At 34.5% G+C, this 144,179-nt stretch overlaps 2 protein-coding genes and 1 pseudogene across 3 annotated transcripts; 1 reads left to right on the top strand and 2 right to left on the bottom strand.

The window, feature by feature from the left end:
- Nucleotides 1-8,165: 8,165 nt before the first annotated feature.
- On the bottom strand, nucleotides 8,166-8,855 carry LOC131648599 (uncharacterized). The gene has a single exon (XM_058918343.1). It carries the CDS (start codon nucleotides 8,853-8,855, stop codon nucleotides 8,166-8,168), a length of 690 nt encoding a protein of 229 aa, XP_058774326.1.
- Nucleotides 8,856-63,035: 54,180 nt separating this feature from the next.
- On the bottom strand, nucleotides 63,036-65,395 carry LOC131645924 (uncharacterized; annotated as a pseudogene).
- A 6,993-nt stretch (nucleotides 65,396-72,388) lies between these two features.
- LOC131649260 (probable protein phosphatase 2C 46) lies at nucleotides 72,389-102,511 on the top strand. 2 transcript variants are annotated; one of them, XM_058919027.1, is made up of 5 exons: nucleotides 72,389-72,593; nucleotides 73,008-73,513; nucleotides 74,014-74,381; nucleotides 74,547-74,783; nucleotides 102,241-102,511. In XM_058919027.1, the coding sequence occupies exons 2-5, from the start codon at nucleotides 73,195-73,197 to the stop codon at nucleotides 102,508-102,510; spliced, it is 1,194 nt and encodes a 397-aa protein (XP_058775010.1). In that variant the 5' UTR covers nucleotides 72,389-72,593; nucleotides 73,008-73,194; the 3' UTR covers nucleotide 102,511. The 2 variants fall into 2 exon arrangements, with proteins under 2 accessions (XP_058775010.1, XP_058775009.1); XM_058919026.1 differs by lacking the exon at nucleotides 102,241-102,511 and adding an exon at nucleotides 75,204-75,563 and having other exon boundaries at nucleotides 72,393-72,593.
- The last annotated feature ends 41,668 nt before the right edge of the window (nucleotides 102,512-144,179 follow it).

Genomic DNA, 144,179 nt, shown 5'->3' with positions numbered 1-144,179 from the left:
TAGAATCATTTCAACACTTTTCTATATAGCCTTATTGATGTACAAATATTCTTTTGTCTACATGCTCAATTTACAAATCTAGACATATTTTATCTTTTCTAGGTCCTTCATCTCAAACTCTTTATTTAAGCAATTTATAGCTTTTGGCAGCTCTTCAGGAGTTCCAATAATATGTATGTCATGCACATAGATAACTATTATTGCAAATTCTTTTCGACATCATTTTATGAAAATACAAGTACAGATTGAGTTATTTGTATATTAATCATTTGATAGATATTCACTGAGGCGATTATACCATATGCATCCAGATTCTTTCAGCCCATAGAGAGACTTGTTCAATTTGATGTAGTAGTTTTATCGAGATCCACAATTACGGGCCTCTGGTATATTGAACCCTTCAGGGAGTTTCATGTAAATGTCATTATTAAGTGAACCATATAAATAAGATGTCATTACATCCACCATGTTCAAATTAAGCCCTTCATGTGTTACAAGGCTAATTAATTATCAAAAAATCGATTGAATCCACTACAGGTGAATATGTTTTATCAAAATCAATCTTAGGTCTTTGTGAAAACCATTGAGCAATAAATCAAACTTTATATCATTCTTATTTTTCTTTTTCACAAAATCTCATTTATATCCAATTAGTTTCACACCTTAGGTGGTCGGACTACAGGTCCAAAAGTGAGTCACTTGTAAAGTGAGTTTAATTCTTCTTCAATTGAATATATTTATTTTGGCCAATTCTCACTTAGTCTACAATTTTTAATAGACTTTGACTCATGATCCTCGTTATTGTGGATCACTTTAAGCGCTATATTGTATACAAAGACATTGTCAATATTGACTCTATTTGGTTATCTCAATTTCGGTTCCATTCCATTTCATCCATGACATAATTTATTGAGATCTCTTTATTTCATATTTCAAGTACTTGATTTGTTCTTCTGGAACTGAAAATTAAATTAGGTCAAAGTGCTCTTAGCATTTTCATATCCTCACTTGGGTCATCTTTAGTTTCTTTTCTTAGTAGAGGACTTTTAACATTGGAGCCGACTTTCATACCACGCTTCAAGCGCAGCAACAACTCATTTGCAATATTATATTATCCAATAGGAGAACCCACTTTGAGTGGAGTATTACCAGCTGATAATTTATTTCATAAACTTTGTAAATGAATAATATTTTGAACTTTTGGTTCATATTGGTTTGTACGAGGATCAAGACAACAATTTATTTTAACTTGTTCATTTGAACTTCTTGTTCATGATTTCAGTTGTTCATTTCCCTCCTCCTAATATTGGAAAAATTAATTTATCAAGTGATAATCAGCCTACTGGACTGCAATCAAGTATTTTATTATTTTCTCAAATTATATCCTCAAAATTGAGAGTTATATTAATTATATTTTTCCAATATTCTATCATGACTCATCTTAATGTATTATATTGGAGCAATTAGAATATACACAACACATCCAAATGTTATTTAGATGAGAAGTATTAGAATAAATTAGGGAGGACTAAGATATAGTATCTTGTTGGCTTAATGCGAATAAATATCTTAATATCATACTTAGGGTCCATTTTCTTTTTATGAACATATATTACATGATATTCAATATCAATTTTAATAATATATGTGATACTTATACAGGAATTTCTAAAAAACTCAGAAAACAAGATCTTAGTTTAATTAGTTGAGAAAATAATTTCACAAACTTCTGGTTGTGAGTAGAGACATATGCATGATAGTTTAGTCGATGCAACAATTAATGTCATAAAAACGAAATTTCTCAAATTTTTATTTTCCTTTAGAAACACACAAATATTGACTGGATTGAAGAAACTTTTGGTTCTTCAATACAAATTATTCGCATCATATTATATCCGAGATGACCCAATCGGTTTTACCAACGACACATTTAAGTCTAATTTGTAAACTACTGGTTTACAATGACATGTGCTTCAATTGTACTAATATAAGTGTAGTACAAGCCCGGGGAAAAAGACGGTAGCTTTTTTATTACACATTTTCTGTCCAAATTGTGTTGTGTAATACAAAATATTCGATACCTCCAATATAAGTCAAAACCAATATAATAGTATTTCATTATTAAACACTTTAATCAAATACGTTCATATGAACATATGATCATATAATTATCAAACAATTACCCCTTATAAAATTAAACATATTTAATCATACAATATTATATCACTAAAATTATATCGTCATATAATTAAACTGATTTACTATCCTTCAAGGATGGATAAGTTCTTCAAGAACTATAAAAATAATTTATTTTCTATCCTTCAGGGATGCTTGATAAGTTCTTCAGGAACTATAAAAATAATTTGTTATAAACAATAATCTAAAAAATATATATAACCATCCTTCTAGGATGCGTTAAAATTATTTGTGTCATTTTTCTGGAATGACAATCTTTTAATGAACATATTACAAATTATGAATTTTTAGATCGATACAACAACAAAAATTTATGAAATCCTTCTGGGATTCAATAATATTATAGATGCGACCTTTTAAAGGTGATTGAACGTTGAATTCTTCTGGAATTCATCAATTATTGATAAACACAATACTCGATTAAACTCAATCTTTGAACAATAATTTGGAGTTAGTTTAATAATAATCTTTAGTTCTACAAATATCACATCACAAACTATTTCCATAAACAACGGTCAAGAAAAATTATTCTTTGTGCAATCCTTCAGGGATGCTTGAATATTATATTAACACTTTTATGTGTTAAAATTCAATTCCGGACAAACATATAAAAATGCTTTAATGTTAAATTCTTCCGGAATTTAACAATGATCAAAGAAATCTAATATTATTGTATAAGGTAAATAAATTTCTCTACAAAATATATAAAAAAACAAACATATTTATATGAAGAAAAAAAATAGTAACAAAATCATGAATTATATTATATTGGTTCAAATATATTAAGATTAGGAAAATAACGTAGAACTTGGCTATATCATTACTCGCGTTGTAGAGTATCGTGCTGATAACGTGTTATGAAATTCACCAAATCAATATAGAGATGAAGGATACATGAAGAAGTGAAAGAGAAGATAGAAAGCAATATTGTATTATCTTCTTTCAAGAGTTATTTACATTGCAAAGTGGACCTTATTTATAGGACATTAGGAAGGTGAAAAATCATAACCTTACTATACCACTTAATAGGGAATATGAAGATGAAAGATTAGAATACATATGGACAATAATATTTAATTCTTCTCATTTTAAAAAATTCTAAAATTTGATAAAGAAATAGTTTACCACATGTATGAAAAAAAATTATTCAAAAATTTAAAAGTTAAAAGATGATTAAATAATTTTCAAATTTTTAAAAAATAGTAGGGACTAAAACTGCACGCATAAATATTTTCTAGAGACCAAAATATATTACTTTTTTTTAAAAAGGATTAAAAATAAAATTTGAGATATTTATAAAGATAAAAAATATATTTAACTATTAATATTAAAGTAAAAATTTAAAGTAAAAAGTTTTAAATTGCGTATTTTAATTGTGACATACTTATAAATACTTTATTATTTCATATCATATCATCATAATAAATTATAATCTTACAATTTCTTCCCCAAATATTTCCCGTCATAATCATCATACTAAATTATAATCCTAGAAGTTCTTCCCACCAAAATTTCCCGCTAAAACTTTTAATAAATAATAAATTAATAAATTAATAATAAATAAATTTTTAATAAATAAATAAATAATTAATTAATTAAATAAAAATTTAATGAATTAATTTATTAAATTAATTAATAAATTAAAATCATATTAAAATATAATAAAATTGTCAAATTAAAATTAATAATAACAAAAAATTCAAGAAATCATATACAATATGTTCAAATAAATAATATTTAACTCTTCAAATGGGCTAATAAAATTCAGTCATACATTTAGAGATCTAATTTTTTTATCATTAAATCAAAAAAATTTATTTAAATAAATATTCATATAAAATTATACATCCAAAATGTCTTTCTTTTATATTAAATTAAATCAAATTCTAAAAATTTCATTAAATATTTATATAAAACTATATTAAACTATTTTTTAAATAAAATGTATGATAAATTCTTATAAGTTTTGTCCCGTGCATTGCACGGGTAGACGACTAGTCATAAATTATAATCTTACAACTTCTTCCCCAAAAAATTTCCGCCAAATTTTCCATAAATAATAATATTAACAAATCATCATATAATAATAATAATTGTAATTCATAAATAAATAATTAAAACTTTAAAATTCCAAGTGATAAAACCACACAACCTTATCATAGAAAATCACACAACCACATTCTTTCAAAAATAAATTCTAATAACTATTTATTATTAATTATTAAATTCCAAATAATAAAACCACACAACCACGTTCTTTCAAAAAAAATTGTAATAACTATTTATTATTAATTATTACCTCTCACGTTCTCTTTTTTTCAAACCAAATCATAAAACAATAAACCATTTTTTTAGCTAATTGAAAATCGTTATTAACTCATTTATCTCCCAAACTTCTCTCCACTCTCTCTATTAATCTCCTAAAATATTTATTACTTTCCTATATTTTAGTTAATTGAAAACGGATAAAATAGACTAATAAATATTAATAATTAAATAATAATAATTATTAAATAAATGAAACTCTATAAAAACTACTTCTTCCAACAAGGTATTAATTCAAACCCACGATCAAATCATAAATTCACGTTTTTTTCCAAATCATGAACCCATGTTACAAATCATATGTTCATTCTCTTTATTCGTAACTCTTCCACCAAAATGATATATTCAAGATTATTTTTCATTGCATAATATAAAGGTTTATTCAAGCGCACTTCCTGTAGTTACTTTCATTGATAACATTCACGCCAGTAAGATTGATTGGAATTTGAAGATTCGAATCGTAGGTATGTGGACTCAACCTGGATTCAAAAATCCATCATAGACAAATAGTTTGGAGATGATTTTACTTGATGAAAAGGTATACTTATTTTTTTTTATTTCATAATGATGTTTACAGTCTATATTGATTTGTTGCATTTTTATCTTTCTTTTGCATTGTAGTATGGAAAGATTCATGCCACTGTGAAGAAATGACTTATCACACAGTTTCAAGAATCCTTAAAAGAAGGTTATTTATTTAATTGAAAAATTCTTAGTTGCCAGAAATGAAATGAAATTCAAACCAATAACACACAAGTACAAGTTGAACTTCATGGGAGCTACAAAGTGCAGTGAAATAGTTGCGAACGAAATTCCAACAAATCATTTTGATTTTGTTGCTTTTTCAGATATCCTCTCAGCTACAAATGATGATAAATTACTTGGTAGACATCTTCTGTTCTTTTATTTTATATTTACTTTCACATTTATTTATAAATTTACAAATCAAATTATATAATTCATTTGACTCAACTTATTTGTATTTTTTTCCTTAAATTTAACAGACGTGATTGGACATATTGTCGAAAAGAACACTATCAAAGAAACTCAAAAGAATGGAAAAACTACAAACTCATTGAAATTGTTCTTGAAGATTTAGATTAAGATTTAAAAATGGTTTATCACTATATTTAATTACATAATTTAATTTATTTATGGTATATATTTTTCTCTCTTTACTAATCACATATTATCACATAAGCAAAAGAATAAATTGCACTTTATGGGGAACATATGTTGAGCAAATGCAACAATATCTTGAAAATCACAACGCTGACATCAAGGTAGTCAATGAATATAAGCTAAAGTATATATATCATACATATTTTATCAATCTATTGTTATTTTAATCAATTCCCAAATTAATTTGATTGAATTTTTTTACTATAGTATATATATCATACGGATGACTGTCAACATACAAATACCACATTAAATGTTGTTTATAAAGAAGTGTTTCAAAATTTACAACAACTATGTTGATCTATTATAATTTTTTTATTTCATCAAACTTTCACTATCAGTATTAAATTTATATCAGTTTCTCTAAACTGAAATATGTGTGACATATTATTTTTATTCTATTTTTATTTTTATATTTATGTTGCTCTCTTTTGTTTTTATTAAATTTTACGAAATTTATCTATTAAATTTATATTTTTCTTTTAAACTGATTTTATATTTGTTATTAATTCAACCTAACATCCTCGTGCATTGCACGGATAGAGGTCTAGTTATATATTAATATGAATACCCTGAACTTGTTAGCTAAATCATCTCATTTAAATTTTAAATTTCAATTTATGTTGTTTTTAAAATAAAAATTTCAATTTAAATTAAGGAATATAATTTATTTTTTAAAAAAAGAACATGACCATTGACGTTAATCTACTATCTAGCAATCAAAACAATAGTCCTGCACAATTACATTATTGCCCTTTCTTTTTAACTAATTTTCTACTCAAGGGTTAGTTTGGTCATTTCATAAACCAACTATTTTTCTACACTTCCCACATATCCTCACCTTTTCCTTTTCTTCTTTTCATTCAAATTTCAAATTTCCCCCCACATTTCTTTTTCTTACACTTACTTTCTTACATTTCAACTTTCTTATTCATATTTATTTTCTTATTTTTCTTACACTACTCTTATTCTATCTCACTTCTCTCTCCACATTTATTTTTCATTTCATTTCTACTTACTTTTCTCTCTCTTTCTCTCTTGCATTTTTCTCTCCAATATTTTCACTTTTATTTTAATTTTTTCGCTCACAATTTTAATAAATTGAATTAACATAATTATTAAAAAAATTATTTTCAAATGTCAAAATGATTCATAATTATTAAAAAAATTATTTTCACATGTCAAAATTTCTACTTTTCTCACGGATCACTATGAACAAAATACATATTTTGTTTTAGTTGACATTATACTTATTTGAGACACAAAATTCTTATTTTCAAATGTCAAAATTTTCTATTTTTCTCACGGGACACTATCAATAAAATAATCATTTTATTTTAGAGACACAAAATTTTTATTTTCAAATATTCAAATTAAATTTAAATTATTATTATTCATTTTATAATTAAATAACTCATTTCAAATTTAGATGTATATTTAAATAAAATCTATATCGTATTAAATAAATTTGTAACAGGACACGATCAGTTAAATTTACGCAAATTTTTTTTTGATAAATATTGCTTTCAATATGCATTTGAATACAAATTTACTATACAAAATTATTTTAACCTATACAAACTCATGAATATCATTAATTTTTTATACAAATTATTTTTTCGCTCACAATTTTAATAAATTGAATTAACATAATTATTAAAAAAATTATTTTCAAATGTCAAAATTATTCATAATTATTAAAAAAATTATTTTCACATGTCAAAATTTCTACTTTTCTCACGGATCACTATGAACAAAATACATATTTTGTTTTAGTTGACATTATACTTATTTGAGACACAAAATTCTTATTTTCAAATGCCAAAATTTTCTATTTTTCTCACGGGGCACTATCAATTAAATAACCATTTTATTTTAATTAACAATTCTTATTTGTAACGGAACACGATTAGTTAAATTCACACAAAAAATTTTTTGATAAAAATTACTTTCAATATGCATTTGAATACAAATTAACTATACAAAATTATTTTAACCTATACAAACTCATGAATATCTAATTTTTTTATATAATTATACTTATCATTCAATATTCTAAATATCTAAACAAACTATATATATAATATCAAATAAATGTACTCGTGCGACAGCACGGGTAGTTTACTAGTTAATTATAATAGAATTAAAAAAGTACTTGTTGACCACTTAAAAAAAGGCAGCACGAGCATAACCTAGACTAGATACAATGATTTGTCAATCAAATCTGTCCGATTTTAAGCGCTTGATTTGATCCACATCGTCCATTACTATGGCGGTGATAAGAAACCTCAACTAACGTTCCATAATTCTAATATTCAACTACTCCCTTTCGATCATATTTATTTTTATTTTTTTTTATAATCAAGATTTCATTAATAGAACCAAAAGTTCTAAACCATCACGATTACAAAAGACGGAGTATAAAACAAAAACTCCGAAGAAAATTACTCACCAAATACTTCCTATGAAAAATACAACAAAGGATTATTGAGAAACTCATAGAAATTGTAGTTGGTTCGGGTAATTTTCCCAATGAAGGACCATCTCCAAATAAGCTCTTTGATGTTCCAAATAATGTCGGAAACGCTCCACGGATCATTCCGAAAAATTATACCGTTCCTCACCTTCCACAAAGACCAACATATTGCAGCCCAAAAAATTCCTTCCCTACCCAGTTTCACTTGCCTATTTTTACAAAAGGAATGCCAATCATAAAAACTACTCCAAACATCCACAAAAAGAAACTCGGTAAATCCAATCCACGAAGCCAAATCTTTCCAAACCAAGCGAGAAAAACGGCAACAAAAAATTATGTGGGACAAAGACTCCTTCTCCGTCTCACAAAAAACACAAACATTAGGAGAAGAGATAGGAATTCCTCTATACAAGAGTAAGTCCCTAGTTGGTAACCTATCAAGCAAACACCTCCATCCAAAGAACTTGGTTTTATTAGGAATCACCAATTTCCAAATGAGGGAGAAAACTCTTACAAGATGAAGATCCGGTCCTCGCGGAAGATGATAGAAATTAAACAAATCATAACAACTACGTACCGTGAAGGAGTAATCCGGATCCGCCAACCAAATGACGCCGTCCCTTGCTTCCGGAACCGGCTGCACATGCTGCAACATTTCCGAAATGTTCAGAACCATGTTGTCCGCCCCAGCACTCCCAGCAGCGTCCAGACCAAATCTGTCCCACGCCCAACCATTCGTTCTCTACCCTCCCATCCCCGCCACCGACACGTATTTCAAGTTCGAACAAGCATACTCCATCGGAAACAACTCCCTCAAGCTCCTTGACTCTAGCCACTTTGAATGCCAAAAGGATATATCATAACCGTCACCTAAAACAAACTTGCAATTGTCCATGAAGAGATCCTCCACGTAAGATTTGCCCAACGAAAGGATGTCCGCCCACCATAAAGAATTCGAATCTCTTCCGTTAATAGAGCTCTCACACGAAGCCGCTTTAATATTGATATCACCATATCTAGCTTTCAAGACCTTATACCAAAGAGCTTCCAAACCCGAAAAAATCCGCCACCGCCATTTATTAAGGAGCGCTATATTGAAGTCTTTTATCCTTCTAATGCCTAAGCCACCTTTCTCAACCGGTAAACAAATAGTCTTCCAATTAACCCAATGAACTTTCCTCTTTTCCCCCACACCTCCCCAAAGAAAGTTGATTTCCATCTTCGTTATTCCAATTTGCACTTTCTTAGGAATTTTGTAAAAAGACATCCAAAAAATGGATAAGCTACAAAGGACCGATTTAAGGAGCGTTAATCTACCACCAAAGGAAAGAGACCTATTTTTCCAATCCGAAAGCCTCTTTTTAATTTTCTCCAAGATAAAGTTCCAAGAGGAAATCCTTCTAGGATTGATACCTATTGGAATACCAAGGAAAGTGAAAGAGCTATCCTCCCTACCACAAGATAAAAAGATTGAAGCGCATTCCATAAACGAGTCTCCGAGATTCACCCCTATAAGTTTGCTTTTGGGATAATTGATTCCAAGACCCGACACTAGTTCGAATCCTCTAAGAATAGCCTTTATAACCCAAAGTTGCTTCCAATTTCCCTCACCAACCAAAAGAGTGTCGTCCGCAAATTGAAGTAACTCCACACTACACTTTCTTCTAACATTGAAACCGACATAATCTCCTAGCTCCACCGCCTTCCTAACCATCCCCTTCAAACCTTCCGCAACTATCACAAATAGAAAAGGAGATAGGGGATCCCCTTGTCTCAATCCCTTCTTAACTACAAATTCGGCGGTTGGACTACCATTGACAAGAACCGACATTTTACTCTCAAAAATCAAAGCCTCCATTCCACTTTAGCCATTTGGCACCAAACCCCATTTTCCTTAACAAAAATCTTAGAAAATCCCAACTAACATTATCGTAGGCTTTCTCAAAGTCTACTTTAAAGAGAAGACACCCTTTACCATCCTTCCTAGCCAAATCAATAACTTCATTAGCAACTAAGACCCCATCCAATAATTGTCTTCCCGGCACAAAAGCACTTTGGCACTCGGACACAACCGTACTAAGCACTTTCTTCAATCTTGACGCCAAAATTTTTGAGATGACTTTGTAAATGCAACCAACAAGACAAATAGGTCTATACTCGTTAAGACCCAAAGGATTGGACTTTTTCGGAATAAGAGTAAGAAAAGAGGAAGTGATCGCCTTTGAAAAGCAAAGCCTCCCGATGAAAACAAGATAGACAATTAATGAAATCCGCCTTCATAAAATGCCAACATTTCTTTATGAACATAAGAGAGTACCCATCCGGACCCGGGCTTCTAGCTCCATCACAACTCCAAATTGCCTCCTTTATCTCTTCTTTCGAAAAAGTACATTCAAGACAATCTCTCTCTACCCAATTGAGCTTCGAAAAAGAAATACCCTCTAAAATCGGTCTCCCTCCCATCACCTCGGAGAATTTCTCCTCAAAATACGATTTAGTCTCCTCCTTGACCTCCTCCACCGATTCTACCACGCCTCTATCGGTGACAATGGAGCCAATGTGATTACGGATCCTCCTCGATTTCATGACATTGTGAAAGAATCTACTATTGCAATCTCCGTCATTCAACCGTTTTAATCTCGACTTTTGTATCAACATATTCTCCTTGATTTTTAGATTTAACCAAAAATCGCTTTGAGCTCTACGTTTTCTACTCAATTTGTCCTCTCCCACAATAATCTCCTCACCATCCACATCGTCCACCATCTCGTCTCCCTCGTTCATTATTCGAACCCCTTCCTCCACCGCCAAGTCAAATTTACCAAACATTTTCAAATTCCACCACTTAAGACTCTCCTTTAGCAATTTCAACTTCTCTTTAAGGACGAAGTCACCTCTTCCTTCCACCACTATATCATTCCATTTTTTCTCCACAAACGGTAAGAATTCCTTGTTCGAAAACCATTCTCCGTTAACCTTAAAAGGTTTAGGGCCCCAATTCGATTTATTACTAATCAACCAAATCGGGCAATGATCCGACACATCCTGATCACCCACCAATTGGCCAACAATACCCCATTTGTTCACAATATTATCCGCCACAAGAAATCTATCAATCCTGCTTCTCGCCTTCCCATCCCCTCCGAACCAAGTAAACTTTTTACCTTTATTAGGAACATCAATTAAATTGCTCAAGGTAATAAAGTCCAAAAACTCCCTCGCTTCTCTAGCTCTGTACCTCCTGGAGCCTCCTTTCCTCTCGTTCATATTCTTAACGGCATTAAAATCTCCCGCTATCACCCACTCTCCATCTGTAAATCTAGATTTTAAGTCAAGCAGCTTCCTCCATAACGCCCTTTTCTCCCCGCTATGACACGAAGAGTACACATTAGCAATATAATAATTCTCCTCCTTCCAAACAACTTTCAGACCCAAAAAACCTTCCCCACCGAAACTACACAGAACCTTGACACTTTCAGAATTCCACAAGGAGACCAAGCCACCAGACGCACCAACGAACGACATAAAAGAGTACCCAATTTCCTTATTCCTCCAAAAACTATAAGCTATACTATCCGAAACAGTGACCAGTTTAGGTTCTTGAATAAGAAAGATGTCGGGCTTACCTTTCAAAATCAATTGATGAATCCTCCTCCTCTTAACACTGCTTCCTCCCCCTCTGATATTTAGAGAACCTATGATCATTGAAACGGAATGGCAGTCCCCTTCTTTCCTTGCTTTCTGAGCCGCGATACCGATTCCATTTCATCAAGCTTCTCTGTGAAATCCGAAAAATTGTTGCCCGGATCCACGCCCAACTCTGAAATAATCCTCCAAAGTTTCTTCCCAACGTTGGATTCCAAGTTCCCTTTGATTCTCCTATTTCCCCTTATAATGTCAGATTCCTCAGGTTGCTCTCCGTAACATACAGCTTGAAGATGTTCTGATCCTGGATTTCTCGGAACAGACACAATGTTAGAAGAGGATGAAATTGGGTCAGATTCCACCTTCGAAGGCCCAACTATTCTGTTTCGCCCTTTAGCTCTAGCGGATCTAACAGACTTGGGCCTCCCCTTTGAAAAATGCAGCGGCCCAAAATAGTTAGCCACTTTTTTAAATTTAACATTTTTATGTCCTATATGCCTCTTCAGAATAGTAGGCCCCACAACCTGATTAACGTTTCCCAAGCCACGTCTATCCACAGTCCCAGATGAAACGTGCACGCCTTCAGCCTCGGACTCCTTCACCACGCTACTTTCCTTACCACACGTGTCAGCTTTAAGCGCCTCCACTGCTTGGTCAAATGAAAAGGGAACAACAGAAGTAACCTTTTTGTCTGACATTACGGCTACCAGCGGTTTTTCCAAAGCATTTCCTTTGTCCGTTGGAAAAGTGGACTCCTCCCTCGAAGCAAGGTTATCAGAAAACTCCACCGGTGACACAGAGGAATGATCCTGAGCTAGATCATCAGAATGGAAAATATTATCTGGACCACCTTCATCACCACTCCTTCCCATCGACACCTCCTCCGATGCTGAATCTTCAGATTCTGAAAACACCTGGGCCGTTGGTGACATAATTGGTGGAGCCGGAGCTTCCTTCTTCATGAAAAGAGAAAACACCACGCCGTCAATCCTCGCCGATACAACCTCAGCCACCTTCTTATCTCGATGAAGATGGACCATCACTCTCGCTACCCCAAAGTTAGTTCTTTGGGTTATATCATCATCAGAACACACATATTTTCCAAAAGAATTAACCAACAATTCAAAGAAGTCAACCGACCATGCATGACAGGGAACGCCAATGATACGAATCCAGGCTACCCTCTCTTCATCCACATCTTTCTTCTTCCAAGGTCTAATGGAACTAAACCACTGTTTCCACCACGATTCTGCTTTGCAAATGAGGTCACAGATATCTCCTTCCTCCGATTCCTCCAACAGGCACAGATTAGCACCCATCGGTGTCACCTTTATCGCAAAATAACCCTCTGAGAAGAAGCGATCCTGAATGAAATAAGTTGAACCCGGATTGTGAACAACTCCCACGTAAGCTTTCCGGAGAGAATCCTTCAACTCCGGGTCAGAGAGGAAAGAAACCTCCTCGAGAGAACCTCCCCCCTTACTACCACCACAAACAGCCTCTGCAAAAGAACGCAAACCAACACCTGAGTCTCCCTTCCATGAGTTATTGGGAACCCCTATCGGCTTGGTGAAAGAGGAAACCAGCTGCCTCCTTGTAATCTGAAATCTCTCCCCGCCGACTCCTCCTTCTTCTTTCGATCAAACCTAGGAATGTTGGCGTGAATCTTCACTCCATCGATCGTAATTGCATCAAGTTTCACAGCAAGCATTCTCAGGTCCTTCTCCCCCCTGAATCTCCCAAAACCGAATCTCTTCCCCCATCCATTCTTCTTAGGGGAAATAACCACCTCCACACAATTACCCACGCAGCCAAAAAGCTTGAACAAATCCTCTGCAGAAGTCCTATCTGGGAAATGAGAGCAAAAGATAGAATCCAAGACCCCTTGATCAACCCCCTTACCTCTCGGACTATGAGGAAACACATCCCACCTAGGTTTGAAGTTCCTAAAAATTTTCCTTACAGCCGGAGACCACTCCCTCTCCGAAACTCTCTCCGTGTCTCTCTTTCGATCATATTTATAATAGAAAGTTGATTTTTTAAATTCATTAAATAATTAATGTACCTAGTCTACGATATAGTTCAAATACATTTATTATTCAATGAATTTAAAAAAACAAATTTTCTCCTATAAATGGCACCAGAGATAGTATTATCTTCATTTCAAGTAAATAATTATAAAAATAAATAAATCAAACAAGAGAATGAAATATATCTATAGTTTCTGATTCTGAAACAATGAATTTTTTTTAAATAACCATGTATTAAAAAATTACGCAAATAACCACGTATAAAAAAAATTACGCAAATAACCAGGTTTCAAAAAACCGTGACACCAAAGCGCTATTTGAGATGGCGCCACCATTGGGAGGCGTCATTTGGGATGGCTCATATGTCCATCTTTTCTGCAATAAGCCATCTCAGATGGCGCCTTGGTGCATTTGTAGAAGACACATATACAAGGAGGAGTCATATGAGATGGCTCCTCCTTCTAAAAGTTGAAGGGAGGCGCCATTTGACATGGCTTATTGGACTGAGTGTGCCATGTCAGATGGCGTCTAGGGCTAAAAAAAGGAATAAGTCATGTGAGATGGCGCCTTGGTGTTAAGGGTTTCAAAAACCTGGTTATTTGCGTAATTTTTTCCAAAACGTGGTTATTTGCGTAACTTTTTTAATATATGGTTATTTAAAAAAAAAATCCCGAAACAATTTTGAATAGTCTTACTATAAAGATTTTAGATTTTGACCTTACTAATAATAACATCATCCTTCTAAAATACAATATGTTTTAGCCAAGATTCTTTTTAGTAAAAATGTTTATGATATATATGGAAAGTTTAACATGAGTATGAGATAGACATTAGTTTTTGATAATTTGCAAGTTGCATATGTTTAAGATGTTCTTTTTGTTATTTTTATTGATGAGATATATGTCTTATTTGATTTATTTTAGTGGACTAGTATATTTGTAAAAAAAAAAAAAAAGTGTCTATGAATTTTTTGATTGATCCTTGTAAAGAGAGTTTGACACTTAGATCAACAAATATTTCTGTCTACGGGTGAGTGAGTGAGAGAGAAACATATAGGTGTGAATTTGATAAAAGTTTATCCATTGGTGAAAATGAATATTAAAAAGTTTATTGTAAAATAGATAGTCTTCAAAACACTTTAGGTAAAATAACTAAACATAAAAAATACACTTCAATTCTCAACGTACTTTTATATCATTAGTCTATGACACTTTTGTTTTTTTAATATTAGAAGTTGTGGATCTCTTACATAAAATCTAAAAACATATAATTTAAAAAATAGATTTATTAATAAAAAAATAACTATACATTTTACTGTCCATTTCTCTTCTATTTCTAGAACTTTATTATATATTTATTAATAGTGAATGGAAGTTTTCAACGCCAAAGTTTCATTCTTCCACTACTATTTCTTTGCCATTTTCTTTAGGTAGAAAACGTGTTTTGATATAAGACTCAAAACATAATGTTACGACAAAATTTACCTTGATGGTTAAGCGTGTCGTTGATGTGGCATGATGACAAAGCTACTTAAACTTCAAAGATTCCAAAATGTACTCTCATTTAATTAATTTGTGTGAGATATTGGATCGAACTCTAGTATTGTCGAAGGGTAGCTTCTTGGTTCGACAGTTCGACAGAGTTAAGCATGAAGTCGAAGGATTGTTCACATGCTGGTGTCGAAGTGTGCATGCTGTAGTCGAAGATGGGTCTAGCATGCAGATGTCGAAGATGCTAGAGTTGTTAGCATGTTAAATTAGGTTTTAGTGTTTAAACCCTAATTTGTTAAGTTAGCTTGTTTATTAAGTTGGCTTGTGTAATGGGCCTTGCTGAAAAAGCCCATTAGTTAGTATGTTAGGTTTTATTATAAATAGCATACTAGTCTCTCATCATTGCTAAGCTGCAAATCCTAATTTGGGGTGAGAGAGGTTATTTGTTATTCTTGTAAACTTGTAATCTTGTTTTAAGAGAAAGTAAAAGAATAGCAGTTATAACCAATTCTTGTGTTCCTCTTCTTCCTTGTCCTTTATTCTTCTTTGGTTTATACTTTGTTCTTGGCATTGAATTCACAACAAATTGGTGCGGTGAGCGTGGAGAAGATGCCTTCAACAAAGTATGAGATTGAAAAGTTCACCGGAGTGAATGATTTCGGTCTGTGGCGCTTGAAGATGAAAGCCCTACTGGTTCAGCAGGGTTGTTTGGAAGCGTTGAAGGGAGAGGCAGCCATGAATGCAGAATTGACGGCAGCGGAGAAGACAAATATGATCGAGAAAGCACACAGCGCAATTTTGTTGAGCCTTGGTGATAAGGTTCTCCGGCAGGTATCAAAGGAGACGACGGCATCAGGGTTATGGGTGAAACTTGAAAGTTTGTATATGACCAAATCGCTGGTAAATCGACTCTACCTGAAGCAAGCTTTGTATTCATTCAAGATGATTGAAGACAAAGTATTGGCTGAGCAGTTGGATATATTCAACAAGCTGATTCTTGATCTTGAAAATATTGATGTGAAGATCGATGATGAAGATCAAGCGCTGTTACTATTGTGTTCTTTGCCTCGATCACATGCTCACTTCAAAGAAACTCTCTTGTATGGAAGGGAGTCTCTGACGTTTGAAGAAGTTCAATCAGCCTTGTACTCTAAGGACTTGAATGAACGAAAGGAGCATAAACCTTCGACTGTTGGCGAAGGTTTGGCCGTTAAAGGAAAACTCTTACGAAAGGATGGTAAGTTCGACAAGAAGAAAGGCAAAAGCCAGTCGAAGACTTACAGTGGCGAAGCATCTGGCATTCGATGCTACCATTGTAAGAAGGAGGGTCACACAAGAAAGGTGTGCCCTGAACGCTTGAAATATCATGGAGGTAAGGATAATGGCAACGCTGCCATTGTTCAAGATGATTTCGAATCATCTGATGTTCTTGTGGTTTCAAGCAGTGACTCTAAGAAGGAGTGGATTATGGATTCAGGTTGCACTTGGCACATGACTCCAAACAAAGACTTGTTCGAGGAATTATGTGATCAAGATGGTGGATCAGTATTGCTGGGAAACAACAAGGCTTGCAAGATTGCAGGTGTTGGATCTGTGAGATTCAAGCTCCATGATGAGTCAATAAGGTTGTTGACTGAAGTCAGGTATGTTCCTGATTTGAAGAGAAATCTGCTTTCTCTTGGTGAATTCGACAAGAAAGGATATGTTTTCCAAGGAGAGAAAAGTATCCTAAGAGTCATGAAGGGTTCGAAGGAAGTCTTGAGAGGCGTGAAGAAACAAGGCTTGTATACCCTTGAGGCTGAAGTTGTAAGTGGTTCGACAAATGTTGCATCCATGAAACCTTTGTCGAAAACAGAAATCTGGCACATGAGATTGGGCCATGTCAGTGAAAGGGGTCTGGTCGAATTAGGGAAACAAAATCTGCTTGGTGGAGACAAAGTCGAAAAGCTGAAGTTTTGTGAACCCTGTGTACTTGGAAAATCTTGCAGAGTGAAGTTCAACAAAGGCAAACAAAGAACACATGGATCCATTGATTACATCCATGCTGATCTTTGGGGGCCTGCAAGGTGTCCATCACATTCAGGAGCAAGGTATTTTCTATCCATAGTAGATGATTATTCCAGAAAATTATGGGTATTCATCCAGAAGACTAAGGATGAAACTTTTGAGAATTTCAAAAGTTGGAAGACTCTGGTTGAAAATCAGACTGGCAGAAAGGTCAAGAGGTTGAGAACCGACAATGGCCTTGAATTTTGCAATGAGGCATTCGACAGTTTTTGTGCTGCCTCTGGTATTGCAAGGCATAGAACTACTGCAGGTACTCCACAGCAAAATGGTTTGGCTGAAAGGTTTAATCGAACTATTTTGGAGAGAGTCAGATGCATGTTGACTAGTGCGGGGTTAACAAAGGTGTTCTGGGCTGAGGCTGTTTCGACAGCAACATATCTGATAAACAGATGTCCTTCGACAGCGTTAGATATGAAGACACCTGAAGAAGTTTGGTCGGGACATCCACCAGATCTCGGAAAACTGAGAGTATTTGGTTGCGTAGCCTATGCTCACATTAGGCAAGACAAGGTCGAACCTAGAGCTCTGAAATGCATGTTTATGGGATACCCTGCAGGAGTCAAAGCTTATAGGCTATGGTGCCTAGAGCCAGGTCACAGGAGGTGTATCACCAGTCGAGATGTAGTTTTCAATGAAGCTGAAATGGCTTTTAAGAAAACTGATGATGTTGGTCGAAGTACAGAAACATCTGACGAAGAGCTGGAACAGGTAGAGATTCCTGTTGAGGTGGAGCATGTTGATGCTGAATTGCATATCCCAGATGAAGTCGAAGAAGAACCAGAAGATGCTGAAGTTGAGGAAACTGACGATGACTACCTATTGTCGAGAGATAGGTCGAGAAGAGTCATCAAGCCACCTCAGAGACTTGGATATGCAGATCTTATAGCTTATGCCTTAATCTCTGCAAGTGAGGTTCTAGACGAAGAACCTAGAGACTATAAGGAAGTTATGAGGAGTCGAAATAAGACTGAATGGCTGAAGGCCATGGATGATGAGATGAAATCTCTTCATGATAATCATACTTGGGAACTGATTAAGAAACCTGCTGGGGCAAGGTTAGTCAGCTGTAAATGGATTTTCAAAGTTAAGGAAGGAATTGAAGGAGTGACGTCGAAAAGATACAAGGCAAGGTTAGTTGCAAGGGGTTTCACTCAGAAAGAAGGTGTCGACTTCAATGATGTGTTTTCTCCTGTTGTGAAGCATAGGTCCATTCGAATGTTGCTTGCCATGGTGGCACAGTTCGATCTTGAACTGGAACAAATGGATGTGAAGACTGCGTTCTTGTATGGTGATTTAGATGAAACGATCCTGATGAGGCAACCTGAAGGGTATGTCGAAAAGGGGAAGGAAGATTATGTGTGCGAGTTAAAGAGATCTTTGTATGGGCTGAAACAATCTCCTCGACAGTGGAATAGGAGATTCGACAAGTTCATGGCACGCATAAGTTTCATTAGAAGTCAGTTCGACCACTGCGTTTACTTCAGATTTCGACCTGGTAATTCATTTGTTATTTTGTTGCTTTATGTGGATGATATTCTCATAGCAAGCAACAGTGTCGAAGATGTGATGAGGGTGAAGGCTGAACTCAATAAGGAGTTCGATATGAAGGATCTGGGAGCTGCTTCCAGGATTCTTGGAATTGACATTCGAAGAGATAGAAAGAAGTCGAAGTTATGCATATCTCAAGAGGCATATCTACGGAAGATTCTTGAAAAGTTTGGTATGTCGAATTCGAAGCCAGTTGTGACTCCAACAAACCCTCAATTCAAGCTGAGTATTGATCAGTGTCCCAGTACTGATGTCGAAAGAGCCTATATGAATAGCATCCCATATGCTAATATAGTTGGTTCTTTGATGTATGCTATGGTCTGTACTAGACCCGACATAGCATACGCAGTAAGTCTTGTAAGCAGGTACATGGCGAATCCTGGAAAGGCTCACTGGCAAGCATTGAAGTGGATTTTAAGGTACATAAATGGGTCTCTGAATAGAGTCCTAATTTATGGTGGAGCCTTAGGTGAAGATAGTAAAGCAGTAATAGAAGGATATGTCGACTCTGATTATGCAGGTTGTATGGATTCCAGAAAATCTATTTCTGGATATGTTTTCACTATGTTTGGCACAGCAATTAGTTGGAAAGCAACACTTCAGAAGGTTGTTGCTCTATCAACCACTGAAGCGGAGTATATTGCCCTAACTGAAGCTGTGAAAGAAGCATTGTGGCTTGAAGGTTTTGCGAAGGAGCTAAAACTTCAAGGTCGAGGTATCACTGTTAAATGTGATAGTCAAAGTGCAATACACCTGTCGAAGAATTCAGCCTATCATGAGCGAACTAAGCACATTGATGTGAGGCTGCATTTCGTCAGAGGAGTAATCGAGCGTGGAGAAGTCCAAGTGCTGAAGGTTTCGACTGAAGACAATGCTGCTGATATGATCACCAAGACATTGCCGAGTTGCAAGTTTTTCCACTGTATGCAGTTGATAAAGCTGCATGAAGAAAGCTAGTCTGTTCCTTGACGTTGTAGAGTTAGGTCCAAGGTGGAGATTTGTGAGATATTGGATCGAACTCTAGTATTGTCGAAGGGTAGCTTCTTGGTTCGACAGTTCGACAGAGTTAAGCATGAAGTCGAAGGATTGTTCACATGCTGGTGTCGAAGTGTGCATGCTGTAGTCGAAGATGGGTCTAGCATGCAGATGTCGAAGATGCTAGAGTTGTTAGCATGTTAAATTAGGTTTTAGTGTTTAAACCCTAATTTGTTAAGTTAGCTTGTTTATTAAGTTGGCTTGTGTAATGGGCCTTGCTGAAAAAGCCCATTAGTTAGTATGTTAGGTTTTATTATAAATAGCATACTAGTCTCTCATCATTGCTAAGCTGCAAATCCTAATTTGGGGTGAGAGAGGTTATTTGTTATTCTTGTAAACTTGTAATCTTGTTTTAAGAGAAAGTAAAAGAATAGCAGTTATAACCAATTCTTGTGTTCCTCTTCTTCCTTGTCCTTTATTCTTCTTTGGTTTATACTTTGTTCTTGGCATTGAATTCACAACAATTTGATTATTAGGTGGATACACATCCAAGATCACCAAGCAATGTTCAATTGATATTTGAATAGCCATGGCAACCAAGAAGTATTGTTTGTGCACGGTTAGAAATTATGGGTTTACAATTTTGTTGATTGCAAATATTTGGATTCCATCCCACAACATTATATTTATGTACTTTAAAAATAGTGAAATTTTAATTATTAGTCTATTATTAAACTAAGAGAATATAATATTTTTTAATTATACATGTAATATTAAGGTCATATATTAATTAGTCAAATTAAAATACATTTTTTTAATAAAACAAGAGATTGATGTCGTGCATGTGAAAGTCGCTATAAAAATTCTCCAATACGGTGGTAAAGGTCTTCAATATATAGAGTAGGGGTTGTACTCGCAAGTAAGGGTGGAAATAGGTTAGGTTAGACTAGGCTTTATAAGGTTTGGGTCTGACATATGATAAATTTGAAAGGCTTGAGTCTGGCATGTGGCCTATAATAGCTTCTCTTTTTTGGCCTGACATGACCTTTTTAAAAGTCTGGCCTAGCTGAAAGCCTATTTAAAAGCTTATTTTTCTTTATTGTTTTCAATTAATCCATATTATTTAAGAAATTTTATAAGTCGTCCTATATATGCATATATAGGCCGACCTTTTTAGCATTAGTTCTAATATATATGCATATATAGGATTCCGTATTAAGCTTTTTTTTTTAATATACATGCAAATATAGGCTGATCTATTTAGCCTATTTTTCATATACATGAAAATATAGGCCGACCTATAAGGCTTCATAGGCTTTTTTAATAGTCTAAGTCGGGTCAGGTTGATGTGCATAAGGTATATCCTTATGCACGGTGCATAAGTCTCGTACGAATAATATTTTAATTGTTCTGAGTAACATTTTAGTTAGAAACGAGTAATAATATCATAATTCATGAATAATATATGCATTATTTGCACACGTCTATTAATTATGAGTAATTATTAATTGTAAGTAATGAGTACATTATCCTGAGTAATGTTTACACCATTCTGAGTAATATCGAATTTTAACTATTTTGAGTAATATATTCATTATTCTGGGTAATATTTATACTATTTTGAGTAATCTGTATATTATTTTGAGTAATAAATATAATACTTTAAGTAATATAAACAATATTTGAGTATTTATGCACCGTGCATAAGGATATACCTTATGCACATCAACACATCCCGTCTAAGTCTGACCTATTTTATTAAATAGGCTTTTAAAAAAGTCTAAGTCTGGCCTTTTTGTTAAATAAGCTTGGCCTGGTCTGACCTTATATAGGCTAGGCCATAGGCCCTTGTAGGCCGGCCTGACCTATTCCCACCCCTACTTACAAGATCACACTTCAACATGCAAAGTGAAAGAGATTATATATGTAACTTAGAATAGTGAATGAAATTGTACTTGGTTATGGCGTATGACCATGCGAGTGACAGTGAAAACCACACACGGTGAAAACTATGTGAAGTAAGAGAAATTGTTTGATTGGTTCTAACTTCCAACAGTTGTGAATAGAACATCGTTAGATTCTTGTGTGCGGTCTCTTGGAGAGGGTTGACATGCTCTTCGTCTTTAGGTGATAAGACTTTGGATTGGGCTGACTTTGATTTTTAATTACGATGTTAAAGGTAAAATTATATATATCGTAATAATTCTATAATTATTCTATATTATATTAAAAGAAATACATAAAAAGAATTCTATATTATATACCATCAGCATTAGTTTAAAATCGTAATTATTACAATCATTAACATAATTTTAGATACACGTGTTAATTCGCCAGTTGACCAACAATTATTCCCACCAGCCGATTCTCCTGAACGATTCGTCTTAGGAAAAACTTATCATTCACTTGAGTCCAATTATTTGGTTTTTGCAGGTTTAGTAGCTTAAAAAAAAAACTATTATACTTAAAAAAATTCACTAGTAACAAATTTTATTTGAAGCAAAAAGATAATCACATTTGAAAACTATCAACCGATTCATCAACTAACTTTCAATTAACAACAACTTCAAATAACCAACTTATTCATTTCTTATTAAATTCCAAAACTCTATCATCTCTAGACATGCAACTCCATTATTAATTTACGTGGTGCACATGAGAATCCTAAACAACAATATCAACTCAATCCACTGCCAAAAATGTTGGACTTAGGTAACATAAATAAGGTTCTAGCTGTATTCAAACTTCATTGTCTATAATAGAACACCAAAAATCAAATGCCAATAATGTTGCTGGACTTGTGCTGTAGTTTTAATCAATAATAATAATAATAAAGCACTCATTGCCCCACATTTTGCTAGCCTGTGTTCACTCGTGCAACAAAATGACAATATTCAATCAGTGAGTTACAAGATTATTGGGTTGTCACAATTTAATTTTTATATATTATGTTATGTTAGGTATATGCTATCAATTTTTCTCTGCCTTTCATTTTCATTCTGATATCTATCGATTCCATTCATGCAACAAGCCATATATGATGAGAAATAGAATAAGATAAACCGTTGAATTATATATTATAATATCATTTGAAACTACACTTTCTGGGGAAGGTTTATTTTGTTCCATCTTTTGAAACTGTCTTTGGGTCATTACTTAATTCATGGGAGTTTGTTTGTATAATTTTGACTAGAGAAAATGTAAGCTTCCTGGAAGGAACGTAAAGTTTACTTTGATATTGATGCAAAAGAATTAAAAAATGTAAACTCTAAGATTTGGGCTTTATATAAAAAAAATTAAGCTATTGGAATTAAAAATGATATTATTTTTTTTTTGGGATAAAAGGTAATATGTATTAAAAAAAGTTGATACACAAGAAGGTAAAGGATTGGTCAAAAACTCATTTAAAAGTATCTAAATTTAAAAAGATACAAACCTAATTTACTTTTTACATAATTATTTCTAATTTCAGTAGGAGCAGGATTGAAACAGGTGGGGGAGAAGCTTCTGCTTCTCTGAGTTGTTGGAGGTATGGAGAGCTCGTGCAGCGTACCACTGATTGCAATAGTGCATGTGTTATTGACGATGTGTTGTTTCTCGAACCCAAAAAGAAAGCAAATTCAAGATTCCTGTCTGTCAGTCAAGTTGGGATGTCTTTGAGGAAAAACGATCAGGTATTGTTGATGTTTGCTTCTCAAAGAGTGGAAAGCAATGTGACAACTAGTGTTGTACCAGTGGTGTGTGATTCCTAATGTTTTTCTTAAGATATATGCGACTCACCTCTAGAGAATGGACTAGAGTTAAACGAAGGTGAAGAGATGAAGGTGAAGAGTTGTTTGTTCTACTAAGTGAGTGGATGAGTCTGTGAAAGATGGTGCACGTGTTTTTATGATGTTGGCTTCTTTAGAGGCCGAGGAGGTGGCTTGAATTTCTGAGGGATTATGATTTTGGGATGAATTACCATCTTGATAAAGCCAATGTTTTAGCTGATGTTTTGACCAGGAAGTCGTTGCATATGTCAATGCTTATGGTTAGAGAGTCGGAATGAATCGAGCAATTCAGAGATCTGAGTTTGTTGTGTGAAAGAACTTCTAACCGTGTGAAGTTGGGTATGTTGAAGCTGACCAGGGGTATTCTCGAAGAGATCGGAGAGGGTTAAAAGATCGACTTAGGATTAGTTGACCGGTAGGTGTCAATTAATCAAGGCAAAGGTATTAATTTCATAATCGATGAGAATGGTGTGATGAGATTCAAAGACAGAGCTTGTGTGTCCGATGTGCCAGAACTTAAAAAGAGTATTGTTGAGGAAGGCCATAGAAATGGTCTGAGTATTCATCCCGATGCTACTAAAATATATCAAGAATTGAAGAAGATGTTTTGGTGGTTATAAATGAAGGAGGAATTAGCTATGTTTGTTTATGTACTTGACTTGTCAGAAGTTAAAGATTGAACATCAAAAGCTGTTGGGTCTTATGCAACCGTTGAGGCATCTCTCTTGCGAGTAAGGGATCACGAAGTGAAGCACTTGAGATCCAGATGAAAGGGTCGTATCTGACTCTGCTGCTTAAGGAATTTTTCGAGGGTGGAAATTATTTAAGTAAGGGAGAGTTGTAACGCCCCAATTTTTATTAAATTATTTTAATTGAGTTATTTGTGAACTGTATGTGATTTATATGTATTGCATTTAATTATTGTGTGTGAATAATTAGATAAATAAGAGGGCAGGGGTGTATGTCCTATAGATAGAGGTGTAGAGAATAAGTTGTGACTTGTTGAAGTTGATAGAGATTATTTAGAATCTTAATAATTAGAATAAAGAGTATTTAAATTAAATTATTTAAATAAATAAGTGTGGTGGAGGTGTGTGACCTTGAGGTATGAGTTTGAAAAGTAAATAGAGAGATCGGGGCTAAAGTGGAAATTAGTAGAAATGTTGGGGCGGAGGAGGGAGAGAAGATATCAAGTGAGGTGAAAACTGATTTTAATTAGATTAGTCTAATATTTAAGGTTAAGAGAGAGTTAACTCAAAAGTTGTCAGTAAGTGCAACTAGGAGAAAAAATGGCAAAGAGGCTAGGAACAAGTGGGAGAAGAAGAAGGCTAGGAATTAAGGGAAGGTCATTAACCAAACTAAAGTCTTATCGCTATTAGGATCACCAGGTAAGGGGGGATAGGGGTGTTCGCGGTGCAGTTTGGTTCGGTTTTGAGCATAAAAGTCATCCTAACCGCGAGATAAAAATGCACGCGGTTCGGTTTGATTCAGTTAATTGTTAAAAAGTCATCCAAACCAAACCAAACCAATGCGGTTAGGATCAATTCGGTGGGTTGCGGTTTACACCATAAAATAAAAATGTACTAAAATTAAAAAAAATAAAAATAATTCATTCTTCCATACATATATTACAGTACCATTAAAAAGAAATTTTTCATACTAATTACACCAAAATAATTCATTCTTCCATACATGTATTTTACACCAAAATTACTACCATATAAGTGTATCATGTATTTTACAGTACCATACTATGTATTTTACATATACTACATACTAAATTACTAATATAACTTCAGTTATTCATACTACATACTATATACAGTTTTTCATACTAATAAACTACATACTAACTAATAAACTACATACTACATATACAAGTATTAGATAACTTCAGTTCTAAATATTAATGCAACATTATAACTTCGGGACTAAATATTATCAGTACTACATATACACCAAATGTTTCTCTAGAATGAGTGAGAGAGAAATCAGAGAATGAAGTTGAAATGTTGAATAGGAAGGAAGAATGAAGGAATAGTGAGTCACGTGACGTGACTGTACAATATTGCAATTGGATTGGAAATATAATAAATAAATTATAGAAATTCAAAATTTAGTTAAATATGCGGTTCGGTTTGGTTCGGTTTTGTGAAATGAAAACCGCAAACCGAACCGAATTGTGCGGTTCGGCCCAAAAATCATCCAAAACCATCCAAACAAAACGCGGTTTTTGCGGTTTTCGATTTGGATTGGTTCGGTTTGCGGTTTTCCTTTTGGATTGGTTTGGATACGATCACCCCTAAGGGGGGAATAACCTTAATAAATAGTATGTGCATGAGGGGTAGGGTAAATGAGTCCTTAACCTCCAATAGGGTATTTTGTATTGATTAATTATGAGCTTTTATGTTATTATAATGTTGTTGGCTGAATTGATGATGAATTTTTGTACATGATAATGTGTGGTGTTACTGTTTTTGGGATTGTTGATGTCTTCCTCCATTGATGGACTTTTGAAGGTTTTAGGGGTATTATGAAATAATGAGAAATAGTGATTAATCTACTAAGTTGATGAAATAAGATGTAATAACAGTAGGTAATTGACCTATAATAATATATTTTCGAAATAATCTATTTGGACATGTCAGGGAATGTTTGGGATAGGTCTAAGTTGAAACAAATGAGCTTAAAAGTGAAATTCCTGTGAAAATTTTGCAGAAAAATGCTATAGACTAATTTGATTCGAATCATAGCTGTTACACTGTGAATTTGATTTGAATCACGATCTTTGAGATCCCCTTCCCAATTTGATCTGAATCATAGTTTACACTTGATTTGAATCAAAAAGGCAAATTTTGTTCCAAATATTGTTTTGATCATAACTTTTGATTCGTAAGTCCAAATGAATTGTCGTTAGAAGCGGTGGAAAGCTAATGCGAATTACCATTGAAAATGGAATGTTTTGGGGGGGGGTTTAATATGTTGTGATAACATAAATGTTTGATGAAGATTACATGGTTGTTGATGTTATGTGGGCGATTATGAGAGTTAATAACTTTGAAATTTTTTTAATCAAGTAAAATGTTAAATTATGAGAATTTAATGTTGTGAGGATGTTATGATGTTTGAAAATATTAATTATAATTGGATAATGATGAAAATTTTGAATATTATTTATGTTGTATTGGATGAATATGAGTTGTGATGATTATATGCTGCTGTACAAGCATGATGTTGATTATGCTATTTTTTGGGATAATAGTTTGAGTAGTGTGAGCTATTATCGTTAGGTCAATGCATGTTTTGTTTATTGTCAGAAGGGGACTCTAATTATTATGTGATTGTTTCATTGACGTGTTTCGACATACATCATGATTTCGTTGTTGTTGATAAAAGAGGCAAGTTGCAATTCGAGCAAGGTGGATTGGTGACTTGTCCCAAATCCGAGCAGGGTGGATTCAGGGTTCGAGAAAGATGAACTCGGTTCCTGAGTGAACCAATTATTGAGATGGTACCATATGCATATGTATCTAGTTGCATAGTCGGGTTGCATTACATAAATGAGTTGTATGCATAATGTTCTTTTGTGTGTGATTGCTGAGATTTGGCGTATGATACATGTGTTGCTGAATATGTATATGTTTTATACTCTACCTTTAGAATTATCATTACCAAAAAATTTATCTAACATTTTTACAAGAAGCATGAAATTCTCATCTTCCCCCGAATTGTCTTCTTCCAATTCCTCTTTTGAAACAACCTTTAGGGCAATACTCTTGGATTTGTTTTCTTGGTTATCATGTTTCTCTAGTCTCCCAAGTTTCATTTCATATTCTTGGAGTTTTCCGAATAATTCTACATATGACATTTTGGATAGCCTTTTCTTTTGTTATATCGCCGTTACTTTTGGTTGTCATTCCCCGGTCAAAGATCTAAGCTCGTTAAGATTAAGTTCATCATTAGAAAAAGTCTTACCAAGAGCCATCAAGTGATTTTTCAAGTGCGCAAATCTTTTTTGCAAGTCAATGTTTGATTCTCCGGATTGCATTATGAACAATTCATATTCTTAACATTAAGTATTCCATTTTGATTTTTTTTTACTTCAGCAGCGGTTCCTTCATGAGTGACCATCGATGTCTCCCATATTTCTTTAGCCGTTGTACATTGAGAGACCTTGAAGAATTCATACATGCTTAGTGCTCCTTAAAGCAAGTTTATTGCTTTCTTGTCATAGAGCTTTTTTCTTCTTATCATCTTCGTCCCAAACACTTTTAATTTTTGTTGTACCAATGCCATTGACAACACTTATAGGAATAAACGAGCCATTTTCTACAACCTCCCAAATTTCATCTCCTTGTGCTTCAAGATGTTCCCTCATTCGTATTTTCCAAAAATCAAAGTATTCACCATAAAATAGAGGAAGCTTATTGTTACTGCCACTGTCTCTAAAAACTTGATTTGCAGAAGCCTTTTCGGATTTTTAGGAACATGTTACCTATAACCTATTCTGATGCCAATTGTAAGTACAGAGTGCACGTAAAAGGGGGTAAATTAGGTACTTTAAAATTGAATGGTTTTTAGATTTGAGTGTTTCTTTATTTTCTGATTTATGGTTAGGCGATGAACCCAGTAAATTGCACAAAGTGAGGAACACCGGAAATTATATTAGTTCCCTTCATACTTTGAGAGTAAGTCTAGTCCCCATGCATACTTTAAGAGATTTTAATATAGTTAGAACTTTGTACAAGCCCAATCCTAGCTTTTCTACACAAACTTCTAACCCAATCGCCAAGGCAAACCACCTTGTATTTTTACAGCACATAAAAAATCCCTTTCTTTTTCTAAACTTCTTGTTTTCAACAATTCTGGAAAACAAGTTACAGACACATATATTTGAGTTTACTGATATTTGATAATGATAAGTTTTTGTCCAATAGGATAGAATAAATCCTAACAGTAGAATTTCTTCCCTTTCAAAATATGGTAGATCACAATATATAACTTTGAGTGCTCAATAACTATCACTTTATTTGAATATGAAAAAATAATACACAGATCTTGAAAAAATGAAAATTGACAGATGCACTGAAATACCCAGGAAAGAAGTTTTGAAAGAGGTGAATTTTAATCAGAGAAAAATATGTTATATTTAAATAGAAACATACACCTTTTTGAATCAAGACATAGCTCTTGAAAAAATATGATAAGGTGCAATTTAAATGAAAATTATGCATAGACTAGGTGCCATGAAAAGCTGCAAAGCGTAACATTATTTTTAAAAAATTTATAGGTGTCAATTGATTGAGAGGGATGAGCAATCGATTACACCTTTGCAACGTTTGAAAAAAATTGAATTTAAAACTAGTGACAATCGATTTTGCATCTCATGCAATTATCCTTAAAAAATTGCAAATTCACTTGATGACAATTGATTGATAATCCCAAGCAATCAATTGTCTTGCTTGGAAAATAATTTTTCATTTTTTTAAGATTTTGAAAAACTTTCTAGTATCAAATGAGCCATTTGAGCATCATCTTCCATTTCTTAGCGTTGATCAATGTCTTGTTATTATGGATTGTCTTCATCAAAATCATCTTTATTAGAGGCTCGACTTCACATAAAGAGGAAGTTTCAACACCAGCTATCACCATGTCATACCCCAAAATTTGCCCATCATGTTTCAAGACATTTTGACTCACATGACTTTCAACTGCTCAAGACTATACAAGAATTGGGCACACTTACCTGTCTCCTAAGCAACAAGCCTCCAACTAGGGTTTTGCTTCTCTCAAGGTAAAATCAGGTTCTAAGACTTCAAGTTGTTAGAACAAGATTTGTTCTGATCAATATTCTTAGTTTTGATGATAACAATGTATATGAATTTTGTATGAGATAATGTGGTACTCTAATCCTATGCAATTTCCATTTCAGGAATCACATAAAGAGTGTGCACAAAATCAGCGCAAGAAGCACTGACTCAGAAGGTTCAGCATGCAACATCAGAACATGCTCTGGCAAGACATCAGAAGATGGTCAAGCAGAATCAGAACATGGTCTATGAAAGCATCAGAAGAACTTGAGATCAGAAGCAGAAGCACTGAAGATTCTCATGGTATCACGCTAAGAAGCACTTCAAGGTCAGAAGACAAGAAGATGCTCTGCACCAAGCTGTTTGACTCTGATGATATTCAAATGTTGTTTACACAAACATCAGATCAGAAGCAAGTACAAGATGGCAGGCTACGCTGACTGACAAAAGGAACGTTAGAAGCTATTAAAGGGAACGTCAGTAGACACATCGAAAGCAAGGGTCGAGGTAGTTGACAAAAGAGTGAAACATTAAATGCAATGTTGTATGGATCACGCAACGCATTAAATGCTCCCAACGGTCATCTTCTCAAACGCCTATAAATAGAAGTTCTGATGAGAAGCCAAAAAAAACAACACTTTGCGCAATCTTACAAAAACGCTGTCAAATTCAAAAGCTCTCAAACTTCATCTTCAACCTCATTACATTGCTGTTGTAATATCTTAGTGAGACTAAGCTTAAACTTAAGAGAAAAATCACAATTGTGATAATAACTTATTAAGAAGCATTGTAACTCTTATAAGAATTTGTTTACATTAAGTTGTAAGAACTAGAGGAGATCAAGTTGTGATCGGATTCTCTAGAAAGTCTTAGAGAGTATCTAAGCATTGTGTTCCTAGAGTGATCAGGTTGTGATCAGAATACTCTAGAAGACTTAGAGGTTATCTAAGTGAAAAACCATTGTAATCTTGTGTGATTAGTGGATTAAATCCTCAGGTGAGGTAAATCACTCCAAGGGGTGGACTGGAGTAGTTTAGTTAACAACGAACCAGGATAAAAATCATTGTGCAAATTGTTTTTATCTTACAAGTTTTAAACCTACACTTATTCAACCCCCCCCCCCCCCCTTTCTAAGTGTTTTTCTATCCTTCAATTGGCATCAGAGCGTCTGTTCTAAGGTGCAAGCACTTAACCGTGTTTAGAAAAGATTCAGGAAGAGAAAAACGCTTAAGTCAAGTTGGCTGGTGAAGATCCAACACATACATCTACATCTGGCTCTGCTGAGCAACATAATGGAAATGGTAACAACGGTTATACTAGACCACCAGTATTTGATGGTGAAAACTTTGAATATTGGAAAGATAAACTTGAAAGTTACTTTCTTTGTCTAGATGGTGACTTATGGGATCTTCTGATGGATGGTTACAAACATCCAGTGAAAGCTAGTGGTGTAAAGCTTACATGACAAGAGATGAATGATGATCAAAAGAAGCAATTCAAAAATCATCACAAGTGTAGGACTGTTTTGCTGAATGTTATCTCTCATGCTGAATATGAGAAGATATCTAACAGGGAAACTGCCTATGACATGTATGAATCATTGAAAATGACTCATGAGGGAAATTCCCAAGTCAAGGAGACTAAAGCTCTTGCTTTGATCCAGAAATATGAAGCCTTCAAGATGGAGGATGATGAAAATATTGAGAAGATGTTCTCAAGATTTCAAACGCTAACTGCTGGTTTAAGAGTTCTTGACAAGTGATACACAATGGGCTGATCATGTCAAGAAGATCATCAGAAGCTTGCCAAGAAGATGGGGTCCTATGGTGACTGTTTTCAAAATTGCCAAGAATCTGAATGAAGTCTCTCTTGAAGAATTGATCAGTGCTCTGAGGAGTCATGAAATTGAGCTGGATGCTAATGAACCTCAGAAGAAAGGTAAGTCTATTGCATTAAAATCTAATTATAAAATATGCACTAACGCTTTTCAGGCTGAAGAATAGGGGTGGAAATAGGCTAGGCTAGGCTAGGCTTTAGAAGGCCTGAGCCTGGCCTACGATAAACTTAAAAGGCCTAAGCCTGGCCTAAGGCCTATCATAGGCTCAGTTTTTTAGCCTGGCCTGGCCTTTTTAAAAGCTTGGCCTGGCCTGAAAGCCTATTTAAAAAGCCTGTATCTTATTAAAGTTTTTATTTAATCTGTATCACTTAAGAAGTCTTGTAGGTCGGCCTATTTATTAAATAGGCCTGGCCTGGCCTAGGCCTATGTAGGCTGGGCCGTAGGCCCCTGTAGGCCGGCCTGGCCTATTCCCACCCCTACTGAAGAAGAAGATTCTGAAGAATCAGAATCAGAAGAAGAAGATGAACTGTCTATGATCTCCAGAAGGGTAAACCAACTCTGGAAGAGCAAGCAAAGGAAGTTCAAAAACTTCAGAAGTTCAAAGAAGCCTGAAAGAGGAGAATCTTCTGGAAGCAGAAGATCTGACAAGAAGAAGGTCATTTGTTATGAGTGCAATGAGCCTGGACACTTCAAAAATGAATGTCCAAAACTTCAGAAGGAGAATCCCAAGAAGAAGTTTCATAAGAAGAAAGGTCTTATGGAAACATGGGATGATTCAGAATCAGAATCAGACTCTGAAAGCGAGCAGGCAAACCTTGCACTGATGGCCACAGTGGATGATGGATCAGAATCTACATCAGAATCAGATTCTAAAGAGGTATTTTCTGAACTATCTAAAGAAGAGTTAGTTTCCAGTTTAACTGAACTTCTGGAACTCAAGGCTCATCTTAGCATCAAATACAAAAAGCTAAAAAAGCTATTTGAATCTGAAACTAAGAAGCTGGAAGTGGAAAATTCTGAACTGAAGGAAAAAGTTTTAAAATTATCCAAAGATATTGGATCTCCTTCTGAATCAGAAAAATCCATTCCTAGTATCAATCATATTCTGAAAGAATATGACTCGAGCTTCAGAAAGTTTTTATCTAGAAGTATTGGCAGAAGTCATCTTGCTTCTATGATATATGGTGTTTCTGGAAACAAAAGGATTGGCGTTGGCTATGAGGGTGATACCCCACACAAATTTGAACCTGTAGATGATATGAAAATCACATACAAGCCATTGTATGATCAGTTCAAATATGGCCACTCACATGATATTAGGCTCACTTCACATGCCAAAAGCTTTCATGCTACACACACTAAGAAGCATGTGACACAACCTAGAAAATATCATGCTGTCAAACCTAAAGAATATCATGTTGTTCCTCCTGTTGTTTATTATGCTAAACCCAAGTTCAATCAGAACTTGAGGAAAACTAACAAGAAAGGACCCAAGAAGTTGTGGGTACCTAAGTAGAAGATAATTTCTGTTGCAGATATCCTTGGCAGCAAAGAAGACAAAGCACAAAATTTCATGGTACCTGGACTCTGGGTGCTCGCGACACATGACGGGAAGAAGGTCTATGTTCCAAGACCTGGTGCTTAAGTCTGGTGGAGAAGTCAAGTTTGGAGGAGATCAGAAGGGCAAGATAATTGGCTCTGGAACCATAAGTATTGGTAACTCTCCTTCCATAACTAATGTACTTCTTGTAGAAGGATTAACACATAACTTATTGTCCATAAGTCAATTAAGTGACAATGGTTATGATATAATCTTCAATCAAAAGTCTTGCAAGGCTGTAAGTCATAAGGACAACATTTATAAGATTGATCTTTCTGATCTTGAGAAGCAGAAGGTGACTTGCCTTATGTCTGTTTCTGAAGAGCAATGGGTCTGGCACAGAAGATTAGGACATGCTAGTTTGAGAAAGATTTCTCAGATTAACAAACTAAATCTGGTCAGAGGACTCCCAAATCTGAAATACAAATCAGATGCTCTTTGTGAAGCATGTCAGAAGGGCAAGTTCTCCAAACCTGCATTCAAGTCTAAGAATGTTGTCTCTTCCTCTAGGCCGTTAGAACTTCTGCACATTGATCTTTTGGCCTAGTCAAAACAGCATCTGTCAGAGGGAAGAAATATGGATTAGTCATCGTAGATTATTATAGCCGCTGGACATGGGTAAAGTTCTTAAAACACAAGGATGAGTCTCATTCAGTGTTCTTTGAATTCTGCACTCAGATTCAGTCTGAGAAGGAGTGCAAAATCATAAAGGTCAGAAGTGATCATGGTGGTGAATTTGAGAACATATTCTTTAAGGAGTTCTTCAAAGAAAATGGTATTGCCCATGATTTCTCTTGCCTTAGAACTCCACAGCAAAATGGAGTTGTAGAGCGAAAGAATAGGACTCTACAAGAAATGGCCAGAACCATGACCAATGAAACCAATATGGCTAAGCACTTCTGGGCAGAAGCAATAAATACTGCATGTTATATTCAGAATATAATCTCTATAAGACCTATTCTAAATAAGACTCCTTATGAATTGTGGAAGAACAAAAAGCCCAACATTTCATATTTTCATCCTTTTGGATGTTTTTGTTTCATTCTGAATACTAAAGATCATCTTGGTAAGTTTGATTCTAAGGCACAAAAATGTTTCCTTCTTGGATATTCTGAACGCTCTAAAGGCTATAGAGTATATAATACTGAAACATTGGTTGTAGAAGAATCAATCAATATCAGATTTGATGATAAGCATGGTCTTGAAAATCCAAAGCAGTTTGAGAATTTTGCAGATATAGATATTGATATATCAGAAGCTGAAGAACCAAGAAACAAAGTTTCAGAAGCTGAAAGTCTCAGAAGCAAAGGATCAGAAGATCAAGTTGCTGCATCTTTAGAGAATCTCAGAATTTCTGAAGAGCCATCAGCCAGAAGATCTTCTAGACTCACCTCAGCTCACTCAGAAGATGTGATTCTTGGAAAGAAAGATGATCCTATTAGAACAAGAGCATTCCTTAAGAACAATGCAGAATGTCAATTAGGTCTTGTTTCTTTGATCGAGCCAACTTCTGTTGATCAAGCTCTAGAAGATCCAGACTGGATAATTGCCATGCAAGAAGAACTAAATCAGTTTACAAGGAATGATGTATGGGATCTTATTCCTAGACCAAAAGGATTCAACATCATTGGTACAAAGTGGGTTTTCAGAAACAAGCTAAGTGAGAAGGGAGAAGTGGTAAGAAACAAAGCCAGACTGGTGGCTCAGGGTTATAGTCAGCAAGAAGGAATTGACTATACTGAAACCTTTGCACCAGTGGCCAGGTTAGAATCTATTCGCTTATTAATTTCTTTTGCCACTCAACATAACATCACTCTGTATCAGATGGATGTTAAGAGTGCCTTCTTAAATGGCTATATAGATGAGGAAGTCTATGTCCACCAACCTCCTGGTTTTGAAGACTCCAAGTCTCAAGAACATGTTTTCAAACTAAAGAAATCACTGTATGGGTTGAAGCAAGCTCCTAGAGCTTGGTATGAAAGACTAAGTTCTTTCCTTCTGAACAATGGTTTCACTAGAGGACAAGTGGATACGACTCTCTTCTGTAAAACATCTAAGAAGGACATTTTAATTTGTCAAATTTATGTTGATGATATTATTTTTGGAACACTAATGCTACACTTGGGAAGGAGTTTGCTAAGTCTATGCAGGCTGAATTTGAAATGAGTATGATGGGAGAACTCAAGTATTTTCTAGGGATTCAAATCAATCAAACTTCTGATGGAACATATGTTCATCAAACGAAGTATGTGAAAGAACTTCTGAAGAAGTTTAATCTTTCTGAAAGCAAAGAAGCCAAAACTCCTATGCATCCAACGTGTGTCTTAGGTAAGGATGAGGTAAGTAAGAAGGTAGATCAGAAGTTGTACAGAGGTATGATTGGATCTCTTCTATATTTAACTGCTTCTAGACCTGACATTTTATTCATTGTTTGTTTGTGCGCTAGATTCCAATCAGATCCTAGAGAATCTCACTTAACTGCTGTTAAGAGAATTTTGAGGTATCTGAAAGGTACTACTAATGTTGGTTTAGTCTACAGAAGATCTAAAGAATACAACTTAGTAGGATTTTGTGATGCTGACTATGCTGGAGATAGAATTGAAAGGAAGAGTACTTCTGGAAGTTGTCAATTTCTTGGAAGTCACCTAATCTCCTGGTACAGCAAGAAGCAAGCTACCATTGCCCTCTCAACAACAGAAGCAGAATATGTTGTTGCTGCTGGTTGTAGCACACAAATGCTCTGGATGAAGATTCAGCTAGAAGATTATCAAATATATGAGAGTAACATTCCTATCTTCTGTGATAATAATTCTGCCATATGTTTATCTAAGAATCCTATCTTGCATTCCAAAGCTAAACATATTGAGATTAAACATCATTTCATTAGGGACTATGTTCAGAAGGGTGTTCTTTCTTTAAACTTTGTGGATACTGACCATCAATAGGCTGATATCTTTACAAAACCCCTTACTGAAGATAGGTTTAAGTTCATTCTGAAGAATATCAGTATGGATTTATGCCCAGAATGAGAAGATGAGAAGTTCTTACGTATGGTTAAGTTCTGAAATGTGTTAGGATTATGTTTCTATAAGAAGTTCTGATAGTGATCAATTAGAAGTTCTGATTCTGTTATTACTAACGTTTCATTATCTAAGTTGATTAAGAATCTCTTTTAAAGTAAAACAGCTATCACCAGTTTTCCAGAAAATGAACACGTGTTCACTATTTTTGGACAAACATGCGTATAGTTGAGGAGACGCCGCCCTAGGTAACTGTGCAAATCATGTCAATTTCTCACTTTATCTCTCCTAACGTCATATCTCATTAAATGCAAATTGATGTGATGCTTTTCTGTAATCATTTCTTTTAAAACATATTGCATTTTTTTTAAATCCACCCTTTTATATACCCATCATCACTTTCATTTCATCTTTTTACTTTCTCTCTCTTCATTCATTCCTCTCTTTCTTTTCTCATTCATTGCATAAACCCTAGTTCGTAACCGAATCCCAGTATATCTCCATGAATCCTTCTTCAAGTTCCTCAAGTCAAGAAGAAATGTCTTCTGCTCATCTTGTTTTTCGCAAGCATGGTTATGCTCCCTTGAAGACCTGTTCCATTCCTTCATCTGAAATGGAAGTTCTATGTGAATCTTCGGTAGATTTTGAAAATCTAAGATTACATGGTTTCAACACTGATGCTAAGACAATGGCACAAGGATGGTCAAACTACCTTGATAGATTGGTTGGACCAATTTATCCTGCATTAGTGAAAGATTTTTGGGCTCATTCAACGGTTACCTCAACTGCAATCATCTCCTTCATGTTAGGGCATGAAGTTGTGATAACTGAGAAGTTGATCAGGAAGTTGTACAATCTGGATGATGAAGAAGGAAGCACTGGTTCTCTTCCTGGCAGAGTTTGTTGGTTAACAGTTGAGAGACAAATATCTAATGTTACTGGTATTTCATCTCATCAAACTGGTTTGTTGAAGCCATTATACCAAGTTTGGGCTGAGATTATTCTAGGATCTCTCCATCATAGACGGAGATCGTTTTCCTCAACATACATTAATCCGGATCAGAAATTTGCTCTCTTCTGCATTGGAAGAGGAATTGAAGTCAACATCTCCAATATTCTTTTTCAGAATTTGAAGACTTATATTGAAGAGTCAAGAGATGAAGAACGCAAGAAGTATCCTAACTTCACAAGAAATGTTGTTCCCATCGCCAGAATGATTTCAGACATTCTGATAGAAAGTGACTTGCTGGATTCACTGAGAACTATTGGAACGTCCAAGTTCTCTGGCGTCATTCAAGGGCATGTTATAAATGGTTTTGACCTACAAAGGATGGAACTCATTGAGAAGGTAATTTTTGTTCCAGTAATATTTCCAGATATTCTGACCAGAAGGGTTCCGGTTGAAGGTTTCGCTTCCTTGTTCAAAGAAGAACTTAACAAGGCTGTTAAGCGTTATTTGGAAGCTTCTATAAAAGCTCAATCTTCTGTTGATCCTGTATGGATTCGAGGAAGAGTTCTTCCTTCTCTGGATGAACTGCAGCAGAAGGAACAGAAGAAGAAAGAAGCAAGGCTGAAGAGAAAAGCTTTAGAAGAAGAAGCTAAGCAAGCTAAGAAGCAGAAGATTACTTTTGATCCTGTCAAAGTAAATTCCAAGGAATATCAAGAGAAGCGCATCAGGGATTCTTTCCGTGCTGAAAGAACTGGCAATTTCTCCAGGCAAATATACTCACCTCCTTCTCCTGAACCTCAAACGTCTCTCCTCATCCCAACCAGTATCCAACCTCCTCCTTCTGAACCTCAAAATCTCCTTATTATCCCAGAGGTTGTCCAACCACCTCCTTCTCCTGCTATTCTTAATCCACTACCTCTAAATGTCTGTACCCCAACATCTTCTGATATTCCATCCTCATCAAACCTCCCCACAGATACTCCATCCTCATCTACCACAAATTCTAAACCTTCTCTATCCCATCCCCTACCTTCCAGAGAATCCAATCCATACTGCCTTCTTTACCCTGACTACAGATTCACCTTCAACCCTCTTGAACCTGAACCTCATATCTATCTTGATCTGTTCAAACATGCCTTTGTCTGTAGGCTGGATATCTTGAGAGATGCCTTCTTTAATGACCTCGATGATGTTTCCACTCGAAATCTTTGGAGAGCTTTCGACAGGATTTTCAGGTTGAAGCTATGGAAGTCCAGAGGAGACTCGTGGCTGCTGCACCTGGTGCTCCTGGATGTTTCTTGGAAGATGATGGTGTATACTATCATCCCATCAGAAACAGGAGAGTTCTTGAAGAGAGGATGTATGTAGATGAGCTGGATGGCAATCCTTGCAGGGATATTGTGGTTTGGAGACCTAAGTATCCAGTTCTGACTGGAGACTTCAAGAGTTTGTTTGACTTTCTGAGGGAGAATTCTTCTGAGAAGTCCCCCAATATGGTCATTCCAGAAGTTGAAGGTCCTACTGCTCCTAGGAATCTTGCTGCCATTCTTCAAGCCCTTGAGAATGGAGATTCTGATCTTCCTGCTCCTGAGTATGAAGAATATGCTTCTAGGGAAGAAGCTGATGCTGAGATTCATCCTGCTGGGAATATTCCTGCTGAGGAAAATCATGATGATGATCTCACCATGGATGCTGCTGTTGAGAATGTTGTCCCTCTGAAATGAAGTTGTGAAGCTTCTTCTGAAGAACCCTCTCTTCTGGTGAAGACTTTAGAGGCTATTCAAAAGAATCAAGCTGAACTAGCTTCTCGCATGGACAAGCAAGAAGATACCAACAATGAGTTTCGCTCATTTATGGAGAAGCAAGCTGAGAGCAATGCTGGGATTCATGACCTTCTGGCGAAGATAGTTTCTCAACTAGGCCAGTCGTAGTCTGTTGCGTCTTAGTTGTCTCTTTCTTTTTGCATCTGCTTTGTGCATCTATCTTCTCATCCCGTGTATCTTCTGATTACTTCAATGAATGAAATCCGTTATCTTTCTCTCATATTGTTTGTTTTTCATCTGAGTCTTTTGTGTTTTTTTATGTTATGACAAAAAGGGGGAGAAAATGTGATAAATGATCTGATTTATATTATCAGTTGTTGGGAGTAAGTCTCCACATTTCTAACAGAATTTGCAAGTTCTATGTCTTTGAGTGTTTTGTAGGATTGAAGACACTCTAAAAAGCTCAACATGAGAAGCAAAGACATGGGGAAAAGCAATTCTATATAGAAACAAGCTCATGGAAAATGAAGCAAGCTAAGTGCTGTGAAGCCTCAAGATCAGAAGCAAGAAAGAAGAATGTTATGATATTCTGATGATAGAATATGCTCTAACACATTCGTATTCCTTATATGTTCTGATACATATTTTTTTCTTAATATGCTCTGATACATTTTTTATGTTCTGATACATATTATATGTTCTGACACATATTTTATGTTCTGATTCATTCATGCTCTGACTTTTGTCGTTTAGTTTGTTCTGTAACATTTCAGGATGTCGAGATGCTCTGATGATGCTCTGGTACATTCAACAATGTTCTGATACAATCTAGCATGCAATGATTCAAGAAGAAATTCAAGCTCTGAAGCTGTCCTATGGAAGCAAGAAGCAGAAGCTATGAATGTTCTGAAGATCTAAGCATATGTGATCGTCTCAACTGAAATGGAAAATACTCAGGGAAGTCCTTTATTTTTAAATTTCTTCCAGTATTTATTTCAGGGGGAGATTATTTATCTCAGGGGGAGATTGTTAATCTCAGCGGGAGACATATTCACACACTATGTTTATATGCTTATGCTATAACTGTGTAATTGTCTTTAGCCGTCTGATATTCTGATTGCAAATTCATATCATTTATATATGTTTTTGTCATCATAAAAAAGGGGGAGATTATTAGAACAAGATTTGTTCTGATCAATATTCTTAGTTTTGATGATAACAATGTATATGAATTTTGTATGAGATAATGTGGTACTATAATCCTATGCAATTTCCATTTCAGGAATCACATAAAGAGTATGCACAAAATCAGCGCAAGAAGCACTGACTCAGAAGGTTCAGCATGCAACATCAGAACATGCTCTGGCAAGACATCAGAAGATGGTCAAGCAGAATCAGAACATGGTCTATGAAATCATCAGAAGAACTTGAGATCAGAAGCAGAAGCACTGAAGATTCTCATGGTATCACGCTAAGAAGCACTTCAAGGTCAGAAGACAAGAAGATGCTCTGCACCAAGCTGTTTGACTCTGATGATATTCAAACGTTATTTACACAAACATTAGATCAGAAGCAAGTACAAGATGGCAGGCTACGCTGACTGACAAAAGGAACGTTAGAAGCTATTAAAGGCAACGTCAGTAGACACAGCGAAAGCAAGGGTCGAGGTAGTTGACAAAAGAGTGAAACATTAAATGCAATGCTGTACGGATCACGCAACGCATTAAATGCTCCTAACGGACATCTTCTCAAATGCCTATAAATAGAAGTTCTGATGAGAAGCCAAAAAAACAACACTTTGCGCAATCTTACAAAAACGCTGTCAAATTCAAAAGCTCTCAAACTTCATCTTCAACCTCATTACATTGTTGTTGTAATATCTTAGTGAGACTAAGCTTAAACTTAAGAGAAAAATCACAGTTGTGATAATAGATTATTAAGAAGCATTGTAACTCTTATAAGAATTTGTTTACATTAAGTTGTAAGAACTATAGGAGATCAAGTTGTGATCGGATTCTCTAGAAAGTCTTAGAGGGTATCTAAGCATTGTGTTCCTAGAGTGATCAGGTTGTGATCAGAATATTCTAGAAGACTTAGAGGTTATCTAAGTGGAAAACCATTGTAATCTTGTGTGATTAGTGGATTAAATCCTCAGGTGAGGTAAATCACTCCAAGGGGGTGGACTGGAGTAGTTTAGTTAACAACGAACCAGGATAAAAATCATTGTGAAATTTTTTTTTATCTTACAAGTTTTAAACCTACACTTATTCAAACCCCCCCCTTTCTAAGTGTTTTTCTATCCTTCACAAGTGGACTTCATAATATCGCATATGTCTTAGAGGGTCCTCACACCAAATTTCAAGTCTTAGTGCACAAGTTTGCTCAGTCAAATGTTCAAATAGTCAACAGTCGACTAGTTTGACCTAAAAGTCAACTGTGGTCAACATACAGTCAAAACTCCTGATTTTTTGGACAACTTCAACATTTTGAGGTCACATTAATCATTTGATCTAGGGTTGATCATGATTCATCAGGGAAGGATCAAAGATCATCAAAAGTCCTAGTTGCTAAATTAGGATTTCTAAGCAAAAAGTCAACTAAACTTTGACTGGTCATAACTCTCACATGGTTCATCAGAAATTGTCCAACCAAAACTCATCTTGAAGGAAATTCAATTCTCTACAACTTTGTCTCTCTAAAGGCTTGGCCAAAAAGGCATCATTTGGAAGATATGAACTAAAACATTACAGATCATTTTGAAAGTCAACAAAAAGATGTTTTGTGTCAAAGCCAATATCATCAAGATAAAATATCCAAACGCAAAAAGGTTCCAACTTAGCTTGTAAAGGACATATTGAAATTTCTAAAAAGTCCTAGATCACTTCCATACCATAAAAATTGAGGGAGATATGCCTTGTCAAAGTTGGTCAATTTTGGGTGAGGTGCATGAAGCAAATAAGGGTAAAAATGGATTTTCTTGCAAAAGGCCCAACTTTTTATGATCCAATCTTGTTACTCAAGTTTTCAAGGAGATCCATATCCAAAGCCACGAATTATTGATTAATATTTTATTTTTTATTGAATTTAATTCATTAAAAATACAATATAAATCAAATAATTGAGAAAAATAATAAAAGATTTGATCTGCTTTTGGTTTTAATCATAGTCAATCATCAAAATATATATTATTTGATGCCAAATTCATACAAGAGGATATTGGTTGAAAAAGACTGGAAATTGGCCATATTTAGAAAGATTTGCAAATCAAATTTCCAACAAATTGCAATTATTGATTCAATAAGATTTATCCAAGTTTTAGTGACCTAATTTGTCCCAATACATAAGCACAAGCATTCCAGACCTTAACGGGTCGAATTTTGGGAGAAAGAACTAGGGTTTTCAAAGAAACAAAAATCAAAGAAAGAGGTGGAACTAGGAGTCCTCGTTGCAGCCACTTTCAAAACCTTACACTCATCCAATTCCCTTTCTAAGGTAACATAGAGCAGGTATGATTGATTACTAAGCATCCATGACACCTAAAATGTGCATACCAAGTTTCACATATTCATGCATATTTGTGTTTTTTCGTATCCTACAAATTATCATGCTTTGATATGATTTGATGATTCTTTTGAGTTTATGGAGTGTTTTAGAAGAGGATAGAACCATTATTCATGAAGTATGAGGCCAGAACCATGAGACGCCATGGCTAGGGCATAAAGAAGGAGATCTTTCGTTTTGCGTGTTCCAGGGTGATTCAAGCCAAAACGATGCCTCCGTCGTGTTCGTGGCATGCTATTTGTGTGATCTGGGCAGCTTTTCTTTTTAGTTCATGGCTTTTTTTGCAGGTTTCAAGGTGCAGCCATGGAAGGAGAAGGACCTGCGGAAAAAACCGCAGGTAAATCCGCAGCAAGTTCCGTAACAAATTCCGCAGGTCTCACGAAGAAGATGATGAACAGTTCCCGAAGACCTTTTGACTGAATGTGTGGCATGCTCGTGCGTTCCTGATTGGCTGAGTTGAATTTTCTTCTTCTCTCTCCGTCGACAATTGGCTGGTCTTCATAGTGGTGGGGTCCGCGTTTGAATTTTTGGATTTATCACTGGTTTTTCCCTTCTGTTTGTTGGGGCGCGTTACTATTTCAAATAAGGATCTTGGCACAGATGGCATGTGACGGGTGCTGGTAACCAAAAGGAGCTAGGTTCAAACTAGGGGTGGCAAAACGGGTCGCCCGCCCCGCCCGCCGCCCGCCCCGCCTTATGCCCGCCAAAAAATGCGCGGGGCGGGCATGCCCGCCAAGTAAAATGGGCATCAAAATCATGCCCGCCCCGTCAAGATGGCGGGTTGGCGGGCGGCGGGCTTACCCGCCTATTTTTATTTATATTTTTTTAATAGATTAATATGTTTTTTTACCTTTTAATTAAACTTTTCACTTATTTTTTAAAACAATTTTTTATAAAAGTAATTTTTTAACAAATTTACTCTAAAAAATATTACATATATTTATAAATAAATGTATAAAATAAACCATCAAGAATTGCAATTACTAGAATTAACTAAAAAAAGAGTGAGTTTTGGAGGAGGAGCGGGTTTTGGCGAGCGGCGGGCTTTGGCGGGGCAGGTATGGCGGGCGGCGGATTTTGGCGGGGCGGGCTTTGGTGAGCGGCGAGCCTAAAATCCCAATCCAACCCGCCAATTTTTGGCGGGTGCGCGGGCGGCCCGGCGGGCCCCGGCCCGTTTTGCCACCCCTAGTTCAAACCCTGGCTCCTTGCAATCTTTTTTTATCTTTTTCCTTTCTTACTTATTTTATTTAATAGTTAATCTATTTTAATTAATTAGGTTAGGCAAACTAATTGGCTAGGGTTAGGAAATAATTCTTCTTCTATTTTATATTTTAATTAAGTTATTCATTTAATTTAGACTATAATTTGTATATAATTAATTAACTAATAATTAGGTAAATAATTAGAATTATGATTAGCATTTAATTTTAGGTTAAACAATTTTAAATTAATTAAAATATTAGGTTTAATTTTAATTGGATTAAAATTAGTTTTTTTGTAGGTTTAGTCTTTAACTTCAAAAGACTGTAGAAACCTTAAGGCATACATTAGGTAGGTGTTGCCCATTAACTGTAGGTTTCTCCCTTAGGTGAATGTTGTCATTAGGATTTTTAGCCATAAGGCTTATAACCATTAGTTTTTTAGGTTTTCACATTAACCCTGATTTTTCCTAAATTTGTATTTTTTATTATTCGCGATTCTCTTCTCATCTCCTATTTTATGATTGTCAAGTGCCTTTCAACTTTTTATTTATTTATTTTTTTCCGTTTAAATTTTAGAAAATATGTATAGGTTTGCAAAAGGTTTTTTATTGTAATAGCTTAGGGCTCTTTAATTTCCACCTTTAATTTCCCGCATTTTTATTTCCGCTTTTTCCCGGGTTTTTGGCTATGTATCCCCTAATCCCGAAGCCTTGTAATAGCGTAGGAACTTTTACCTTTCTGCATTTTAATTTCCACATATTATAACTGCTATTAACTGTGTGGTTAGTAAAATAGGGAGTGACAAAACAGTCAATTGAACATAGCTCAACTAATTCAAGATAACATAACTAATTCTACAATTTTTTTCCGTTTAAATTCTAGAAAATATGTATAGGTTTGCAAAAGGTTTTTTATTGTAATAGCTTAGGGCTCTTTAATTTCCGCCTTTAATTTCCCGCATTTTTATTTCCACTTTTTCCCGGGTTTTTGGCTATGTATCCCCTAATCCCGAAGCCTTGTAATAGCGTAGGAACTTTTACCTTTCCGCATTTTAATTTCCGCATATTATAACTGCTATTAATTGCGTGGTTAGTAAACTAGGGAGTGACAAAACAGTCAATTGAACATAGCTCAACTAATTCAAGATAACATAATTGAATTCAACTCACGTGATTGATGCACACACCCACCTCTAGGGTGACTCCTTTTATTGCTGCTTTTCGATCAAATAGTCAAATCCCTTTGAGCGTAGGGATACCTTAGCAAATGCTTCCTTCGATTCAAATCATCATAGACCCTTCGAAATAAAGATCATAGTCCCTTCGAGTTGCCTATGATAAAATGATCTTGTCCCTCGATGTTGCCTTCGATTAAATGATGATAGTCCCTTCGATTTCTAAGGTATCCTTACTTGTTGCCTTAATGACTATTCTCATCAATTCATAGGACTTCCTATACTTCTTATGGTATGGATAGCCTATGGTAAACGATGACCCTCGATGACCCAATTACATCCAATGAAAGGACTTCCCACTAACTAATGGTGTGGATAGTCTCTTTCCCTTCAAACGAAAGACTTAAAGAACAAGAAAGACTATAATCTTAGGGTAGGTAGTTCTTAATTGCTTGCTCAATTCAAAATATTTCAAATTACTTCATACACCTCTTTTCAAAACAATTTCCAAAAGGCTACACTTATTTACAAGTTAAAGTCCTTATTCAAAAATATTTTCTAAACACACACTGCACTTCTTTTCAAACATTTCAAACAAAGTGAGCTAAGCAATTAAGAGCCCATGGATAACAATGGATACAAAGGGTGCTTACACCTTCCCTTTGTATAACCTACCCCCCGAACTCAATCTCTTTTAAAAGGTCATTCCTGTTCTTTTTGCCTTTCCTAATTGGATAAAATAAAAGTCGGTGGCGACTCTTGCTATCCGCAACATTTTAAAAGTCAGTTCTCCCACCGTATTACACACCACAACATGGAGCACAACAAAAGGCATGATGGGGCCAAAAAGCAACCTAGTTAATATGAGGAGGAAAGCAAAATAATAAGGTTAAGAACAAAGTCAAAATTGATAAGACAACTGATAAAAAAGAGAAAACAAACAAGAAAGGTAAGATTAAACTCAAGATGAACTATCAGAGATTTGAGGAGCCATCTTTTCTTAATCCCACTAAAAAATTGAAAGAAAAAACATCAACCTCAATAGAAATAATCCTAAGCCAAAAGTATGAAAGTTGGAAACAACAACAATTTGAAAGATACTACTTGGAAAGGCAAATTTAACCAAAATAAGCATAATCAAGTAATTAGTAGCCATCCAAGTATGGAAGCTCATCTACAGAAGAATTATACTTGGAAAGTAGGATTAAAATCCAATAACCCTCGCCAAGATAATATAAGTTATTAGAACTTAGAAAATTACTTGCATGTCACGAGTCACAACTTTATAACAGATCAATTATGCAATAAAACTTTGGAGGATAGCAAGAACAATATTAGAGAAGTTGGAAGTAATACAAATCAGAACAATACTACCAGGAGGCATTATTTTAACCCTAAAAGGCATCATCTCAGTAAAAATAGTCAACATAAGTTGGATACTAATTTGCATGTCAACAATAAAAACAAAGTTAGAAATGTTACTTCTCACAAAAAATCGAGTAAAATGAGAATAATAGAAACATGCAAAGCAACTTTAAATTGTGAAAATATGCCTGTTAACTCTCTATTTTTATGATTGGCATTAATTTTGTTAAAACTAACTTGGCAGCAACATGTTAATCAAGATGTTCTAACATGTAGAGAAACATGTTCAACAAGATGTCCTATCATGATGATTCGACATCATGTCTGTTACAGTTGTGCGCTTAGATATATTTGGTGTATAATAAATTCTAAATATTCTAGGAATATTATGTTATCCAATGTGGCGTTCAACATTGAAGAATCAGAGAGTCTGTTTGAATTTAAAGATATTAGGTTTTTCTAAATGTTGAGACATTTTAGGAAACCCTTGATTGAAGACCTGCTTTTATGGAGAAGATTATGCAGACTTTTTAGCAGCTGCCTTGCTGCATTTTCAAAGCCCAAATCCAGTCCAGACTATGCATATAAATAGAAGGCTACAAACCTAATTTATGTTTGGAACATATACTATGATTGATTGATTGTTTTAGGGTTTGTGTATTCATGTTAATTATGAGCCTCTCTAATATCATCTTAGTATAAGAGAATGACTGTCTCTATTGAGTTGTAAGTTCTGTTAATCACTCATAAGCTTTTAAGCATTGAGTTATTGTATATCTTTAAAGTGTAACTTCTAAAACATCCATTGTTATTATAGTTTCACCACTCGTGTGATTAAAAGGGAATTGAAAGGGGTCTCATACCTAGGTGAGTCTTAGGTAGAAGTAAGGCATGAGTAGTGATTAGATGAGTAGATTGTAAACTGGAGATAGTTTGATGAAGGTCTATAAACTAATACTATTTAGTGGATATCCTACTTAGCTTGGTAGCCCCCGGAGTAGGTGTTGTTGTACACCGAACTGGATTAACAACTCTGTGTATTCTTTTACTTTCAGTATTCTTATTTGTGTTTATATTATTCATTGTGATTTACTCAGACTTTAGTGTATCAACATCTCTTAGGATATCTGATATCTGCATACCAAAATTTCAATTGGTATTAGTGCAGGCATCCTACTCTGTATCTAGGTGAAATTCATGGAAGATACTTTCTGGTACAATGAACAAGGAAGGAGGATTTGTGAACAGTCTACTTATTTTTGATGGAACCAACTATGACTATTGGAAAGCTTTTACGGTGGATTTTATTAAATCCATGGACAAACAAGGCTTGGAGTTCTGTAGTCAAGGGATGGGATCCACCAATGGTTAGAGATAAGGATTGGAAGATTACTGATATGCTGAAGAATGAGGAAGACTGGGATGATAAATATGATCAACTAGCTCAGTGTAACTCCAAAGCAATGAATTCCATGTTTAATGGAGTGGACAAGAACATCTTCAGACTGATAAGTAGTTGTATTGTTGTTAAAGAAGCTTGGGAGATCTTGAAGACTGCTCATGAAGGAACCTCTAAGGTGAAGATGTCAAGACTTCAACTTCTCATGACCAAGTTTGAAAATTTAAGGATGAAGGAGGATGAGAGTACTAATAACTTTCACATGAATATTATTAAAATAGCTAATTCCTCAAGTGCCCTGGGGGAAAAGATCTTAGAAGCTAAGTTGGTCAGAAAAATTCTCAGATCTCTTCCAAAGAGGTTTGACATGAAGGTAACTGCGATTGAAGAAGCCCAAGATATAAACAACATGAAATTTGATGAACTTATGGGATCTCTACAGAAATTTGAGTTAGGGATCAGTGAAAAGTTTGAAAATAAGAAAAGCATTGCCTTTGTCTCTAATACTGAGGACTTAAAGATGAATGTGATTTGGATACATATGAAAGGATATCCAATGCTCTTGGGTTACTTGGAAGACAATTCAATGAAGTGATGATGAAGATGAACTGGAAGTCAAGATCAAATGTCAAGGACAAGTCACTCGACATCAACAAAAATTGGGATTTTGGGAGAAGGCCCATAATTGAAGAAAAGACTAGCCAAGAATAAGGAATCCAATGTCATGGATGTGAATGTTTTGGACGCATTCAAGCTTAGTGTCCTACTTATCTCAAGAGGCAGAAGAAGGGCCTATATGCACCATGGTCAAAAGAGAATTCTGAAAGTGACCCTGAAGAGGAATCTTTCAAATTGGATACTGCCTTTACTGGAATTTGTGATTTTGACGAAGATTTAGAATGTGAAGAACTCTCTTTTGAGAAACTTGCTGCTTCATACAAGGAGTTGTGACTCCAAAGTGAATAAGCATGTCAGTTGGGAGAAGATAAAAAAAAAGTCATTGCTCATCTACAGGCTGAAAAAGTGGAGCATTTGTATTTCATCTCTGATTTGAAGAATGAGGTTGTATTACTCAATTAACTTAACAATATGACTAAGTCTGTGAGAATGCTTAACAGAAGCTCTAAGGTGCTGGATGAGATTCTTCTAATTGGAAAGATTGTTGGAGATGTTAAAGGTCTTGGTTATGATAATCGAGTTGTGATGAACAAAGGAAAAAGGTCTGAATTGAAGTTTATCCCTCCAAAAAAATAGGAACAAAAGATGTCAAATAGAATGTCCCAACATCAGTAAAGACATCAGAATAAGTACTCAGGAAGCAAGACTCAAAAATGGAGATGTCATTATTGTGGAAGGTTTAGTCACATAAAACCCTACTGTTACAGATTGTGTGGCTATCCCAAACCTGTTGCACAACCCAGAAGAGAACATATTGTTGGTAAAGCAAAGAAAATATGGATTCCCAAAAATGGGATTTTGGACTCATTGCTCACACCTCTCTCGGAGCTTCTGCCATAGAGGATTGGTATTTTGATAGTGGTTATTCAAGATACATGACTAGTGTCAAGAAATTCTTGGTGGATAATATCACATTCCACTAACTATGTAACATTTGGAGATGGATCAAAAGGTGAATAAAAGGTGTTGGAAAGTTGGACTACACAGGAATGCCTAATCTTGATGATGTGTTATTTGTTAAAGGGATGACTACTAATTTGATAAGTATTAGTCAGCTATGTGACCAAGGTCTCAAAGTTAAATTTACTAAATTGGAATGCCTGGTAACAAATGAGAACAATGAAGTTGTCATGAAGGGAACTAAATCTAAAGATAAATGTTATATGTGGACTCCTCCAGAAACACATTGGTGCTCCACTTGCTTGATGTCAAAAGAAGATAAAGTTAATTTATGTCATCAAAAGCTTGGTCATTTACACCTGAAAGGTATGAAGAAAGTGTTGTCGAAGGGAGCAGTTAGAGGTATTCCCAAACTGAAAATTGAAAAGGAAGAACCTGTGGTGAATGTCAAATTGGGAATCAAACAAAGATGTCACATAAGAAGCTCCAACATCTAAACACTTCAAAAGTTCTGGAGCTACTCCATATGGACTTGATGAGACCTATGCAGGTTAAAATTCTTGGAGGAAAGAGATATGCCTATGTTGTTGTTGATGACTTCTCTAGGTTCACCTAGGTGAATTTCATTAAAGAGAAGTATGAAGTGTTTGAAGTATTTAAAGAATTCTGTCAAAGGATTCTGAAGTATTTGCATGGTACATGTGACTATGGAATGTTGTATTCTCTTGATTCAAATTCCATGTTAGTGGGGTATTATTGTTGAGTTTGGTTATTGTTGTGTTGTTAGTAGAACTTAGTTATGTTCCGCTTGTTTCTGTTGCTTTGCTTTGTGGGAGGAGCATGTTCTGCTTGGTTCTATTGTTTTGCTCAGTGGGAGGAGCTTAATTTATATGTGTTTATTTCTGGGTTACTGGGAGCTTGTCTAAGAGAATTTTGGAGAGCTTATTTTTCTATGCAAAATTTGTATGTGTTCCTATGTGTAGCATGTGTGCTCCCGTTTTTATTTGATATGGGGGAGTTGTGGTCATGTTTGTGTTATATTTATGAGAAATTTGTACCATTGATGGGCAGTTGGTGTTTTTGTTGCGTTGCTATTTTTTTATGTCTGACAGGATGTCATGACATCTGGTATCTGGTATCTGATGGTGATGATTTTGATGGTGAAAATGAAGAAGAAGAAGAAGAAGAAGAATGAGAAGAGTATGCTACTGCAGATGATGTTTGACTGTAGTGTTTTGTGTATTTGTTGTTTATGTTTTTGTAAGGGTTAATTGCAGACGATGATTTTATGTTTTGGTTAGCTGTTGTAGCGGTGAAAAATTCATACTAAGGCATTGATTGACTTAACTCGTTATTTTAGTATAGTTGCCACCGCGCTTTATTGCTTCCAAAGGAAATGGGAAAAAGAGCGAAATAAAACCCAAAGACGTTTTTTTTAAAATCAAAACTAATAAAATAAACAGAGATCTTAGGTTCGAGGGTTGGTTATGCAAGGGAAAGATATTAACACCCCTCACATCTACGGTACTCCGTATGAACCTCTTTGAAGATATATATTTGTTATTATTGTTATTGTTTTTGTGTTTGTGTGTTTTTGTTTAAATAGAGTGGGATGGTGAAAAAAGAAATTTTTAAAGTGTGTTCGGCAAGACATCGCATCTTCTGCCTACATACTCCTTAAGTGTAATAGGGAAGTCAGAGCGTTTGTAGTTCCTCTTAAAAGGAAAATAAAGAGCCAAGTGACAAAATATTTTTGGGTGTTGAGCTTTAAAAATACTCAACTGGTTTTTTAAAATGTTAAGCTTTAACAATACTTAACAAGTTTTAAAAGGTGTCAAGCTTTAACAATACAAGGCAAGAGTAATTTAAAAGAGTGGTGGTTGAGCTTTAACAATACAAAACCAGGGTTGACTTAAAGGAGGTTGAGCTTTAACAATACAAAACCATTTTTAAAACAAGAAGAAAGTACTAAGCTTTAACAATACTAAGCACAGAGTAAAAGAGTTGGAAAAGAGAGTGAGTACCTTGACAATTTTAGTCAATACCATCTCGTTCCTTTGATTTAAGCATCAATGAGGAATCATACATCTCAAGCAAGCATTAAGGGTCAATATCTCAAGTGGTGTGTGAGACATGGTATGTGTATCATGGACACAATCAAGGTATAAACATCAAACAAAAATTATGGATAATCATCAAGCAAAAGGATCATATCAAATATATAAACATGATAAGATCAAGAAAAACATTACTCACGGTAATCACCTTAAGCATACAAGGTTAATTACAAAAATGTGGCGATATCAAATGAGAAACCCTAAAGGATTATCATGGTATAAACTCGAAGATGAACAAGTGAAAACATCAATGCATGATATCAAGTCAATAAAATATTACATGGATTAGGGTTTATGAAATTAGAGTTTTCAATACAAAAGCTTCACATTCTAATGATGCTTTAATCATTTGAAAAATAATAAAGTCTAATTAATTCATGATATGAACAACAAAAGACAAAGACATCCAAATGTTATGGTATTAATATCAACATTTCATCAAAAAGATTATATTAAACAAGTATTAAAAATTTAAACAAATTAATTTAAAGAAAACATATTTTTAAGGATTTTTGAATATATTAAATATAAATGTATAAATATTAATCATTTACTAAAGCATGAAACAATTTGGATCAAACATATTCATGGTATTAATCTTCACTTAAAATGGTACAAACCCCAAAGAAACAAATTAAAAGTCATGCTCAAGTAAACAAGTTAATTATGGTATCATGGCATCAAGAGTTTATCAAGAAATTAGGTCACACAAACTTTCAACAAGACCTAAATAATTTAAACAAGAAAGAAACATATTTTTAGTTTTTATTTAATGCACTAAATAAAACAAAACAAAATCAAGACTTGATTAAATAAATAAAATATTTTTGGATTTTGTATTGTATTAAAATTAAATGAAATAATTAATGATAAATAAATAAATAAATAAATAAAGTAAACAAAAAAGGAAAATGAAAAGACAAAAAGAAATTAAAAAAAAAAAATAAGAGCTCAAGTGAGCAAAAGGAAAATGATATAAAGATAAAATCTTATGGAATATAAAGAGCATAAAGTAAATAGCATAAAATAAAGTGCGGAAATATAACGTGTGTAAAAATAAAATGCGGAAATATAAACTGCGAAAATATAAAGTGCGGAAATGTAAATTGCAGAAATATAAAGTGCAGAAATATAAAGTACGGAAATATAAATTGCATTAAAAGTAAAATTTAGTAGAAAATAAGCTTAGTATTAATGATCAATCTTTGAGACCAATGTAGCTTCAAGGAAGCATTTCAATGTATGTATCTTTATATGTTTTGAGAAATGACACTTTAAGTTTATTTTCCTAACATATGATACAAGTGCAAACATGGGTGGATCAAGACCTAAGTCAAGGAAGCTTATGAGATCATTACATCAATCAAGCATTTCATAAGACCTTAGGACAAACTTATCACCGATCCAAAGTACTCAAAGTAATTTCATGATCACCTTAAAGTAGATTAGAAATGATGAAAGTTCATCAAACCTTAATCCATACTTAATTGAACAAGATGAATCATCAAAGTCCAATTGATCCAAAAAGAAAAAAAAAATAAAAAGAAGAAGATGGAGGTTCAAGAACACTTTTCAACTCTTGATTTAAAATCAATTGTATTTTTCATTAAAAAAATAATGATGATGATGATTAAGGTACTAAAAAACAAAGCAAGAGTAAAAATGCAATAGAATTAAATAAAGAACAAGCATAAAAGTCTACCTATTTAGTAATAATGAAATAACTTTGAAGAAAATAATCAAGAAAAAAATGAAGAGTTTTGGCTTAGTTTGCATAGAAATTGATTGGAACTCAAAATCACAAGTTTATGCAAAATGGAATTTTGAAGCTTTCAAGTGAGAGAGTGACTTTGGAAATTTTTTTTGTTGTCCTTGAAACAAGAGGCAAGGGCCTATATTTATAGGGAGAATTTTTTATTTGTGGGTGCAAAAATTATATCAAAAAGGTGTACCAAATTCAAATGGTGTTAGCTTGCTTCTTTATAAAGAAAAGTGGAAGTTATGGTTCCCATGAACTTTGCCAAACTTTAATCAAGAACAATAAGGTGGCTCCCATACTATTAGATGGTTTCTTTTTGGTTTTTTGATGTTTAAAAGTTAGAAGTAACCAAGCATGGGCTCAATGCATAAAGCTTTGTGATTAAAGTGGCTTTTCCAAAATGACAATGGTGCCTTTAGTGGAAAAATGGAATGATTTAATGGAAAAACCCTTAACCACTTGGAAAATGATTCAAGTAATGGTGTAAAGACCATATTATCAAGAGATTTATAAGAAATGTAGGCTGCAAAAAATATTTGTAGAGGAATGGCTTGAGTTTTGCAACTTGGTTGATCATGGAAAAACAACTTCATGGTGCAATCTTCATAAATTAAAATATCCTATCTCACAAATGCTATGGAGGAGTTCTTGTAATTTTTGGATAACCCTAAACATGCTCTACAACTTTTATGATTGATGTTTTCTCAAATTCTCAAAGGAGCTTGATGGAAAATGGTCTCAAAGTTGGGCATAAAACATGCATTTCTTCATGAAAAAGTCAAAACCCCAATCTTTGAATTTTAATTCCTTGATTTATTTTCTTGATTTTCCTTGATCAAATGAATTCAATAATCTCATTCATGATTTTGATCTTCAAAAGTCCATGGTTGACCAAATTTCTCAAAAGTCAAAGGTGATCTTGAACAGTTGACTTTTTCCAGATGAATTGCATTCTTCTAAGTATAAATTGAATCAAGATCTTCTAAAGAAAAGAAATTTTATGAGTAGATTATAATGAGGCATTGGAGATCCTTGAATCATGGTTTGAGCCATGGAACCATGCTTTGACTAAAAGTCGACTTTCCAGAGAATTAGGTCAAAAACCTTAGTTATGTAGCAAATAAATTTGAAAGTTGTTGATCTTGAATTGAATCATACTTTGGATTTAATATTGATGAAGGAAATCACTTGAGCATATGAAAAAGCATGAGCCACCTTGTGAGGCACAAAACCCTAATTTGCCTAAGCTCCTTGATCAATCACCTATCTTGTGAAACAAGTAACAAACAAACACAATCTTTTTTCGTATATTTTTGGTTAGCAAATCATGAATGATTATGGATGAGATGAATAATGATGATAAATTAAGTGGTATATTTGGGTCAAAAATTGGGGTATGACAGCTGCTTACCTTTGTCATATTAAGGCTAAAAAGGGGGAGTAATATGTTATGTGTTTCTTGCTTCTTGCTGCTACTGAGGGGGAGAACCTTATGATTTTTCTAAGGTTTATCTTAGAAGGTTTTGAGGGGGAGTTCCTGTTCTAGAACTTTCAATCTACTGTGAAGAGATGTCAGACGTGATGTCCTGACATCAATTTGAGTGAGAATTCAGTTTCTCTATGTAGCTATGTTTAGTATCTTCTGCTGACTTCTACTGCTGATATCTCTGATAGTCTGATATTTCTGATGAAAATTTTTGCTGCTATGCTTCTTATGTGTGTTTGATTTATTTTCAAACTTATGTTGTTCTGTTGAAAACTGGATTCTGATGTTTGTGTGCAAAGGTTGTCTGTGAGATTTAGCCAAAATTTGCCAAAGGAGGAGATTGTTAATTCTTTATTTTTATGATTGGAATTAATTTTGGTAAAACTAACATTGCAACAACATGTTGATCAAGATGTTCTAACATGTAGAAAAATATGTTGAATAAGATGTCCTATCATGAATATTCAACATCGTGTCTGTTACAACTGTGCACTTATATATATTTGGTGTATAATAGATTCTGAATATTCTTGGAATATTATGTTATCCTATGTGGCATTCAAGATTGAAGAATCAGAGATTCTGTTTGAAATGAAAGATATTAATTGTTTCTAAATGTTGAGACATTTTAGGAAACCCTTGATTGAAGGCCTACTTTTATGGAGAAAATCATATTAGGTTTTTCTAAGTGTAACTTCTGAAACATCCATTATTATTATAGTTTCATCACTGGTGTGATTGAAAGGGAAGTGAGAGGGGTCTCATACCTAGGTGAGTCTTAGGTAGAAGTTGAGCATGGGTAGTGATTAGGTGAGTATATTGTAAACTAGAGATAGTTTACTGAAGGTCTACAAACTAATACTAATTTGTGGGTTTCCTTCCTGGCTTGGTAGCCTCCAGAGTAGGTGTTGTCGTAAACCGAACTGGGTTAACAACTCTGTGTGTTCTTTTACTTTCAGTATTCTTATATGTGTTTATGTTATTCATTGTGATTTGCTTAGATATCATTGTCTCAACATCTCTTAGGACATCTGATATCTGCATACCAGAATTTCAATGCCCATCAAAGATGAATAGGACATGGGTGCATGGATTAAAAAATGAAAGCAACGGAACCCTAGCTTCGGCAACTTGGATCCAAAAGGGGCAACGATAATCCAACTACTGTCGAATGTATAGCTATTCTCAATGCTACCAAGCTTGCGAAAGAGATGAAAACTATGAATGTGGAGATTAGAATGGATTATAAGATCCTGGTGGAATTACTTAACAAAAATAAAAATAACAAGGTCGACCCTAGAAACAATGAATAAGATAAATAAAAGCAGGAGAGTATCTAGAACATTGAGACTAAGGATAATAAATCTATGTTCATCAACACGAGGAACACTGAACATGAAACAGTCTCTAGGGGATAGAAGAAAAAGGGCGAAAAGAGGAAGCTTCAAGATAATGAAGCGACAAATTGTGAGAAAGACTAGACTCATCTGGGTACTCTTGTGAAGAGTACTAGTGGAACTCTTAAAGCCTTTAGAACTTGGGTCATTAATTACACTAGTCGATAAAACAATAGGATAGTCCAGTACCTGGCAAAAAAAGTCATAGTGCATAAAAATATCATATGTTTTGAATTTGTGCCTAGGCTCAACAGACACTTTTAGGTGCTCCTTTTAATGTGATTAGTTATTTTTACCAAAAAAATAAACTTAAAGATAATTGATTCATATTTGAAAAATTGACTATAAATTAAGCGAATTAATTTGGTGAAAAAAGATTCTTCTTCTTTTATTTTCTAAAATTTTATGAATTTCAGCTATTGATAAGGAGATAAGAAATTTTTAAATGATTAATTGTGCCTCTATTTTAAAAGGAGAGAAAATGGTAAAAAAAATTGTTATTTTATTAAATGAGACTAGCATTTTATATTTTTTATAACTATTCATTTCAAATTTTCATTTATTTTTATTAGCAAATTAAAATGAATACATGTTTTAGTCCCATTAATTCAACTCAATTGGTAGTTGTAGAGATATTCATTTGTAGAGACGTGATCTCACTTATTCATCTTTAAATTGTCAAATTTAGACCATTAAAATATTAAACAAAAAATAGAATACATGTTTTATAAAATGAAAATATAAAATATTTTTCAAACTACACATGACTTTCAGACTAACACTTTTTAAAGATATGATTAATTACAATTAATTCTTGGTAATGATGTCACTACTATAAAACGCGCAAACAACAACGCTATGTTTACAATGTATTCATATACACCGTAGTGATAGGTTAAAATCTTCGCGCCCAGTGAGTTGCTGGATTTATAAACAGTAATTTAATTACGGTTGATTTTAAACACCGTAGTAAAAAATGATATGTAGCACGTTTCGATTTCCATCTACTATATTTTTTTTCATTTTTTAGAGTACATTAAGTGTGTGTCACCTATCTCCATTATTTAAAAAATAAATTGTAAATGATATAGCAATGGATAATACACTAACCGTTGTTAGAGGACTTAAGTTTCCACTACGGTTGCTTTGTCCAACCGCAATTAAAGGTTTTACTGATAAATTAAAACAAAACTTATTTTGTATTTTCTTTCATAAGACGCCCTAGGTGAACAAGCGAGCCAAAGACGATAGAGGTGGTGTAATCTTTACCCTCTTTGTATCCATTCATTTGGAGCTTAAATCTTCACCCTCTTTGCTCATTTGTTTCTTCAGCTTCCCAGTACGGTACTCTTCAACATCTTCATTCCTTTTTCTTGGTTTATGTTGTATATGCTAAAATCTTCACCCTCTCTGTTCATTTGATATTTCAGCTTTGAAGTACAATACTCTTCAACATCTTCATTTCTTACGTGGATAAGATTCTTCAGCTTTGAAGTATGGTACTCTTTAACATCTTCATTCCTTTTTACTTTATACATATGCTCAAGTCAGTATGAGAGTACATTTTTCATATGCTTTAGGTTTATATTTGCTTTATGTTTAGATTTTGGTGTGTCATTCACATTATTATACATGTATAATAAATTTCAGAAGTTGTTATGAATCGTAGTTGGGTGAAGGTCGATATCTTAGGTCTTATTTATGAGAAAAGAGTTATTGAATTCCTTGAATACGCTGATAAACATCTTCCCGACAATAATGGCATCTTATATTGTCCTTGTGTTGTTTGTGCGAATATTAATAAGGTTACAAAGAAAGAAATATTCCAGCACCTTTGTTGTGATGGTATATGTCAAAATTATATAATATGGACGTGACATGGTGAGGTGGACAAAGAGGAAAGTCGGGTGCCACAAAGTCAAAGAGTGGATAAAGATGAATATATGGAGGATCAACAAGAGGATATGTTCCTTGATATTGGGGACTTTTCTTTTAAGAATGCCCATATTTATGATACCTTATGTAGTGATAAAGACACCCTTTTATATAAGGGATACATAAATTTTACACGATTGTCGGCGGTGTTAAATTTGTTTAGTCTGAAGGCAAAAAATGGATGGTCGGATAAAAGTTTCACGGAATTACTTGAATTGCTAAAGCAAATATTACCAGAAGATAACAAATTGTCGAATCGTTGCTATGAGGCCAAGAAGATATTGTGTCCAATGAGTCTGGAGTATATCAAAATGCATGCTTGCCCTAATGATTGCATATTATACAGGAAATAATATGAAGACTTATATCAATGCCCGAAATATGGTGTGTCGCATTACAAGCTGAAGGCCAACAATGGTGATGACAATGACTATGCCAATGTTAGTAGGAAGCATCCTTCTGATAAAGTGTTATGGTACTTGCCAATAATTTCACGATTTAAGAGAATTTTTGCTAATTCGAATGAAGTAAAGAATCTTATATGGCATGCAGATGAAAGGACTCGTGATGGAAACATTCGTCATGTAGCTGATTCGTTGCAATGGAAGAAAATCGGTTAGTTGTTTCCGAATTTTGGAGTTGAGCCAAGAAACCTTAGGCCTGGGATTTCCACCGATGGAATGAACCCCTTTCATAATCTGAGCATTAATCATTCTTTGTGGCATGTTCTTCTCACTATTTACAACCTATCTCCTTGGTTATGCATGAAGCGTAAGTATATACTGTTAAGTATGATGATTTTTGAACCACGACAACCTGGTAACGACATATATGTTTCTCTAAGCCCATTAATTGATGATTTACGACTCTTGTGGGATGAAGGCATTGAAATTGATTATGCATATTCTGGGGAAAAGTTTAAGATGCGTGCAATGTTATTTTGGATAATCAACGACTTTCCTGCTTACGGTAACTTGGATGGATATAGTGTCAAGGGACATAAAGCGTGTCCTATTTTTTAAGATAATACTTGTTATCGCCAACTTGAATTTGGAAAAAAGACCGTTTACCTTGGGCATCAAAAATGTCTAAAACCCGGTCATCCTTATCGTAGATTGCAGATGGCTTTTAATGGAGAGTAAGAGTTTGATGAGGCTCCTGAATCTTTAACTTGGGATGACGTTTATCAACGCCAATAACACGTTAATGTTGTCTTTGGGAAGAGAGAAAAACAAAAAGGGACAGTTGCGAAAAATATAATGGAAAATAAAATTTTCTGCAAGTGTTTGCAAGGTATTAAAGTTCCACAAGGTTACTCATCAAACATCAAGAAACTTGTATCAATGAAAGATCTCAAGTTAATTGGTTTAAAATCTCATGATTGTCATGTATTGATGTAAAAAATTCTACCAGTGGTTATCTGTGGGATCCTACCAAAGAAAGTGAGAGTGGCTATAACAAGATTATGCTTATTCTTCAATGCCATATGTAATAAAGTTCTTGATTTTAAAAAGTTAGATGAATTAGAAGATGAGGCTGCCATAAACTTGTATCAATTGGAAATGTATTTTCCTCCATCATTTTTGGACATTATGGGTCACTTACTTGTTCATCTAGTCAGAGAAATCAGATTTTGTGGTCCCGTTTATTTAAGATGGATGTATACAATAGAGCGATATATGAAGATTTTTAAAGGATATACGAAGATTTATCACCAACCGAAAGCTTCGATCGTTGAAAGGTACATCACTTAAGAAGTTGTTTAGTTTTGTACAAACTATTTGTCGGAAGTAGATTCTATAGGAATTCCAAAGTCTCGTCACGCTGATCACATAGACGGAAGAGGTATTCAAGGTCCAAATGTTAAATCAATGGCTAAAGATGGAGTTATTCAATCATATTTCTATATATTGAATAATATAAATGAAGTTTAACCTTTCATGGATACTCACAAAATACTTTTAAGGAAAAAATATCGCGAATGAGTGACAAGTTGTTGTTGATAGAGCATAACAAGAGATTTATATATTGGTTTAATGAAAGTGTATCTAATGATTGTATTGCATCCAAGATGCTTAAATGGTTGTCGTACGAGCCAAAATTTTGTGTCATTACTTGGAGTGCATGTGACATTGGTCATTATACCTTTTATACAAAATCAAAAGATGATCGTAGTACAATGAAAAATAGTGGGGTTATGGTTGAAGTCGAATCGATGTATTTCTCTAGTTCGAAAGACAAGAATATTGTATTGGCAACTACCACATTTTTATGGTGTCATTGATGAGATTTGGGAGATTGATTATGTTATTTTTAAAGTGACTTTATTTAAATGCAAGTGGGTTCTCAATAATAGTAATGGTGTACACATTGATAATTAGGATTCACCTGGGTCGACCTTGGCAAGGCATATTTTATGACCGAACCATTCATCATGGCTTCTCGAGCAAAACAACTTTTCTATGTTACCGATTCATCAAACATATCGGCGAAATGGTCAATCAGTCTCCAAGGAAAACACATTTCTCGTAGTGATGAAAGTATTGATATTCCGTCCACACCTTCATACACAACACAAGTTCCTACCTCATATGATGAAGTTGATGGAGATGTTGTCCATGCTATTCAAATCAATCATGAATAAGGCATTTGGGAAAATTAACAAGTACGTATTTTATTCTTTATTCATAATATATTCGTGTATGTTATAGTTTCCAAGTATTTTTAATAACAAGTATAATTATTTGAAATTATAGGTCTTTAGAGTCAAGACACCAAGAGACAAGACACCAAAAGACCAAGTTACAACTATGTGATGTTATGTAATGTGTAAACTGTAGATTGTTTATTATGATAAATTGTAGGATGTTTGTTATGGTACAATTTAATATGATACAATTATGTGTTATTATGAATATGATACAATTAATATTATTCATATAACTTTATCACAAAGTGAGTTTTATTTTCTGCTGTGATATAGTGAACAATACTACAGGTTAAAAAATGAGATTAATTATAAAAGCAGGATAATATTAGTTAATTATGCATAAATATAACAATGTTTATAGTCATAACCGTTATAATATCTGGCACATTTTCTAGAAAAAATAAATATCAAAACGGCGCAGTTGGGAATCGAACCCATGTCCATAAAATTTGTTACAACGGTCTTTTGGAAAATCGTTGTGATAGGGAGCACACTTTCTAGTTTATTACAACGGCTACTGGACCGTGATTGTAAGTATCATATATTCAACGACACTCTACATAACAACGCTTGAGCCCACGTTGTTATATATCTTTCCCAACCGTTGTTAATTGGGTTTTCTGTAGTAGTGTGTCTTCAAAGTTGTTCTTTTATCCTTTGAGCGTAATTGGCTTATTGATAATTACAATTATAATAAGATAATTTGTATTCCAAAACTTGTTATGTTTTTATGATGGAACACTATAGGTCTATTGTTCTTTCTAATTTTAAACTCAAAATCACCACCAAAGTGTTTGCTGATAAATTAGCTTTAGTTAAGTTCAACATCATATCTTTTCATCATATAAGTTTCATTAAAGGCGGAAATATTAGTGATTGCATTTTTCTTGCTTATGAAGGAATCAATATTTTACATCAAAGAACCTTTGATGTTAACTTGACATTCAAGATTGACATTAAGAAAACTTTTGACATGCTTGATTAGTAATTTCTTGATTTTGATTCTCAATTTTGTATAAGATTCAAACTATTTTGCACTCAACTAGTTATCTATAAGTGTTAATGGTAAAGATGTTGCTTTCTTTAAGTATCAATGAAGTGTGAGGCATATAACTCGTTCTTACCTTTGTTATTTTGTATAGTTGAGGAAGCTTTTAGTAGAGGCATCATTCATATATAAAAAATGAAACTATTTGCTTTTATATGAATGTATTAAGAAATTAAAATTGATTATTCAATAATGTTGATCGATTTTTCTAAAATTTGTTTACTTATTTTTAAATTTTTAGTATATTTATTTATTCATTAGATATGAAATATCAAAATCAATTTTAAAAAGTATAAATAATTTTTTTATAGGGTGATTTTGTAATTTAAATATAATTTATATTTTACCATGTCACTATTAAACTTATATCAAATACATGAAATAATAAAATAATGATACATATTTCTGGTCATGTATTCCCTAAATACTTATTGGATAAGACTATCATATCATATACTTATTCAACTTATTATCGTATTTGTCTCTGTCCTAGCATGTGCACCAAATAAATCATAATAGTCTCTTGAAGACTATTAACTACATTAGCTTAAATTTTCAAGTTTATATTTAATCAAAAATTATAAATTATTATTATAATTATATATATATATATATATATATATATATATATATATATATATATATATATATATATATATATATATATGTTCACCTTAAGATTTTAGGTGGACAAGTGGTGTGTCTCCTACAAAGGTGCTTGTTCCTCAGCCTTGTATTAATGCTCCCTACTAAATAACTCTCCCTCAATAATTTAAGCTTTGGTATCTCGAAATAAGGTGAACTAAAACACACCTACATTTTCTCCCCCTATGACATTATCAAAAAGAACAAAAGAACAAAAATACATCTAACAAAGATCGTAGATATCGAATATCAATTTCATCCAAGATTCCAATGGACTTAGTAAATATGTTAGATAATTATGCATGAGTATCAGCGAATTCAAGTTCTACACCCTTTTAAGCTCATAATCTCTTAAAAATGATGTCTTATGTCAATATTTTTTATTCTTGAATGCATTACTAGAATTTTTGTTAAATTAATAGCACTACGATTATCACATCTTATAGGAATGCATCCTTAGTCTAGTCATAATCACATAGTTGTTGTTTTAACCACAAAACTTATGCACAACAACTATGAGCAGCTATATATTCTACTTCACCAGTACTTAATGCAACACTTACTTGCATTTTGCAAGACCATGAAACTAGAGCATTATCTAGAATATGACAAGTTGTACTAGTACTTTTCAATCAGTTCTACGTCCAGGAAAATCAGAATCAGAATAACCAACCAAGTCTCATAAACTACCTTTAAGATACTAGTCCTAAATTAGTGGTTCCTTTAAGATATTTTATTATTATTTTTAACAAAAGTGAGATGCGATTCATTTGGACATGATTGATATCTAGCACATAAACACGCATTAAACATAGCATTAAGTCTACTTCCCCCCAGTGGCAGATCCAAGACCCCAGCTCAGGGGGTACAAAATATTTAATACTAATAAATTATATAATCATATATATAAAAGTGACATACTAAAAAAAATATTGTACTCAAATTATAATGTATTCAAAAAAATTACATGCATGTTTTATAATTGTCCTTTACGGGATTTCATATTTTGAAATTGTTGAATGATTGGCTCATTATCAATGTCCTTCAGCACATCACTTTCAATATAAGTCACTAGACAATCATTCATCCATTCGTCCCCCATTCGATTACGTAATCTAGTTTTCACAATCTTCATAGCAGAAAAGGATCGTTCCACAGTTGCCGTGGCAACGGGCAAAATCATTGCCAACTTCAAAAGTTGATAAACCAACGGATAAACAACATGCCTTCTAGTTTCAACCAAATTTTTTGAAAGATCACCAATTCCTTTCAAAGATGCAAATTCAATACTGTTGCGCATATCAATGATATAAGTCTCAAGTTGATTATTAAACAACACCAAACTAGTTTGACAAAATTCTCGTGGATAGAACTTTGAAAATTCAACCAATTTTTCCTTGTCAAAAGAAGAGAACAAATTTGTTGGAGTCAAACAAGACATGCAAATGAGCATCCGACTATTTGTCTCATTAAAATAATTGTTAAGTTCTTGAAGTTACATGTCCACGACAGTATAAAATAACTCAATACGATAATGTTTCTCTATTATGATAGACTCGACATTACTTCCACGGCGTGATCTTCCCGGAAAGTATATATCATCCATGTTTGGAATGTGAATGTCATGCATATTGCAGAATAAAGTTACCTCATCCACTAAAGATTTCCATCCATCATCTCTTAAAGCTTGTAACCGATGTTTTGTGATGTCAACCAATTTCATAGCATTGACGATATCTTGATCTTTTCTTTGCAGTGCCTGTGACAATTCATTTGAAATACCCAAGATCTTTCTCATTAAATGCAATGTTAGTGCAAAATCAAAAGTATTCATCAAAAGTATGAGACCATTTGCTTCAGCCTTTTGTTCTCTTAGCAATGTCGAATCTTTTTTCAAAATGTCAAGAACATCCATTACAAAATCATACATCAATATCAAATTGGTCAAAGTAGCAAAATGAGAACTCCACCGAGTATCGACGGCTCGTTTCAGATTCGTTTCTTGATTCAGACCTTGCCCACTAGCAATTTCTCCTTTTCCTAATGCTTCTCTAATATTCTCTATTTGTCTTTCACGAAGCATGTCTTGCCGTTTGCAAGATCCCCCTACAACATTTATTAAAGTAGACACTAAGTTAAAAACACCACAAACTTGATGATGATATTTGGCAATAGCAACTAATGTGAGTTGCAATTGATGCGCAAAACAATGTACATAGAATGTAGATGGATTTTCACTTAAGATCAAACTTTTTAGACCACTGAATTCTCCTTGCATGTTATTAGCGCCATCATAACCTTGTCCATGAATTCTTGAAGTGGTAAGACCATGTTTGCAAAACAACTCTTCAACAACCACTTTCAAAGCTATTGTTGTTGTACTTTTAACATGAACAATGCCCAAAAAACTCTCAATAATAATTCCATTTTTGTTAACATAACGCAAAGCAACATCCATTTGTTCCTTATTAGATACGTCGCGGGATTCATCAACAAGAATGGCAAATAATTCATCTCCAAGATCAGTCAAGATAGCTTTAGTGGTTTCTAAAGAGGCTGCCTTAACAACTTGTCGTACTTTTTTCCCCTTCTAGCATTTTCTAATACAACTTGTCGTACTTTTTTCAGGAGCATTTTCTAATACAACTTGTCGTACTTTTTTCCCCTTCTAGCATACCATCTAAGCATTTCTAAGAAGTTACCTTGATTCCCTGACTCTATTGATTCATTATGACCACGAAAAGCCAATCCCTGCTTTAATAAATAACAAATGCAATCAATGGAAGTTGTCAACCGCCTTCTATATAGGTTACGAACGCTTTCAGATTGTTTACATATTGCAACTTCAATATGTTGATTTTGATTCATCAAATCTTAACATTTCTTCCAAGCAATATTATGAGCACTACTTGGACCTCCAACATGTGATGAGAGTCTATCTTTCTTATTCCAAGTAGTGAATCCATCTGTTACAAATGTATCACCACCAGATTGTTTTCCAAAATCAGGTCGAAAAAGATAACAACATAAACAAAATGCTGCATCCTTTTCTATACTATACTCTAACCAATTTCCAAATTCATTAAACCAAGAAGAACAAAATCTTCTTAATGAGTTTCTAATTCGTCTTTGGGGAAAATCATGTTGAGTAGGTTAACATGGTCCTTTTTGTATATATGTTCTGCGAGTTATCTCTTGATCATTTGGATGATATGTTGAAATTTTAAGCCCCTTTCCAGGATCTGATTGTAAATCTTCCAAATTAAATTGAACATACTGTTGAGAACTAGATTCTTGCTCATTTGATGGTAATTTTCTCTTAAAAAACTTCTCCATAATCTCCTATAAAAATAATGATAATAATAATAAGGTATGAAAATAATTAACAATAAGAAAAATAGTATAAGTTAAATATGTATAAAAGATATAGACCATAACTAAAAATAAGATATTAAAGTTTTAGATACTTTCCTAGTTACAAAAATATAACTATAATAATTAATAAAAAATTAGTATATTTTAAGCTACTGATTTATTTATTAATAAACTAACAGCATTCTCTATCTAAGTTTCTATAAACTATTTATTTATTTATTTATGAATAAACTAACAACAATATCAATTCTCTGTCAAAATTTCTCATAGAGAAAAGCATCGAAGTTTCTATAAGTATTGTCTTTGAGAGCAAACAAGAACAACAACACAAATTACAGTAAGCACTTAAACCGACAAACCCAGAAAATTTATTCACTATTCATCAACTCATTATTCATCACTACTTTTTCACAACATTAACATAATTACCAAACCGGCAATCGGCAAACCCAGAAAAGTTATTCACAGTGCAATTCACAAAATCTTTGCAGTAAAAACATTATCCTCTATTTTTTTTCAAAAACAAAATTCATAAACTATGAATCTCTTCCATCAATTCATGAATAATACACTGAATTCTAACTTAGCAACAAAAATATCAAATCTTAATTTCTAATTTCAAAAAACCCTAAATTAACAAAACCTTAAAATCAAGATATATTACCTTAATGACTTCAATATTGAAGATGAAGGATTCTAAATCGATTTTGATTCGACGACGAATTGCAAAGCAGTGCGGAAAATACTCTCGAAATTGATGAAAACCGCAAGTGAGACTGAGAGAACCAGTAACTATTGTGCATTATTGTCTATTGCAGAAGGAGAATGACACTTGAGAATGAAACGAAAAAATTAAAATTGACTGTGGTGTGGAGTTCCGTCGCCAGCAGTGATGGTGCAGAACATGGAAGCGTGAAAAAAGCGAGAAAAAAAAGAGAATGTAGGGTTAGTGAGAGAAGTAGTGAGAGATTGAAAAAATAAAATAAGAAAGTAATTTTAGGTTTTGAGAATGTTGGGTACAACGTGCAAAATAAAAAATTCAGGGTGGTCAAAATATAAAACTATAGGATTACTGGTGTAAAATTTAAAATTTCAGGGTGTGCAGGTGCACACCCTCATGCCACACTAGATCCGCCCCTAACTTCCCCCATGGTAGCACACATCTTTGCCATGATATTGGTGTTACTGCTTCCCCTGATATCTTCCAGCGTACAGGAAAGCGCTCTCTTGTTAACCATGGTTGAGAATGTTTTGGTACATGAGCAAGGGTGATAGTGAATGTGATGATTGTAATATAAGGTGTGGCCTAGGTAATATACCCGCATTAGTAAAAAAAGTACATGTGTGTGTGGTATCCCTACAAGGGTAGAGGATACTTAAAGGCCAAGTAGGTTGATAACAATTAGGGTGATTAGGGTTTGCTCGTGGCGGTGAGATACCCTGTATATTGGTATTTATGGTGGTAAGAGAGGCTGACTCACATGAGGTGAGAGACTTTGTATAATGCATATGCTGGTTAAGTTATGATTTGTCTTCCCTCCTCAAAGGGTCAAATATTTATAGAGCCCCTTAAGCGTAAGGTTTAATTAACCCTAGGAAGTGGTAACCGCTCCTCATTGTACAAATAGTGGGAAAATAACAATATTATATATGTCATCTATGCTAAAAAAGAGATTTCATACTCCGTTAAGAAAATGTTGGAGCGATGCCTTACTAGGCGGGGACCCTTACCTCGTCTCTATTTAGAACTCTCACAACTATAACACTACATTACCATAAATATATATTTGATTCAAAACACAAATGAATAAAACAGAATCCTCAGCAAAACGAGAATCAAATCTTCAATCATAACTCAATCATAATCTAATCTTAACAGAATTCGTAACACAAGAATCAATCAAAACATATTTTCATTAAAATCTCAATCAATTACAAAACGCAAATACAATCTAATTGAATTAAAAAAAACTGAAATCTAATCTCTAATTTCCTAAACTAAAATCTAACCTAGACTATAAATCAGAAAAAGAAAATCAGAAGAGGGGTTGGTTTTTTGCGCGGAGAGATTTCTGAAAAGTACTTGAAGGCCGCCGCAAATACAAACGAAACCGAGCCTTCATCGCACCTACAAATCACACACAGAGAAGAAGGATTAGAGAGGGGAGTTGGAGCTTACACGTCCAGAATACAAGACAAAAAGGTATCAAATCGAATCCATATAGCTTAAGATCTTGACTTGCATGCTTTGTTGTGATTGTTGTTTGAATCTGGGCACGAATTTGGGATTAGGGTTCTTGTGTTCGTCGGATTAGGTTAGGGTCCTTTGAGATTTGGGTTTTTTTTTTTGTTTAAATTTGTTGAAGGTTGAGTCCGGGATGATGAAGATCGTATGATCTTCATCGGGAACTGGGGTTTTATGACGGTTTGGGGTGTTTGGGACGGTGGCCGACGGCGGTGTTAGGGGTGGTTTATGGTGTTTGGTGGTTGGATTCTGGGTTTTGGTTGAAGAATGGAGAGGTAGAGAAGAACAAGAGAGAGAAGAGAGCGTTGGAGAGGGGGAAAGACGAAGAGAGAGAAAAAGAAAAGGAAAAAGAGAAATGGGAGAGGGAAGATATGTCTTTGTATCACCAACCGCGCCCTCGGATGATGACAAGTGGCCCTCCCATGGCCACTTGTCTGCAAAAATGGGCATGATCCAGTATGCCATCCATGCCATGCGCTCTCAATACCAACGCATGCAGACCCTTTGATCTGCTTGGATCTCGATCCAACGCTCCTAACCTGAGTACACACTGTAATGCCATGAACACACCCTCACCCAAACAAGCGGACCAAATCCTAATGGGCCAGGCATCATTGCTGTTCACACCCCCCATATTTGCTACCCAATAACAGAAATACACCCCCCTGTGAGACAAATAAAATAAATTTAATTAATTTCTAAAATTTGTTAATTGTTTTTTTATAACTAATTAATTAAATTTCTAAAATTTGTTAATTGTTTTTTTTGATAACTAATTAATTAAATTTCTGAAATTTGTTTAATTGTTTTTATTGACGACTTAATTTCTCCTCGAACCGACTAAATCCATTAGTCGCATTAGACGAGAAATAAATTGTTCTGATTAACTTATAATTTAATTAACTTTTATTAATTCTCTCCTTGACCCGACTAAAGCTATCAGTCGCTTTAGACGAGAGATACAAATACACAAACTAAAACACCTTCAATTTGCTGCCCGCGATGATCAATCTATCGATCTGAGCAATCAGCAATGCCCTTAATCCGTTAGCTATACTGACCAAACCCATTGGTCACCGCATCTAACGGTGCCAAATCGAATCAGGGTTGTATGCCAAACCTCAAAACTCTTTTCATTTACAAATCAAATTTCAAAACTACGATAGGCCATTCCAAAAGCCTTTAAAACAATTTCAAATCACAAATTCAATCCTAAGGCGTACAACCTTGTGCCCGAACTACGTTGACTCTGATCCTCCATAAGGAGGTACGTAGGCACTTGGTAACAAGGCGAGTCTCCCCCCCTAAAATTTCAATTCATTTTTAAATCTTATTTTTACCCTTTTCAATTCATTAGCTATAAACCTTATAACGCCATAAACCTTATCTTTACAATGTTAGCCTTTAGGAAAGGGTTGAGGGTGCCTAACACCTTCCCTCAACCTGATTATAATAACTTACCCTGAATCTCATAACTGCGTAGGGTTTCCTATTCGCCCTTCAGAATAGGTGGCGACTCTAAACCTTCATTTTTAGGGCAGGTTGCTACACACTTGTTTCCAATTACCTTTTTCTTCCTAGGTAATTTAACAAGCCTACAAGTATGTTTTTTCAACCATCATTGACTCCACATGTTTTTAAATGCCTCCCTGAAGGTTTTTCTTCTTTTATTTTGCAATCTTTCAGCCACATTAAAAACATAATATCCAATGCTAGCATAACCGTCCCTTTGAGATGCGATAATAACCCTCCTCACCTTATCATGAGTCAAATGATAATCAGAGATCTCTGTAATCGTTCCCTCGCTACTGCTAGTATTCATAAGATAAAAAGCTAAACTCCAACATAATTAAAACTCTCATTTCTTTTGTTTGTCTTACCTTCAATGTCGTGCATGTTTTATGACTAGGACTTGCACCATTTAAGCACTAATTGATGTATGGTTGAATTAGCAAGATTAACCATGTTGTGCATACTAGAAAATATTGTTCTAACTTTCATGCATCTTACAGCTTGGACTACAATTTGAATTTGCATATATTACAACCACTTAAAGATCCTGTTTATAAAAAATGACAAGCATCGCTTTAAAAATGACAAACATATATCTTAAAAATGATGTCTTATGTCAATATGTTTGATTCTTGAATGCATTACTAGAATTTTTGTTAAATTAATAGCACTACGATTATCACATCTTATAGGAATGCATCCTTAGTCTAGTCATAATCACATAGTTGTTATTTTAACCACAAAACTTAAGCACAACAACTATCAACAACTATGTATTCTACTTCATAGTACTTAACGCAACACTTACTTGCATTTAGCAAGACCATGAAACTAGAGCATTATCTAGAATATGACAGGTTCTACTAGTACTTTTCAATCAGTTTTACGTCCAGCAAAATCATAATCAAAATAACCAACCAAGTCTCATAAACTACCTTTAAGATACCATAGTCCTAAATTAGTGGTTCCTTTAAGATATTTCATTATTATTTTTAACAGAAGTGAGATGAGATTCATTTGGACATGATTGATATCAAGCACATAAACACACACTAAACATAGCATCAAGTCTACTTCCCCCATGGTAACACACATCTTGTCCATGGTATTGGCGTTACTGCTTCCCCCCGGTGTCTTCCAGCGTACGGGAAAGTGTTCTCCTGTTAACCATGGTTGAGAATGTTTGGGTACATGAACGGGGGTGACAATGAATGTGATGATTGTAACATAAGGTGTGGCCCAAATAATATACTTGCACTTGTAAAAAAGTACATGTGTGTGTGGTATCCCTACAAGGGTAGAGGATACTTAGAGGCCTAGTAGGTTGATAACAATTAGGGTGGTTAGGGCTTGCTCGTGGCGGCGAGAGACCATGTATATATGTATTTATGATGGTAAGAGAGGTCGACTCACATGAGGCGAGAGACTTTGTATCATGCATATGCTATTTAAGTTATGATCTGTCTTTTCCCTTCAAAAGATCAAATATTTATAGAGCCCTTTAAGCATAAGGTTTAATTAACCCTAGGAAGTGGTAACAACTCCTCACTGGTTAGGGGAGGCTGTTGGCCACTTATTTTCAAGAGAGTCATGGTATGTCTCGTTCTTGTACAAATAGTGAGAAAATAACAATACTATATATATATATATATATATATATATATATATATATATATATATATATGTCATTTATACTATTCAAATTGTAAGCCACTTGTGTCAGTAAATAATAATATTTAATTGTAAATTGAGTAGTTTGAATATACCACAGGAGCTGCAGTAAACCACCGTGGCTTTGCTGGATTTTTAACTTTTAACCAATGTTTTTCAAACTTTTGAACTATATTGTGTGATTAGTGGGACCCAATGTAAAATTTTAGGTGAGTGGTATGGATATTTAAAATATGTAATAGAGTTGTTTAAATAATTGGAAAGTGTGAAAAAATATATTATATTAAGTAGGATCCATTTATGCTACTCAATTGAGTGGTATGGATGTGGATGCTCTTACTAGGTGGGGACTCTTACGTTGTCTCTATTTAGAATTCTCACAAATATAACACTACAACTACATTACTATAAATATATATTTCATTTTAATTTTATATAAATTAAAATTGATTAAAAAAAGCGTAATTGCTTCAAACGTATTTATTGTTCTCGAGAAGAGTTAGTTATTTTTATATTTAGTGAACTAAATAAGAAATCATTTATATTTATAAATTTATAAAATCTTGAATTAAACAATAATATTTTTCCCTACAAGGGTAGAGGATACTTAAAGGCCAAGTAGGTTAATAACAATTAGGGTGGTTAGGGTTTGCTCGCGGCGCGAGATACCCTGTATAGTGGTATTTATGGTGGTAAGAGGGACCGACTCACATGAGGTGAGAGGCTTTGTATAATGCGTATGCTGGTTAAGTTATGATTTGTCTTCCGTCCTCAAAGGGTCAAATATTTATAAAGCCCCTTAAGCGTAAGGTTTAATTAACCCTAGGAAGTGGTAACCGCTCCTCATTGTACGAATAGTGGAAAAATAACAATATTATATATGTCATCTATACTAAAAAAAGAGATTTCACACTCTGTTAAGAAAACGTTGGGCCGATGTCTTACTAGGCGGGGACCCTTGCCTCGTCTCTATTTATAACTCTCACAAATATAACACTCCATTACCATAAATATATATTTGATTTTAATTTTGTAGAAGTTAAAATTGATTACAAAAATGCGTATACTTCCTATGTTCCTTTTTAATTGTCACTTTTGTATATAATTTTTGTTTCTTTTTAATTACCGTTTCCAAAATTTTAGGTAGCATTAATTATTATTTTGTCAAAATTTACCTTAATCATTTATTAGAGAGAGAAAAAGTAAAATAAATTAGTAATAAATATCTAAGCCGATAAAATAAAAATATTGCTTAAAAAGTACAGTATGTTTAAAAAATTATAACTAAAAAGAAATGGATAAGAATTATTTTTATATTTAGTGAACTAAATAAGAAATTATTTATATTTCTAAATTTATAAAACCTTGAATCAAACAATAATATTTTTCAACAAATATATTTAAACAAAAACATAAAAATCTTACTAAGTCAAATAAATTTTTGCACATTGAAAAATTTATTATGAGCATTCCCATTCCATTCCAAACATATGTATAAGTATATCTTGTTTGTAGCATAGCATTGGAATGTGGAGTGGAGCCCATTGGTGAACCTCTGCTTAGCTGGCTCCAACCTCTTTTTATGGACCTTGTCTCCCTCACTACAAGTAAAAGCCTTTTCACTCCAAAAACTCTTCCATTCTTCTTTTTCAACTCTCTCTCTCAGATCTATTCAATCTCAGATCATCATCATCGTTTTCTCCATCTACCTCTTCCAATTCATTCCTTTTGGTAAGATCCCTTTCCTCTATTTTCTTTATGATCAATATTGTGACTTTGCTTTTTTGATTTTCAATGTAAAAATGTCAACTTTAGATTCATTCCCATTGAGCTGACCAGAAAATTTGTATAAGGAAAAAAGTGGGTCTTTTAGCTTTCATGAAAAGAAGAAGAAAAATCATAGCTTTTTTGGTTTTTGCGGTTGTAGATAGATAGATAGATAGATGGATGGTCATAGTTTTTGTTGTATAGTAACATGAAGAGAATTTATGTTAGAGAAAACAATTTCTGTTTTTGTTTGTCATTTGTTTTTTGTTTCTAAGGAAACTGTATTAATCAGCTTCTTGTTTTTTATTGTCCTTTTTAGTTTATATATATTTGAAGTTGATTTTTATGTGTATTTGTTTGTTGATGGTGATGTTGTAGTTTGCTGTGGATTGATATCATCATAGTCGCCGTCGCCGTCATCATCGTCGTTGTCGAGTTATTTTAGGAGTATAGGACTGTTTCTATATAGTCTATAGTGTGTGAAAACTGTGAGGGGTGAGGTGTGTTTGTTTAGTGGGATTTGATAGATGTGGAAATCCTTGATGGTTGTTTGGTGAAATGAGGGATGTTATCGGAGTTAGTGAACTTTCTGAAGGCCTGCTTTCGGCCGGGTTTGGATGGACATGGACGCACATCGTCGGATTCTGGAGGTAAACAAGATGGATTATTATGGTACAAAGACTCGGGGCAGCACTTATGTGGTGAATTTTCGATGGCTGTAGTGCAAGCCAATAACTTGCTGGAGGATCAGAGTCAGGTTGAATCGGGTAGTTTGAGCTTGAATGAGTCGGGTCCTCATGGAACCTTTGTTGGTGTCTATGATGGGCACGGAGGGCCTGAGACGTCACGGTTTATCAACAAACACCTATTTCAACATCTCAAGAGTAAGTTGCTAACGCGATTATCGAATTCTTCATGCTTGTTTGTATTAGCATGGAGTTTACTTGTTTGTTGTACTTTATTGTATTTTCATTTGTAGTACTGACGCCTCTGAAAAAAGGCGTGTCTACGTCGGACACCGACAAACACAATACTGACACTTGTGATTATGTTCAATATATTTACTTTTTCAAATTATTATCGGTGTCAACGTGTCAGTCAATGTTGTGTCTGGTGTCATGTTATGAAAACAATTTATAGTATATATGAAAGCTGTTTCATCTTATTGTATATTTTTCTATTGAAATAATTTACACACAAGCATTTTTATGACAAGTGCTTATGCTATAGGCACTTCTATATGTTGTTTATCCAATGATGGAAGCTTTATAGCATCGTTTTGGTTTTTTCGATAGCTAGTGAAGTTTACTATTTGATTTGTTGTTCTCCACATGATTACGAAAATTTGAATTTAAATGTATTCTTTCGGTATTTTATACTTCAGGGTTTACTACTGAGCAACAATCAATGTCGGTGGATGTAATTCGCAAGGCATTCCAAGCAACAGAAGAGGGGTTTATGTCACTAGTTACGCAACTGTGGCCAATTTCACCGCAAATTGCAGCAGTTGGATCATGTTGTCTTGTTGGTGTTATTTGTAACGGAACCCTTTATATAGCAAATCTCGGCGATTCCAGGGCTGTTTTGGGAAGAACGGTTAAAGCAACCGGTGAAGTTTTAGCCATGCAGTTATCAACAGAGCACAATGCATCCATAGAGTCTATAAGACAGGAGCTTCATTCTTTGCACCCTGACGATTCAAATATCGTTGTCTTAAAGCATAACGTATGGCGTGTGAAGGGAATTATTCAAGTAAGTCACCGTCAAATATTGTTATGGTACGAGATAGTCTCGGTACCGTAACAGAATTCTTCTTCAGTTTTGATGCTAATTTGCTATATACTTGTTCTTGTTAATTTTTATACGAGCGAAAAAACAGATTCATTTGGATGTGTGTTCTTGTTTTTTCTATTGCAGATTTCTAGATGTATTGGCGATGTATATTTGAAGAAAGCCGAGTTCAATAGAGAACCATTATATCCTAAGTTCCGACTTCACGAGCCGTTCAAGAGGCCGATATTGAGCTCAGAACCATCAATATTAGTGCATCAGTTGCAGCCTCAAGATCAATTTATAATATTCGCATCCGATGGGCTCTGGGAACATTTCAGCAACCAAGAAGCAGTTGATATTGTTCAAAACAATCCTCACGCCGTAAGATACTCATTTAACTTCAACTCATTTATTGCTGTTTAGACAGAATGCATAAGGATCTGTTTGGTTTAAGAAAAAGTCGTATGTTTTTATCACAACTATTTGTCATGTTCATGTATGAATGATGCTTGTCAGGGCCGTCTTTGAGGGCATGGCTTAAAATTTGACACGTCTAAACCATGACAAAATCCTTGTTTGATTTGTTACACTTAAATCGTGATTAACTTACATAGTGCCTCCAAAAACTTGAGACGGATCTGCTCTGATGCTCTGCTCTGATGCTTGGGTACATAATTTGTCTTAAGAATTAGTTTGCGCCCGTGCACATGATTCATAGAGATTATGTTATACGTAAACATATTGTTTCGTGCAAACATATTGTTTTCGAGAAGCTCTTACGTGTAAGTATTATTGTTTCAGGGAATTGCGAGGAGGATGGTGAAAACAGCATTGAAAGCGGCTGCAAAGAAGAGAGAAATGAGATATTCAGATTTAAACAAAATAGACCGAGGAGTTCGTCGACATTTCCACGATGATATCACTGTGATAGTTGTATTTCTTGACACAAATATGATGAGTAGGGCAAGCAGTGTGAAGTTCCCTAGTATTTCTGTGAAAGGTGGTGGTGTTAGCCTCCCTCACAACTCATTAGCACCTTGTACTACTACAACAGATAATGGTAGTACTTGATCATATGTTTAAATTTAATTTAATTGGGATCTATATACTAGTAGGATTTAGAGTATGAAGAAATATAATTTACATTGCATATCTTTTCAATGCATGCTTAAGCAAACTTTTTGTCACAAAGCTAAAGCTTTGCAAGGCCTAAGGCTGAGCTGTTAAAAAAATTTAAACATAGTGTGAGACAAGCTAGTACTCACTTATCTAATTAATTTAATATCGGTTTAATCATATAAATTATCCCACAACATACTTTTATAAGTACTAATTTAGATTAAAAAACATAATTTGGCTTTGCCCAAGTTCGAATCAGGGACTATTAGGGGACTATTAGGGTGTGTTTGGTTTAGAAGAGAAGTTGTGAAGAAAGAAGTGGGTGAGAGAGTAAGAGAAGAGAGAAAAATGTGAGAAATAGAGTAGATTTAAATAATTGTTTGGTATAATAGAAAGAGAAGAGAAATAGAAAAGAAAGAAGTAGAATAACTTTTTAAGTTGACAATAATAACCTTGTGAAAAAATTTATTAAAATTATTTTTATTTTATTTATTTAAATCAATAATTAATTTCACTATATTACCTTACTATTTTTTCAATACACTACATACTATTTTAATATCTATTCAATATTAAATTAAATATTTTATTTTAATATTTATTAATTGGTTAATTAATAAATAACTTAATTTAAAAATTCTTCATTTATAAATGTTCTTCTCTTATCTTGTGTTTCCAGTACCATTTCCTAGTCTTCCAACCTCACGTCAAAGCACATGAATTATTATTCATTGATATTGAAAAAACAAGGACATATATGAAAAAGAACTAAAAACAAGCTTCTCCTCTCCCTTTCTTCTTCGCTAATTTGAGGAGAAACAAAAAGGTGATAGGACCCACCAGAAATTAATCTCTCTTCGTGCCAAACAGGAGAAGTGGCTATTTCTGCAGCATCTCTCTCTCCCCTATCTCTCTAGTTGCTTATTCTCTTAAACCAAACACATCCTTAGTGTATTAAATCTAAGTTTTGAATGAATTACTTGTTAAAGCAACTTTGTATATTTTATCTGTTTCAATTTTTATTGAATCATTTGTGTTAAAAATACAATGAAACATATCATTCTTGAATGAATCCATTAGTTGTATTTTGTTTCTACTATTCATGTTTTGCATCCGCGCTTTAATCTCTGATTTGTAAAAGATTTTTTTTTTAAAATCGTAAAAGGGGACATGTCTATTCAACCCTCACTCTAAACCATTTAATCCTCATATTCTCGCCCCAACAAAAATTATACTTTGGTAAATCAAAATTTTCATTTTTTATGTTATAGGTTATGTAGGGATGACAACGGGTCGGGTGTGAGTTTCGCACTACCTAAATCCGCACCGTGTGGATTTCGTACTATCCAAATCCGTACTCGAAATCGACAACCGAACCCGAATCCAAATTCAACGGATGTTCGGGTGACAAAATAACACTCACGCCCACACCCGTTGAATTCGGGTTTTTTCACCCAAACCCGCAGCAAAATACATAAAATATATTTTTCCTACAAATTTCCAAAATATATATATATATATATATATATATATATATATATATATATATATATATATATATATAATATATATATATATATATATATATATATATATATATATATATATATATATATATATATATATATATATATATATATATATATATATATATATATATATATATAGTTAATACCACTTTTCACCCCTGTAATATATGCGAAATTCGCTTTACCCCAGATAATTTTTTTTTAGTTTCCCCGTGTAATTTTTTTTGGTTTGGATTACCCCTAAGCGTGCAAATTTAACACCAAATCTAGGGGGAGGGGGAATCAAACAAAAAAATATTACATGAGGTAAACTTTACACTTAGGGGGGTCTTTGAAAAAAAAATGTACAAGGGAGAAAAGTGAATTTCGCCTATATTACAGGGGGTTTTGAATATTTAACCCATATATGCATTTTAAGAAACTAGAATCCATGTCATACTTCAAAAATTCTTTCATAAACTTCTTAATCAAGTTTTGAGACCTTACATGAACACTGCATAACAAAATTTTCTGAACCATTTTATGAAATTGAATTCTCTTTTCCTATTCTATTATACTTTCAAGATAACTTTATGTCGATTATGGAGATTATTATCCAAATTTAGTTAGGATTTTTTATAATGATTTGAAACAAAAAAGGAATTGAGTTGTAATCATGGGTAAAAGGGGTTTCTATTCATTTGTCCCTAAGTCAGATAGATGCACACTTAAAAACTTCTAATGATGGAGAAAGAGTGCATCTTGATCGCATGTGTGAGCGGCAGGAGTATGACAAGAATTCATTTTGTCACTCCATGTATAGATTTTCTAAAGAAAAAATATTGAGTAAAAAATAGCGTCTAAATATAGCATCCTCTAGCACTCGCAACACCCTGGCAGATGGTAATTTGACAATAGATGATAAACTCTTTCATTATTTTCCATGTTATGTCTTGGTGCATAAATCTTCCAAGTATTATCAAATCAGTGACCATGAGCTTTAGATGATATATGCTTTCAAAAATAAGATATATTTGAGTTGGTCATATCTTATTATGAATCACATGTTATTGCATAAGGATAAAATTGGTGCATTACCTTATATAAGGGAAATTACCCGTGTCCTTGAGTATTACAGTGTTGACACAAATGGAGAACTCAAGATAGAAATGAAATCTCATAAAAATTAGATTGACTTGGATGTCCTTAACAAATGGAGAACTCAAGATAGAAATAAAATCTCATAAAAATTAGATTGACTTGGATGTCCTTAACAAATGGGTATATCATGGGATTTAGAGGATAAACGGTACAAACATCAGAGTGGCAAGAATTTGTCAATATCTTCACCATCTACGTTTACTCCTTCAACATCTATTCATGTTCCTAAAGGTGGCATAACAAACCAGATGATCATGGATGAACGTCATAGTCTTCATAGATATATGATTGAACAGTTTGACGATATTCATCAATATTTTGAAGGAATTATATACATAATGGATCAACTTGAGTCCTTTATAGAGGATGGCGATGAGGATGATGATGATGATGCGTAGTAGTGATTGTTATACATGTATGTCTTAGTATTTTTAAAATTTGTGCATCGTATTTTCATTTGAGACGTACTCTTAAATATGTATTATGCTACTTTGATGTTTTTTTCTTAGATTATGTATGGTTGATTATAATCTCGGTTGTTAATATGTCCATAATATCTTTGCTTCTATTTTCTACTTTTTGATAATGTCGGGAGGGGGAAATTGCAACAAAAAAAGGATATACAAGATAGGGGATATTTTAACTTGGAACAAAAACGTGAAAAGTCATGGTTTGTCATCATAAAAAAGGGGAAGATTGTGAAAAAAATCTCTTCTAAGAACTTGGTTGGGTTTTGATAAAGACAACAATGTCAACAAATAAGAAAAAGATGAAGACAAAAAATGATTAAGGATCATCTAAATTAAGGTTAAGCATGTCTGAAGGATAGAAAAACACTTAGAAAGGGGGGGTTTGAATAAGTGTAGTTTTAAAACTCTTAAGATAAAAACAATTTGCACAATGATTTTTATCCTGGTTCGTTGTTAACTAAACTACTCCAGTCCACCCCCTTGGAGTGATTTACCTCACCTGAGGATTTAATCCACTAATCACACAAGATTACAATGGTTTTCCACTTAGATAACCTCTAAGTCTTCTAGAGTATTGTGACAACCTGATCACTCTAGGAACACAATGCTTAGATAACCTCTAAGACTTTCTAGAGAATCCGATCACAACTTGATCTCCTCTAGTTCTTTACAAATGAATGTAAACAAATTCATACAAGACTTATACAATGTTTCTTATAAAGCTATAATCACAATTGTGATATTTCTCTTAAGTTTAAGCTTAATCTCACTAATATATTACAACAGTAATGAAGTGAGGTTGAAGATGAAGTTTGAGAGCTTTTAGAATTTGGCAGCGTTTCTGTATGTTTGCGCAAAGTGTTGTATTCAGCTTCTCATCAGAACTTCTATTTATAGGCGTTTGAGAAGATGATCGTTGGGAGCATTTAATGCGTTGCGTGATCCGTACAACATTGCATTTAATGTTTCACTCTTTTGTCAACTACCTCGAGCCTTGCTTTTGCTACGTCTACTGACTTTTCCGTTAATAGCTTCTAACGTTCCTTTTGTCAGTCAGCGTAGCCTGCTATCCTGTACTTGCTTCTGATCTGATGTTTGTATGAACAACGTTTGAATATCATCAGAGTCAAACAGCTTGGTGCAGAGCATCTTCTTGTCTTCTGACCTTGAAGTGCTTCTAGTGTGATACCATGAGAACTTCAGTGCTTCTGCTTTTGATCTCAAGTTCTTCTGATGCTTCAATAGACCATGTTCTGATTCTGCTTGACCATCTTCTGATGTCTTGCAAGAGCATGTTCTGATGTTGCATGCTGAACCTTCTGAGTCAGTGCTTCTTGCGCTGATTTTGTGCATACTCTTTATGTGATTCCTGAAATGGAAATTGCATAGGATTAGAGTACCACATTATCTCATACAAAATTCATATACATTGTTATCATCAAAACTAAGAATATTGATCAGAACAAATCTTGTTCTAACAATCTCCCCCTTTTTGATGATGACAAAAACATATATAATTGATATGAATTTGCAATCAGAATATCAGATGGCTAAAGACAAATACACAGTTATAGCAAAAGCATATAAACATAGTGTGTGAATATGTCTCCCCCTGAGATTAACAATCTCCCCCTGAGATGAATAATCTCCCCTTGAAATAAATACTGGAAGAAATTTATAAATAGAGGACTTCCCTGAGTATTTTCCATTTCAGTTGAGACGTTCACATAAGCTTAGAGCTTCAGAACATTCAGAGCTTCTGCTTCTTGCTTCCATAGGACAGCTTTAGAGCTTTGAATTTCTTCTAGAATCATTGCATGCTTGATTGTATCAGAACATTCTTGAATGTACCAGAGCGTCATCAGAGCATCTCTACATCCTGAAATGTTTCAGAAACAAACTAGACAACAAGAGTCAAGGCATGAATGACTCAGAACATAAAATATGTTTCAGAGCATGTACTATGTATCAGAACACATAAAATGCATCAGAACATAAAATATGTATCAGAGCACATAAAAAAATGTATCAGAATATATAAGGAGTAAGAATGTGTTAGAGCATATTCAATCACAAGAATATCAGAACATTCTTCCTTCTTGCTTCTGATCTTGAAGCTTCACAGCACTCAGCTTGCTTCAATTTCCATGAGCTTGTTTCTATATAGAATTGCTTTTCCTCATGTCTTTGCTTCTCATGTTGAGCTTTTTAGAATGTCTTCAATCCTGCAAAACACTCAAAGACATAGAACTTGCAAATTCTGTTAGAAATGTGGAGACTTACTCTCAGCAACTGATATAGTTAATCAAATCAATTATCACATTTTCTCCCCCTTTTTGTCATAACATCAAAAAACATAAAAGATTCAGATGAAAAACAAACAATATGAGAGAAGAAAAAAGATTTCATTCATCAGAATTAATCAGAAGATACAAGGGATGAGAAGACAGATGCACAAACACAGATGCAAGAAAGGGAGACAACTAAGACCAAACGACTACGACTAGCCTAGTTTAGAAACTATCTTAGCTAGAAGGCCATGAATCTCATTGTTGCTTTCAGTCTGCTTCTGTATAAATGAGCGAAACTCATTGTTGGTATCTTCTTGCTTGTCCAGGCGAGAAGCTAGACCAGCTTGATTCTTTTGAATAACCTCTAAGGTCTTCACCAGAAGAGAGGTTTCTCCAAAAGAAGCTTCACAACTTCTGTTCAGTGGAATAACATTCTCAACAGCAGCATCCATCGTGAGATCATCATCATGATTTTCCTCAGCAGGAATACTCTCAGCAGGATGTATCTCAGCATCAGTTTCTTCCCTAGAAGCATCTTCTTCATACACAGGAGCAGGAAGATCAGAATCTCCATTCTCAAGGGCTTGAAGAATGGCAGCTAGATTCCTTGGAGGAGTGGGAGCATCAACTTCTGGAGGATAGACAACTTCTGGAATGACCATATTTGGGGACTTCTCAGAAGGGTTCTCCCTTAGAAAGTCAAACAGCCACTTGAAATCTCCAGTCAACACAGAATAATGAGCCTTGAAAACCACAATCTCTCTGCAAGGGTTACCATCCATCTCGTCTACATACATCTTCTCATCAAGAGATCTCCAGCTTCTGATGGGATGATAATATCCTGCCATCATCAACTTCCAGGAAGTATCCAGAAGAACCAGGTGCTTCAGCCACGAATCTTCTCTGGACTTACATAGCTGCAACCTGAAAATCCTGTCGAAAGCTTCTCCAAAGGTTTCGAGTAGAAACATCATCTAGGTTGTTATAGAAGGCATCTGTCAATATTTCCAACCTTCTGGTGAATTCAAGTTTGAACAACTCAAGGTAGATGTGAGAGGGAGGTTCAGGAGGATTGAAGGTGAATTTGTAGTCAGGGTAAAGAAGGCAGTATGGTTTGGATTTTCTGTAAGGTAAGGGATGGGATAGAGAAGGTGTAGATTCTGTGGTAAAGGTGGAGGAAGATGGAATATCAGAAGGTGTTGGGGGAATGATATTTAGTGGATTAGGGTTCAGAACTTGTGTAGAAGGAGGTGGTTGGGGAGTATTTGAAATGGTGAAGGTGTTATGAGGTTCAGAAGGAGGAGGATTACTCCGAGAAGAACCAGCAACTTTCAAGGCATGAAGAGAATCCCTAATGCGCTTCTCTCGATACTCTTTGGAATTAACCTTGTCAGGATCATAGGACTGCTTTGGCTTCTTGGCTGCCTTTGATTCTGCTTCTGAAGCTTTTCTTTTTAGCCTCTTTTCTTTCTTCTTCCGTTCCTTCTTCTTCAACTCAGCTAGAGAAGGAAGAACTCTTCCACGAATCCATGCAGGATCAACAGAAGATTGAGCAAGAACACATGTCTTCAAGTAGCGTTTAACAGACTTGTGTAGCTCTTCTTTGAACAGCTGTGAGAAGTTCTCAACAGGAGATCTTCTGGTCAGAATATCTGGAGCTATTCTTGGAGCAGAAGTTACCTCTGGAATTAGAAGCATCCTCTCAAGATCAATCGCATTCAGAACATGTCCTTGAAGGACAGTAAAGAACTTTGGTGTGCCAACATCTCTTAGAGCATTCACCAAATCACTCTCTACTTGAATATCTGAGATCATTCTAGCAAGAGGAATAGTGTTCTTCTTGAACTCAGGAAACTTCTTGCGTTCCTCATCTCTAGATTCTTCAATATTTGTTTTCAGATGTTGAAATAGAATAGTTGAGAGAGAGACTTTAATGAAGGATAGAAAAACACTTAGAAAGGGGGGGTTTGAATAAGTGTAGCTTTAAAAACTTGACAGATAAAAATAAATTGCACAGTTATTTTTATCCTGGTTCGTTGTTAACTAAACTACTCCAGTCCACCCCCGCAGAGATGATTTACCTCAACTGAGGATTTAATCCACTAATCGCACGGATTACAATGGTTCTCCACTTAGTCAGCAACTAAGTCTTCCAGAGTCTTCTGATCACACACTGATCACTCCAGGAACAACTGCTTAGATACCCTCTAAGACTTTTCTAGAGTATACTGATCCACACGATCACTCTAGTTACAACTGCTTAGATACCCTCTAAGACTTTTCTAGAGTATTCTGATCCACACGATCACTCTAGTTCCTTACAACTTAATGTAATCAATTCTAAGAGTATTACAATTGCTTCTTAAAAGCGATAATCACAAACTGTGATATTTCTCTTAACGTTTAAGCTTAATCTCACTAATATATTACAACAGCAATGTAGTGAGCTTTGATGAAGATGAAGATTCTGAGCTTTGATTTGAACAGCGTTTCAGCAAGTTGATATTCACAGAATAGGTGTAGAATTTTTGTTAACCTTGCTTCTCATCAGAACTTCATATTTATAGGCGTTGGAGAAGATGACCGTTGAGTGCATTTAATGCTTTGCGTGTTCCGTACAGCATCGCATTTAATGTTATACGCTTTTGTCAACTACCTCGAGCCTTGTTCACGCTGTGTCTACTGACGTAGCCTTTAGTAGCTTTTAACGTTCCTTTTGTCAGTCAGCGTAGCTTGCCACTTGTACTTCCTTCTGATCTGATGTTTGTGAATACAACGTTTGAATATCATCAGAGTCAAACAGCTTGGTGCAAAGCATCTTCTGATCTTCTGACCTTGAAGTGCTTCTGAGCGTGATACCATCAGAACTTCAGTGCTTCTATTCTCTCGTTCTTCTGATGCTTCCATAGACCCATGTTCTGATTCTGCTTCGACCATCTTCTGATGTCTTGCCAGACCATGTTCTGATGTTGCATGCTGAACCCTTTGAGACAAAGCTTTTGAGCGCTGAATTATGCATACTCTTTATATATTTCCTGAAAAGGAAATTGCATTGGATTAGAGTACCATATAATCTTAAGCAAAATTCATATTATTGTTATCATCAAAACTAAGATAATTGATCAGAACAATTCTTGTTCTAACAATCTCCCCCTTTTTGATGATGACAAAAACATATATAAATGATATGAATTTGCGATCAGAAAGAACAGGCGGCAAAAGACAAATTACACAGCTATAACATAAGCATATGAATATGTCTCCCCCTGAGATTAACAATCTCCCCCTGAGATAAATAATCTCCCCCTGAAATAAATACTCGAAGAACTTTAATAAAAGACTTCCCTGATTATTTCGGTAGAGACGATCATATAAGCTTCTGTCTTTAGAGAATTCATAGCTTCTGACTTCTGCTTCCATTGGACAGCTTCAGAACTAGAATTTCCTTAGATCCCTAGAACACTCACAGCTTCTGATTCCTGCTTCCTTCTAGGACAGCTTCAGAACTTGAATTTCTTTGATCTTCTGAACATTTACAGCTTCTGACTTCTGCTTCCATCTAGGACAGCTTCAGAACTTGAATTTCTTTGATCTTCTGAACATTCACAGCTTCTGATTTCTGCTTCCATTTAGGACAGCTTCAGAACTTGAGTTTTCTGGATCTTTAGAACATTCACAGCTTCTGATTTCTGCTTCCCTCGGATAGCTTCAGAGCTTGAATTTCTACCAACATCACTTCATGCTAGATTTGTATCTGAACATTATTGAATGTACCAGAGCATCATCAGAGCATCTCTACATCCTGAAATGTTACAGAACAAAAACTAAACGACAAAAGTCAGCATGAACGAGTCAGAACATAAAATGTATATTCGAACACATGATATGTATCAGAGCCATATAGGCTAAAATAATGTATCAGAGCAAATAGAATTTTGTCAGAGCAAATAGACAAATATGGATCAAATTCTATTATCAGTGCTTCTGATTCATTCTTCTTTCTGAAGCTTGACAGCACTCAGCTTGCTTCAGTTTCCATGAGTTTATTCTTTTTACAGAATAACACTTCTTATGGTTTTGCTTCTTGTGTTTGCTTTGAAGATTCTCTTCACTCCTTTATACCTGCAAAACACTTAAACCATATAGAACTTGCAGTTCTTGTTAGAAAATGTGTGGGAGCTTTACCCAGCAACTGATAGATTAATCAAATCATTTATCATTTATCTTCTCCCCCTTTTTGTCATAACATCAAAAAGAATATTTCAAAAGATTCAGATGAATAAAACGACAAATAAAATCACTGGAATGTAAAAGCAAAGAAACTTTTCATTGATAATCAAAAGATATTACAAAAGGTTCCTATGTTTAACAAGTTGAGAAACATTCCTAGCAAATACATAAAAAGTCATCCCAAGAGGAAATGACTACAAAAATTAAAAAACAGCACCCTAGCAAGACACACTCTGTGTCAACCCATCAAGAATCCCTGTGGACTCTTGTCTTCCAGACTAGAACCTCCACTGTAGGAGAGATCCAAGAGACCAAAGAGGAAGAGAGGGACAGTTCACAGACAGAGAGCTAATGTTGCAACCGGGGCTTTCCCTTAACATAGAAGTTAAGAATATCATTCTTAACCTCTTCCCATAACTCAAGAAAGTCTTCTGTCTTTGGGTGAAAGTTGATAACAACATCAAAGAAGAGGTCTGACTTGAGAGGTATTAGGAGAGCCATCCCGAGATATGCATAGATCTGTCGCCTTTGAGTCATAGATCTTCAACAGGCTTAGGATGAACGCTAGGTTTGAGCTAGGATTTTTTAAAATAAAGAAAAACTTGTTTGAGCAAGAGAAGAAAAAACTTGATGAGGAATGCAAAGAAATGGAGAAGGAGAACAAAGACAGAGTGTAAGAGAGAAAATATAAGAGGGAAAGAGAAACGTTTGAAGAATATAAAAAGAAAAACTGAAAGATAGTAAATGATGAAAAGCATTTAATGTTACGTGACGTGAGGAGGGATAATAATGACAAAAGAGGTGACTAGCACAGTTACCTATGGTCGGCGTCCCTTCAACTGCACGCGTGCTTATCCATGAACAGTAACGACAGGTTTACCATCCCGAGATAAAACGTTACAGCTGTTTTGCTTTAAAAGAGGTTCTGAATCAACTTAGATAATGAAACGTTAGTAATAACCGAATCATAATTTCTAAAAGATTTCAATCAGAACTTCTGATTAGAAAATAATCCATTTTCATTTCAGAAGATACTCATACATAAGAACTTCTCATCTTCTCATTCTGGGCATAAATCCATACTGATGTTCTTCAGAATGAACTTAAACCTATCTTCAGCCAGGGGTTTTGTAATGATATCAGCCCATTGATGGTCTGTATCAACAAAGTTTAAAGATATAACACCCTTCTGAACATAGTCCCTTATGAAATGATGTTTAATCTCAATATGTTTAGCCTTTGAATGAAGAATAGGATTCTTAGATAAACATATAGCAGAAGTATTATCACAGAATATAGGAATGTTACTCTCATATATCTGATAATCTTCTAACTAACTCTTCATCCAGAGCATCTGTGTACTACAACCAGCAGCAGCGACATATTCTGCTTCTGTTGTTGATAGAGCAATAGTTGCTTGCTTCTTGCTATACCAAGAGATCAAATGACTTCCAAGAAATTGGCAACTTCCTGAAGTACTTTTTCTTTCAATTCTGTCTCCAGCATAGTCAGCATCGCAGAATCCTACTAAGTTGTATTCTTTAGATTTTCTGTAAACTAAGCCAACATTAGTAGTACCTTTCAGATACCTTAGAATTCTCTTAACAGCAGTTAAATGAGATTCTCTAGGATCTGATTGGAATCTAGCACACAAACAAACACTGAACAAAATATCAGGTCTAGAAGCAGTCAAATATAGAAGAGATCCAATCATACCTCTGTATAACTTCTGATCTACCTTCTTACTTACCTCATCCTTACCTAGGATGCATGTTGGATGCATAGGAGTTTTGGCTTCTTTGCAGTCTAGAAGATTAAACTTCTTCAGAAGTTCCTTCACATACTTGGTTTGGTGAACATACGTTCCTTCTGATGTTTGATTTATTTGTATTCCAAGGAAATACTTGAGTTCTCCCATCATGCTCATTTCAAACTCAGCCTGCATAGACTCAGCAAACTCCTTTCCAAGTGTAGCATTAGATGTTCCAAAAATAATATCATCTACATATATTTGACAAATTAAAATATCCCTTTTAAAGGTTTTACAAAAGAGAGTAGTGTCCACTTTTCCTCTAGTGAAACCATTATCCAGAAGGAAAGAACTTAAGCGTTCATACCAAGCTCTGGGAGCTTGTTTCAATCCATATAACGATTTCTTTAATTTAAAAACATGATTAGGAGACATAGAGTCTTCAAAACCAGGAGGTTGATGGACATAAACTTCTTCATCTATATAACCATTTAAGAAGGCACTCTTAACATCCATCTGATAGAGAGTGATGTTATGTTGAGTGGCAAATGAAATTAATAGACGAATAGATTCTAACCTGGCCACTGGTGCAAAGGTTTCTGTATAGTCAATCCCTTCTTGCTGACTATAACCCTGAGCCACCAGTCTGGCTTTGTTCCTTACCACTTCACCTTTCTCACTGAGCTTGTTTCTGAAGACCCATTTTGTACCGATTATATTGAATCCATCTGGTCTAGGAACAAGATCCCAAACATCATTCCTTGTAAACTGATTCAGTTCTTCTTGCATAGCAATTATCCAGTCTGGATCTTCTAGAGCATGATCAACAGAAGTTGGCTCGATCAAAGATACAAGACCTAATTGACAGTCTGCATTGTTCTTAAGGAATGCTCTTGTTCTGATTGGATCATCCTTCTTTCCAAGAATGACATCTTCTGAATGATCAGAGATGAGTCTGGGTGATCTTCTGACAGGTGGTTCTTCAGAAATGCTTAGATTCTCCAGAGAAGCTGATACTTGATCTTCAGATTCTTTGCTTCTGAGAAGCTCTGCTTCTGATGCGTTGCTTCTTGGCTCAACAACTTCTGATATATCAATATCACAATCTGCAAAATTATCAAACTGCTTTGGTTTTTCAGAACCAAGCTTATCATCAAACCTGATATTGATTGATTCTTCTACAGTCAATGTTTCAGTATTGTATACTCTGTAGCCTTTTGAGCGTTCAGAATATCCAAGAAGGAAACACTTTTGTGCTTTGGAATCAAACTTACCAAGATGATCTTTAGTGTTCAGAATAAAGCATACACATCCAAAAGGATGGAAATATGAAATGTTGGGCTTTCTATTCTTCCACAATTCATAAGGAGTCTTATTTAGAATAGGTCTGATAGAGATTCTATTCTGAATATAGCATGCAGTGTTTATTGCTTCTGCCCAGAAATGCTTAGCCATATTGGTTTCATTGATCATGGTTCTGGCCATTTCTTGCAGAGTCCTATTCTTTCGTTCTACAACCCCATTTTGCTGTGGAGTTCTAGGACAAGAGAAATCATGGGCAATACCATTTTCTTTGAAGAATTCTTCAAAGGATCTGTTCTCAAATTCACCACCATGATCACTTCTGACCTTTATGATTTTACACTCTTTTTCAGATTGAATCTGAATGCAGAAATCAAAGAACACTGAATGAGACTCATCCTTGTGTTTCAAGAATTTCACCCAAGTCCAGCGGCTATAATCATCTACGATGACTAATCCATATTTCTTCCCTCTGACAGATGTTGTTTTGACTGGGCCAAACAGATCAATGTGCAAGAGTTCTAATGGCCTTGAGGTAGAAACAACATTCTTGGACTTGAATGCAGGTTTGGAGAACTTGCCCTTCTGACATGCTTCACAAAGAGCATCTGATTTGAATTTCAGATTAGGGAGTCCTCTGACAAGATCCAGTTTGTTAATCTGAGAAATCTTTCTCAAACTAGCATGACCTAATCTTCTGTGCCAGACCCACTGCTCTTCAGAAACAGACATAAGACAAGTCACCTTCTGACTCATAAGATCTTGCAGATCTGTCTTATAAATGTTGTTCTTCCTCTTGCCTGTAAATAGGATTGAGCCATCCTTCTGATTTACAGCCTTGCAAGACTCTTGATTAAAGATTATATCATAACCATTGTCACTCAATTGACTGATAGATAAGAGGTTATGTGTTAATCCTTCTACAAGAAGTACATTAGAAATGGAAGGAGAGTTACCAGACTTTATAGTTCCAGAGCCAATTATCTTGCCCTTCTGATCTCCTCCAAACTTGACTTCTCCTCCAGACTTAAGCACCAGGTCTTGGAACATAGACCTTCTTCCTGTCATGTGTCGTGAGCATCCAGAGTCCAGGTACCACGACATGTTGTGCTTTGTCCTTTTTGCAGTCAAGGATATCTGCAATAGGAATAATCTTATCCTTAGGTACCCACATCTTTTTGGGTCCTTTCTTGTTAGATTTTCTCAAGTTCTGATTGAACTTGGATTTAACATTGTAAGCAATAGGAGGAACAACATGATAATTTTTAATGTGAGTTTCATGATATTTCCTAGATTGTGTCACATGCTTTTTGGTGTGTGTTATGTGAAAACTTTGAGCATGTGAAGTGTGCCTAATATCATGGGAGTGGCCATACTTGAACTGATCATACAATGGCTTGTATGTGAATTTCATTTCATCAACAGGTTCAAGTTTGTATGGGGTTTCACCCTCAAAACCAATGCCGACTCTTTTGTTTCCAGACACAGCATATATCATAGAAGCTAGCTGACTTCTGCCAATACTTCTAGATAAGAACTTCCTGAAACTTAAATCATATTCTTTCAGAATATGGTTTAGACTAGGAGTGGATTTTTCTGAATCAGAAGGAGATCCAACATTATTGGATAATTTTAAAAGTTTTTCTTTTAATTCAGAATTCTCCAACTCAAGCTTCTTTGTTTCAAATTCAAATAGCTTTTTCAGCTTTTTGTATTTGAGACTGATCTGAGACTTGAGTTCCAGAAGTTCAGTTAGACCGGAGACTAACTCATCTCTAGTAAGTTCAGAAAATACCTCTTCAGAATCTGATTCTGATGTAGATTCTGATCCGTCATCTTCTGTCGCCATCAGCGCACAGTTAGCCTGCTCATCTTCAGAGTCTGAATCATCTTCTGACTCATCCCAGGTTGCCATAAGACCTTTCTTCTTATGAAACTTCTTCTTGGGATTTTCCTTCTGAAGATTTGGACATTCATTCTTGAAGTGTCCAGGCTCATTGCATTCATAGCACATGACCTTCTTCTTGTCAAATCTTCTGTCATCAGAAGATTCTCCACGTTCAAATTTCTTTGAACTTCTGAAGCCTCTGAACTTCCTTTGCTTGGTCTTCCAGAGTTGATTTAGCCTTCTGGAGATCAAGGACAGTTCATCTTCTTCTTCAGATTCTGATTCTTCAGGATCTTCTTCTCTAGCCTGAAAAGCGTTAGTGCATTTCTTGATATTGGATTTTAATGCAATAGACTTACCTTTCTTTTGAGGCTCATTTGCGTCCAGCTCTATTTCATGACTCCTCAAGGCACTGATAAGCTCTTCCAGAGAAACTTCATTCAGATTCTTTGCAATCTTGAATGCAGTCACCATAGGACCCCATCTTCTGGGTAAGCTTCTGATGATCTTCTTTACGTGATCAGCCTTGGTGTATCCCTTGTCAAGAACTCTCAATCCAGCAGTAAGAGTTTGAAATCTTGAAAACATCTTTTCAATGTCTTCATCATCCTCCATCTTGAAGGCTTCATACTTCTGGATTAAAGCTAGAGCTTTAGTCTCCTTGACTTGAGCATTTCCTTCATGAGTCATTTTCAAAGACTCATATATGTCATAGGCCGTTTCCCTGTTAGATATCTTCTCATACTCAGCATGAGAGATAGCATTCAGCAAAACAGTTCTGCATTTATGATGATTCCTGAAAAGCTTCTTCTGATCATCATTCATTTCTTGCCTTGTCAACTTTACGCCACTGGCATTTACTGGATGTTTGTAACCATCCATCAGAAGATCCCATAGATCACCATCTAGACCAAGAAAGTAACTTTCCAGTTTATCTTTCCAGTATTCAAAGTTTTCACCATCAAATACCGGCGGTCTAGTATAACCATTGTTACCGTTGTATTGCTCAGCAGAGCCAGATGTAGATGCAGGTGTAGACTTTTCACTTTCATCAACCATCTTTTACTGAAGCGTTTTTCTCTTCCTGAATCTTTTCTAAACACGGTTAAGTGCTTGCACCTTAGAACCGGCGCTCTGATGCCAATTGAAGGATAGAAAAACACTTAGAAAGGGGGGGTTTGAATAAGTGTAGCTTTAAAAACTTGACAGATAAAAATAAATTGCACAGTTATTTTTATCCTGGTTCGTTGTTAACTAAACTACTCCAGTCCACCCCCGCAGAGATGATTTACCTCAACTGAGGATTTAATCCACTAATCGCACGGATTACAATGGTTCTCCACTTAGTCAGCAACTAAGTCTTCCAGAGTCTTCTGATCACACACTGATCACTCCAGGAACAACTGCTTAGATACCCTCTAAGACTTTTCTAGAGTATACTGATCCACACGATCACTCTAGTTACAACTGCTTAGATACCCTCTAAGACTTTTCTAGAGTATTCTGATCCACACGATCACTCTAGTTCCTTACAACTTAATGTAATCAATTCTAAGAGTATTACAATTGCTTCTTAAAAGCGATAATCACAAACTGTGATATTTCTCTTAACGTTTAAGCTTAATCTCACTAATATATTACAACAGCAATGTAGTGAGCTTTGATGAAGATGAAGATTCTGAGCTTTGATTTGAACAGCGTTTCAGCAAGTTGATATTCACAGAATAGGTGTAGAATTTTTGTTAACCTTGCTTCTCATCAGAACTTCATATTTATAGGCGTTGGAGAAGATGACCGTTGAGTGCATTTAATGCTTTGCGTGTTCCGTACAGCATCGCATTTAATGTTATACGCTTTTGTCAACTACCTCGAGCCTTGTTCACGCTGTGTCTACTGACGTAGCCTTTAGTAGCTTTTAACGTTCCTTTTGTCAGTCAGCGTAGCTTGCCACTTGTACTTCCTTCTGATCTGATGTTTGTGAATACAACGTTTGAATATCATCAGAGTCAAACAGCTTGGTGCAAAGCATCTTCTGATCTTCTGACCTTGAAGTGCTTCTGAGCGTGATACCATCAGAACTTCAGTGCTTCTATTCTCTCGTTCTTCTGATGCTTCCATAGACCCATGTTCTGATTCTGCTTCGACCATCTTCTGATGTCTTGCCAGACCATGTTCTGATGTTGCATGCTGAACCCTTTGAGACAAAGCTTTTGAGCGCTGAATTATGCATACTCTTTATATATTTCCTGAAAAGGAAATTGCATTGGATTAGAGTACCATATAATCTTAAGCAAAATTCATATTATTGTTATCATCAAAACTAAGATAATTGATCAGAACAATTCTTGTTCTAACATTTAATACCTTTCCCAATGCAGAAGAGAGCATACTTGTGATCCTGACTCACATACTTGGCAGTGATAGCTCTCTTTCTATGATAGAAAGTTCCCAGAATAATTTCAGCCCAAACTCTGTAGAACGGCTTCAGCAATGTAGTTTGATTTGGTGAAGCTTTAAAGGCAGACAGTTCTTCATCAACTTTCTCCCAAGGAACTCTACCAGGTTCAGCGCATGTGATTCCTTCTGAATCATCAAGATTATATAGTTTCCTTATCAACTTCTCTGTTATAACGATTTCATGCCCTAGCACAAACGAGATGATAGCAGTAGAAGTAACGGTTGCATGCTTCCAGAAATCCATTACCAAGTGAGGATAAACTGGTCCAATCTGTCTCTCAAAATAGTTTGACCATCCTTGAACCAGCATCGTCTCCTTGACATTGAAACCATGTTCCAGAAGACTTTCAAAATCCACCATTGTTTCAGTTAAAACTTCCAGTTCTCCATCTGGAATAGAACAGGTCTTCAATGGACAATAACCAAACTTGCGATGAACACAATGTGCAGAAGACATTTCAAGTTCCAGATTTGAAGATGAAAGCATGAAGATACTCGCAACACCCTGGCAGATGGTAATTTGACAATAGATGATAAACTCTTTCATTATTTTCCATGTTATGTCTTGGTGCATAAATCTTCCAAGTATTATCAAATCAGTGACCATGAGCTTTAGATGATATATGCTTTCAAAAATAAGATATATTTGAGTTGGTCATATCTTATTATGAATCACATGTTATTGCATAAGGATAAAATTGGTGCATTACCTTATATAAGGGAAATTACCCGTGTCCTTGAGTATTACAGTGTTGACACAAATGGAGAACTCAAGATAGAAATGAAATCTCATAAAAATTAGATTGACTTGGATGTCCTTAACAAATGGAGAACTCAAGATAGAAATAAAATCTCATAAAAATTAGATTGACTTGGATGTCCTTAACAAATGGGTATATCATGGGATTTAGAGGATAAACGGTACAAACATCAGAGTGGCAAGAATTTGTCAATATCTTCACCATCTACGTTTACTCCTTCAACATCTATTCATGTTCCTAAAGGTGGCATAACAAACCAGATGATCATGGATGAACGTCATAGTCTTCATAGATATATGATTGAACAGTTTGACGATATTCATCAATATTTTGAAGGAATTATATACATAATGGATCAACTTGAGTCCTTTATAGAGGATGGCGATGAGGATGATGATGATGATGCGTAGTAGTGATTGTTATACATGTATGTCTTAGTATTTTTAAAATTTGTGCATCGTATTTTCATTTGAGACGTACTCTTAAATATGTATTATGCTACTTTGATGTTTTTTTCTTAGATTATGTATGGTTGATTATAATCTCGGTTGTTAATATGTCCATAATATCTTTGCTTCTATTTTCTACTTTTTGATAATGTCGGGAGGGGGAAATTGCAACAAAAAAAGGATATACAAGATAGGGGATATTTTAACTTGGAACAAAAACGTGAAAAGTCATGGTTTGTCATCATAAAAAAGGGGAAGATTGTGAAAAAAATCTCTTCTAAGAACTTGGTTGGGTTTTGATAAAGACAACAATGTCAACAAATAAGAAAAAGATGAAGACAAAAAATGATTAAGGATCATCTAAATTAAGGTTAAGCATGTCTGAAGGATAGAAAAACACTTAGAAAGGGGGGGTTTGAATAAGTGTAGTTTTAAAACTCTTAAGATAAAAACAATTTGCACAATGATTTTTATCCTGGTTCGTTGTTAACTAAACTACTCCAGTCCACCCCCTTGGAGTGATTTACCTCACCTGAGGATTTAATCCACTAATCACACAAGATTACAATGGTTTTCCACTTAGATAACCTCTAAGTCTTCTAGAGTATTGTGACAACCTGATCACTCTAGGAACACAATGCTTAGATAACCTCTAAGACTTTCTAGAGAATCCGATCACAACTTGATCTCCTCTAGTTCTTTACAAATGAATGTAAACAAATTCATACAAGACTTATACAATGTTTCTTATAAAGCTATAATCACAACTGTGATATTTCTCTTAAGTTTAAGCTTAATCTCACTAATATATTACAACAGTAATGAAGTGAGGTTGAAGATGAAGTTTGAGAGCTTTTAGAATTTGGCAGCGTTTCTGTATGTTTGCGCAAAGTGTTGTATTCAGCTTCTCATCAGAACTTCTATTTATAGGCGTTTGAGAAGATGATCGTTGGGAGCATTTAATGCGTTGCGTGATCCGTACAACATTGCATTTAATGTTTCACTCTTTTGTCAACTACCTCGAGCCTTGCTTTTGCTACGTCTACTGACTTTTCCGTTAATAGCTTCTAACGTTCCTTTTGTCAGTCAGCGTAGCCTGCTATCCTGTACTTGCTTCTGATCTGATGTTTGTATGAACAACGTTTGAATATCATCAGAGTCAAACAGCTTGGTGCAGAGCATCTTCTTGTCTTCTGACCTTGAAGTGCTTCTAGTGTGATACCATGAGAACTTCAGTGCTTCTGCTTTTGATCTCAAGTTCTTCTGATGCTTCAATAGACCATGTTCTGATTCTGCTTGACCATCTTCTGATGTCTTGCAAGAGCATGTTCTGATGTTGCATGCTGAACCTTCTGAGTCAGTGCTTCTTGCGCTGATTTTGTGCATACTCTTTATGTGATTCCTGAAATGGAAATTGCATAGGATTAGAGTACCACATTATCTCATACAAAATTCATATACATTGTTATCATCAAAACTAAGAATATTGATCAGAACAAATCTTGTTCTAACAATCTCCCCCTTTTTGATGATGACAAAAACATATATAATTGATATGAATTTGCAATCAGAATATCAGATGGCTAAAGACAAATACACAGTTATAGCAAAAGCATATAAACATAGTGTGTGAATATGTCTCCCCCTGAGATTAACAATCTCCCCCTGAGATGAATAATCTCCCCTTGAAATAAATACTGGAAGAAATTTATAAATAGAGGACTTCCCTGAGTATTTTCCATTTCAGTTGAGACGTTCACATAAGCTTAGAGCTTCAGAACATTCAGAGCTTCTGCTTCTTGCTTCCATAGGACAGCTTCAGAGCTTTGAATTTCTTCTAGAATCATTGCATGCTTGATTGTATCAGAACATTCTTGAATGTACCAGAGCGTCATCAGAGCATCTCTACATCCTGAAATGTTTCAGAAACAAACTAGACAACAAGAGTCAAGGCATGAATGACTCAGAACATAAAATATGTTTCAGAGCATGTACTATGTATCAGAACACATAAAATGCATCAGAACATAAAATATGTATCAGAGCACATAAAAAAATGTATCAGAATATATAAGGAGTAAGAATGTGTTAGAGCATATTCAATCACAAGAATATCAGAACATTCTTCCTTCTTGCTTCTGATCTTGAAGCTTCACAGCACTCAGCTTGCTTCAATTTCCATGAGCTTGTTTCTATATAGAATTGCTTTTCCTCATGTCTTTGCTTCTCATGTTGAGCTTTTTAGAATGTCTTCAATCCTGCAAAACACTCAAAGACATAGAACTTGCAAATTCTGTTAGAAATGTGGAGACTTACTCTCAGCAACTGATATAGTTAATCAAATCAATTATCACATTTTCTCCCCCTTTTTGTCATAACATCAAAAAACATAAAAGATTCAGATGAAAAACAAACAATATGAGAGAAGAAAAAAGATTTCATTCATCAGAATTAATCAGAAGATACAAGGGATGAGAAGACAGATGCACAAACACAGATGCAAGAAAGGGAGACAACTAAGACCAAACGACTACGACTAGCCTAGTTTAGAAACTATCTTAGCTAGAAGGCCATGAATCTCATTGTTGCTTTCAGTCTGCTTCTGTATAAATGAGCGAAACTCATTGTTGGTATCTTCTTGCTTGTCCAGGCGAGAAGCTAGACCAGCTTGATTCTTTTGAATAACCTCTAAGGTCTTCACCAGAAGAGAGGTTTCTCCAAAAGAAGCTTCACAACTTCTGTTCAGTGGAATAACATTCTCAACAGCAGCATCCATCGTGAGATCATCATCATGATTTTCCTCAGCAGGAATACTCTCAGCAGGATGTATCTCAGCATCAGTTTCTTCCCTAGAAGCATCTTCTTCATACACAGGAGCAGGAAGATCAGAATCTCCATTCTCAAGGGCTTGAAGAATGGCAGCTAGATTCCTTGGAGGAGTGGGAGCATCAACTTCTGGAGGATAGACAACTTCTGGAATGACCATATTTGGGGACTTCTCAGAAGGGTTCTCCCTTAGAAAGTCAAACAGCCACTTGAAATCTCCAGTCAACACAGAATAATGAGCCTTGAAAACCACAATCTCTCTGCAAGGGTTACCATCCATCTCGTCTACATACATCTTCTCATCAAGAGATCTCCAGCTTCTGATGGGATGATAATATCCTGCCATCATCAACTTCCAGGAAGTATCCAGAAGAACCAGGTGCTTCAGCCACGAATCTTCTCTGGACTTACATAGCTGCAACCTGAAAATCCTGTCGAAAGCTTCTCCAAAGGTTTCGAGTAGAAACATCATCTAGGTTGTTATAGAAGGCATCTGTCAATATTTCCAACCTTCTGGTGAATTCAAGTTTGAACAACTCAAGGTAGATGTGAGAGGGAGGTTCAGGAGGATTGAAGGTGAATTTGTAGTCAGGGTAAAGAAGGCAGTATGGTTTGGATTTTCTGTAAGGTAAGGGATGGGATAGAGAAGGTGTAGATTCTGTGGTAAAGGTGGAGGAAGATGGAATATCAGAAGGTGTTGGGGGAATGATATTTAGTGGATTAGGGTTCAGAACTTGTGTAAAAGGAGGTGGTTGGGGAGTATTTGAAATGGTGAAGGTGTTATGAGGTTCAGAAGGAGGAGGATTACTCCGAGAAGAACCAGCAACTTTCAAGGCATGAAGAGAATCCCTAATGCGCTTCTCTCGATACTCTTTGGAATTAACCTTGTCAGGATCATAGGACTGCTTTGGCTTCTTGGCTGCCTTTGATTCTGCTTCTGAAGCTTTTCTTTTTAGCCTCTTTTCTTTCTTCTTCCGTTCCTTCTTCTTCAACTCAGCTAGAGAAGGAAGAACTCTTCCACGAATCCATGCAGGATCAACAGAAGATTGAGCAAGAACACATGTCTTCAAGTAGCGTTTAACAGACTTGTGTAGCTCTTCTTTGAACAGCTGTGAGAAGTTCTCAACAGGAGATCTTCTGGTCAGAATATCTGGAGCTATTCTTGGAGCAGAAGTTACCTCTGGAATTAGAAGCATCCTCTCAAGATCAATCGCATTCAGAACATGTCCTTGAAGGACAGTAAAGAACTTTGGTGTGCCAACATCTCTTAGAGCATTCACCAAATCACTCTCTACTTGAATATCTGAGATCATTCTAGCAAGAGGAATAGTGTTCTTCTTGAACTCAGGAAACTTCTTGCGTTCCTCATCTCTAGATTCTTCAATATTTGTTTTCAGATGTTGAAATAGAATAGTTGAGAGAGAGACTTTAATGAAGGATAGAAAAACACTTAGAAAGGGGGGGTTTGAATAAGTGTAGCTTTAAAAACTTGACAGATAAAAATAAATTGCACAGTTATTTTTATCCTGGTTCGTTGTTAACTAAACTACTCCAGTCCACCCCCGCAGAGATGATTTACCTCAACTGAGGATTTAATCCACTAATCGCACGGATTACAATGGTTCTCCACTTAGTCAGCAACTAAGTCTTCCAGAGTCTTCTGATCACACACTGATCACTCCAGGAACAACTGCTTAGATACCCTCTAAGACTTTTCTAGAGTATACTGATCCACACGATCACTCTAGTTACAACTGCTTAGATACCCTCTAAGACTTTTCTAGAGTATTCTGATCCACACGATCACTCTAGTTCCTTACAACTTAATGTAATCAATTCTAAGAGTATTACAATTGCTTCTTAAAAGCGATAATCACAAACTGTGATATTTCTCTTAACGTTTAAGCTTAATCTCACTAATATATTACAACAGCAATGTAGTGAGCTTTGATGAAGATGAAGATTCTGAGCTTTGATTTGAACAGCGTTTCAGCAAGTTGATATTCACAGAATAGGTGTAGAATTTTTGTTAACCTTGCTTCTCATCAGAACTTCATATTTATAGGCGTTGGAGAAGATGACCGTTGAGTGCATTTAATGTTTTGCGTGTTCCGTACAGCATCGCATTTAATGTTATACGCTTTTGTCAACTACCTCGAGCCTTGTTCACGCTGTGTCTACTGACGTAGCCTTTAGTAGCTTTTAACGTTCCTTTTGTCAGTCAGCGTAGCTTGCCACTTGTACTTCCTTCTGATCTGATGTTTGTGAATACAACGTTTGAATATCATCAGAGTCAAACAGCTTGGTGCAAAGCATCTTCTGATCTTCTGACCTTGAAGTGCTTCTGAGCGTGATACCATCAGAACTTCAGTGCTTCTATTCTCTCGTTCTTCTGATGCTTCCATAGACCCATGTTCTGATTCTGCTTCGACCATCTTCTGATGTCTTGCCAGACCATGTTCTGATGTTGCATGCTGAACCCTTTGAGACAAAGCTTTTGAGCGCTGAATTATGCATACTCTTTATATATTTCCTGAAAAGGAAATTGCATTGGATTAGAGTACCATATAATCTTAAGCAAAATTCATATTATTGTTATCATCAAAACTAAGATAATTGATCAGAACAATTCTTGTTCTAACATTTAATACCTTTCCCAATGCAGAAGAGAGCATACTTGTGATCCTGACTCACATACTTGGCAGTGATAGCTCTCTTTCTATGATAGAAAGTTCCCAGAATAATTTCAGCCCAAACTCTGTAGAACGGCTTCAGCAATGTAGTTTGATTTGGTGAAGCTTTAAAGGCAGACAGTTCTTCATCAACTTTCTCCCAAGGAACTCTACCAGGTTCAGCGCATGTGATTCCTTCTGAATCATCAAGATTATATAGTTTCCTTATCAACTTCTCTGTTATAACGATTTCATGCCCTAGCACAAACGAGATGATAGCAGTAGAAGTAACGGTTGCATGCTTCCAGAAATCCATTACCAAGTGAGGATAAACTGGTCCAATCAGTCTCTCAAAATAGTTTGACCATCCTTGAACCAGCATCGTCTCCTTGACATTGAAACCATGTTCCAGAAGACTTTCAAAATCCACCATTGTTTCAGTTAAAACTTCCAGTTCTCCATCTGGAATAGAACAGGTCTTCAATGGACAATAACCAAACTTGCGATGAACACAATGTGCAGAAGACATTTCAAGTTCCAGATTTGAAGATGAAAGCATGAAGATACTTTGAGATTCGGTTAGAATTAGGGTTTATGCAACAAGGAGAGAGAAAGAGAGAGATGAAAATGAAGAGACAATGTATGAAGAAAGAGAATGTAAAAAAGATAAATTGTAATGAGGATGAGTTTTTATAGGGACGGATTTGAAATGAAATGCAATGTGTGTTTAAAAAAAACATTTAATGAGAAATGACGTTAGGAGAGATAATGTAACATTTGAAGTAATTTGCACAGTTACCTAGGGCGGCGTCTCCTCAACTGTACGCATGCTTGTCCAAATAGAGTGAACACGTGTTCAGCATCTGGAAAGCTGGTGACAGCTGTTTTGCTTTAAAAGAACTTCTGAATCAACTTAGATAATGAAACGTCAAAAATGACTGAATCAGAACGTCTAATTGATCATCATCAGAACTTCTTATAAAAAGATAACACAAGATCATTTCAGAACTAATCCATACATCAGAACTTCTCATCTTCTCATTCTGGGCAAAAGTCCATATTGATATTCTTCAGAATGAACTTAAACCTATCTTCAGCAAGGGGTTTTGTAAAGATATCAGCCCATTGATGGTCTGTATCAACAAAGTTCAAAGAGAGAACACCCTTCTGAACATAGTCCCTAATGAAATGATGTTTGATCTCAATATGTTTAGCTTTGGAATGTAAGATAGGATTCTTAGATAGAAAAATAGCAGAAGTATTATCACAGAGAATAGGAATGTTACTCTCATATATCTGATAATCTTCTAGCTGACTCATCATCCAGAGCATCTGTGTACTACATCCAGCAGCAGCAACATATTCTGCTTCTGTTGTAGAGAGGGCAATGGTAGCTTGCTTCTTGCTATACCAGGAGATCAAATGACTTCCAAGGAATTGACAACTTCCAGAAGTACTCTTTCTTTCAATTCTATCTCCAGCGTAATCAGCATCACAATAACCTACTAAGTTGTACTCTTTAGATCTTCTGTAGACTAAACCAACATTAGTAGTACCTTTCAGATACCTCAGAATTCTCTTAACAGCTGTTAAGTGAGATTCTCTAGGATCTTATTGGAATCTTGCACACAGACAAACACTGAATAAAATACCAGTTCTAGAAGTAGTAAGATATAGAAGAGATCCAATCATACCTCCGTACAACTTCTGATCTACCTTCTTACTTACCTCATCCTTACCTAAGATACACATTGGATGCATATGAGTCTTTGCTTCTTTGTTTTCAGAAAGATTAAACTTCTTCAGAAGTTCTTTCACATACTTGGTTTGGTGAACATAAGTTCCTTCTGATGTTTGATTGATCTGGATCCCAAGAAAAAACTTGAGTTCTCCCATCATGGTCATTTCAAACTCAACCTGCATAGACTTAGCAAACTCCTTTCCAAGTGTAGCATTAGTTATTCCAAAGATAATATCATCAACATAAATTTGACAAATTAAAATATCATTTTTAAAGGTTTTACAAAAGAGAGTAGTATCCACTTTTCCTCTAGTGAAACCATTATTCAGAAGGAAAGAACTTAATCTTTCATACCAAGCTCTAGGAGCTTGCTTTAATCCGTATAATGACTTCTTTAGTTTAAAAACATGTTCTAGAGACTTAGCGTCCTCAAAACCAGGAGGTTGATGGACATAGACTTCTTCATCTATATAACCATTTAAGAAGGCACTCTTAACATCCATCTGATATAAAGTGAAGAGCGAAAAGACAGATTCATTTGGATGTGTGTTCTTGTTTTTTCTATTGCAGATTTCTAGATGTATTGGCGATGTTTATTTGAAGAAAGCCGAGTTCAATAGAGAACCATTATATCCTAAGTTCCGACTTCACGAGCCGTTCAAAAGGCCAATACTGAGCTCAGAACCATCAATATTAGTTCATCAGTTGCAGCCTCAAGATCAATTTATAATATTCGCATCTGATGGGCTCTGGGAACATTTCAGCAACCAAGAAGCAGTTGATATAGTTCAAAACAATCCTCACACCGTAAGATTCTCATTTAAGTTCAACTCATTTATTGCTTCTTAGACAGAATGCATAAGGATCTGTTTGCTTAAGAAAAAGTCGTATGTTTTTATCACAACTATCTGTCATGTTCATGTATGAATGATGCTTGTCAGGGCCGTCTTTGAGGGCATGGCCTAAAATTTGACACGTCTAAACCATGACAAAATCCTTGTTTGATTTGTTACACTTAAATCGTGATTAACTTACATAGTGCCTCCTAAAACTTGAGACGGATCTGATCTGATGCTTGGGTACATAATTTGTCTTAAGAATTAGTTTGCGCCCGTGCACATGATTCATAGAGATTATGTTATACGTAAACATATTGTTTCGTGCAAACATATTGTTTTCGAGAAGCTCTTACGCGTACGTATTATTGTTTCAGGGAATTGCAAGGAGGATGGTGAAAACAGCGCTTAAAGCAGCAGCAAAGAAGAGAGAAATGAGATATTCAGATTTAAACAAAATAGACCGAGGAGTTCGTCGACATTTCCACGATGATATCACTGTGATAGTTGTATTTCTTGACACAAATATGATGAGTAGGGCAAGCAGTGTGAAGTTCCCTAGTATTTCTGTGAAAGGTGGTGGTGTTAGCCTCCCTCACAACTCATTAGCACCTTGTACTACTACAACAGATAATGGTAGTACTTGATTATATGTTTAAATTTAATTTAATTGGGATCTATATACTAGTAGGATTTAGAGTATGAAGAAATATAATTTACATTGCATATCTTTTCAAGGCATATCTTTTCAATGCATGCTTAAGCAAACTTGTTGTCACAAAGCTAAAGCTTTGCAAGGCCTAAGGCTGATCTGTTAAAAAAATTTAAGCATAGTGTGAGACAAGCTAGTACTCACTTATCTAATTAATTTAATATCGGTTTAATCATATAAATCATCCCACAACATACTTTTATAAGTACTAATTTAGATTAAATAACATATTTTGGCTTCGCCCAAGTTCGAATCAGGGACTATTAATCTATTAAAGAGAGTCCTTTATTGAAAGAAACTTTGGATGAATTGTTTTGAGAATTTCTTTGTAGACCTCCCTATGGAGAGAACCTCTAGCAAAAATTCAAAAATACCCCTATTTCGGAAATATATTTTTGAAGTAATTTTTTTCTAGATTTTCTTAGAATTTCGAAATGCATCTTCAAAAACATCAATTGAGAGTGTTTTTGGAGATGCATTTCCGAAATCACTTTTTTTTTGGAGAGGCGTGTCTTCGGAGATGCATATCCGAAATATTCTAATTTTTGGTCTTGGAATGTTTCGGATATGCATATCCGAATTAATCAAAATTCTAAAAAATTAATTCAGATATCATAAAATTAATATAATTTATAAGTTATGAATAGTAATAATGATATAATATATTACACTAAGGGAGAAACTAGATCTAATGTTGCATAAGAGATAAATGATAAAACAACTTTTCTTCCTAGCATTCATTAACTTCACCTTACAATATATAGTAGGGTTTCTCAAGGTAGTTGGGCCTAAAAGCCACTTAATTTTAAAACATAAAATAAAGACAACAAGCTGAATTGATAAGGACACCCCCTTATTTAACAATAAAGTCTTTTAACCAAACGGATTGGACATTCTTTCTGTTGGGCCTAAGTTGCTGCTTATCATGATAATTATAAAGTTGATATTTCTTTTTTAATTCCAATTATAAATTAAAAAAAAAAACTCAAATTATAGCTAATACAATATAATTATAATTATATAAAAAATAAATATATTAATAATTATTCAACAAAAATTTAAAATAAAAGAGATTAAGTAAGAATAAAATTATTTACTACTTTACTCTTATTTTAATATAAATTTTAAATTACATTAATTTTCAAATAATTTTTTTTTATGTATCATAAAAATAATAAGATGATATATATTTAATAATTATTATTATATCTTGAAATTTAATAAAGTGATATTAATTTAATAAGGTGATATTTCAAAATATTATTATTATATCTTGATAATAATGATATATATATATATATATATATATATATATATATATATATATATATATATATATATATATATATATATATATATATATTAATACAATTAATTATACTATTAATTGTAATGATTCACCTTTATTTTAATTTTTGATAATTATTAACTTTTTTCCAATATGCATATCCGAAACATTTCAAGACCAAAAGTTGGAATATTTCGGATATGCATCTTCGAAGACATCCCCTTTCTTAAAAAAAAATGTGATTTCGAAAATGCATCTCCGAAAACACATTTTTTTTGTGTTTTCGGAATGGCACTTCCGAAATCAACTTTTTTTTCAAAAAAAAAATGATTTCTGAAAATATAGGGGCATTTTAGTATTTTCGCCGCAATGTCCAAAAAAATTGAGAGGTCCATAAAGAAATTTCCATTGCTTTAGTGTATTTAAATATAAGTTTTGGATGAATCGCTTGTTAAAGCAACTTTGTCTATTTTATCTATTTCAATTTTGATTGAATAATTTGTGTCAAAAATACAGTAAAACATATAATTTTTAATCCATTAGTTGTATTTTGCTTCTATTATCCATGCTTTGTTTTCGCGCTTTAAACTCTGATTTGTAAAGAAAATGTTTTTGAAAATGGTATAAATGGTACAAGGGGACAAGTCTATTCAACTCTCACTATAAACCATTTAATCTTCATATTCTCGCCCAACAAAAATTATATTTTGGTAAATCAAATTTTTCATCTTTATGCTGTAGGCTATAGATGCTTATGATGTTGATTAAGAACTTGCATTTTAAGAAACTAGAATCCAAGTCAAACTTCAGAAATTCTTTCATAAACTTTTTAATCAAGTCTTGAGATCTTACATGAATACTGCATAACGAAATTTTCTAAACCATTTTATGAAATTGAATTCTTTTTTCCTATTCTATTATACTTTCAAGGGCTAGATAACTTTATGTCGATTATGGAGATTATTACACAAATATGATGAGTAGGGCAAGCACTGTGAAGTTCCCTAGTATTTCTGTTAAAGGGGGCGGTGTTAGCCTCCCTCACAACTCATTAGCACCTTGTACTACTACAACAGATAATGGTAGTACTTGATTATGTTTAAATTTAATTTAATTGGATCTATATACTAGTAGGATTTAGAGTATGAAGAAATATAATTTACATTGCATATCTTTTCAATGCATGCTTAAGCAAACTTTTTGTCACAAAGCTAAAGCTTTGCAAGGCCTAGTCTTTTCAAAAATTTACATTGCATATAATTTACAGTGCTTGCCTTATCTTTTCACAAATTTTAAACATAGTGTGAGACAAGCTAGTAACACTTATCTAATTAATTTAATATCAGTCTAATCATTTAAATCATCCCACAACATAATTTTTATAATAGTACTAATTTAGATTAAAAAACATAATTTGGCTTCGCCCAAGTTCGAATCAGGGACTATTAATTTAGGAAATTTCTTTACGGACCCAGCAATGAAAATCTCTGTTAGAAATATAAAAATACTCTTAGGATATGCATCTCTAAAAAATTGGAATTTTGGTTTATTCGGAGATAGCATCTCTGAAAACACAAGAAAAATTAGAATTTTGATTAATTCGGATATGCATATCCGAAAAAACCCCAAAAATGGTCAGAGGTTTTTTTGGATATGCATATCCGAATTAATCAAAATTCCAAAAAATTAAAAAATTTGGGACATTGATTAATTTAGATATTATAAAATTGATATAATTTATAAGTTATGAATAGTAATAATGATAATTATACCGTTGATATTTCTTTTCTAATTCCAATTATAAATAATAAAAAAAACTCATAAAAATTGAATCATTTTTTGATAAATTTCATATTAATAATTACTAAAATTATAACTAATACAATATAATAATAATTATATAAAAAATAAATATATTAATAATTATTCAACAAAAATTAAAAATAAAAGATATCAAGTAAGAATAAAATTATTTAGTATTTTATTCTTATTTTAATATATATTTCGAATTACATTAATTTTTCAAATGATTTTTTTATGTATCATAAAAAAATAGTAAATAAGGTGTTAATTTAAATATTTATTAGGCTAATATTATTGTTATATCTTGATTATAATGATATATATTTAATACTCTCTCCGTTCCTTTTTAAGTGTCGTTTTAGAAGAATTTTTTTACTCCTATTTAAGTGTCGTTTTATAATTTAATGTTATAATTTGTCATTTATACCCTTATTTTCTCAATAACTCCACCTCAAATTTTTCAATTAGTTATTGAAAAAAGAGAGTGTATGATTGAATTTATATAGAAAGAGAAAACTAAATAAGGGTATAATAGGAAAAGTAACTCTAATAATCCACTATCTTGGTTGAAGAGTTTTTTTGCTAAAACGACACTTAAAAAGAATTGGAGGGAGTAATATATTTTAATTAATACAATTAATTATACTATTAATTGTATTGATTTACCTTGATTTTAATTTTTTAATAATTATTGAATTTTTTCGGATATACATATCCGAAACATTCCAAGATCAAAAATTTAAATATTTTGGATATGCATCTCCGAAGACACTCCCCTCTTAAAAAAAATTGATTTCGAAAATGCATCTCCGAAAACACTTTTTTTTTTTGTGTTTTCGGAAGTGCACTTCCGAAATCAACTTTTTTTCAGAAAAAAAATAATTTTAGAGATGCATTTCCGAAATATAGGAGCATTTTAATATTTTCGCCGCGGGTGTCTAAGAAAGTTGGGAGGTCCATAAAGAAATTTCCTTAATCTATTAAAGAGAGGCCTTTATTGAAAGAAAATTTGGATGAATTGCTTTAGTGTAATAAATCTAAGTTTTGAATGAATTGCTTGTTAAAGCAACTTTGTATATATTATCTGTTTCAATTTTTATTGAATCATTTGTGTCAAAAATACAATGAAACATATCATTCTTGAATGAATCCATTAGTTGTATTTTGCTTCTACTATTCATGTTTTGCTTCCGCGCTTTAATTTCTGATTTGTAAAAGAAAATGTTTTTGAAAATCGTATAAGGGGACATGTCTATTCAACCCTCACTCTAAACCATTTAATCCTCATATTCTCGCCCAACAAAAATTATACTTTAGTAAATCAAAATTTTCATCTTTATGTTATAGGTTATGGATGCTTATGATGTTGATTAAGAACTTGCATTTTAAGAAACTAGAATCCATGTCAAACTTCATAAATTCTTTCATAAACTTTTTAATCAAGTCTTGAGACCTTACATGAACACTCAATAACGAAATTTTCTGAACCATTTTATGAAATTGAATTCTCTTTTCCTATTATATTATACTTTCAAGGGCTAGATAAATTTATGTCGATTATGGAGATTATTACCCAAATTTAGTAAGGGTTTTCTATAAATTTGAAACAAAAAAGAACTAAGTTGTATTTATGGGTAAAAGGGGTTGCTATTCATCTGTCCCTAAGTCAGATAGATGCACACTTAAAAACTTCTAATGATGGAGAAAGAGTACATCTTGATCGCATGTGTGGGCGACAGTAGTATGACAAGAATTCATTTTATCACTCCATGTATAGATTTTCTAAAGAAAAAAATATTGAGTAAAAAATAACGTCTAGAGATAGCATCCTCTAGCCATCGGAACACCCTGGCAGATGGTAATTTGACAGTAGATGATTAACTCCTTCACTATTTTCTGTGTTATGTCTTGGTGCCTAAATCTTCCAACTATTATCAAATTAGTGACCATGAGTTTCATATCATATATGCTTTAAAAAATAGGATATATTTGAGTTGGTCGTATCTTGTTATGAATCACGTGTTATTGTTGAAGGATAAAATTGGTGCATTACCTTATACAAGGAAAATTACTCGTGTCCTTGAGTATTGCAGTGTTGACACAAATGGAGAACTTAAGATAGAAATGAAATCTCATAAAAATTAGATTGACTTGGATGTCCTTAACCAATGGGTATATTATAGGATTCAGAGGATAAAAGGTACAAACATCAGAGTGGCAAGAATTTGTTAATATCTTCACCATCTACGTCTACTCCTTCAACATCTATTCATGTTCCCGAAGGTGGCATTACAAATCAGATGATCATGGATGAACTTCGTAGTCTTCATAGATATATGATTGAACAGTTTGACAATATTCATCAATATTTGGAAGGAATTACATACATAATGGATCAACTTGAGTCCTTTCTAGAAGATGGCGATGAGGATGATGATGATGATGTGTAGTAGTGATTGTTATATCTCTGTCTTAGTATTTTTTAAATTTGTGCATCGTATTTTCATTTGAGATGTAATCTTAAATATGTACTATGCTACTTTGATGTTTTTTTTTCTTAGATTATGTATGCTTGGTAGTTAACATGTCCATAATACCTTTGCTTCTATTTTCTTCTTTTTGATAATATCGAAAGGGGGAAAATTGCAACAACAAAAAAGGGATATACAAGATATGGGATATTTCAACTTTGAACAAAAACGTGAAAAGTCATGATTTGTTGTCATCAAAAAGGGGAATATTGTGAAGAATATCTCTTCTAAAAACTTGGTTGAATTTTGATAAAGACAACAATATCAAAAAATAAGAAAAAGATGAAGACAATAAATGACCAAGGATCATCTAAATTAAGGTTAAGCATGTCTTTATCTTTAATATATCACCATTCAACTTATATATCACTTAAAAGTCTCAAAAAACTTCACTGAATCATAAGATAACTTGTTTTCAAAGCTAAAAGGGTATAAACCATTGAAATAGGTGTTAAAATTATATTTTTCAAAAGACTATACAATGGTAATCGATTTCCATATGTATGTAATCAATTTTCTATTGGTAAAACACATTTTTAGGCAAAATCACACATTGGTAATCGATTATCCTATACCAATAATTTATTACCATGTCAACAAATTCAAAATTTTCAAACTTGTAAAGGTGGTAAATTAATGACCACATTGGCATAATCGATTACATGTGACTTGGATGTGTTTTTTAATGAACCAATGCCATGTTTCTGTCGTGTAAAGGTACGTAACACCTTTCTAAAGTGTTGACTTGCTTCATGGAGGTTTCTATGTATGTATAAATATTGTTTTTCATTTGAAAATGAAATAACAATTTTAAAAATTTGATTTATGGAATTCAAATATTATTTTCAAGTGATCATCATATTTCCAAGTGTTTTGGAACTTTGTAAAGTTTTTACACCTTAATAGATTATGAGCAATTAAGTGATATATAATTGAATTATGATATTGAAAAGTAAAGTCTACAATTCAAAATTTGGAGAAGATGAACTCGGATAATTCGGTTTGTGTTCTTCTCTTCTCTTAAGGTTTACTTTCTACTCTTTAAATTTAAACAAAACTATTATTGAACAAGTTACATAATCACAACATCGCTTCTGGAAAAATAAGTTTTATCAAAATTAGCGCTTAAATCATAAAATCCAACAATCCTTAGGTTGCATCTAGTATTTACATCCTGTCCAATTTAAGGTACTTATTCTTGTAAGCTTCAGTAAGAGTGTTATCAAATAGATCATTGTTAATAATATCTCCATTATCATTGAAGAACTCAAAATTTGAACTTGGTTTGATGCGAGTAGTGAAGACCATGGCACTGTTTGTTTTATTTAGGGTTAGCAATGAACCAAACCAATTCGAAAATAGTTCAGAACTCGGATCGACAATTAAATTGTTGAACTAGGTTCACGAACCAATAGAGATGAATATGAGCTAAAAAATAAGTTTGTTAACTAAATGAGCTGAACTTGAACTATACATAGTTCGACTCGCTAGGTTCATGAGTCAACTCAGTTATATATGAGAAGGATTATATTGTCTTTAAGAGTAGGTTTAAAGATTTTCTCAAAATCCTAACCCTATATTTTCTTTTAATCTAACGGTTTTAATTGATAATTTATATTCTCAAGTCTCAAGTGAGCAAAATATTTCTAAATATAGTTATACAATTAAAATCCACATCATATAACTTAAGTAGACTTTAGTAGATTTTTGAGACAAAGTTAAATTCCAATTTGATAACTTTTATTTTATTTTATTTTTTTCTTTTTTTAAAAATATTAATTTAAAATATCAAACATATAAAAAAAATAGGCTTTAAAAATGACTTTTAAGTTCGTAAAGCAAGCAAGCTGAACCTAGCGAGTTGAAATGAGTTGTTCGTGAACTTATAACAAGTCGGGTTTGAGATTAAAAAAAAGTTCGAGTCGAATTCGAACCAAGATTTGAGTTGAACCAATTCGTAACGAGTCAAGCCGAGTTAAGCGAGTTCAACTCGACTCAACTCATTTATTATATTCACTTTCTTCATCTAACTCCTCATCAGAGAAAGAAGCATTGTAGTTTTTTCTCTATTTCCTTAGAAAATTCGTCGTTCAGCTTGAATATGTCTAAAACCTTCGCATTCACGACATTAAACTCCCTTAGCCTTGTTTTATTTTTCCACATCAAATATTCAACAAACTAAACCTTACAATATTTATTTAATTGAATCTTTTCCAATCAAAATCTTTGCAAATCAATTTCAAAAGAATCTTTGACGAAACAAATCCAAGATAAATACATTTTTCTTTCAAAACATGTTTAATTAAATATTTCTTTCGATGCATATTCAATTAAATCTATTAATCAATGTAAATTCAATTAAATACTTTTAATCTATTTTTTATAGTTCAAATTTTTCAACCAATTTTTTTAAAAAAATAATTTTGTAGAATCTTGAATGAATTAACCATTACTTGATCACTGAATTTAGAATCAAACGTAAAATCAAATGAAATAAAATTAAACTTTTTAAAAATAACGCACGATAGAAACATTGAGACAAGATATGATCTACAACTTTCGAAACATCTTCCTAACATTTTACCTATAAAAATAAGTCAATTCAAATTCATATGTGATAATATATATTTTTGGTATTTATATTTTTTCCAAATATAATTTGCAGTTTATTTTAAGAAATAAAAAAAATGTTAACTCCTTAATATTGTTAAACGTTTTATTCTTGCATTTTTTTTATTCAAGTCCTAGGACTCTTTCTAAAAATATATCTAAACTTGTAGTAGAATTTGACTAGTGTAGTCAATTAGTTAAATTGTAATCCATCACTTTTATATGTTTGAGGCAAATTTAAAACTGTCTCCAATGCTTCTTTTAAATTCAAGATAAAATTTATCATTATTTTTCAATTATATGTTTAAACATAATAGTTTAGTGAAATTAATATGGGTAATACCCAAAAATCAGGTTCTCTCTCTCTCTCTCTCTCCCTCTCTCTCTCTCTCTCTCTCTCTCTCTCTCTCCCCTCTCTCTCTGGCGATTTCTGATGACTCTCCAGCGTAATTCATCATCACACTCTATTTGGCTCTGGCCACTGACATTGGTTTAAATTCCCAAACCTAAGGTTAGGGACCACGGCGGTGAAAGGACCAAGTTGCGGAAACCTGATCCAACAATTGTTTTGAGGATGGCTTGAGGGCGAGGAAGACCTAAGCGGAAGGCATCAACATCGGTGACTCAACCATTGGTACTTGAGGTGAATTATTGTGTTACTATATAAGGAAATAACAAGGAAGGTAAGGGGGAACTGTGAGGAGGATAAGGCAATTGAGGAAAGGGATTGTGAAACCCTGGCAGGGGAATCGATGAAGGAAGATTTATAGGACTCGGATGTAATCAAGAAGAAGTTATGGGTGGATATCATAAGTGGAAAAAGACTCCCATCAAATGGCATGCCTATTGAGTACAAAGCTCCAAAGATAATGAAGGGGAAATTGTGATTAAAATTGAAGATGTGGACATTAAATCAAAGGTACGCTTTTGGGAGGACACTATCATCATGTATGTATTGGGAAAGGAGTTAAGCATGAATGCGGTAACACAGTTCATGGTGAAGTTTTGAAACTTTGTCTAACTCCCTGAACTTTTCTACCATGAATAGGGGTATTTCTTGAGGAAACTCCACTCAAATAGACATAAGAAAATGGTTCTAATGCATGAACCTTACTCGATCCATAACATGCCTACGATCCTCAAGAAATATTTTCCTGACTTCAATTTCAAGAGAGATATGATAAGGACCATTCCTCTGTGGGTAAAGTTGCCAAACCTTCCTCTCCATCTATGGAGTGCTGCTAGCCTAGGAAAGATAGGAAGTGTGATAGGTAAACCGTTGTTCACAGACGAATGTAGTGCTAATAAACTGTGCATCTCATTTGCTTGAATTTTGGTGTAAATAGGCATTACTAAACAACAAAAGGATAGCATTATGATTAGAGACAATGAGGGGAGAAATATTGAGCAATTGGTGGAGTTTGAGTGGAAACTGAAGTTTTACAAAAGCTGACAAAGAGTTAGTCATCAATATCCAATGGAAAAGTCAATTGTTGTGAAGAAATGGAAACCAGTGGCCAAGCCTCCTATCATGATCCCTGAGGTAAGAACACTTGACAATCATATAGAATCTACTTCACAACCTTGGACTATTGTGGCAAATAGTAGGAAATTGAAGGGTAAAGTAGTCCTGCATGATATAACAAATAATGAACCAATACCTTATCAAAATGGATCTGGTCCACTTAAGATTGGGATTGATCCTATAGTGGATACAAGGCATATCCCATTATTGTCTTTTGGAATGTAAGAATGTTGAATAATATAGGGAAGTGTAGGGACCCGTCTCAATAGCCTAAACCCTAAAATTTGCATTCTTATTCAAACTGGAGTGAAGTAGAATAAAGCCATGAATCTCAAGTCTAAATTGGGGAGTAAATGGGAGTACATAGACAATTATAGCAAGCATAGCAATGATAGAATATGGATGTTATTGGATAGGAAGCATACGAAATTGGCGGAGATTTCTACCTCTGATCAGTACATACATTGAGGCATTTATAACATGAGTGACGACCTGACTAAGTAGTGCACAAAAATTTATGCATCCAATGTGTTGTGCTTTATTGTATTTTCGTTTATAGCACTGAGGCCTTTGAAAAAAAGGTATGTTTACGTCGGACACCGACAAACACGATACTGACACTTGTGATAATGTTCAATTTATTTACTTTTTTAAATTATTACCGGTGTCGACATGTCAGTGCTTGTATATAGAAATAGCTTACACATAAGCAGTTGTATGACAAGTGCTTATGCTATATAGGCACTGAAATATGTTGTTTATCCAAACAAGGTCCAGATGACAGAAGCTTTATAGCACCATTTTGGTTTTTTCGATAGCCAGTGAAGTTTACTATTTGATTTGTTGTTCTCCGCATGATTATGAAAATTTGAATTTAAATATATTCTTTCGGTATTTTATACTTCAGGGTTTACTATTGAGCAACTATCAATGTCTAAACGATGGTCTTTCCACAATAAGTGACCATCCGAGCACGCTAGCTCTCCCGTCCTTGCCAACGGCTAGTTCAGTCTTCCCGGATGAATGAAGACTTATCAACTGTCACCTATATTTTGGGTCTTGGAAACGCGCCCAGCCCAAAATGTAACTTGACCTAGTCACATGCTAAGTATAATAATATAAATAGTCCTCTCCATCTAGAGGGTAAGGTATTGAAGTTTTCGCCTAAAATCTCATATTTTCTATTGTACCTTTGCTCTCGTTCTTATTTTGGCATCGGAGTATCTTGTAGGTACAACCCCTTTTTTCTCAACCATCGCCGAAGATCACGTCGTTGTTGTCTGGCCCTCCTGTTCTGACTCTACCTGAACAATAACCAACTCATTTACAATCAAATTTTTATGATAAAATCTAATTCATTATCATATGTGCTTTGATTTATTATTTTTTATTATTATAGAGAGATATATTGCTAAAATTTATTTTATAATATTATATTAAAATGTTAACAATATTAATATTATTTTTAATTAAATTATTATGACTAAATAGATGATAAAGAGAGAGGTACATGTGAATTTCTTAATCTATCTATGTGATAAAAGATGACTGTTGATGCATATTTTTTATTTATAAATATTTATATAAATTAATAAAAGATGTTTGTTTTTGAATTTTTTGTGTTCTTTATTATTATGGATTGATTTTTAAAATTGAAGCAGGATCTCTAAATTGTTTGAGACGACTTAGTAGTTCTTAGACATGACAAAAATTCAATAAATAAATAAATTTTACACAAAAATTATAAAAAATAATAATTGTATGACTTAAATTTCAACCAAGATTTTTCTTTATAATTGTGTAAGAAATATCTTAATCAAACAATCAAAATTCATTGAAAAATAAGAAAACAATATGATGCTTATGTATCCCTAACAATAATTTAAAAACTTATCTTTATGTAATGACTACTAATTTTCACTCTCCTAATACCGAGAAAAGGGGAAAATGGTAGACAATATTAATTCAAATTATTAGTCATTTATATATATATATATATATATATATATATATATATATATATATATATATATATATATATATATATATATATATATATATATATATATATATATATATAAACATTATTTATAATTATTAAAAAAATTAGATAACATTATTTATAATTCAAATTATTGAAAGTGGTAGATAACATTATTTTTAATTCAAATTATCGAATTTTATTTTAAAATAATGTATTAAAAAATTAATAGTATTAACATTATTTATAATCGTTTGATTAATTATATAATTTTTTTATTAAAAGTTTGTTTTTATTATTTGTTCTGAATTTCTAAAAAATCAGGACCCAATGAATAATGATTGTAATAACGTTAAGTCAGTGTATTTAGAAAGAAAATGAAAAGAAAAATATTATGCATTTAAAAAGTAGTACTAGTATTGGATTGTTTGACATGACGAGGGCAGAATGAAGAAACTGAAAACATTGGATTGAGGAAATCTAGTGGCAGTGACTAGTGAGTGACAATGTTATTGTGGGGCAGGAAGGATACAATCGTCATTTACTTAATTACTGACACATTTGAGTTCTGACAATTATTTATTCTGCCAAACTAAACCCACCCACACGAATTTAGTTAATTTATGGTATAAACAGAGAATTATTGTGTGATTAGATGACAAATACTAGAAATGTGAAAAAATTAGTGTATTAATTAATTAATTAATAATAGAGGCAGAGTTTACTGACACAGGAAGAGGACCCCCTTGGTGAAGTGGAACTAGGGGTGTGCATGGATCAATAACCAAACCAAATTGAACCATATATATGGTTTGGTTTGGATCTTAAAACTATTTTATCAAAACCGGTTTATTTTTTTAAAACCGGTTTACAAATGGTTTGGTTTGGTTCTAAACCGGTTTTTCACAAAAACCAATTTTAACAAAAAAACTGGTTTTAAACCGGTTCTCTCAAAATTATGAAAACCACTTTAATAATTGGTAATGATTCAAAACCGGTTTAGAACTAGTTTTAATTATAAACTAGTTTTCCAAAACATTTTTCATGTTTTTCATTTTTACAGGAAATAGTTTTTTAGTTTGATTATAGGTACATTCTATAACAGAAAACGAATATTTTATAAGCTACAGATATTTTAAAATAAAATTTTTAATCTAAAAAATGTTTATTTTGGAATTGAAGAAAAAGCATTGTATACTTTTTGATGAATCCTTAATATATCTTTAAGCTAACACCTATATTCTAATATTTTTTCTTTAATAATCACCGCCCCATTATATATATATATATATATACTTTTTTTTTAACATTTAAAATCTCTGTTTTTTCTATCACTTAAAAATCCCTTTTAAAATTGTCCATAGATAAGTTGGAGTAACTCCCACTTGGAGTAATAGTTTTTTTATAAAACAAATTGTTGAAGTAATAATATTTTAATAAAAATGTTAGTTTTATATATTTTTTAAAAGAAAATATATGATTATTTTTCAATGATAAATTAAATATTAATATTTACGTAAAATTATTATAAATTTAAATTTACTTAGTATTCTTGTATTAAACATAAGGAAATAGTAAAATAGGTACAATTTTTATTTTTTTATTTATATATTACTCTTTTTATAGAATTAAATTTAAATTTAAGAAAATAAATTTGTAAGTTTACACGGTGGTGGTGGTGGTGGTGGTACTGTACGGTTTGAATATACAAATTATATAAGAAAAAAAAGCAATGATAATGAAACAAAGCCACTTAAATTGAGTTTACAAAATATGGATTTTTTAGGTTGTACCGGTTTTGAAAACTGGATACTCATATACTGCTTTAATTTGAAAAGTGGTAATGGTTCAGTTTTTCAAAAAGCAATTTGGATTATTTAAAATTGGTTTCCGGTTTTTATTAAATGGTTTTTATGAACCGTTTTTTTTCGCACACCCCTAAGTGGAACGGTTTTGACTCACTCTAGCTAGTAGCTACTGTGCCTATTCTCTTTGACTCCTCTTTTTACTCACTAGTCATATTCTCAACACTTGACAACATTCTCAAGATTTCACATGTTGGTGAATAACATATCCCTCACAATAGTGTATTTTTCTCATGCTGGAAATTGTTCAGATTTAAATTGAATCTTCGTTAAATCTTGATCATTTTTATAAGCAAAAATTATAACTAACTTTTAATTACTAATGTTGGTAGTTCATTCATCAAATACAACTAAGAATATTGTAGTAATTTTATTTTGATGGTACATGAAATTAAAAAAAATTATTACACTTAACCAACTTTTTTTTATTACAGAAACATATAATTTAAAAATAATTAATTAATTAATTAAAATTTAAATATTTAATAAAATTAACTAACAACTTATCCACTTATTATGAAAAATATAATAAAGTCATGATTATGAGAATGAAAATAACCAAGTTACTACCTAATACTAGTAACGAACACTATTTGACATTATATAACCAAATGTTAAGATTGTAATTCCTTATGTGATATGTCAAAGCAGTATATTATTTGACAGTAGGAAGAGTGTGTCGAATTAGTTTAATTTAGTGTTAGATGTCGAATTGTCAAAGCAGTTAGCTTGACATTGGATTTTGAGGCATTTTCTAGCTGAGCGATTCGTGGGAAGAAAATTGCGATGATAATGAATCATTTGAATGGACATTTTCTGGCGAAAGAAGGAGTAACACCGCTTGTAAAAAATGCAACGGATGAAGAAAAGGCTAAACAAAAAGAATTGAAGAAGAATAATTATAAAAACACTTTATATTATTCAACAATGTGTTGATAAAGATAATTTTGAGAAGCTGAGTGATGTTGAATCAGCAAAAGAAGCCTGGAAAATTCTGGAAATGTCTTTTGGAGACGTAGAAAAGGTGAAAGAAGTGAAGTTACAAACTCACAAAAGAACATATGAATTCCTTTAGATGGAAGAAAGTGCAAGCTTAATTGATTTCTTCGCTGTGGTTACGAAAGTGGTGAGTCAAATCAAGGTTTGTGGAGAAGTATTGACATCAAGATTAGTTGTGGCAAGAATCTTCAGGTCATTGGCTCTAAAGTTCGATCATGTGGTGATAGCCACATAAGAGTCAAAAGATTTGTCAACATTGACAAAGGAAGAGCTTTGAGGGACGCTCGAATCTCATGAACAAAGAATAACTGAAAGAGTTGCACGCAAGTCAAAGAGTGTTGTTGCTCTACATGCTCAGTCAACAAAATAAAATAAAGACAAAGGAAATTGGAATGACAATAAAGGTAGAGAAGGCTACAATAATTCGACTGGTCAAAATCAGCAAGAAGGAAGAAGGTCGAATTAGAGAAATCTCTTGTACCAAAGCAACCAAAGAGGTAGTGCTGCAGGTAGAGGAAGAAGTGGTGGTCGAAAACCTGACAAGAGTCACATTCAGTGTTTCAGTTGTCAAAAGTATGGTCATTATGCTAGTGATTGTCCGGAAAAACAAAATAATCAAGAAAGTGATACAAAGTTTGCAAAACACGAAGAAGAATAGATGATGTTGAAGGTCACAACAAGATATGAAGAGAGATTCAAGGACCAATGGTACTTGGACTTAGGATGCTCATCACACATGTCTGGAAGGAAATATTGAGTTGTCAACATAAAGACCTCGATGAAGAACATGGTGAAATTTGCAAATGACAGTACTCTAGTAGCTGAAGGTATTGGAGATGTTCTAGTTATGGGAAAAGTTGGTAATTTCCAATGTGTTGTACATACCAGGCATGAAGATCAATTTTCTTAGTATATGGCAGTTGGTTGAAAAGAACTACAAGGTGTCGATCGAAGACAAAATGATGAGAGTTGTCGACTCGAGTTGAAAGTTATTCTTGAAGGTTCTCATGTCTCAGAATAGAACCTTCAAGATTGAACTTAATGTGATAGAGCACAAGTGCCTTGCAACTGCAACTAGTAGAGATGAATGGATATGACACTATCGACAAGGCCATCTCAACTTCACTGACATCAGAGAGTTGAAAATAAAAAATATGGTTTCAAGGTTATCAGAGATCGACATTCCAAGAGAAGTGTATGAGGAATGTGTGCATGCGAAGCAACACAAGAACAACTTCAGCAAGGATGCAAGAAGTAAGTCGAAAGCAATCTTTGAAGTCATATACTATGATGTATGTGGTACAATCCAGGTGAATTCGAATGGAGGTAACAAATAATTTGTCACATTCGTAGACGATTTCAGTCAAAAGCTGTGGACTTACCTGATCAAGAAGAAAAGTGAAGTGATCGAGGTATTTGCCAAGTTTAAATTTATGGTCGAAAGGCAAAGTGTGTGAAAGCTCAAGATTCTGAGAACTGATGGTGGCGAAGAATATGTGTTGAAAGACTTCGAAAAATTATGTGAAAAAGAATGGATCGTGCATGAGGTGGTTCCACCTTGTACTCTACAACATAATGGAACTGCAGAAAAAAGAATCGGACCATCATGATATGGTGAGAAGTATGTTAAAAGTCAAGCATTTACCTAAAGAATTTATGGGTGAAGTTGTGTCGACTGTGACATACATATTGAACAGATGTCCAACAAAGAAGCTAGAATGAATCATGCCAAAAGAATGTCGGTTTGGTGTCAAACCTAGCTTGAGTCGTCTGAAGGTATTTGGATCTATAACACATAGACATGTTCCAGATTAGTTGAGAAGGAAACTTGATAACAAGTCGATTTAGATGATCCTAATAGGATATCATTCGACTGGAGAATACAAGTTGTTCGACCCCGTGCACAAGAGAGTAGTGATCAGCAGAGACATGATCATAAATGAGCTTAAGGAATGAGATTGGACTGAGAATCTCAAGAAGGATTCAATGAGAATCTTATGTTAAGAACCAATAACTAAAGTCGAAAGAGAAGAAGTTGGAAAAGAATAACTCAAAGGTGATGTAGGTCCAAGCAGATCTCAAAGAAATGGACACATGCCATCAAGGTTGCAAGCATGTGTGATTACATAAGATGATGCAATCAATAATAAAGGTGAGCTGGTTCACTATTCATTCTATGCAGATGTCAAACTAGTTAATTCAACTGAGGCATTAAAGTATTCAAAGTTGATGAAAGCTATGAATGAAGAATTAAAGTTCATCGAAGATAGGAAAACTTGGTCACTTGTCGAAATGCCTCATGGAAAGAAGGAAATTAATGTGAAATGGGTATACAAGGTGAAGTTTAATCCCAAAGGGGAAGTAACTCGACACATGGCAAGACTTGTGGCAAAAGAATTCCGTCAAAAAGAAGGAATCGACTTCAATGAATTTTTTGCGCTTGTTGCTAGGTTTGAAACAATCAGGTTAGTTGTTGGTCTAGAGAACATCAACAATTGTCTCATGTGTCACATGGATGTTGAATGTGCATTCCTAAATGTATACTTAGACGAAGAAGTCTATGTTGTACAACCAAATACGTTTGTGAAACATGGCTAAGAGAGAAAGGTGTATAGGTTGCATTAAGCCATCTATGGACTTAAACAAGCTCCAAGAGCTTGGAATAAGAAGATTGAAAATTTCCTAATATAGAAGGAACTTGTGAAGTGCACAACCGAGCATAGAGTATATGTAAGAAGAAGAAATAGTGAATTGTTTATACTATGTCTCTATGTCGATTGTAACACCCTTCTAACCCGGCAGAATAATAAAATAAATTCAGAGTAAAACATGTGAAAAGGATGCTACAACTCGCCAAATAACATTTTAAAATTATGTGTCATGCTTATCACGAGGAAACTCAATAAATAATATTCACCAGGACATGTTTAACATAGCAAAAATAAGTTCATAAGTTAAATAATATCAAAACATTAATTATCAACTCCAAGAGGTTACCACCTCATAACTCAACAAAATTATTCAACAATTAAAATTAAGAGTTATCCAACAACTCTAAAACAAACGAGCATTCCCCCAATGGTACAAGACCAAAGCATGACACTCGGCACAACTGACACTAAACGGATTACTCTACGAGCTATCCTCACCAAAGCACAAAAAGCCGCTACTCCTCAATCTGAAAAAGATCAACAGTAAGGGTGAGACATATTCACAATTAACAAATATTATGAGTTCATAAACAATAAAACGTCATAAGTACATTATTCACCATATCATACATATTATAGATTTTAAAATTATTTACACAACAATTCATAGAACATAAATAACATAATTCTCCACACCCCATTATAACATTGGACATCTTCCATTCATGTTATAACAATGCATACATAATAATGCAATGAGACTACATGCATGTGGTACCATTTCATGGGAAGAACCCATCTCACCGATCCAAAACACCACCAGGATACGGCCACCGCCAACTCACTAATTCCACACAATGGGAATTAGCTACCGTTGATCCAAACACCACCGGGATACATCCACTATATGAATATGAATGCATGCATTACAACTAGCATATATTTCATCAACACCAACATAAGATGAACACTATCGTCAGAAATCAACTCACCGTAACAACTCCGAGTATACTGTATTCATGCTTCAATACAGATCAAACAATTATATTATACACATTCACACCGAAATACAACATCACTGCATTGTCACATACCACAATTATGCACACAATATATAAAACACACCATAAGAAATTCAATCAAGATTTCCAAAATAAAATCGAGTTACTTTGAACTGATATATTAGATAGAAAATAAAATTATCTTTCCAACGCACAAAACGACGCTCAGAACGGACATACGGTTTGAAAATTACGAACTTTTAGAATATTTAATTTTTTCCAAAAAGCTACAGTGTAACTGGTTACCAAAATGGTGTAACCGATTACACCCACGAAAATGTTAATATTTTTCAAAAAGTCTTCAGTGTAACTGGTTACAAGAAATAGCATAACCGGTTACGCTTAACGTAACTCAATTCGCTATTTTCCAAAATAGCTGGTAATAGGTTACCGTAGCTGGTTACTAGTTCGAAAACTCAATTTTCAACAAGCAACACACAATGTAATCGGTTACCGTAACCGATTACACACCCCCTGCATTAGAAAAATCACTTTTTGACAGCAACTCAGCTTTTCTAACAATCCCCATTTCATACCAATACGAAAACAACGCTAATACATAGCCTAATTCAGTGATTTAACACAATTCTATCATACCACAAGTCTATCTAACATCAAAGATCATTCACAAACATTCAATTGCATCAAAATCATGAAATTGAACCTAACAGTTTCAAAATCCTAAAATTTATAACACATACAATTGGGAAGAACTAACTCACCTAATCAATCCTATCATTTATAAACCAATAATAGATGATAATCAGAATGAGTCCCCCTTACCTTAACCAAGAATTTGATTCTTCCTCTTCCTCTTTTTATGCTCTTTCACGTACTTTGCTCTTCTCCTCTTTTCCTTTTTTGATTCTCTTTTCCTTTCTTTCTCAATTTCATTTATTTTATGAGAAATAGAATAATAGTAAGGCCTACACTAATTAACACCTCCCTTCTACTAACCATCACACCAAGCCCAATTACCTTATTCTTCCTAATTTTCCAACAGTTCACCAAAATTCCAATTAAATTAAACAATGGAAATTATGGGGTGTTATGTAACACCCCATATTTTCTAATTTTAATTTAATCGGAAATTAAATTATTATTTAGAATTATTTGGTATTTTCGTTGAACTAATTGGAGGAATTATGGAATATTGATCTTTGGGCTAAATGTAGTAGTAATGAGGGGGTGTTAAGTTGTTGAGCCCATTACTAAATTATGTTATGTTTTCATAAAACAAGGAAATAAGAGAATATTGGACTTTTGGAGTGTGAAGGGTAATTAGGGGATGTATGGAGTAAAAAGCTCTACACTTAGTCCTAATTCCATTATTATTTTATTATGGGGAAAATAGAAAAGAAAGGAACAAGAGCAGAGTTGAGAGAAAAGGTTTTGATCGTAAAAGTGAGAAGAGCAAAGGAAGGAGGAAGAATCCCAAAGTTTAATGATCAATTCAAGAATCTCCATCAAGGTAAGGAGTGATTATTCTTTATTAACTAGTATTATAGTTTTGATGATGGTAGAATAGATTAAGAGTTTGAACCTCTATTTAGGATGTTAGGGTTTATGAGATTCTGACACTGACATGCTCAATTTGATGAAATGATGCAATTGGTTTGTTATAATTGATGGATGATAATTATATTGCATTGTTGTTGTATTAGAATCATGAAAACTGATGAAAATTGGTTCCTATTATGTGGAATCTGGTGTGTATTGTTTTGATGAATGATGTTGCATGCTTGGGGTTTTGCATGCATATGCATCTTGGTGACACTGGTTCCCATTGTGTGGAATCGGGTGTGTATTGTCAATAGCCAAGCCCGAGATATGGGAGGTGAGACTGGATTCTATTCTGGTGACGCGGACGAATCGATGAGACTGTATCCAATTGAGGGATCAGTGTTGGTGACATGGTTCACTTGTCGTTGGTACCACATGCATAAGAGTCTGCATAGTCTTTGTATAAATTGTGACATGTCAGGATGAATCCGGTGTTATAATTGTGTTGTGTTATTGGTGCATACTCTTGACTTGATTGGTATGAATTGGTAAATCTGAATATGCTAAGTAGGGTGGATAATTGCTTATGAATTCTATATCTGACGATTTATAATGCTATTTAATTTATGATGTAGTCTCACCCTTACTCTTATTTTTCAGATTGAAGCTAAGTGGCTTAGATGTTTGGTGAGGATGGCTTTTAAAGAAGTTACCTTTTAGTCTAATAATTAGGTGTTGGTGTCATGCTCTGAATACTTGTAACACTGGGAACGCATGTTTTTAGAGTTATCATACTCTTTTATTTCTTTATTATTTGGTTTGGATAATTCTCTTTTGTTGAAATAAAAAGGCTTAGATCCTTATGAATGATGTTTTGTGGAGTATCCAAATATCATTGATTTTCCGCTGTGATAAAACATGAGTTTGAATTAATTATATGTTGTTTTCTCAGTAGAGCATGATTACACCTGGAATGTATAATTGTTTTAAATTGTGACGCCCTTGAATTCATGTTTAACTCTAATTATGCGCTATGTTATTCGGGGTATTTAGAAGGGTGTTACAATAGTGGTATCAGAGCCTGGTTGGTCCGTCCGACCAAGTGTCGAGTCAGTTGAGTTGCGCGACAGTTGAATACTGTCGGCGTATTATCCCTTGGTACGCGACATGTGAGTGAATCATTGTTGGTACTTGTTTGTTTTGTTGTAGGAGTTGGTTTGAGCGAAGTGGGGGAGAAGCCTTGCTTCTCGAAAAAGATTCAGTTGCAAGTTTGCAAAAAGGGTTGCTGTCGTGATGTTTCAGAAATCGAACTTCGACGATGAAATGTGTTGTTCAAGTTATAAGAAGTTTGGAAGTAAAAGATATATGATAAGGGAATGTTAAGAATGTGATTGATTTGAAGAGGATGAGTTTTGGAGCGGAATTTCCGTAAGCAAAACACGAGAAAATTGTTGAATCGTTATGAAACTTCGAAAATTCATAACTGGAGTTCTGGACATCCAATTTGAATTCTGTTTGAAGCGTCGGAAAGCTAACGAGATGAACTTTGTTATAAAAATGGTTGCAGCAGCTGTAACATATTTAATTGTGACAGGATGATATTGGAAAGAGGTGAAGTTGCGGTTACACTTGTTCTTAGAACGAGACTTGTTCGTTGGTACTGCACGGGATGTTAGTGTTAGAGTTGAACGAATGGAAGAAATAATTGAAAGGTTTGTTGAGAAGCAATTTTAGGAATTAAATGTACCATTTGAGGAGTTTTGGAGATATCATATAGAGTGTCGCTGCATGATATCGATGTTGCATTTCAGATAACGTTGGAAAATTCATATCTAGAGTTCCGAGTATTGGATTAATGTGTCGTTTGAACCTATGAAGAGGTGATATTATGCTCTACCATATGGGAGAGTTATAAATACAATAGAGATGATCCTATTAGGAGAGATTCTGAAGTCGGTTAAGGAAGCGTGAAGCTTGTTGAATAGGAATGTCTACTACCGCGATGGTTTTGAAACGAAATTGAGTAGAACATGTTGTTGATGAATAAGTTGATGAGATGTTCGGTAATAAAGATGATTTAAGTGCCGAGGGATTTTAATGGGAAGTGAATTAGTAGTAAAGGTGAAATAAACTTTAGAACGGTTGAAGTCGTATTTATGATGCCAAAGCAACGACATGTATAAAATAAGAATTGTAGAGAAATTCTAACACCTATTGATGTGAGGAAGACTTCGTTGAGATTCCGAGTGGAGTGATATTTGGATGCAAAAGATGTCATATGATTTAGAGTAAAACCACGAGTTATGAATGTTATCACGGTCTTTTGCTAAGATGAGAATTTTGATTTAGAACGAGATGAATAGTAATGTACGAGTATATTAGTGATTATGAAGTTTGGAAGTACTTAACAAGTGTGAGATGCTAAGTGACTATGAAGCGGATTGTGTAAAATGTTTGGACGTTGGTGTCTCACCGATAAAATCCAATAAGAGGGAAGTGTGCGAGTTGTAAAGACTCAAGGTGAATTATTGGGCGATGAGCCTATGACGATGTTAATGAGTTTGAGTGCAAACTCGGAAAGGACACTATTATGTAGTAACGACGATTTATGCTTAAATATGGTTGTCGGATATCTATTGACAAATTGAGGACTTGATCACCCTTCATCTCTTGTTGATAGTAGACGGAATTATATAGATGGGATGCGATTGTTGTTACCTTAATGGTATAAGATGTGATGAATACTAAGCCGTGAGAATAATCACTCACCATGTTGTGTGAACTTATGAATAAGTGAATATGAAAGAGTGCAACCTATTGGACGGTGACTTAAGACGGGTAATCAGAGTCGCACAGCGAAAGTGTGATGTGGAGTGGTGTTATGAGTACTACTCGTGGGCTGTGAGAAATTAATATGTTAGGAGCCTACATAGAGAACATGTATTGATCTATATGTTGGATTTAGGATCTAGTGGATGTAAGGATGTTGTACCAGAGAATTAGAACCCTTTTGAACAAATGCCGAGATGATGAATATGTTATTGTGGTTGTACGTAGTTAATGAGTATGTATTAGGCGAAGTTAAGACGATGAGATGATACTATATGATGCTATAATAATTTTGTGTTGTTGTAAGGTGTTATTGTAGATTTCCAAATATAATGAGGAATTATACTCTATGAAGGAAGAAGTTGATTTAATTCTTAGAGAAGAGTGAGACTCAGTTTGAGCTATTATGTAAGCAATGGTATATTGAGGCTGAAGAGTGCCACTCAACTTCGAGATGGAAGAATGCCACTCAACTTCGACATAACCCAGCACAGAAGACTTATTGGGTCATTAAGATACCTTTGTCACACAAGGCCTTATCTAGCATACAATGTGGCTATGATGAGTAAATTCACGCAGAAGCCAAAGGTATCACATCTAGAAGCGACAAAGAGGATACTAAGGTACTTTGAAGAAACTCTCGACTATGACATTTCTTTCCTCTAGCTGATGAGGGAAAAGAATGCAAACTAGTTTCCGACTAAAGTTGGTGTAGTGATGTTGAGGATCGAAAATCCATAGTAGGTTATGTGTTTATGTTAGGTGGTGCACTAGTTGCTTGAAGTTTGAGAGAATAACCAGTAGTAGAACTATCGTCGTGTGAAGCAGAGTCCATAGCTACTTCTCTTTGTGCATGTCAAGCAACATGGATGGTGAGTTTGGCCGAAGAGATTACAAGGAAATATTGTGGAACAGTTACCATGGTGAATGTGGCAAATAATATGATAGCACATGGTCAAAACAAGCACATCGAAATGAGGTTTCATTATCTTCGAGATCAGATAGCTATACCATGGTGAATGTGGCAAAGAATCCGATAGCACATGGTCGAAACAAGCACATCGAAATGAGGTTCCATTATCTTCGAGATCAGATAGCTAAAGGGAATAGGAACTTAGAACACTACACAACTGAGAATCAGGTTACAGACATCATGGCGAAAGGAATGCAGGTCGAAGTATTAAGAAGACTAAGAGGTATGATGAATGTAGATAGCTTAGACAAAATGAATTAAGTGGTGTATTTATATTGTAATTCCTTGTGTCGAAGCATCATGTTACTCGATAGAAGGAACGGTGTGTTGAATTAGTTTAGCTTAGTGTTAGCTATCGAATTGTCAAAGCATGTAGCTTGACATAAGATTTCGACTTAGACCAAAATAGGTATTTTAGAGTTTTGTAGTTTTGGGATTTTACTTAGGGAGAAAGAAATCTAAAACTATAAATATAGGGAGTAACCCCTGTTTTTGAAATGAGACGTGTATTCATAGAATTTTGCAGTTGCAAAGTGAATAAGAATTTCCACAGTTCGTGGGCATAGAGAAACTCTGCAGAAAAATTCTTCTCGCTCATTTTAATTTTGTTCAAACCCTAATTCACCCTTCTCCTCAAATTTTCTTTCTTCATTATTTCATTTTCATTGTGTATCAATAAGGAATTACTCAAAGGTTTTGGTTTAATTTCAACAATAAATAGTATATGTGTGTAAATCGTGAACTACCAAAGAAAAGAGGACAACAAGATGAATTAGAAAAACAAAAGTTTCATACATAACACAATAAACAAAACCATGCCTAGCATCTCTTGCATCAATAATAATTATGAGTTTAGAGTGCAATCTAAAACATGCGGTGAAATAGGTTTTTCAAATTTTGAGTTATTAAACGATAGTTCTTATGATTTTATTTTGATGGAATTGTTTCAATGAATTTGAGAAGTAAAATGTCGGAAGTAATTAACATAATGATGTATACTAGATTTCTTATCAATCAATGGTATATGCAGTCCCCTCACACCCCATGAGACATTTTCACTGTTGTTATATCTTAGTACATGTCTTACACCAAGACTTATCCTACAGTCTTCTAACAACAACAAAGAAGCAAATCACTTCCTTCATTTCCAACAACACCAACAACTATGGTGGACTTTGAATTACCCCGATTTAAGTTTTTTTTCCAACAAATAAAACAAAAATCCTTCCTATTTGCAAACACCGGTAGAAAGTACAGTCATTTTCCTTACATATAAAATCACCACACACTTGGTGAAAAATAAAATAGTAATACCCCCCCCCCCTTTTTGACATTATCAAAAAGAAAAATAGTAAAATCCAAAGGAATATTATAATGTAACGTAAATGATACATTAAACATAAAAGAACGTACTTTCATAATATATGATTTGATGTCAATCCATTTCAATTCATCTTTAATTCTACCATATCACATGGTTTTGTATCTTTAAAGATCAATCTTGAATTCACAATACTAGCATATAATCTTGAAGTACCTACAAAACAATTAATAGTACTTTCTAAGAACCTAATTTCCTTTGGTTCCTCTTAAGTTAGATCCCTTTCTCATCCATACATACTCACCACGAGGATTACCATAATTTCTTACGTAGCAAGCATTAAAATAGGGGTGGGAATAGGCCAGGCCAAATAACATGGGCCTACAGCCTAACTTACACAGGCCAAGGTTAGGCCAGACTTTTTTTAAGTAAAAAAGACCTAGGATTTTTTATAAGCCTTTTGTTAAATAGGCTAGACCACGGGCTATAAAAAAAGCCTTTTAAGCCTACCAGGATGACCTATTTTAACAAATATGAAAAAATTTATTTTTTTCTATATTGTATTTTGTACTTTATATTAAAATATAAAAGTCAAGTTTATTTATCTTGAAGAGCTTGTGAAAATAAGTTGAAAAAACCTTATGATTAATGTCATAAGTTATTTTCATAAGTTCTCCCAAATAAATAATCTCACTGTTGTGAAAAACGATACCAATAACAAAGTATAATAGGGAATTAGAGAGGAGAATAAGAACACAAGAATTGGTTATAACTGCTATTCTTTCACTTTCTCTTAAAACAAGATTACAAGTTTACAAGCATAACAAATAACCTCTCTCACCCTAAATTAGGATTTGCAGCTTAGCAATGATGAGAGACTAGTATGCTATTTATAATAAAACCTAACATACTAACTAATGGGCTTTTTCAGCAAGGCCCATTACACAAGTCAACTTAATAAACAAGCTAACTTAACAAATTAGGGTTTAAACACTAAAACCTAATTTAACATGCTAACAACCCTAGCATCTTCGACACAAGCATGTGAACAACCTTCGACCTCATGCTTAATCCTGTCGAATCAAGAAGCTACCCTTCGACCATACTAGAGTTCGATCCAATATCTCACAAATCTCCACCTTGGATCTAACTCTACAACATCAAGGGAACAAACTAGCTTTCTCCATGCAGCTTTATCAACTGCATACAGTGGAAAAACTTGCAACTCAGCAATGTCTTCTCCGCTGCCGTCAATTCTGCATTCATGGCTGCCTCTCCCTTCAACGCTTCTAAGCAACCCTACTGAACCAGTAGGGCTTTCATCTTCGAGCGCCACAGACCGAAATCATTCGCTCCAGTGAACTTTTCAATCTCATACTTTGTTGAAGGCATCTTCTCCACGCTCACCGCACCAATTTGTTGTGAATTCAATGCCAAGAACAAAGTATAAAACAAGGAAGAATAAAGGACAGGGAAGAAGAGGAACACAAGAATTGGTTATAACTGCTATTCTTTCACTTTCTCTTAAAACAAGATTACAAGTTTACAAGCATAACAAATAACCTCTCTCACCCTAAATTAGGATTTGCAGCTTAGCAATGATGAGAGACTAGTATGCTATTTATAATAAAACCTAACATACTAACTAATGGGCTTTTTCAGCAAGGCCCATTACACAAGTCAACTTAATAAACAAGCTAACTTAACAAATTAGGGTTTAAACACTAAAACCTAATTTAACATGCTAACAACCCTAGCATCTTCGACACAAGCATGTGAACAACCTTCGACTTCATGCTTAATCCTGTCGAATCAAGAAGCTACCCTTCGACCATACTAGAGTTCGATCCAATATCTCACACTCACAAAACTTATGCTACTATGTAAGCTCAAATAAGCCAATGTAAATAAACATTTAGTCTCATTGTACTTTTGAATCTCTAGTATATTTAAACATTAGTTGGATTGCTTATTTACATATGTTCAAATAATATAGACTTTTTAAGCAGGCTAATTGGGCATTCGAAAAGGCCAAACTCAGGCCGAAAAATAAGCCTATCATAAGCCACATGCCAGGCTTATACTTTGAACTTTTTAGTAGATCAGGCTCAAGCTTGTCAAATCCTAGCTTGACCCATACTATTCATAACCCTAATTAGAAATATGACCTTTCCCATTACAATAAAAACATGACTATTTTTATTAACATAAAATTTATTTTTATCATAAGGCCTTTGATGATGATTTACAACATGTACTTTCTTTGATTCCTTATTGTTCTATTTTTAGTATCATTTACTAAGATAGTTTAATTTGTACTAGGTTTATCAAAATTATAAAATTCAAGTCCATATTTATTACTTGAATATCTTAGACTACTTAACACATTTTCTAAACCAATTTGACTTTTTTCATATTTTTTGATCACTTGGTTAAATTCAACAATTTTATATTCATGATCATAACATTTATTGCATGTAGAATTTTTTACTTCTTCTAATTCCACTTTTGTGTCATTATCCATATTTTCTAGTTTTTAAATAGTTTTATTTTCATTTGAACAATGTCTAGAAAGTTTCAGAAATTCTTCATGTAATTCATGAAAAGCATTTTTTAATTCATCATATGAAGGACTATCATCAATTCAATAATCAATAACCTCGCGTTCTTCATCACTTGAATGATGTTATGCTATCAATGCCTTGTTTGCATGGTCTTCATCTGAAGATGAACTTATTTCACTATCATCCCATGCTACACATGCTTTCTTTGGCCTTTTGTCTTTTTTGCTATTTAATTTATTCTTCTTTTGAAGTGTAGGGCATTCCCTTTTGACATGTCCATTTCTTCACATTCAAAGCAAGTAATCTTATTTATTGGTGCTTCTTTTTTACTTATTTATTTTGTCCTTTCTTTTTTTTAAGAACTTCTTAATTTTATTGACTAGAGCATCATCTCCATCAATAGTGGATTGAGATTCATCATCTTGCTTACTATCATAGTTTTTTTACTCTAGTCTTTAAGGAAATATATTTTGAATTTTTTTCTTGATATTCATGTTTCTCCAATATTTCAAGTTATATTTCATGCTCTTGGATTTTTCTGAACAAAGTTGAAGAAGTCATTTTGGATAAACTCCTCTTTTTTGATATTACCATCACTTTCGGTGGCCATGACTTTGTTAATGACCCGAGTACTTTTAGATTTAATTCATCATTATTAAAAGTCTTACCGGGTGCCATTAAGTGGTTCATCAAGTGTGTGAATCTTTTATGCAAGTAGAGAATTAATTCCATGGGTTGCACCCTGGATATTTCATATTCTTGAGATAATTTGTTCAATATTAACCTTTTCATTTCCACGATTCCTTCATGTGTGAATCTCTTTTATATATATATATATATATATATATATATATATATATATATATATATATATATATATATATATATATATATATATATATATATATATATACTTCACTCCATTCTATCTCACTCCGTCCATCCATTTTAAGATATTTAAAAATAATTTAAAGATCACGAGTTTTTCTTTATCTCTTTTCTACAATATAACATCTTTTATTTTATTTTTCTCAATTACAAAACATATACAAAAATATAAAAATTATCATACTTTTCTATCTATCTATCTATCTATCTATCTATATATATATATATATATATATATATATATATATATATATATATATATATATATATATATATATATATATATATATATATATATAAGAAATGCATTTCCTTTTCTTAGAGTATATTTAGTGAGAATGAATCTAATTGAATTTGAGGATAAAAATTGATTCAACTCAAAATTAAAATAAATCATACCTGCTTTGAGTCTAAGAGAAATTGGATTTAGCTTTTATAAATTCAACTTATTTCTTAAATTGCTAAATTCACAATAAAAATTCAAACTAAGTGTTATTTTTTTTAGATATTTTACATTTTAATTTTTGTAAATATAAGAAAGAATTAGACGTGTGAATTAGACGTGTGTTGAGTTTTATAAAATCACGATGGATTTCCACATTTGCTCAAAAATTATCTTTTAGAGCTTCTATAGATCACAATAGAAAGATCCAGAGACGTGCGCTTGGTGGCTAGCCAAACCAAATATACCATAGAACAATAGTTATTCTAAACATAAAGTGTTTAAAGTATAAAGACAAATTCAAAATACACAATAAACAAATAAAAAATTATACATATTATGTTGGATAAATTCTTAAATAAAAAATGATATCCTTACACTTCCCACTTACACGACATCGTATTCTCCTATTCATTTATACTCAATAAAATAATTAAATAATGTTGCTATCTTTGCTTTTCTTATATGTGGACCATACTGCTACTCTCTCTCTCTCTCTCTCTCTCTCTCTCTCTCTCTCTCTCACAATAGAAATCACACGTTCACACATACTTTCTTCTGCTTTCTCTTCCGCGGGTCAATTTGGCTTCTCCCACCATTTTTTTTTATTACCATCTCCAACCAAACTCAATCCAAATCAATGATGATACAGAACTAAGGATCAACAAGACTTTTCAATCGCTAGTTAAAGATGCAGGAGGACATGGAAATGTTCCATTTTGTGAAAAAGACGTGAGGAATTATATTGACAAAGAACGTCGTGTAATTGGAAAAGAAGGTGATGGTAAGGCTTTGATAAGTTATTTTTTATAAAATGAGGGAACAAAATACAAATTTCTTCTATGAAATAGATTTGGATGATGATTTTCATGTGAGGAATGTATTTTGGGCTGATGCAAGAAGTAGAGCCACTTACAAATATTTTGGTGATGTTGTAACTTTTGACAGTGTCATACTTGACTAGTTTTGAATATGATACATTCGCAACAACTAGTTTTGAACAAAAATGGTGTTTGTTCATAGAAAAATTTAATGTCCAAGAGAATGATTGGTTAGGTGGGTTGTATGTTGAGCATCATCGGTGGGCACCAACCCTATTAAGGAAATATTTTTGGGCTGGTATGTTAACTACGCAACGTATTGAGAGCATACATGCCTTATTTGATGGATATATCAATTCTACAACAAGTCTAAATCAATTTGTGAAACAATATGATAATGCTCTTAGAAGTTGGGCAAAAAAGAAATTTGAAGCTAATTTTAATTCGATGGATACAACAATTCCATGTGGGTCAAACTCGACCATTGAGAAGCAATTCCAAAATGAGTTTACTCATGCCAAATTTAGGAAAATTCAAGTGGAATTCAGATCTAAAATGACAAATTATCTAACAAAACAAAAGTCAAGTCAAACAAACGATAAATTAAAACATATTTTTCTCAAATAAAACACACAAAAAATCCTACCATATTATTGTCAAACGCCTTTTCAATATTTTTCTTCTGCGTACGTATAATTGGCCAATTCAGTACCCGTGGAAAAGTGAACCAAGAAACACCAGGTGCTTTCCCTAAAAATAAGTGGTTGAATGCCCAAATCTATAACAAATATAAGAAGATATAAATTAAAAATTTTAAGACAGAAGATGGTACTGTAAAGTTATATAATCCATATACCTGCAATATGCCCATTTAAATGTCTCTGGGACTTGTTTTGTCCTTTTATCAACACAGGTGAAGACTCGCATAAATTAGCAACCACAAAGTTATAAATAACAAGACCCCAACTATATGTATCAAGTGAATCCAAATCATCCAAGTGTTTAATAAATCCCGTAAATACCTTATTCCCGATTTTTGGAAAGTAAAACTCTGCAAATGCGAGTAATATGTAAAGTTTCAAAAAATTAACTAATTTATTCTTGTGTTTCTGAAGTTGTTTGTGAATATTGGAAACACTTACCCCAACCCTTTTAAATAGACCTAATGTTTCACATTGTTGGTTTTCTTCTACAACTACGGTCTTACCAACAATAAACAATCCAAGAGCAAAACATACATCAACGGGAGTAAAGGGAACTATACTATCCCTAACCCAAAATCCCCTACTATGTGAGTCCCATCTACTTACTAACTCCCATAATAAACCACCCGAGATTGAGAAGTCGTTAGAAATATCCAACGCCCATTTGAATGGGGTGTTATCAATGGGCACGTTGAACTGCAATTAATCTTTTGTTGATACTTCTCAAATTAATCGGGATATAGCTGTCGCACGATCGCGAAAAATGAACAGAGTCGCCACCAATATATTTATCCCATAAGGGAAAGGAATATCAGAAAACCTAACAAAGGAAGGAACAGGGTCTTGCGACCATAGAATCTAGGTACGGGAGTCGGTTACGCGAGGGGAAAGTATTAGCACCCCTCGCGCCCATCGTACTCGATGGTATCCACCTATGTTTGTTTCTATCTAAAGGGTGTGTACTATGTCTATGTCTACATGCGAATGAATGCAAAAGAAATACGGGGAAAAGAAGGAATTATTTACAAATGTGCTCGTTCAAGCCCCACGACTTGATGCCTACGTATCCTTTTCAGGAATCAGAGCGCCGTAGTTCGGCTCCATAGTTTTGTTTGTTTTTGTGTTTTTTAGTTGGGCGGCGTTAACGCTCGCGCTCTTGCATAAGGGATCGACCTAGGATGCAATAGAGCGGAGATAACAATGCCCTTAAGAGAAAGAGGTGAGAGAGACTTTGAGCGTTTCGAGGAAATCCCTTAAGCAAGGGAAACTCGAGTTACTCTCTGGTTTGTGTTTTTTAGAAGTTGGGAACTTACGCCTGAATTGAACCCTTAAGCAAGGGAGATCCAAGCACTCGAACATTCCCTTAAGCAAGGGATGTTTCAAGCTTCCATTCCCTTTTTAAGAATTTTCACTTTGATTATTAGTGTTTTAAGTATTTTCTTTGTATTTTTTAAAGGGGATTTTATTCAAGCATTTTTAGATGTTTTATGGTTGAAAGGAAAAAGAATGCAAAAAGGGAACTAGTCCTAATTTCTACATCTATGTTATTGATTATCCTAAAGGAAAATGGGGAGGAAAAAAAAACAATTAAGCATTGAAAAATATTCACAAAAGGAAAAGAAATTAAACTCTAAGCTATTTATGGGAATATTCACAACCAAAGGCATTTTTATTCATGTGAGAAACCAATTTGAATTAACAAAGAAACTATTTATTTATGGTTTATCAACCAATTAAAACTCAAAGAAATCAACAATTAAAAATTTCCATTAAAAGAAAATAATATTCTAAAAAGTCTAATTGAGTGAAAAATGTTTTTGTCAATTTTTATTAAAAGAAAAATGAATTATTATGCAAAAAGAATTAAAAGAGAAATCAATTTTATTATTTGTTTTTTTTTGTTATAGCAAAGGGTGTAACAGCAATTTTCTTATGAACTAAAACTATTTACAAGCCAGACTGGGCCCAAGACAGGGGAGTGTGAAGAGCATAGGCGCTCAGGGGCCCAAGGACTGAACAGTGGTGCATTAGCGAGATGGGGGTATAGTCCAGAAAGGGGAAAGGCCCAATACTCACGTGGCCCAGTAGCTAACAAACCACTTGATCCACATTTATTCATCATTTGATTCTTTTTCCTCTCCTCATTTATTTCATTTTATTATTATCATCAGCATGCTATTTATTAATTCCTTATCATATGGTTTATTTGGAGAACGTAACATGCATGGACATCCTATGGTATCAATCGGTCCAAGTGAAATTAAGTCACAAGAGGACAAAAAATTATTCTAAACCAATCACAGCGAACCAATACACACTCCAATCATTTGGATACAGCCAAAACGCAGAAGAATTGGGAAAGAAAAAGCCACTAACACAGTGCCACGTCAGAAGTTCAAAAATGACAAGAGAGAGGCGCCAAAACCTTGGCTCTGTTGACCTCTCACTCCGGCCACCGTCTGCCACCGTGAGTGGCGGCGAAATTTTCCAGAAATGAACAAGAGATACATCATCTTCTTCGCCTTAACATACTGATCCCAAATATGAGACTAATTTTGTCATATTCTACGCATAACGCCTGAATCGAACAGAATACTTCAAGAACCCTAACTATCGATTCTAAAATTAAATCCTTAATATTCATGATTAATGACTGAAAGCATAGGGTTAATGATCAGCAAGGAATCACGCACGAGACAGCACCGAGAATCAATGAAAACGATGATGATTTCATGTAGTTTGAGGTCGAGGCTTACCTCTTGATCGGAGCACCTTGAAGGAGCCTTTAAAGGACGAATTGAGATTTGCTAAGAATCCAGACAGCTTCAGAAAACTTCGATTGATCAAGATAAGTCCTCAATTACTCTCGTGCCTTACTCCAACGCATCATCCGAGTCAATCCGTTTTGCGAAGAAGATGAAGATCAAACTCTTCGGAGAAGCGATTACAGTGGCGAAATCATGCTTCCAACAGCTCTGGTATGATGATTGAGAAGTGATAGAGTCCTCATTCCCAAAGCATACGCATTAGATGTGAAAACCACGATTTCACCATTGATGAAGAAGGTGAGCTTATGGTTTCGGCTCCATGAATGGGATGCTTCGTTTCTTGCTTACAGAAGAAGACATTGGTGGATTGATGATGATGGAAGAAGGCGGAGAACGGAGATGATAGAGAGAGTCGAAGGTGGAGTTGGTTAGAGGTGGCGGTTGCGGTTACGGTGGCCGGAGAAATTTGTTATGGAGGCGGTTAGGGTGGTGAGAAGGTAGTTACAGAGGTGGTTAGGGTGGTGAGAAGGTGAGAGAGAGAAGAGAGAAGAATGGAGAATGAGGGAAGAGAGAATGAAGAATTCTGAAAAAAGTGAGTCCTGAGTTTGTGGAGAGTTTATGTTTATATAGTGTGAGGGTGAGTGTGAGTTTTTGGATGGGAGCAATGTGGGATAAATCTCATACTTAGTGAGTAAGCATTGCACTTATGGTAATACTCCTTTTGGCTTTCGCATGGCAGGACTTGCATGGCACCTATGTGGAAAAACGTCTCCTACACTGCCAAATGAACAACGTTAGTTGCCTTGTTCTTTGCTCCAAATGGTCACGTTTCCAACCTTCCAACTCTTTAGCCAATTGTCCGAACGACTCACTTTTGGGCTCAATACAAAGGGCACATGGAATAGATGAAGTTTGATGTTGGGAACTCCTTAAGATGAGCCTTGGAAGTATGAACAAATCGGCCATAAACTTGTTGTGTCACCCTTGCAAAGGACCCGTGTGTGTGACCTGACTTTGGCTTATAACCTTGGCAAGATATGACTTGATCAGAGCCTTACTTTGAGTCCTCTTATTTTGACCAATACATGACCAACTACTACACCCCCTAGCTTATTGAAAAGAGGACATGGAAAGGAGCGGTTTAGAATCAAGCTTGTTCAAGATAGTGGCTTGTGGAGGAAGAAATTTGAGTCTGAATCTGGCCCACCATGTGTTTGACAAAAAGCCTTGCGCATGCCTTGAACTTCTGCTCAGCCAGACGCATCATTGTGACTTGATGAGGGCACGACTTTGAAGACTTGTATCTCATTCAATATCTGTCCAATTGTACCAATTCTTGTTTCAATGGATAGAGGGGATGGCAAAGAAAAGAATGATACCAAGTTTGCATTCATGGCGTTTTTGTAGAGCTCTAAAAACGGCTTGAGATTTGGCACGCCATGTGTTTGGCAAAATGCCAGGTCATGACCTGACTTGTGACCTGGATTGTGACTTGGTTCAAATGAGTTTTCAGAAACTTCTCACCTTAATATCTCTTGATACAAGCTTTAAATGAAAAAACTTCCAACTACAAAGTTGTTTTCCTCCATGAGAGGAACAACTTTGATGTTGGAATTTTCTTCAAAAAATGCCATTTGCCACGTGTAATCCAGTGCTGAAGTGGACTGCCCAACAAGATTTAAAGTTCCAAAATATTTTTCTAAGTGTTGAAACTTCCTATTTTTGCCATTTTTCTATTTTTGGCAACTTTTTGTCAAACTCCCGATTTTATCCATTCTTCGACTTTTCTTGATTAATTTTCCACCAAAAGTCAATATCTGAATAATTCTTCTGATTTTGACCCAAAAGTCAACTGTTCTGATTTTTCTGATTATTGATGGAATTCTTGATTAAATCTCCTCCAGTCGAATCTAGTCAAATGAATACATCCACATGGTCAACATGAAATCTTTTCCATCATGAAATCCATTCCTGATTAAATGTTGACCAGAAAGTCAACTGGTTGACTTTGGTCAAGGAAACCCTGATTAAGAGGATCAGATGACTTCTAGACTTGTGCATTCTTGCCAATGCTATGAACTTGATGAAAACCCTGATTTCAAAAGGTCTTGGGCAAGCTGATGACACCCCACATTAGGCTCCAAGTCTCTCCTTCTGACCAAGGACCAATGATACAGATGCATGCAATGATATGACCTAAATGGATGTATGTTTATGAGTTGCAAAGCCTAAGCCAGTTAGAAGTAAAGGGGTAGGACAAATTTGGGGTATGACAGCTGCCCCTATTTAATCGTCTTATACCTGAGGGTGAGATAGGCGCTAGCCTTTCGAACATTCGAGGTAGAAGAAGATTAAATATCAAGACCTGAAATTTGTCCTGAAATGATGGTGTAAGTGTTATCTTTATTATTTTTTTTTTTATATCTGCTGGGGAAGGAGAATTTTTGTTTTTTTCTGATGGGAAAGTTTATGGTAAGGGGTTGAAATGGGGTAGCTTGTAACGTAGCCAAGGTGCCAATACAAGGTTCTCAATGGAAATGATTGTTGTATGAAACTGTGGTTGGAAAATACGGGTTCGATGGAAAGGTGGGACCTATGATCCGTGACTCGAAACTAGGGTAAGGTCAACGGACCTACGACCCACAAGAATTGAAAAAGATGAAGATAAGGTCAACGGACCTACGATCCACAAGAATTGAAAAAGACGAGGATAAGGTCAACGGACCTACGATCCACAAGAATGTAAAGATGAGGATAAGGTCAACGGACCTACGATCCACAAGAATGAAAAGATGAGGATAAGGTCAACGGACCTACGATCCACAAGAATGCAAAGGATGAGGATAAGGTCAACGGACCTACGATCCACAAGAAATGAAAGAGATGAGGATAAGGTCAACGGACCTACGATCCACAAGAATGCAAAGGATGAGGATAAGGTCAACGGACCTACGATCCACAAGAATGAAAAGATGAGGATAAGGTCAACGGACCTACGATCCACAAGAATGAAAAGATGAGGATAAGGTCAACGGACCTACGATCCACAAGAATGAAAAGATGAGGATAAGGTCAACGGACCTACGATCCACAAGAAATGAAAGAGATGAGGATAAGGTCAACGGACCTACGATCCACAAGAATGAAAAGATGGGGATAAGGTCAACGGACCTACGATCCACAAGAAATGAAAGAGATGAGGATAAGGTCAACGGACCTACGATCCACAAGAATGAAAAGATGGGGATAAGGTCAACGGACCTACGATCCACAAGAAATGAAAAAGATGAGGATAAGGTCAACGGACCTACGATCCATAAGAAATGAAAAAGATGAGGATAAGGTCAACGGACCTACGATCCACAAGAATGAAAAGATGAGGATAAGGTCAACGGACCTACGATCCACAAGAATGCAAAAGATGAGGATAAGGTCAACGGACCTACGATCCACAAGAATGCAAAAGATGAGGATAAGGTCAACGGACCTACGATCCACAAGAATGAATAAGGTCAACGGACCTACGATCCACAAGAATGCAAAAGATGAGGATAAGGTCAACGGACCTACGATCCACAAGAATGCAAAAAATGAGGATAAGGTCAACGGACCTACGATCCACAAGAATGCAAAAGATGAGGATAAGGTCAACGGACCTACGATCCACAAGAATGCAAAAGATGAGGATAAGGTCAATGGACCTACGATCCACAAGAATGAAAAGATGAGGATAAACAATGAGGCCGGAGCACGAGAAGATTATTGACAACACTGAGGCTAGGGATTGGGAATTGGTTTTGAAATGGTTTGCCAGGACGGGAGGCTGGGTTTTAAAAGGGTTTGCCAGGATGGGGACTGGGCTTTGAAATGGTTTGAAGGTCGGAAGGAAAAGGATTCACAACACGGGGGTTGGTCCTGAAAAGTTTTCCCATACGGGGGGAGGGACCATGGAGACTAGTGACGACTAGACTCGATCAAAAGACATAATCACGAAGATGTTGATGCTTGCGAAGCATAAGAATTACATTAATCCCTCAGGCCAAAAGGCGGGGTGTAACTCTTCAAGAGCGGCAATCGTTCGAATTGCCACACACCAAGTATGGTTATTCAAACGATTGAAAAATGAGATGGGTTGAATGCCCACCCTCATTCACACTCTAATCTGCACGCAGCATACGGGAAATAACCTCGGAGACAACGATTCTGACGAAGAAAGACATTACATCCGATCCATGTTGGAGAGAGAAAATAAGATTTCTTTTTGGGGATTGAGAAAACCAAGTATCGGCACCGTGGATGGAGGAGATTTGTAATGGAGTAGCAGATATCAATTGGAGTTTGTAAGGACATTTTATGTGGGGATGTATCATTGTCTTGATTGAGGGATGATTTGTATTATCTGGCTTATGCTTTGTATGCATGTTTGAATTTTTCTATGGCGTAATGTTCCATTTTGATGGATATGCTACGCTTTTGAGGATGCAATGTTATATGCAATGGAAACTATATGCAGAGTGCCAAATAAAGGCCTTAGTGAGATAAACACCAGGGAGAATCCCCTTAGTGTTAAGGACCATGTGGAGGTGCCAATAGATATTGGACTTTGATTTGTAAGTTGCACTTTTCTTTGACTTGAAGAATGATTTCTGACTTCTCACCATGTGCCACTGCTTGGAGGATTTTCAGTTTGAGGAGATTCCCTTGGTTCACCATGTTAGGGATGAGAAATCCAGGTAACGAGCCTTGATTAGGGAAGTAGGACAACTCCTAGGAGAAATAAACTCCTATGCTTGAGGAATGGAACAAACTCTCGGGAGAAATAAACTCCATGCTTGGGGAGAGACCAAGATTCCAGGAGAAATAAACTCCTATGGTCATGGAGCGACAAAAACTCAGAATTGTGCCCCAAGCTTCGTGACTTATGGAGGAATCTTCCCCAAAGGATCCTTGGAGAGATTTATCGAATCTCGACGTAACTGCCCCAGATTGGTTGAATTTGAGAGGTCAAACCTCGATTCAATTGCCCCTGATTAGGTACATCTTACTAGAATCCTCAAGCCTTCATTGTTTTGAAGTTAAACAAACATGGAAACAACTTTACCACGCTCAACGGAGTCTTCAAACTCTTCCCTCAAGGTAATCAAAGAAGGCATTAACTGTTCATGCCCAATGGAGTTTTTTAGAGAATCTGCCCCTTGATGGTCAACATTTGAAGTGATTAACTTTTACTCTTCGGAGTTCTCAAGTCTCTTGTACTTTGATATGATCAAGTTGCTCATTGATTCTCATCCTTGAAAATTTCCTTGATGTTAAGCACATATTTTACATGCAAAAGAATGTTAATTCTAAGAATGGTGATTCTAATGCAAAGCCTATGTTAGTCTTGAAGTTGTAAAAACTTTTTATTGAAATGAGGTTGCGACCTCTTGTGAATGGATCACTAGTTGACACAACCTCGATTTTTGCATATGGAAGATGAAGCAAACGTACGATACCAACATGGATATGAGTCACGCTTCATTGGGAGTCAGTTAAACGCTATCTCAACGGAGTGCGCTTTCAAAATAAACCCTACTTCAATTAGGACTTTTAAGGGTTGTAACTTGGTCGGGTTCACGGTTTTAGAAACAAAGGATTTTTAGGCTCAAAATTATTCGTACCCACCCCCTTCGTGATGTTCTCCATTCCTATGTTCAGTTAACTCGACACGAGTGTTCATCCCTCACAAGGAATTTGGAATGGTTGAGGAATAAATGAGGTTCTTTGGACATGACGGTCGCTCACCTTTTATTCTTCTGATTTGTTGTCACACGACTTTGTTCTTGCTTGGCAATTTCATCATCTTTTTTCTTTTGCTATTTTCTTTTCATTTTTTTTTTTTATTTTCATTATTTTTTTGTCATTTTTTTTTGAACAAGTCGTGTGACCTCGCATAGTCTTTGATTCGTTGGAGGTGATTGCGACTGCCTCACTCCTTTGATTTGATGAAGGATTACCATTGTGGTATCGTCATCTCTTGATCTCTTGACGAAATAAGGATAATCATTGCGGTTTTGACATTCCTCAACCTTTTGAAGGATAACCATTGTTGTATCCTTAGATGCATACCCTTTTGGTAAGTTTTGAACACTCAATCAAGTTAAATGAACACTACCCTGCCCCAAGGTTAAAATAAGGGTCTTTATGATTAGAAAAGAAACTCCTACTTCAAGGCTCAAAGGGGTTATCGAGGGTCTATCTCCCTTATATCTCCGGTGTTTGGGGACTTGAAACAATGCCTGTACATCCTCAGTAGGGTTTTTATTCAAAACACACGATTAGAGATTTTGCATTTTTATTTTTCATCATTCTCCCTCAGCTTTTTGCCTAAACAAGCAATTAGTAAAGTTGGTATCGTAATGCCAAAAAAATTTTATGAGTGAAAACGAATGGGTTACTTCAAGAAAAACATAAACAATGCATTATGATTTCCATTCAGAAATTAACAAGTTTTTACATGCTAGCAATGCTTAAACAACCAATGAAATATTACAAATGAGAATGCAATAACGAAACTAAATGAATGCCATTGTTGAGGAGATTTGACTCCGTCTGGACTTATTGATCTTGAATACTTTTTGCAGTTCTTTCCAAACACTTCAGATTACTTCAAAAGAGAACTCCAACGAAGTCACCCATGAGTCGTAAACTTTTGCCTTGCTTTAGGGATTCGAGCAATGCGAGTGATGCAATGCTCAAGATAAGAGTACGTCTTGCTTATCCCTCGTGCGGGAGCCCCAAGCATAGTTGCCAGAGTAGTAATCGCCATCATAAATGGGAAGAATCTTGCATCGTCATCAGATTGAGGGGATCTATTTGTGGTGAAGAAGACCCAAAACACGAATCTTAACCAACTGAAATTCTGACAAACGAGGAAGCAACTGGGCACAGGGCAATCAATTTGTTTCTTATATTTTTCTCTCTGTTAACAAGCAAGGGCCACTGAGAAGGAAATCACGAGAAAAGGCAACTGAGATATGAAGTAGAACCTTGAGGATGAGAAGCATTATGAAGAACACTCTTGATTACCACACGGAAGAAGATTCTGGCGAAGTCACATAGGAATTTGTAATGCTTTTAGGGATTCTTGCAATGCAAATGGCGCAATGCTCAAGATAAGAGTACGTCTTGCTTATCCCTCGTGCGGGAGCCCCAAGCATATTCATTGAAGAAGTATTTGCCATCAAACATGGAGGAACCTTGTGTGGTCACCAAACTTAGAGATTCTATATGTTGTAAGGAAAGACCAAAACACCAACTGAAACACTAACCTCCACGGATACAACTGAGTACAAGAACCTTGAGAATGAGAGGTGCTTCTACAAAACATTCTTGATTACCCCTTGGAAAGAAGATTCTGACAAAGTTGCTCGAGAATTTGTGGTGCTTTCATTATTATCATACCAACGAGTTCAAACAAGGAAGTAGCCTTCTACAAAACAGGAAATACTTGAAATGAGAATGCAGAAATGAAATGATGATTGCCATAGTTGAGGAAACTTGACTCCCTCTGGGCTTATTGCTTTTTGTGACACTTTATGGAATACGGACATTCACTTGTGCGTGAACTCTTCGTCTTATGTGCAGGCCATCTGGAGTGAATGATATTGCTTTGGAGTCAATGAGATCTTGGACTTTGTGTTTCAAAACATTGCAATCCTCAGTTGAATGTCCATATGTCCCAGAATGGTACTCACACCTTGCATTTAAGTCATATCCTTGAGGAATCGGTGTTGGAGGGGGCTTAAACTCCCTTAGTTGGACCAAAGAATCCTTGAGCAAATGAGAAAGCAGCTGACTATAGGTCATAGGAATTGGGTCAATCCTTCTTGGTGGTCTCCTTGGCATTTGTGGACCCTGTTGATGGCAATGATTCAAGTACCCATTCTGTTCAGGTGTCTTCCTCTTTTGATCTGGCTGTGAAACAAACGGAGACTGATGAAGTGGGAAATTTGGAACCCAAGATGGTGCATTTGAAGTAGATCCGACATAGAAGCATGAATCAACCTTTTCTTCCACCACATATGGAACCCTATTTCCTTGAACAATCATACCTTCGGGGGTGAACAAAATCACTTTTGAATCAATGAGATCTTGAATTTGATGTTTCAGCGCCCTACAATTTTCAATACCATGGCCAGGTGCCCCAGAATGGAACTCGCATCGAGCATTGACATCAAAATTGGGGGGAAGCTTTTCAGGCATGGACAAATCGCGTAGATCAACCAATTGAAGTTCCAGCAAGCGAGAAAGCAACTGAGCATAAGACATCGGGATAGGATTGAGAACTCTCTGAGGCATCTTAGGCTTTTTCCCACACATTTGGCCCCCTTGATTCATCTTAGGGACATGAACAGGTTGACGTGGAGGTGATGGTGTTTGAAGTTGAGGGAGATCTCCTGGAGGCATCCCATGAGTGGAAAGAGATCCTATTGAAG

This window comes from Vicia villosa, linkage group LG2 (genome assembly GCF_029867415.1).
Source record: "Vicia villosa cultivar HV-30 ecotype Madison, WI linkage group LG2, Vvil1.0, whole genome shotgun sequence".
Taxonomy (NCBI): Eukaryota; Viridiplantae; Streptophyta; class Magnoliopsida; order Fabales; family Fabaceae; genus Vicia; species Vicia villosa.
This window is presented reverse-complemented; position numbering and strand designations above follow the sequence as displayed.

What these genes read in the sequence shown, in the direction of transcription:
- LOC131649260 (XM_058919027.1), top strand. Translation starts at nt 73,195, where the DNA reads ATGTTATCGGAGTTAGTGAACTTTCTGAAGGCCTGCTTTCGGCCGGGT. An exon ending in CCTATTTCAACATCTCAAGA is followed by an intron (nt 73,514 to 74,013) that starts GTAAGTTGCTAA and finishes TTTATACTTCAG; the next exon opens with GGTTTACTACTGAGCAACAA. An exon ending in TTCAAAACAATCCTCACGCC is followed by an intron (nt 74,784 to 102,240) that starts GTAAGATACTCA and finishes TTATTGTTTCAG; the next exon opens with GGAATTGCAAGGAGGATGGT.
- LOC131648599 (XM_058918343.1), bottom strand. Translation starts at nt 8,855, where the DNA reads ATGGTTCTGAACATTTCGGAAATGTTGCAGCATGTGCAGCCGGTTCCG.